At 37.2% G+C, this 112500-nt stretch overlaps 1 protein-coding gene across 1 annotated transcript; it reads right to left on the bottom strand.

Moving 5' to 3' along the window:
* Positions 1-5824: 5824 nt before the first annotated feature.
* LOC106084604 (protein folded gastrulation) lies at positions 5825-60545 on the bottom strand. The gene is made up of 2 exons (XM_013248424.2): positions 60201-60545; positions 5825-9293 (listed from the first exon to the last, which is right to left on the bottom strand). The coding sequence occupies exon 2, from the start codon at positions 8981-8983 to the stop codon at positions 6140-6142; it is 2844 nt and encodes a 947-aa protein (XP_013103878.2). The 5' UTR covers positions 8984-9293; positions 60201-60545; the 3' UTR covers positions 5825-6139.
* Between the last annotated feature and the right edge of the window lie 51955 nt (positions 60546-112500).

Here is a 112500-nt window from a genome sequence, read left to right as displayed (position 1 = left end):
ATCAATTTCTTAAGTAAACACATAATGTTGATTACATTTATCAAAAAGATTTTCTCTGGTGACGGAAATATGTTGTTGGTTGATTCTGTGTGTGTGTGAGTTTGAGGGGTTGGATGATTTTCATTTGGTCGTGGGGTAGAAGTGTGTGTGTGTGAAAGGGGCCTGTCGACAATGCTTAAAGGTTAAAATCATTTTGTTGGCAAAAAAATATGATCAGATATATGCGAATATTTTAATAATTCTGAGGCAAAACCTTTTTAAAAGAAATGTTGAAGCTTGATTTTCCCACAGGAAATGATAAAGTTTACTAAAATGAGTGGAACGAAAGTTTTTGTTTGCTGCCTCTTGTTTGTAAAGAAATTTTTCATTTAAAAATTTATAACAAATAAGATGTGGTAAGCGGTTTAAAATCTCTTTAAAAGCCTTTTCCTTGATGATATTCTTTGAATCAAAGGGGGGAAAATGTTTTTTTTTAATAACAGATATTAAAGGTGTAGTGACACTTTAATGAAGAAAATAGATAAAAAATAATTAGAAAATAAAATAAAAAAAAAAATTTCATGTTATAATAACATATATTAAAGGTGTAATGAAGAAAATAGATAAAAAAATTAAGAAAAAAAGAAAAAAAAATGTTTTCTGTTATAATAACAAATATTAAAGGTGTAGTGACACTTTAATGAAGAAAATAGATAAAAAATAATTAGAAAATAAAATAAAAAAAAAAATTTCATGTTATAATAACATATATTAAAGGTGTAATGAAGAAAATAGATAAAAAAATTAAGAAAAAAAGAAAAAAAAAATGTTTTCTGTTATAATAACAAATATTAAAGGTGTAGTGACACTTTCATGAAGAAAATAGATAAAAAAATGGAAGAAAATAAAATAAAAAAAGGGTTTTTTGTTATAATCACAGATATTTAAGGTGTAGTGACACTTTAATGAAGAAAATAAATAAAAAAAATGACGAAAATAAAATAAAAAAACTGTTTTCTATTATAATAACAAATATTAAAGGTGAAGTGACACTTTAATGAAGAAAATAGTTGAAAAAAAAATAAAATTAAAATATTTGCAAATTTTTTATTTATAAAAATGAAAGAAATCCAACATAAAAAAACTAAAATTATATAAAAATCAACATTAAAAAAATTAAAAAAAACAAAAAATAAAATGGAATCGAATCGAATGGAATAAAAACTGAAGTAAAATGAAGTAAAAAAAGGAATTAATTAAAAACAAATAAAAGGCATTAACCCACCACCTCGGGTATATATGTTAACCCCTTTTCTTCACAAACCGATGAAAATTGGATAACTTATGCACCCAAATTCGGCACGGACATTGAGTGGTCTTATAAATATAAGTTACTGTTGAATTTTGTATTTCAAATTTCAACAAAATCGGGTAATAAATAAAGCTTTTATGAGCTTAAGACCCTTAAGCGGCATATCGGTCTATATGACAGCTATATCTAAATATAGTTCGATCTGAACCATACTTATATCAGATGTCGGGAGGCTTAAAATAACCGACTGTTTCAAATTTCGGCGAAATTGGATAAATTGGAAAATAAAGCTTTTATGGGCTTCAGAACTTTAATCGGGAGATCGGTTAATAGGGCAGCTATATCCTAATATAGTCCGATTTGAAACATATTTGGGTCAGATATTGGTAGGCCCAAAATTACTCACTGTTTCAAATTTCAGCGAAATTGGATAAAAAATAAAGCTTTTATGGGCTTCAGAACCTTTATCGGGAGATCGGTCTATATGGCAGCTATATCTAAATATAGTTGGGTATGAACCAGACTTAGATCAGATGTCGACGCTAAAAATAATCCAGTGTTTCAAATTTCAGCGAAATTGGGCAATAAATGAAGCTTTTATGGGCTTCAGACCCTTTATCGGCAAATCGGTCTATATGGCAGCTATATATATAGTCCGATATGAACCAGACTTATGTCAGATGTCGGGAGGCTTAAGATAACCCACTGTTTTGTATTTCAACGAAATTGGGCAATAAATAAAGCTTTTATGGGCTTCAGACCCTTTATCGGGAGATCGGTCTATAATGCAGCATATCTAAATATGGACCTATCTAATCTATATTTAGATCAGATGTCGGGAGGCTTAAAATAATCCTCTGTTTCAAATTTCAGTGAAATCGGATAAAAAATAAAGCTTTTATGGGCTTCAGATCCTTTATCGGGAGATCGTTCAATAGGGCAGCTATATCTAAATATAGTCCGATCTGAACCATACTTATGCCAGATGTCGGGAGGCATATAATAACCCACTGTTTAAAATTTCAGCGAAATTGGGCAATAAATAAAGCTTTTATTGTCTTCAGACCCTTTATCGGCAGATCGGTCTATATGACAGCTATATCTAAATATAGTCCGATATGAACCACACATAGGTCAGATATCGGGAGACCTAAAACTACCCTCTGTTTTAAATTTCAGCGAAATCGGTTAAAAAATAAAGCTTTTATGGGCTTCAGATCCTTTATCGGGAGATCGGCCTATATGGCAGCTATATCTAAATATTGTCCGATCTGAACCATATTTGGGTCAGATGTCGGGAGGGCTAAAACTACTCACTGTTCAAAATTTCAACAAAATCGGATGAAAAATAAAGTTTCTGGGCATTAGACCCTTTATCGAAAAATCGGTCTATATAGCAGCTATATAGAAATATGGTCCCATTTGTCCCGTTCAAGAACTTAACCAGAGTGCCTCAAAAAACCTATCTGTGCAAAATTTCAGTTAAATATCTCAATTTTTGAAGCCTGTAGAGTGATTACAACAGACGGACGGACAGCACCACGGACATCGTTAAATCGTCTTAGAATTCTACGACGATCCGAAATATATATACTTTGTGGGGTCGGAAATGGATATTTCGATGTGTTGCAAACGGAATGACTAAATGAATATACCCCCTAACCTACGGTGGTGGGTAAAAAAACAAGCAATAAAGCTCTCTAAGAACATATCTTTCCTTTTAATTAACACTATGAAAAGCTTGGTAAAAGCAAAAAAATGTCTAATTGCTTTTACATGGTAGACAAAGCTTTAAAAAAAAACAACAAAGCTTTTAAAAATTATCTATATTTTAAATTATAATTGGATCTCCTAACATTCTAGTTAAACAAAATGATTTGAAATGCTTTTAGAATATATATAAAAAGCTTTTCCAAAAAGCTTTTACGAAATATGTAAAAATTTTCCATCACTCTTCACAAACTATTAAAAGTTTGACAAAAGCTAAAACAGTTGTAAAAGCTTCTTTAGTATCTTTAGAGCTTTTTCAATACCTTACTATTCATTATGTGTAAAAAGCTTTTCAAAATTAATGCGAAACTCCAAAAAGCTTTTCAAAACGAAATATCTCCAAATTTTCTATCCGTTTTGGACAAACACTACAAACAAAAATGCAAATTTGCCCATGAACATTCCATTAAGGAACAGGGGCAAACTTCTCACATATCAATGAGTGCTGCCCGATTCAAGTTTAAGCTCAATGACCTCCTATTTATAGCCGAGTTCGGACGGCATGCCGCAGTGCGACACCTCTTCTGAGGAGAAGTTTTTACATGGCATAGTACCTAACGAATGTGGCCAGCATTAGGAGGGGATAACCACCGCTGAAAATTTTATGATGGTCTTGCCAGGATTTGAACCCAGGCGTTTAGCGTCATAGGCAGACATGCTAGCCTCTGCGCTACGGTGGCCTCTCAGTGGAAAACACTACAAACAGCTGGGTAAAATCTCAAAAGCTTTTTCGAAAAACACTTTAAACTTGAATTATCATAGAAAAGCTCATCTGAGTCTTTTGAAATAAGCTTTTACAAAGTAAAGTGTTCAAGTTTAATACAGGGATTATATAACATCAGTCCTGTTTTAAACTTTGTGAGTGGTTTGAAAAGCCCAAAGCTTTGTAGATCCCCTAAAATACTATTCCTGAAAGCTTTGTTAAACTTTAACATTTTTTTTTTGTAGATTTATAAGAAGAAATCATATTTGAAAGTATTTATTTGCTAAAATTTCAATTCCCTTTGAAAGCTTTCAAGAGCAAATATCAAAAATACCAGCAGATGCTAGTATAGTTAGAAGAAACTGAACAATTATATGTAAATAAAGTTTTTTAGGATTAAAAGCTACCAGCAGCAACAAATTTTCTCTCAAATAAAAAGCTTTTGTAAAGCTTTATTTTTGGAAATCATTTCCTTTAATAATAAGTGAAAAGCTTTTTTTTAGCAATCTATAGTTTTTAACGTTATTATATAACAACGTCATAGATGCCCATAACAAGATCTTCAACATTTCTATATAACAAAATTTTGGGAAAGCTTTTAAAACTTACAAAATTAGGTTCTCTCAAAAACAAGCTTTTTTGGAGAGATTTCAATTATTTCAATAAAACTTTTACGAAAAGCTTTTAAACTTTTCGAAAAATAATTTCTTTTGTAAGGTTTTTATTACATTACAAAAAAAGCTTTCAAAATTAGGTTCTCTCAAAAACAAGCTTTTTTGGAGAGATTTCAATTCTTTCAAAAAAAACTTTTCCGAAAAGCGTTTTGGGTTTTGTAAGGTTTTTATTACATTACAAAAAAATCTTTCAAAATTAGGTTCTTTCAAAAACAAGCTTTTTTGGAGAGATTTCAATTCTTTCAAAAAAACTTTTCCGAAAAGCTTTTAAACCTATTCAAAAATAGGTTCTTTTGTAAGGTTTTTATAACATTACAAAAAAAGCTTTCAGAATCGAGTTCTCTCAAAAACAAACTTTTTTGGAGAGATTTCAATTTTTACGAATAGATTTTAAACTTTTCAAAAAATAAGTTCTTTTGTAAGGTTTTTATTACATTACAAAAAAAAAAAAACCTTTCAAAATTAGGTTCTCTCAAAAACAAACCTTTTTGGATAGAGATTTCAATTCTTTCAAAAAGCTTTTCCAAAAGCTTTTAAACCTTGGAAAAATAAGTAAGCTTTCAGAATTGAGTTCTCTCAAAAACAAGCTTTTTTGGAGATATTTCAATTCTTTCAAAAAAAACTTTTCCTAAAAGCTTTTAAACCTTTCGACAAATAAGTTCTAAGGTTTTTATAACATTACAAAAAAAGCTTTCAAAATTGGGTTCTCTCAAAAACAAGCTTTTTGGAGAGATTTCAATTCTTTCAAAAAACTTTTCCGAGAAGCTTTTAAACCATTTAAAAAATAAGTTCTTTTGTAAGGTTTTTATAACATTTCAAAAAAAGCTTTCAGAATTGAGTTCTCTCAAAAACAAGCTTTTTTGGAGAGATTTCAATTCTTTAAAAAAAACTTTTCCGAAAAGTAAAAAAGCTTTCAAAATTAGGTTCTCAAAAACAAGCTTTTTTGGAGAGATTTCAATTCTTTCAAAAAAAAAAAACTTTTCCGAAAAGCTTTTAAACCTTTCGAAAAAGTTCTTTTGTAAGGTTTTTATTACATTGCAAAAGAAGCTTTCAAAACTAGGTTCTCTAAAAAACAAGCTTTTTTGGAGAGAGATTTAAATTCTTTCAAAAAAGCTTTTACGAAAGCTTTTAAACCTTGGAAAAATAAGTTATTTTGTAAGGTTTTCATTATAAAAAAGTTAAGAAAAAAGCTTTCTTAACTTTTTTTGTTATAAAAAAGCTTTCTTAACATTTTTTGTTATAAAAAAGCTTTTTTAATTTTTTTTTTTTATAAAAAAAGCTTTCTTAATTTTTTTTATTATTAAAAAGCTTTCTTTATTTTTTTTTTATTATAAAAAAGCTTTCTTTATTTTTGTTATAAAAAAAAGCTTTCTTAAATTTTTTCTGTTATATAAAAAAAAGCTTTCTTGTACGTTTTTGTTTTTGTTGTTTTAACCATACATTCAACAGCCCCTTTTTCACTTCTTCCCCATAACTTGAGCATTTACAACATGAGCACAGGTTTTCTATTATTTTTTGTTTCTTGGTTTTTTTTTTTCATTACTATAATACTTTTCTTATGGAGGGGGAAGCGGAAATTAAACGTCAGTTATTTTCACTTTGAGCAAAATTTAACTACGAGTAAACAATTAAAAAAAAATTTGAACTATGGCGTTTGCATTTTTTTCGGAAGTTTATTTCTAAAAAAAAATCTCTTGGATTTTAGCTGGACTTGGGGGCATGATATGTTGACCAAAATCGCAATAATAAAGGCATATCATCTTGACTATGGTTTTGTGAGGTTGTTTTGGGTGTTGTTGTTGTAGTTGTTGTTGCCGCTGTTCTAGAGGACAGGCTATCAAGGCGCCAACCTACAGGGAACCACCAAAAAGGTTCATACGAATTATCTTCAATAACATCATCTTCTTGATCCTCATCTGAATCTTGGGGGGTGATAGATGAAGAAGATGATGCTGTTGAAGATGTGATTTCCTCTTGTTCTGTTGTTGTTGAAATATCTTCAGTTGTTGTTGTTGTTGTCGTTCCCTTGCTTAGATTACTTTCTATGGTATTTAGCCCATTTATTCTGATTATTTTACTATTTCTATGACTACGATTGCTGGCTATCAGCTTAGGTGTGATGTTAGTAGATGTGATAGCAGCAGCAGGTGATGTTGATGACTCCACTATACTAGAACTCTCTGAAGATGTTGAAATTTCTTCTTGCTCAGTACCTGTGGAAGATGTTGTTGTGCTGCTTGTTTGTAACAGTGGCATAATTTTTGACCATATTTGTGTAGTTTCCAATTTGAATTTCATGGAACCTGACGAACTTTCACTAGGTAAAGTTAAAGGTGCTGCTGAAGTACTGACAGTAGCTTCATTAACATCACCGCTTGAGGATGATGATGTTGTTCGCATTGTTGAGACTTGCCCTGGACGCTGGCGATTGCCCTTCACCAGTTCATTAATTAAACGCAATTCCTCAGCCAGATCAATTTCACTTGTTGTCGCTGCCTTTGCTGTATCCGCCTTGGCCATTGCGGTCTTGGGAGTTGTAGTAGAGCTTTGCTCTTGCAGCTTACTGCTGTCACTCGCTAAAGTTGTGGCTGAAGCTGCAGCACTTTCAAGATCTTGTTGGGCTATGTGCTGATAGTAAAACCGGTCATTATTGTCAATATGGTTGTTGTGATTGTTATTGTTGGCAACAACATCACCATGACCAGCATTGTTACTGTCATCATTATTATGTTGGACTGTAAGTAACGGTGTCACTGTTTCTTGGCTTATTAATTCATCCATGGTTGACGATGGTGTGGTACTGGTTGTTGTTGTTTTACTGGCAACAACTTCTGCTTTTGTTTCCATGGTCTTGGGAGTGGTGGCCGCTGTGTTAATCTGTAATGTTGACGACGACGGCGGCGGCACCTCGACCGGTTCTACTTTCGATTTCTTGGGCTCCATTGTATTTTGATCTTTCTGGCCTTTACGCATGCGCTGTAATTCTTCAAAATCCTGCTCGGCCAGATTTTGAGGCAACAATAATTCTTGCCCATCATTAATGCTGCTGCTAGGTGTTGTAGATGAAGTAGGAGCAGGAGATGAAGATGTAGCCGTTGTCGTTATTGGCGAAGCTTCCAATAATTCCTCCAACGATGGTGTAGTTGGTGTGGTAATAAAGCCTTCATCATCATCATCATCACCATTGCCATTGTTGTTGTTCACAATAACAGTTGTATCATCCAATTGTATGATCGGTGTGGGCATTGTTGTGGTTTCCCCAGACTCAAGTTCATCCTCCTCTGCAACGGTTGAAGGTGTCAAGGTTGTCAATTCATCCTTGTCACCTTGATCGGCTTCATCTGCATCTGCATTACTCTGCAAATACAATGAATTCATTGTCACACTTCGTATATGTTCGACCTTCTCTTTGTGCTCTTCACTCTCAGGGTCATCCATTGGAGGGGCCATTACAGTGGTCATTTCTACCATATCCTCCACGTGCAAAGCTAATCGTTCCATAACATTGAAATCATCATCATCATCTTTGGCCGGAGTCAAACTTTCCTCTGGCATAGTGGTGGCCACTGTGGTATGATTCAGCATGGGCATTAAGGACTCAGTTTGCAATAGACTCTCCAAATCGTCCCTTGTTTGCTGTGTGCTCAGGGTTGAGTCCTTCTCCGTACCCTCCTCCATGTCCATGAGAGTGGTGACCAAATGTAAGGCAGCATCTTCATTGAATAATGATATGCGATTTTTATGCTGCTGACCATTATGATTGGGAGAGGCTGGTAGAGATATGGCCTCTAGGTTATCCAAACTGAAATCACCCGTGGAATCGCTTAAACCATTTATGCTATGCGATTTGGAGACATTGGAGGCCTCTGTTATCAAATCTTTATTCTGGGTAATACCTACACTTCCATTGAGAGTTTTAGAGGGAGCCATTACCACTGCCTCATTCGATATCGCAGAATAGTCCTCCAAGGGATAATCATCCGTGGGGAATTTGCTTTGAAATATATTAAATTTCAAAGGCTCATCTTTGCTGGGTGGCTGCAAAGACAGCACTGCATCTGTATTTGACTTTTCCGAATCACTCAAATACATGGATGACAAAATATCCAAATCGCTACCTGTCCCCGTACCTGCTGCCGTCTCATCTTCATAGTCGTAATCTATGTCCCCTGGCGTCTCACCCAACACCAAACCCAAGACATTGGGATCAATCAACACCGCATTCGAACCTATGGCCGTGGGTATACATTTCATATCCACCTGCTGATGACCTTCGGGACATTCCACTCTTAGCGGTAGAGTGAATATTGATTTTGGTGTTACCTTACGTGACTTCATCAGCTGTTTTTGTTCAGGTGGCAACATTAGCCATGCTTGCCACGCCAAATTCTCGGCAGTATTTTCAATGGGTTTCGATGTGACCGGCAGTGCTGCAGTCATTGTCATCGTCGTCCTCAAGGGCATGACAAGTGTCAACAGCACTTGCAGTGTGAGCAGTAGCTGCGTCATGCAGTTGACTATGTTTGTGGTGGGTGTGAAATTCATGGCTGCCGTAATGGTCTTCGCTTATGCCTTGCAAAGCCCCTTCACTAGCACTGGTTTGCTTCAGATTACAGTGCTTATTGAAAAAACAAAATTGTTGTTGTTTATTTTATTGTTGTTGTTGTTGTTGCTTGCGTTTATGTTTTAAGCAGTGATACGTTAAAATATGCTAAAGATTTCGTGTATTTGGGAAGGCATTTAAAGGCTTTCGCTATGATTTACGCAGTTATGCGAAAATTTATGTTTTTCGTTGGAATTTATTTTTTTCTGTTTTATCGCATGAAACATTACGCTGTGTGCCTTTCGGGGAAAACTGGAAAGAGAAAATTAAAAAAAAAGAATGTTAATTATTATAGAGAAATAATTTGTCATTTAAGGAAAAAATTTTGAAATGAATAATTAAATTTTTTAAATAATTTTATTTGTTTAAAATAATAAAACAGAGATATCTTATCTTCTTGCCCAAAAAGTAATTGCGGATTTTTTAAAAGAAAGTAAATGCATTTTTAATAAAGCTTAGAATGAACTTTAATCAAATATACAATTTTCCATTTTTTTTTCTAAAGCAAGCTAAAAGTAACAGCTGATAACTGGCAGTCACAAGCTGTGAAAAAATTTGTCAACGCCGACTATATGAAAAATCCGCAATTACTTTTTGGGCAACCCAATATATAAAATTGAATTTGTGTTTGTTTGTTTGTCAGTTTGTAGTTTGTTCCGTATAGACTCAAAAACGGCTAAACCGATTACCTGGAAATTTTCACAGACTGTGTAGGTTGGTCTGGAAAGAAACATAGGCTATATAAGTTTTCGGTATCGGGAGGGGGGCGGACCCTCCCCCTTACCCCAAAAGTACCACCCAAAAATAAAAGTGGACCGATCGGGACAAAATGGTATTCAAATAAATGGTATTCAAATTTCATATTAAAAATTGGGTCCAAGTAACTGGGGGGGCCGCCCCAACCCCAAAACCCCCTAAAATCTGTTTTTTGGACGATCATGGCAATATGGGACTCAAATGAAAGATATTCGGAAGTAGATTGCAAATTTGGTCAGGAAGGAGAAATAACCTTTATAATTTGTTGATATTGGAAGGGGGCGGACGCTCCCCCGTTATCCAAAAACACTATCCAAAATCAAAAGTGGACCGATCGGGACAATATGGGTATCTAATGAAAGGTATTGGGAAATAGAAAACGAATATGGTATTAAAATATGAGTCCAAGTAGCCGTTGGGTCGCCCAACCTCAAAATTCCCCCCAACAAATATATTGGACGTTCATGTCAATATGGGCCTCAAATGAAAGGTATTTGGGAGTAGATAACGAATCTGGCATACAAAATCAGATCGAAATATTGTGGGTTACCCTTCCCCCCAAAAACGCTTTAAATCGACACATGACCCATCAAGACTCGGTTTCTTTGTTTGTTCCCTAGAATCAGCTGAACAGATTTTCTTAACATGTTCACAGATTGTATAAGTTTTTCTGGAAGGAAACATAGGCTTTATAATTTTTATATATCGGATGGAAGCGGTCTCTCCCCCTTACACCAACAATGCCATCTAAATCAAAAGTGGACTGATAGGCTTAATATGGGTATCAATTGAAAGGTATTGGAGACTAGAAAACTCATATTGTATTTAAATTTGGATCCAAGTACCCAGCGGGTCTCCCCAACCCAAAAACTCCTTTAAACACATATATTCGACGTTTATGTCAATATGGGACTCAAATGAAAAGTATTAGGCAGTAGATTACAGATATAGCATAAAACTTTTGGTCCAAGTAATGGGACCTACCCCTCAATGGGTATATTAGCCGACCATGTCTATATGGGACTCAAATGAAAGCTATTTGAGATAAGATTACGAATATGACATTAAATTACCTTAAATACCTTTCCACTACATAAAAAAAGCTATTTGATGTGGAAATTCATTGATTTTCGGGAAATTGATAATCATTTTCAAAAACATGTAAAAGCGTGCTAAGTTCGGCCAGATGGAGGAAGTCACCACCATGGATTCTGCTAAAAATTTATACAAAACAAATTTTGTTGTAGGCCACAATTTTATTTTACAAACCGAACTTCTGTCAAACCAACAAAAATTAAAGCTTCTAGGGACGGAACAAGGATGACCAAGCGACCGGGTTTGAAGTTGTTGGAAGTCATAACAGAACACTTTTTGAAAAATTTCTGCCAATTCGGACAAAAATTGCGGCCTGTAGGGCTTAATAAATCAAATCGGGAGATCGTTTTATATGGGAGCTATATAAGGTTATAGACCCATTTGGTTCGTACTAAGCAGAATTGTTGAAAGTCAGAACAGAACATCACATGCAAAATTTCAGCCATTTCGGACAAAAATTGCGGCTTGCAAGGGCTCAAGAAGTCAAATCGGGAGATCGGTTTTTATGTGGCAGCAATATTAGGTTATAAACCGATTTGAGCCGTACTTGGCACATTTGTTGAAAGTCATAACAAAACACTAAATGTAAAATTTCAGCCAAATCAGACAAAAATTATGGCTTGTAAGGGCTCAAGAATTCAAATCGGGAGATCGGTTTATATGGGAGCTATATCAGGTTACACACCGATTTGGACCGTACTTAACGCAGTTGTTGGAAGTCATTACAGAGCACTATCTGCAAAATTTGGACCAAATCGGACAAAAAATACTGCTTCCAGGGACTCAAGAAGTCAAATCGAAAGATCGGTTTATATGGGAGCTATATCAGGTTATAAACCGATTCGTACCGAACTTTAGACAGTTGTTGGAAGTCATAACAGAACACTATACGCAAAATTTCAGCTAAATCAGACAAAAATTACGGCTTTCAGGGGCTTCGGAAGTCAATTCGGGAGATCGGTTTATATGGGAGCTATAGCCTAAAATCGAAGGGCCTAACACAACTCACTGCCCCAAATTTTGGCAAAATCGGACAATGAATGCGCCTTTTATGGGCCCAAAGCCTTAAGTCCAAAGATCGGTCTATATGACAGCTATATCCAAATCTGAACCGATCTGGGTCAAATTGAAGAAGAATCTCGAAGGGCCCGACACAACTCACTGTTCCAAATTTTGGCAACATCGGACATTAACTCCGCTTTTTTTTTCGGTCCCAAAACCTTAAATCAAGAAATCAGTGTACATGGCAGCTATATCCAAATCTGGACCGATCTGGGCCAAATTGACGAAGGATGTTGCAGGGCTTAACGCAATTCACTGTCCCAAATTTCATAAAAAATCGGATAATAAATGTGGCTTTTATGAGCCTAAGACCCTAAATCGGAGGTCGGTCTATATGGCAGCTATATCCAAATCTGGACCGATCTGAGTTAAATTGACGAAAAATGTCGAAGGTCCTAACAAAACTCACTGACCCAAATTTCAGCAACATCGGACAATAAATGCGCCTTTTATGGGCTCAAGACCTTAAATCGAGAAATCAGTGTACATGGCAGCTATATACAAATCTGGAGCGATCTGAGCCAAATTGACGGAGGATGTCGAAGGGCCCAACATAACTTACTGACCCAAATTTTGGCGACATCGGACAATAAATGCGCCTTTTATGGGCCTTAGACCCTTAATCGGAGGATCGGTCTATACGGCAGCTATATCCAAATCTGGACCGATCTGGACCAAATTGAAGAAGGATGTCGAAGGGCCTAAGACAACTCACTGTCCCAAATTTCAGCAAAATGGGATAATAAATGCGGCTTTTTTGGGCCGAAGGCCCTAAATCGGCGAATAGGTCTAAATGGAGGCTATATCACGATATAGTCCGATATAGCCCATCTTTGAGCTTAACCTGCTTATGGACAAAAAAAGAAGCTGTGCAAAGTTTTAGCTCAATATCTCTATTTTTGAAGACTGTAGCGTGATTTCAACATACAGACGGACGGACATGTCTAGATCGTCTTGGATTTTTACGCTGATCAAGAATATATATACTTTGTAGGATCGGAAATGGATATTTCGATGTGTGGCAAACGGAATGACAAAATGAATATACCCCTATCCTTCAGTGGTGGGTATAAAAAACTTTCTATGCTAATTAAAGTCCAAAAGTCCATTATGTTATTTTTCATATAAAATATTTTTTCAAGCACCCAGAATGTCAATCTGTATCTATTGGGTTGCCCAAAAAGTAATTGCGGATTTTTCATATAGTCGGCGTTGACAAATTTTTTCACAGCTTGTGACTCTGTAATTGCATTCTTTCTTCTGTCAGTTATCAGCTGTTACTTTTAGCTTGCTTTAGAAAAAAAGTGTAAAAAAAGTATATTTGATTAAAGTTCATTCCGTTTTATTAAAAATGCATTTACTTTCTTTAAAAAATCCCCAATTACTTTTTGGACAACCAATACATACCATTTGAATCTCCTGAATCTAATGAGCTGCTCTCAATCAAAACACCAACCAACAGCTGGTCAATGTCAAAACATCATAGATAAATAACGCCCCAAATCGCTTTCCACCAATTAAACCATCCAACAATTCATTAAACCTACACCTCCCCCATTGGGCCTTGATTGCGCACTCCCTGAAAATCAAAATTAAATTAAAAACCAACAAAGTTGTCAATTTCCTGCCACTTCAAAAGATGTGCACAAGAAAGTCAAAGCAACAACGATATGCCCCATACATCAAATGAATACTTAGAAAAACAAAAAAAAATTCTTTGCGCTCTTTGCCACAAAGTTTGCTGGGAAATTTTTGAAATTTTTCAAAGGGAATTTTTGTGGACAGGTTGCTGCAGCAGCCTCAGAAGCACATCAAAATGTCAAAAACCGTTAGCAAGACTGCCATTAACCTTATCACTCACTTAGAGCGAACAGACTCTTTGGAAAAGCCCCCACAGCCCTGCTCTTCTTGCAGACAAAAAAGGGAGGCCCCTGAAAAAATTAAATATAAAGAATATTTATTATTCCAATAAACACTTAACATTTTCTTCATTCGTCTGAGTATCATAAAATAATTCAACAAGCCAAGACAACAACAACAAAAAAGCAACATCCGACGAAAGAGAGGACAATAAAAAAAACAAAACTCTTAAAAAAATGAAACAATTTTCTTTGGTATGTTGAAAATTACAGCCCCGGCAACAACAAGCATAACTGCAGCAGAAGTTCTAACATTCTTAGAATTTACAAGATTTTTGTTTGTTTTCTCCCACCGCCTGCATTCATTTGAAGGTAAGTGGGCCGGAATGGTGATAACGCTTGTCTAGCTGGGAAAATTAAGAAAATCATCTCGCTCGCACGAAGCGCTCAAATCGTGCAGTACACAAAAACCAGTAGGCCGATGATACTTAACCTTGCAAGACAAAGTGCTAGCAACACACATTAAGCTGCCGTATAAACATTTATCAAGGAATGGGGGGGGGGGGGGGGGGGGAAATAAAAATTCATCACATCATAAACAGAGATGATGAGGGAAATAAATGTGATGTGAAATGGAGAAAGAGGGATGCCAGGAAATGCAAAGACTTTGACTTCAGAGGGATAAAAAATTGATTAAGAATTTCATTTCAATAATAAATTTAGCAAAATTTCATACCTAAGGGAAATTGGTTTTTGTTTTATACCCTCCACCATATGATGGGGGTATACTAATTTCGTCATTATGATTGTAACACCTCGAAATATGCGTCTGAGACTAAACTCCATATATTCTTGATCGTCATGCCCTTTAAAGTCGATCTAGCCATGTCCGTCCGTCTGTCTGGCCGTCCATCCGTCCGTCCGCCCGTCTGTCGAAAGCACGCTAACTTTCGAAGGAGTAAAGCTAGGTGGTTGAAATTTTGCACAAATACATCTTATTAGTGTAGGTCGGTTAGTATTGTAAATGGACCAAATCGGTCCATGTTTTGATATAGCTGCCATATAAACCGCTCTTGGGTCTTGACTTCTTGAGCCTCTAGAGGGCGCAATTCTTATCTGATTTAGATGAACTTTTGCACGCGGTGTTTTGGTATCACTTCCAACAAATCGGTTCATAACCTGATATAGCTGCAATATAAAACGATCTTGAGCTTCTAGAGCGCGCAACTCTTATCCGATTTTGCTGAAATTTCGTACATATCGTTGAGGATTAACTTCCAATCACTGTACCAAGTATGGTCTAAATCAGTCCATAACCTGATATTGCTGCTGTATAAACCAATCTCCCAGTTTGACACTCTGAGCCACTAGAGGGCGCAAGTTTTACTCGATTTGCCTGAAATATTGGAGGTGGTATTTTTCTATGACTTCCAACAGCTATGACAAGGTCCATATGGGGCAATAACTCGATGTAGTTCATATGTATATTGAAAAAGGCTTCAAAAAACTTGACAAATGCGATCCATGGTGGAGGGTACAAAAGATTCATCCTAGCCGAACTTAGCACGCTTGTTCTGGTTTCTATATAAAAAGGTTCTGTTAACATTTTATTTCTCTAGGTAGTTTTGCTAAAATTTCCGTTGTAGGAAAATTTTGCCAAGGTTTAATTTTAAAAGGAAACTTTTTCAAAATTTCATTTCCCTGTAAAAAACAAATAACCAAAATAAAACAAACAAGTAAAAGCTAAGTTCGGCCGGGCCGAATCTTACATACCCTCCACCATGGATCGCATTTGCCGATTTCTTCTCGCGGCATCTCTTCTTATGCAAAAGAGGATATAAGAAAAGATTTGCTCTGCTATTATTATATTATTACATGTTGGAGACCTGTTAAAATGTCAGCCAATTCGAATAAGAATTGCGCCCTTTGGGGGCTCAAGAAGTAAAATAGAGAGATCGATTTATATATTTATTTATTAATAGATTGATTAAGAAATACAAAATAATACATGCATGTATATAATATTGATTCTTAAGCATACGATCTATATATGGCTTAGCACATATGCTGCTTGCCATGTTAAAATATTTAATCATTTATATAATTTTCAAACATCAAAACAGTTTATTATTAATTTTCTATATTTGATACAGCTTTCTAAATAAGAGTACAGAGAGGTAAGATTCGTGCCATTTAGTATGTTTAATGTTTCATTTTCTTCGAGACTTATTTTGTTAAAATAAAGTTTCCTAAATTCTTTCAAAATAGGACATTTTCCAATAAAATGTAAAGTATTTTCAGGTTCATCTGTGTTACAGATAGAACATATGCCAGTAGTGTTACTTCGAAATGCCCTGGAATTCAGATCAAGCAATCCACCTCTGGCTTTAATGATCAAGCTGGTAGCACGAGCAGAAAGATTCTCTGTCAGTGTTGGGATCATATTATAATCAAGATATGGGTAGAGATCGTGAAACTGAGAATTTCTGGCTGCCGATTCAAAACTATATCGTTCCTTTACATTCAAGGCATCAATTATTTCCCTCCAATAGGCGCATAAGGGCAATCTATTGTTGGCGGGCAGATAGTTCAAATCCTGACATAATTCCGACCACACTTTTGCCCAGGAAATATTTAGTTTAAGGATTTCCTCTGCTAGAATTCGAGGAAGTCTACTAACTTCTAGTTGAAGTACCCTCTTGATGTAAAGAAAATGAGTTTTAAGGGTGGAGGAGTATAAGGAGTATAGTCCGGATTCTAGATACAACATATAATTAGGTGTGTTGTTAGGTAAGTAAAACATCTTTTTAATGAAAAAACGAAACAACTTTTCAACATCATCATATTTTTCGTAACCCCATACTTGAGCAGCATAACACATGATAGACTTTGAACAAGAGTCAAATATTTTTAATTTATTATCGTGAGAGATTCTTGGGTTATTTATATATTTCGACCACGTGGAGTTAATAGCAATTTTCGATGCCGATAATTTGTTCTTTAAATGGTCTTTGAAAGACAAATTGTACGCGATTTCCACACCGAGATAAGTATATCTGTTAACTGTTTCTATATCTTCATCGTTGTAGCGGAAACGAAGACCGGACGATATCCTAGTACTCTTTCTAAAAACCATAACTTTCGACTTAGTAAGGTTTACTTTTAAGCTCCATGTACTGCAATATTCCTGCAAAGTGTCCATCATAATCTGTAAATCTTTAGGTGTATCAGACAAGATCACAATATCGTCGGCATAGAGTAGTATCTTCACGTGTGTGTTCGCGATATTTATTCCTCCAGTTAGAGCATCGGGTAAGTCATTTAAATATAGTGAAAAAAGAACTGGGCTAAGAATACATCCCTGTTTCACTCCCGACTCTACAGGAAAATATTCCGAGTATGTATTTCCATCCCATACTCTGCTTTTAGTATTCTTGTACAGTAATGTCACTATCGATACAATTTTCGTTGAAAGTCCTAAAGATGAGAGTTTGTAGAACAGACTGTTTCTTGGGATAAGATCAAAAGCCGCGGAAAAATCAACAAAAAAGGCATAAGTGGTCTTACCTTTAGCCTGGTTCAACTTCACAATGCTAACTAAATTGAAAATGTTGTCAATCGTAGAATAATCCTTTCTGAAGCCAGCCTGAAATTCATTCAAAATACTATTCATTGACAACCAATTCGTTATCCTATTCAAAAGAATAGAGTTGAAAATTTTACAAACCGAGTCAATAAGCGATAAGCCTCTGTAGTTGCTTGGTACGTTTACATCCCCTTTTTTGTGTAATGGAATCAGAATGGATTCAGTGAATGTGATTGGTATGTCTCCCTTAAGGAAGATTTGATTGAAAACGTATAACAGTTTTTGAAGGAAACATCTGGGAGCATGTCTGTAGAACTCATAAGGGATACCATCCTGCCCTGGGGACTTATTCGGTTTCAACTTCCTTATAACATTATATAATTCATAATATTCAATAGGGGAATCTAAGAGCGGGTCTACGAAAAACGGCATGCACCAACTAATTTCCTGGGATTGACCAGACTTATCCAAAAGCGAGCTGAAATATCGTTTGAACTCATTTGCATCAATGTTTCCTTTCATGCTGTTCGAACTGGTACTTAATGATTTAGATAGTTCCCACCATTCCTTGCTACACTTTACTTCGTCTAACCTCATCAAGTTGTTGTTAAAATATTCCAACTTCTTTTCACTACACAGCCTTCGAAAACTTTTCCTTGATGAGTAATAGAGCCTCCTATTGTTCTCCGTATTCATTCTTTTGTACAATTTTAGCCTTCTGTACATAACAGACCGTGCACGGAAGCAAGACCAATCAAACCATCTTTGCCTAGGTTCAAAAAATTTTCTATTCCTCCTGTGGATATGAGCCTGTCTAATTGCCCGGGAAATGCTCTCGACCATAACATCAACAGGTAAACTATTTATTTGACCTAGATCAAGTAGCATGGAATTAAGTTTTCGTACATACTGTGCTTTATATATTCCTTTCCAATAAAGACGGTGTTGAATGTTGTTATCGCCTCCACTGCCCATTAGCCTAGGAATTCTGATTTGAAGGCACAAAGGCATGTGGTCAGAATATGGTTTAGGGGGAATCACAAGTTTCTCGACATAATGAATGAAAGTAGTGGAACAGATACAGTAATCAATAACAGAGTTACCCATTACACCGCAGAAACTGTATTCTCCCTCAACGTCGCCATCTATCCTACCATTTAATATAATACCGCCAATGTTCTCAACAATGTTCAATAGTTGTTTCCCACGAGAGTTTGTAGTTATATCTTTGGACTTTCTAACGGAATTAATATGAGAAATACCACGAATCATGTTGTTGTCTAAAATCTGGACGTTGCCAATTCTGGCATTCATATCTCCCATTAGGCAAAAGTTTGTTGGGCCAAGATCCAATAAAAAGGAGTCAAATTTTTCAGCCTCATGCTTCCAGCTAGTACAGTTTATGTAGATGGGAATTAAATAGACTGTGTTACCGCAAATATTTAAAGATAGAAATGGATAAGAGTATGACGTTATAAAGTTAGCTTTGAGTGAGATTTTTAACTCTTTTTTGAATCCATAGAGGCCTCCTCCACTTGCTCTACCAAATCTATTCATTTTAATTGCGTCCACCCAGTGTAGGTAGTAGTTTTTGAGGTATGACGAAAAGTTTGATCGTTTATTTGCAGTTACATGTGTTTCAAATAAAAGGAAAACATCAAAATTATTTAAAAAAGTTACAAAATTACCAGAATTGAGACAACTTTGTAGATTTGAAACATTATAAGATAGTATATGGCACGAATCAAACTGCTATTGTGTGAAAGAACCTGAGCTTACATTACTTGAATTAACTGGTTTTTGACAGTGAACTTCAAAAGAACAATCTGTATCTGCTAGAATATTGTTGAGATAATCTGCCTCACGTTGAGAAGGTGCAAGTATTTTACCATCTCCCCAAGTGTATCTTATGTCGTCAACGAAAATACAGAATTCACCTAGACGAACTTTTATATTGTTTTTGCTACTGGATAGTACTTTAGACAGTTTTCTTAGATTGTATCTATTCATCTGTTCAACGGCAGTATAATCTTTTTGTATATATATAGATTTTCCATTTAGTTTTGTCCTTGAATCGATTACACGCTGCGCTTGTCCATAAGTATCAAGAGAGAAGATAAAGGATTTGCCAGACGATAACATTCTTGTTTTCACGATATCAACTTCCATTTTCAAATCATCTTTACATATTTTTTCAAATCTCTTCTTAGCTGATAAGGTGCTTTTACACGAAAGCCCACTCACCACAACATTTGCCGACCTGCTTCGTCTATCTATTTGTTCAATTCGGTTCGTAAGCTTCTCTACCTCGATTTTCAACTTAGAGTTTTCAACTTTCAAGTCTTCCACTCCTTCTTAATTGCAGCCACATCCTCCTTCTTGGCAACGTCCTTCAATTTGTCGTCCAACATATCCCCCAGCTTGCTCCATGAGAAAACATCTTTGTGGTCAGAATTCATGCTTTGGCACGGCGAAAATTTTTTCGGTGTATGATTTGCCTGATCTGGTGATGTTGATAATAACGTGCGCTTACTATTCATCTGGCAACACAGTACAACATATGATCGACGATAACGATAAAATACTTCAGCTGGCACTTGTTATCGATTAACAGCCTTTCGACAAGTATGATAGAATAGTACAGCTGATGTTTACCTTTTGCCTTGTCTGTGTTAGTGAAGAAGAACTCACATTCCAATGAAGAAATAATTTTCCTTTCGCGATAAAAATTAATAGAATGTGTAAAATCTTCACATCACAGGCAACCTCCAAGCCGCCTTCGTCAGTGGGTGTTCAGCAGGCGCTGCTGTATACTTTAAGAACTTTTTTGGTGTACGAACGGATGTATTTAAGTTTTTAATTATCAAAGTTTGGAGCACGGAACAAAAGGCAGCTGCACGTGTGTTTTGTATGATTTATATGGGAGCTGTATCGGGCTATAGACCGATTCAGATCATAATAAACACGTATGTTGATGGTCATGAGAGGATCCGTAGTACATAATTTCAGGCAAATCGGATAATAATTGCGCACTCTAGAGGCTCAAGAAGTCAAGACCCACGATCGGTTTGTATGGCAGCTATATCAGGTTATGAACCGATTTGAAATATACTTGCCACAGTTGTTGGATATCATAACATAACACGTCGTGCAAAATTTCGTTTCAATCGGATAAGAATTGCGCACTCTAGAGGCTCAAGAAGTCAAGACCCAAGATCGGTTTATATGACAGCTATATCAGGTTATGGACCGATTTGAACCATACTTGGCAAAGTTATTTGATATCATAACAAAACACGTCGTGCAAAATTTCATTCCAATCGGATAAGAATTGCGCACTCTAGAGGCTCAAGAAGTCAAGACCCAAGATCGGTTTATATGGCAGCTATACCAAAATATGGACCGATATGGCCCATTTAGAATACCAACCGACCTACACTAATAAGAAGTATTTGTGCAAAATTTCAAGCGGCTAGCTTTACTCCTTCGGAAGTTAGCGTGCTTTCGACAGACAGACAGACGGACGGACGGACGGACAGACGGACGGACAAGGCTAGATCGACATAAAATGTCACGACGATCAAAAATATATATACTTTATGGGGTCTCAGACGAATATTTCGAGTAGTTACAAACAGAATGACGAAATTAGTATACCCCCCATCTTATGGTGGAGGGCATAAAAAGCGTTAATTCTACCGGGCCGAACTTTGGATACCCACCACCTCGGGTATATAGGAAAACCACCTTTCGTCGAAACAAAACGCATAGCTTGGACCAAATACTAATAAGTACAAGTCATTGTTCAATTGTGTATAGCAACATATTGGCCTTTTTAGTAGCTATATCTAAAAATAAACCAATTTGAACCATATACGACACAGACGTCGAGCACCCTAACATTAGTCACTATGTCAAGTTGCAGTGAAATCGCCTAAATGCGCCTTTTTTGGACCCAAGACTTTAAATCGAGATATCGGTCTATATGACAGCTATATGCAAATCTTAACCGATCTGAGCCAAATTAAAGAGAGATGTCGAAGGACCTAACACAACTCACTGTCCCAAATTTCGACGACATCGGACATTAAATGCGCCCTTTATGGCCCCAAAACCTTAAATCGAGATATCGGTCTATATGGCAGCTATATGCAAATCTTGATCGATTTAGGCCAAATTGCAGATATATGTCGAGTGGCTTAACACAACTCACTGTCCCAAATTTCGGCGACATCGGACAATAAATGCGCCTTCTATGGGTCCAAAAACTTAAATCGAAAGATTGGTCCATATGGCAGCTATATCCAAATCTGGGCCGATATGTGCCATATTGCAGAAGTATGTCGAGGGGCCTAACGCCACTCCCTGTCCCAAATTTCAGCAAAATCGGACAATAAATGCGACTTTTATGGGCCCAAAACCTTAAATCGAGAGATCGGTCTATATGGCAGCTATATCCAAATCTGGACCGATCTGGGCCAAATATAAGAAGGATGTCGAAGGACCTAACACAACTCACTGTCCCACATTTCGACGACATCGGACAATAAATGCGCCTTTTTTGGCTCCAAAACCTTAAATAAAAAGGTCGGTCTATATGGCAGCTATATCCAAATCTGCACCGATTTGGCCCAAATTTGCGAGGGATGTCGAAGGGCCTAACACAACTCACTGTCCCAAATTTCAGCAAAATTGGATGATAAATGTGGTTTTTATAGGCCCAAAACCTTAAATCGACAGATCGGTCTATATGGCAGCTATATCCAAATCTGCGCCTAACTGTTCCATATTGCAGAAGTACGTCGAGGAGCTTAACTTTATTCCCTGTCCCAAATTTCAGCAAAATCGGATAATAAATGTGGCTTTTATGGACGTAAGACCCTAAATCGGCGGGTCGGTCTATATGGCAGCTATATCCAAATCTGTACCGATCTGGGCCAAATAGAAGTAGAATGTCGAAGGGCTAAACACAACTCGCTGTCCCAAATTTCAGCAAAATTGGATAACAAATGTGGCTTTTATGGGCCTAAGACCCTAAATCGGCGGATCGGTCTATATGGGGGCTATATCAACATATAGTCCGATATTGCCCATCTTCGAACTTAACCTGCTTATGGACAAAAAAAGAATTTGTGCAAAGTTTCAGCTCAATATCTCTATTTTTAAAGACTGTAGCGTGATATTAACAGACAGACGGACGGACATGGCTAGATCGTCATAGATTTTTACGCTGATCAAGAAGATCATTATAGGGTCGGAAATAGATATTTCGATGTGTTTCAAACGGAATGACAAAATGAATATACCCCTATCCTTGTGTGGTGGGTATAAAAATAATCTAGTCGAAGTTTCAGCCCAATATCTCTATTTTTTAAGACTGTAGCGTCATTTCAACAGACAGACGGACGGATATATCTAGATCGTTTTAGATTTTTACGCTAATCAAGAATATATATACTTTATAGGATCGGAAATGGATATTCCGATGTGTTGCAAACGGAGTGATAAAATGATTATACCCCCATCCTTCGGTGGTGGGTATACAAATTTAATTTGTCAGCAGTTTTCTAAAAAATGTCCGTTGCTTGGCAACCCTGGCTCTCTATGATTCTATTTTCCTTCCCACCTCCTTGTCTATATTCCTTCTTCCCATCTCGCTAGTCATTCTACATTTTTATCAGAAATTAACAAATTTCATAATACTGCACACATCAAACAACCACCATTCAGTTGTCCGTCCATACGACATACAGACGAATGGACAGACAGACAGACATTATGGCATAAATGAAACTTTGACAGCATCATGATCATAATAATAATCATAAAAAAGTAACAACAATAGCTATAACAATGATAATGATAATGCAGTTATCATTATCACTAGGCTATTGCCTCATACCCTGTGAGCTCCTTCATTTACTCTCCCTTGCCCCCTCATTATGCTATACAGGTATTAATTCCATTGCCTCACTTGGCATGTACCAATACACAGAAGCATATATGTATATGAATTTAATTATGACATTGTTACATGGTATTTTATTGTTATTACTTGTGTTCGTATCACACGTTATGCCCCTCCCCACAATAACAGTAAGAGGAATTTCCTCAACAGCAAAAAAATAACAAACAAAATTTCATTGCATACATTTGGGGTGATATTGCACGTGGAAAAACACTTCAAAGTATTTACAAAGTTACTGAGAAAAAAAATAATCCTTAAAGTTAATTAATGCAAAGTTTACTTTAGAAATAAAATAATTGTAATCTTGTTTACAATGTATGATGTCTTTTTATAGAATTTCAAGGAATTTAAGAAATAAATTCCAATATGATATTTGCATTCGTTGTAATTTAATCAGCAGAATAAATTTGATCTTGGTTTGATGGTTGAAGAAAATTTTCCTAAAAATTTGAGAATTGTTTTTTCTTTCCAATATCTTTTATTTTCATTCGAAAATCACAAAAAAAAAATAAATCTTAACCTAAACATCATCATAAATCTCTTTGATGTTCTAGAAATCAAAACATCAAAAGACTTTCATGTAGGCCAGCCTGGCGAAGCTGTTGTAACTTCATATCATACACCTATGATTATTCATCTTCTTGAGTTCTGCTCTCAAGGGAAATTGGCAACAACATTAAAAATTATTTAGAAATAACATTATGCAGCTTCATCATAGATGAGGTATAGTATGTCAAACATTTGCGAAGTAGTTTTATGTTCTATGGTATTATTTTCCATATGAGACACCGAGAAGAAAGATGAAAAACTATGGTTTTCGTGTTCATGAGCTGCAAAAACAAAAACTAAGAACAAAACCAATTGTAGTGCCATCGCAACTAAGCTCTTAATGGAAAACCTACAAAGAAAAGTTATTCTTGACTAACATACAACACGTGTGCTGCTTCATTCATTCATGGCAGCAACAAACAAACTCCATTGGTGGCCACCGGCTGTCGAAGAACCTTCCGGCCTCCATGCAGCTTTTCCCACAACGCTTCATTTGTCAGCACTTACCTGAAGCTGGTAAGTGGATTTCTTTTCTTTCATAAAATATGGATCATTGTGCAATAATTATTGTGGGAATTTACCTTAATGTATTTTGGAAGCTTATCAGATATGTGGGCTTGGGAAGGTTCATGAGAAATGTGTAACCATGGAGGTTCTTCCGCTATTCTAGTATTTTTGTAGAACCTGGGAATAATAATTTTTTTCTGTAAAAATTTCTCTTTTTCAATAATAGTATGAACAAGACTCATGGAAAAAATTTGGAAGAATACAAGCTTATCAATATATTGACTAAAATAATCAAAAGAAAACTTTCCATGTATGAGAAACTGCAAGACATAATTAGACTATAATCGCACAGTCTTTTCATCTTCTTCAACAAATTGTATGTTATGCCAATCGTAACTAATTTCTGTATTGCTCTTATCGTTCTAAGAATGGCTACTTTGATTTATTCTCTACAGTCTTTTAAGCTCATTGACCTTTTCTCTTAAGAATGGTTATTATAAGTCCAAAGTGCATTGGCCTTTTCTTCTATCATCAAATGTCTATAAGCTACGCTAAAGGTACCGACAATATCCTCCTCCTAGGTCAATATTCACGTAAGCGATAACTTAAGTCCTGCTCTTCACAAAATAGGATATGTGACTGCGGCTGCTAACAAAATTTGTTTACATTCACTTTTTTCTAAAATAAAGATTTATGACTTCTTAAATGCTTACATTATACACACCTCCTAGGATTCTTAAAAAAATGTTTCGTTATCTAATGGCAGCCAAATGATATGGTAGCCATTTGATATACAGACACACTGACCCTCAGACCTACAACTTGCCATCTAAACACACTACCAGCACTACCATACAGGTCAAAAACACTTGCACTTAAAAACATTGCGTGCGTTCACTGACCGATAACTAAGTGCCACAAATTATCCCAATAATTGGTATTCCACAACTGCTATAATTTAAATGTTCTTACATTCTCATTAAATAGACTTTTTCATAGAAAAATTGTGGAGTTTGAAAAAAACAAAAACAAAATCCATTCAGGTGCCTACGAATCATCAGTTGCGTGTTGAATATGGGTAAATATAAACAATATATAAATTTGATAGCTAAATTAACGTTGAGTTAGAGTACTTTTTGTGTTAAATTGTGTTTACAATGGTGGGAGATGAAACAATGAAAATACAATGAGACGAAAGTCAATGAAAAAAAAAAATAATAAAATAAAACAAAATAAAATCAAATAAAATAAAATAAAATAAAATAAAATAAAATAAAATAAAATAAAATAAAATAAAATAAAATAAAATAAACTAAAATAAAATAAAATAAAATAAAATAAAATAAAATAAAATAAAATAAAATAAAATAAAATAAAATAAAATAAAATAAAATAATATAAAATAAAATGAACCATATATGACACGGATGTCGAAAAGCCTAACATAAGTCACTGTGTCAAATTTCAGTGATATGAGTATTATAAATGCGCTTTTTATGGGGCCAAAACTATAAATCGAGCTATCGGTCTATACAGCAGCTATATCCAAATCTGGACCGATTTGGGCCAAGTTGCAGAAAAATGTCGAAGAGACCAACACAACTCACTGTCTCAAATTTCGGCAAAATCGTACAATATATTCGGCTTTTATGGCCCCAAAACCTTAAATCGAGAGATCGGTCTATATGGCAGCTATATTCAACTCTGCACCGATCTGGGCCAAATTGTAAAGTATATCAAGGGGCTTAACTTAACTCACTGTCCCAAATTTCGGCGACATCGGACAATAAATGCGCCTTTTATGGGTCCAAAACCTTAAATCGAGAGATCGGTCTATATGGCAGCTATATCCAAATCTGAACCGATTTGGGCCAAATTAAAGATGGATGTCGAAGACCCTAACACAATCATTGTCCCAAATTTCAACAAAATCGAACATTAAATGCGTCTTTTATGGGCGCAGGACCTTAAATCGAGAGATCGGTCTATATGGCAGCTGTATCCAAATCTGAACCGATTTGGGCAAAATTAAAGATGGATGTTGAAGGCCCCAACGCAACTCACTGTCCCAAATTTCAGCGAAATCGGATGATAAATGTGGCTTTTATGGGCCTAAGACCCTAAATCGGCGGATTTGTCTATATGGCAGCTATATCCAAATCTGAACCGATCTAGAACAAATTGAAGAAAGATGTCGAAGGGCCTAACACAACTCACTGTCCCAAATTTCAGCAAAATCGGATAATAAATGTGGCTTTTATGGGCCTATGACCCTAAATCGGCGAATCGGTCTATATGACAGCTATATCCAAATCTGTTCCGATTTGGGCCAAATTGAAGATGGATATCGAAGGCCCTAACACAACTCCCTGTCCCAAATTTCAGCAAAATCGGATAAATGGGCCTAAGACCCTAAATCGGCGGATCAGTCTATATGGGGGCTATATCAAGATATAGTCCAATATAGCCCATCTTCGAACTTTATCTGCTTATGAACAACAAAAGAATCTGTGCAAAGTTTCAGCTCAGTATCTCTACTGTAGCGTGATTTCAAAAGACAGACGGACGGACAGCCATGGCTAGATCGCCTTAGATTCTTACGCTGATCAAAAATATATACACTTTATATGGTGGGAAATGGATACTTCGATGTGTTGCAAACGGAATAACAAAATGGATATACGCCCATCCTTCGGTGGTGGGTAAAAAAATAGATATTGAGTTAAAACTTTGCATAGGCAGGTTTAGATGCGCAATCTGCAGGTTAAGTTCGAAGATGGTCTATATCGAACAATATTGTGATACAGTCCCGTTATGGACCGATCTCCAGGAAAATGATTTTGGTCCCTTCAAAGCCGCATTTATTGCCCGATTTTGTTGAAACTCTCCTGTCAATGTCCGATTACACTGAAATTTGACACAGTAATTTGACTCAGAAGGAGGACGAGGAGGCCACCGTGCCGCAGAAGTTAGCATGTCGGCCTATGAAGCCGAACGCCTGGATTTGTATCCCGGTATGAAAATCAGTAAAATTTTACTAATTCTGGCTACATTTGTGAAGTATTCTGCCATGTTAAAACTTCTCTATCAAGTGGTGTCGCTATGCTGCGCGCTGTTCGGACTTGGTTTAAAAAAAGGAGACCAATTAATATTGAGCTAAAACTTTATTCGAACTGCACTCATTGATATGAGAAAAGTACCCCTTATTCCTTAACCTTCCCATGTCCAAATTAAAATGGGCGTGCCTAAATTTTTTTTGAGTATACATAGGGGATACCAAACACAAAACAATTTTTTTGAGTTTTGGAGCATAATCATATAATCATTACCATTAAATCGTATGGACTTTGCAGGCTTTTCACCAATACGCTATGGGCGCAATGGGAGGTCACCGTAGCGTTAGCATGTCCGCCTATAACGCTGAACGCCTGGGTTCGAATCCTGGCGTGAAGATCAGAAAACAAGTAAAAGCTAGTTATGTTCGGACGTTCCAAATCTTATATACCCTCCACCTTGGATCGCATTTGACACATGGTTTGAATGATTTTTCCCAATATATAGGAGATACATCTACAGACACAGATGGAGAGTATTTTTCAAGACTATAAGAAGCCATAAAAAATATTACGATTAAAATTTCAGCAAAATAATTTCGCCCCCTGTCAAATCGGCAAATCGGAAAGAAATACGCCCTCTAGAGGCTAAAGAAATTTAGCCTCTATAGGGCGGGATGGGGGTATATTAATTTCGTCATTCTGTTTGTAACACAACGCAATATGCATCTGAGACCCCATAAAGTTTATACATTCTTGATCGTCATAACATTTTATTTCGATCTAGCCATGTCCGTCAGTCCGCCTGTCCGTCCGCCCATCTGTCTGTCGAAAGTACGCTAACTTTCTAAATAGTAAAGCTAGCCGCTTGAAACTTTGCACAAATACTTTTTATTAGTGTAGGTCGGTTGGGCCAAATCGGTCCATATTATGATATAGCTGCCATATAAACCGATCTTGGGTCTTGACTTTTTCAGCCTCTAGAGGGCGCAATTCCGATTTGACTGAAATTTTGCACTTGGTGTTTTGGTATCACTTCCAACAAATGTGCTAAGCATGGTCTAAATCAGTCCATGTTTTGACATAGCTGCCATATAAACCGATCTGGGATCTTGACTTCTTAAGCCTCTAGAGGGCGCAATTCTCGACCGATTTGACTGAAATTTTGCACGTGGTTATTTGGTATCACTTCCATCAACTGCACTGAGTATGGCTCAAATCGGTCCATGTTTTGATATAGCTGCCATATAAACCGATCTTGGGTATTGACTTCTTGCGCAATTCTCGTCCGATTTGGAAGAAATTTTGTACAACGGTTTCTCTCATGACCTTCAACATACGTGTTCAGTATGGTCTGAATCGATCAATAGCTTGATACAGCTTCCATATAAACCTATCTCCCGATTTTGCTTCTTGAGCCCCTACAAGGCGCAATTCTTATCCAAATGAACTGAAATATTACACAATGAGTTTTACAATGTTCAGCATTTATTTTTGGTCAGAATCGGACTATAACTTGATATAGCTCCAAGAGCATAACAGTTGTTATTTAATATTCTTTGTTAGTTTAAAAAGACATGAGGCATGAGAAGATTAATGGAATGTTAATGGGAAATTGAGTAGTATTAGAATTGTCTTAGGATACTTGAAATCCGTTTTGATGGTTCAGATTGGGCAATATATTGATATAGCCCCCGTATAGACCGAACTCCCCATTTATGATATAAGGCCCATAGAAAACCGATTTTTCTGAAATTTGGCACTGAGAGAGTTTGCCTCTGTTACTTAATTGAATGTTCATGGGCATATTTCATTTTTATACTATTTTCATGAATAAAGTGGCGAAATGACTATCGCATTTTGTGAACTAGCAGCCCACTGTGCATTTGTTCATATTATAAACACTAACAGATGTACACACCTGTTGATTGCCAACAAACAAAAAGTCTGGTAATCTCCTAGTTTGCTTCAACAATAATGCTTAGGCCATTTAGTACCTCCTCCTCCTGCGGCTCTCTATTAGTAGGGCATGCCTTTTTTTAATACAATAAAACAAAAAAAAAAAATATTACCTGTTCTGCTGTAATAGTTCTTGTCCGTCCCTCAAACACAAAAAAAAAAAACACAGAACAGAATACACACACGCATAACATAATCTATAACAAAAGAACAATAGGCCATACATAATTTGTTGTTGCCATTGTTCAGTATTGCCCTGCGATTACAATTTGTTTTTCTTTTTCGATTGTTTTTTTTTCACTTTTCATTTATGCTTTAAAAGTACAATGACCTAGAGAATTTCCCGCACTGTAAGGGGCCGCAGTGGCAAGTCAGATATTGCAAACTGTTTAAATAATTTTTTTTTTTTTGTAAATTTATTACAAATTCAGTTGTTGGTGTAGAGAGATTTGTAATTATTCATAGTTTGTTTGCTTTTTGTGCCAACTCTGCGTTTTGAAATTGGTTGTCTATACAACAGCTTCATTCAAATTAACACTGCCAAGTCGAAAATTGGCCTCTGATGACTTTGAGGTGGTATGCTATTGTCATTATAATTTCTGCTGCTGTTTTTTTATTTTTTATTTTCATTTTCTAGAGCGACATCATCAATAGATTCGTTTGTTGCGGCAAATCTATGGAAACATTTACAATATCAATAGTGCCAAGGGATCTTTACACTTGGAAAAATATAGCGAAATGAAAATAAGGTCTTAATTCAAGAATAATATCCTTCAGAAATGAGAAAAACTAATTTTGACATTTATTAAAATTCAATGTTTTCTAGATGACGATATAAATGCTACTGCTGAATGGATTGAGAAGATAATTTTAAATGGAATGAGGACATTTATTCCAGTTAAGACTATAACGGCTAAATCGGACGACAAAAGTTGGTTTAACTAGACATGCAGAGATGCTGTCAGATCGAAAAAGGTGGCATTGAGGAACTTGCGCTTGGATAAAAATGCCAATTCAGAACTGCTGAGCAAGCAGGCAAGATCTTCGTGTGCCAATGTGCTTATGCGCGAAAATTTTCTATACAAACAGCGTTTGCGTACTAAGGTTCTTGCTTCTACACAAGGAAGTAAGAGCTTTTGGTCGTTCGTGGAAAGGGCAGTTCTTCATTTATTCCAACTCTTGTTAAGGATGATCAAATGTTCACTGACCCGGTTGATAAGGCTAACCTGTTGGCTGATATATTTGCAGGGAACTCTTCCCTGCCGGATAGCAATCAACCACTCCCCTCAATCGAAAATGTATCTGGCGTCATGCCCTAAATATTTTTTTCAAACTCGTGGTATTAAAAGGGTTCTTGAGAATCTAGACGTAAATAAATCCCCGGGCCCGAATGACATATCAACGCTTGTCTTACGCAAATGTTCTTCGACGCTTGCTCGTCCAACGTTCGAACGTTCCGCCAATACCCAAGAAGGGTGAGGCAAACAAAAAATGCAAATTTTGTCCATGAACATTCCACTAAGGAACAGGGGCAAACTTCTCACATATCAATGAGTGCAGTCCGATTTAAGTTTTGAGCTCAATGATATGGGTGAGGCAAACAACCCTGCGAATTACGGGCCAATTGCGATATGCTCCGCTCTCCGCAAGGTCAAGGAGACCATGGTTAATCACCATCTTGTGAGGTATTTAGAGTCTAATGGCCTTCTTAGCGATCAACAGTATGGGTTCCGCAGAAATCCCTCTACAAGCGACCTCATGGCATTCTGTCGGAACGTTAGAGTCGCTCAATCCACCAGTTTGGTGAGATTAAGGTTGTGGCTATGGATATCTGCAAGGCATTCGATAGGGTCTGGCACGATGCACTACTATGAAAGCTTGTCGCATTTGGTGTCGGTAATGGCTTCGTTCGATTTATTTCGAGCTTTCTCAGAGATCGCACTATTCGAGTCGTTACACATGGGTTCTCATCCAATGAGCAGGGCCCTGTTCTTTCTCCTTCGCTTTTTCTTATTTCCATCAACGATCTGTTGGGTCAGACATCGAATCCGATCTACTCATTTGAGGATGACAGTAATCTCTGTCATTCGACCATAGGCCGTGTCTTCGAGAGATTGAGGACAAGAGGCGGGTTATGGATGATACACTCTGCCAGGATTTGTTGCCCATTCCTGAATGGGGTCGAATGAGTAGATTTTAATGCTCAGAGGACCCAGTGCTGCTTATTGTCACACAAACGATTCGTTGACCCATTTTGATCATCTTTGTCTATCAATGGTATAGATGTTGAACAATCAGAAGATCCTGATGTTCTGGGCATGAAAATACAAAGTGATGTCTGTTGGACTAAACATGTATTTGAAGTGTCGAAAGAAGCATTCAAGTGTTTAGGCTTACTTAAACGGTGTAAGAATTACTTCACTTGTTTGTTTATGGTGTGTGTTCGTCTGATATTCGCCTTCATATTCCTGAGGTTAGGATGTTTGTCAGGGATACTAGACATTCCAGGAACTCACACCCGTTTGTGATTGATTGGCTAGCGGGCCGCACAATGCATTATCGAGAGAATTCTTATTTCGCCCGAACCGTTCGTATGTGGAATCGACTTCGGGCTAATGTTTTCCTCAACCACTTTGACATTCAGAGATTTAAGAGAAATAACAATAAACACTACATCCTTTTCCCCCTATAATTCCTAATTTCCTTTTTCCAACGCAATGCACTGCAATCATAGGGGACATCCGCTATTATAATTTTTTTCTTTCTATGCGTATTTACTAAATACTACCAAATTTCCCATGAACATACCATTAAGGAACAGGGGATACTTCCCTTATATCAATGAAAGCAGTCCGATTTATGTTTAAGCTCAATGATAAGGGGCCTCGTTTTTATTGTAGAGTCCAAACGTGCGTGCCCCATAGCGACACCTATTGGTAGAGAAGTTTTAACATGGCAGGATACCTCACAAATGTAGGCAGCATTAGTGTTTTTCAAATGTAAACACCGGGATTTGAACCCAGGCTTTCGGCGTCATAGGCCGACCTTTACGCCATGGTGGCCTCTATGCCTATTTCTCAGCGGGAAAAGGCGACGACCTCGAGGCCTGATATCACTTCTTATTTAGGATCCGCGAGACCTGGTCTCCGAATTCCATATTTATATCTCTTCAACATTGAGTGACATTGCCAGGTTAGTATTTGCTTTTCAAGGAATTATAATAGACACTCACATGTGGCCGGGCCGAACTTTGCATACCCACCACCTCGGGTATGAATACCACCTTTCGTCGTAATCCGGTGAAAAATACATAATTTATGCCCCTTTAGCAGCTTTGTCGAAATAGGCTCCGATTTGGACCAAATTCGACACGGATATTGAGTGCTCAATTAAGAACAATTCATTGTTCAATGTGGTAAAACTAAATATTGGTCTTTTTGGTAGCATATCCAAATATAAACCGATCGGACCCATACCCAATACCGATGTCGAAAGCCTAACATAAGTCACTGTGTTAAGCTTCAGCGAAATCGGATTATATATGTGTTTTCGATGGGGCCAAGACTATAAATCGAGAGATCGGTTTATATGGCAGCTATACCAAAATCTGAACCGATCTTGGCCAAATTGAAGAAGAATGTCAAAGAGCCCAATACAACTCACTGAGCCAAATGTCGGCGAAATCGGACACTAAATGTGCCTTCTATGGGCTCTAAACCTGAAATCGAGCGATCGGTCTATATGACAGCTATATCCAAATCTGGACCGATCTGGGCCAAATTGTAGGATGTTATTGAAGAATATAAGGCAACTCATTGTTCTAAATTTTGGAGAAATCAGACAATAAATGCGCCTTTTATGACCCAAAACCTTAAATCGAGAGAGCGGTCTATATGGCAGCTATATCCAAATCTAGGTCGATATGAACCAAATTGAAAATTAATATTGAAGGGCCCAACACAACTCACCGTCCCAAATTTTGGCGACTTCCAACAATAAATGCGGCTTTTATGGGACCAAAACCTTGAATCGAGAAATCGGTCTATATGGCAGCTATATCGAAATCTGGACCTATCCAGGTCATATTGCAGAAGTATGTCGAGAGCTTAACTTAACTCACGGTCCCAAATTTCGACGCATTCCGACAATAAATGCGCCTTTTCTGGGCTCAAAACCATAAATCTAGAGATCGGTCTATATGGCAGCTATATCCAAATCTGGACCGATCTCAGCCTTATTGCAGAAGTATGTCGAGGGGCTTAACACAACTCACTGTCCCAAATTTTGGCAACATCGGAATATAAATGCGCCTTTTATGGGCCCAAAGCCTTAAATCGAGAGATCGGTCTATATGGCAGCTATATCGAAATCTGGACCGATCCAGGCCATATTGCAGGAAGATATCGCGGGACCTAACACAACTCACTGTCTCAAATTTCAACTCACTCGGAGAATAAATGCGCCTTTTATGGGCCCAAAGCCTTAAATCGAGAGATCGGTCTATATGGCAGCTATATCGAAATATGGATCGATCTGCGCCAAATTGCAGGATGTTATCGAAGAACCTAAGGCAACTCACTGTTCTAAATGTTGGCGAAATCAGACAATAAATGCCCCTTTTATGGCCCAAAACCTTAAATCGAGAGATCGGTCTATATGGCAGCTATATCCAAATATGGACCGATCTGAGCCAAATTTAAGAAAAAAGTTGAAAGGCCTAACACAACTCACTGTCCCAAATTTCGGCAACATCGGAATATAAATTCGCCTTTTATGGGCCCAAAGCATTAAGTTGAGAGATCGGTCTATAAGGCAGCTATATCCAAATCTGGACCGATCTGTGCCATATTGCAGAAGTATGTCGAGGGGCTTAACTTAACTCACTGTCCCAAATTTCGACGCATTCCGACAATAAGTGCGCCTTTTATGGGCTCAAAACCTTGAATCGAGAGATCGGTCTATATGGCAGCTATATCGAAATCTGGACCGATCCAGGCCATATTGCAGAAGTATGTCGAGGAGCCTAACTTAACTCACTGTCCCAAATTTCGACGCACTCGTACAATAAATGCGCCTTTTATGGTCCCAAAGCCTTCAATGAAGAGATCGGTCTATATGGCAGCTATATCCAACCCTGGACCGATCAAGGCTATATTGCAGGAAGATATCGAAGGGCCTAACACAACTCACCTTCCCAAATTTCGGCAACATCCGACAATAAGTGCGGCTTTTATGGGCCCAAAACCTGAAATCGAGAGATCGGTCTATATGGCAGCTATATCCAAATCTGGACCGATCTGTGCCTTATTGCAGAAGTATGTCGAGGGGCTTAACTTAACTCACTGTCCCAAATTTCGACGCATTCGGACAATAAATGCGCCTTTTATGGTCCCAAAGCCTTAAATGAAGAGATCGGTCTATATGGCAGCTTTATCCAACCCTGGACCGATCAAGGCTATATTGCAGGAAGATATCGAAGGGCCTAACACAACTCACCTTCCCAAATTTCGGCAACATCCGACAATAAATGCGCCTTTTATGGGCCCAAAACCTTAAATCGAGAGATCGGTCTATATGGCAGCTATATCCAAATCTGAACTGATCTAGGTCATATTGCAGGAAAATTTCGAGGGGCCTAACGCAACTCACTCTCTCAAATTTCTGCGACATCGGACCATAAATGCGCTTTTATGGGCTCAAAACCTTAAATCGAGAGATCGGTCTATATGACAGCTATATCCAAATCTGGACCGATCTGGGCCAAATTGAAGAAGATTGTCGACTGGCCTTACACAACTCACTGTCCCAAATTTCAGCAAAATTGAATAATAAATGAGGCTTTTTGGGCCTAAGACCCTAAATCGGCGGATCGGTCTATATGGGGGCTATAGTCCGATCTTCAAACTTAACCTGCTTATGCACAAGAAAAGAATCTGAGCAAAATTTCAGCTCAATATCTCTATTTCTAAGGACTGTAGCGTGATTTCAACATACAGACGGACAGGCATCCCTTGTCTAACTTTTAGAATTTGCAAGTTAATTCTCCTAGAAGTTTAATTTTATTCAAAGGCTTTGAAGTGCTCTTAACAGGCCTTATTTACCTTACCTTACTAATTTTCCCACTAAGTTATGAAAAAACTTTAAAATTTTTCTAGCCACATTGTGGCTAATATCTGATCATTGCGGTGGTCGCGGCAACACCAACAAAGTTCATATCTTATTCATCATCATCATCATCATCATCATCATCATCATTATCATGGCTAGATCCACACAATTTGTTTGAAATAATGACTTCCTTTGTTGTTCTCGACGACGGCATTTTCTATTTGTAAACATTGAGGTTTTGATTTGTGATTTCAATAGTCTCGATTAAATTTGCGCTGCTTAACTAAAATGAGTTTTTCAATCCATAGGTTGGGGGGTCTGTCTCTCAATCTCCTCCTCCCATCTCCCATTTAACCTTGTTTGGCATGGAAAACTTTTATAGTTTAATTTTATGTGCATTTTTGTATGAGTGTGTGTGTATGGGTGTGCGTGTGTGTGTGCATGTTTATTGGTGAATTTATTTATCATAAAAATGTGATGTTTATGTGCCATGTAACCTTTTCATGGAACATTGTTTTGTTTATATTGTGTTGTTGTTGTTGTTGTTGTTTTTCTTCTTCTTTGTAAAGTTGCCTTTTGGCCATTTTTTTAAAACAAAGCAAATGATTGATGAGTTCGGCCATTGTTGCACATTTGAATAATAATTTATTGTTGATATTATGAATTAATTTATGGCAAGAGGATTAATACAGCCAAATGTTAATGAAAACTCAATTATTATGGTGAACGAGGCATTAATTTAAGATATTTTATAATTTAAATGATATTAAATTAAAAAAGATTCCCTTCAAAAAGTTTTGCATATGGCATTGGATAGAAAAAAAAATATATCCAACAAAGGACGGAAATTTAAAGAATAGGCTTAAGGTCTAACCTTAAGAATATAGCTGTTCAAAGGTATTTCAACAATCTCTAAATAAAGTTGTGAGAAGTGAAGTAGAGAAGGGGAATGTGCAGAAGAGAAGGGAAGTTGTAAGTACAGTCAATGGCATACTATTGGTTTGCCCAAAAAGTAATTGCGGATTTTTTAAAAGAAAGTAAATGCATTTTTAATAAAACTTAGAATGAAACTAAAAGTAACAGCTGATAACTGACAGAAGAAAGAATGCAATTACAGAGTCACAAGCTGTGAAAAAATTTGTCAACGCCGACTATATGAAAAATCCGCAGTTACTTTTTGGGCAACCCAATACTTTGTGGGGTCTTAGACGAATATTTCAAGGTGTTACAGACAGAATGACGAAATTAGTATACCCCCATGCTATGGTGGAGGGTATACAAATTATTTATATACCATATTCTTTTTGGCGATTTTGCAACCAAAATTCCCATAAATTCAAATTATTCTAGGCATTCATTTTATTTTCCATTATTTTGCCAAAATTCTATTTTTCTGTATTAAAATTCACTTTGGAAATGTTTTGTTTTTTTTTTTTTTTTTTTGTGAAAAACACTTCCATTCTGGCATACTAATACCATAAATATACCACTTTGCATTAAGGCCATCTATAGAATGGCAAAAAATCGCAAAATAAATAAACTGTGGCCTCTTGCCATTATAAATGGTCCAGATATAAAACGAAAAGCCTACTTGGAAACACTTTTAATTGATTTTCATTTTAATAATTTTTTTAAATTGAATTTGAGGGTGCAAAAACATATGCGAAAATTATGGCCACCATCTACAGCAGAACACACATTGAGAGCGAATTCAAAATTTCCACAAGAAAACAAAAAAAAAAATCATGGGAAATTTTTATACATAAATGTTTCATGGGTCCAAGCAAGCAACAAACGAAAAACCTTTTAAAATAAATTACTATTTGCAATGATTTTTCCATTTGTAGAAAAAAAAACGAAAATTACTTAAATTTCATTTAGCAAGCAATCAAATGGGATTGCTGCCTTTGCTGCCGCCTTGTTTTTATTTTCTCCCATTTTTGTTTTTTTTTTTTTTCTGTAAATTTTCCATGCCATGCAATTTCTTGTAATTTTTCATATGGGCTACAATTTCAATTTCAATCTCGTATTGCTTAATTTATATTGATGGCTAAATTCTACAATTGTTCAAATAAAAAGGGAAAAGCGAAAATGCGCACTCTTTTATTGAATTGAAGCAAACAAACGAGCTTGCGCCTTCTTTTTACGAATTTAAGTTTGGATGTAAGGTGTAATCCATTCTTAAAATACTTTATTGGGTTGCCCAAAAAGTAATTGCAGATTTTTTGAAAGAAAGTAAATGCATTTTTAATAAAACTTAGAATGAACTTTAATCAAATGTACTTTTTTTACACTTTTTTCTAAAGCAAGCTAAAAGCAACAGCTGATAACTGACAGAAGAAAGAATGCAATTACAGAGTCACAAGCTGTGAAAAAATTTGTCAACGCCGACTTTATGAAAAATCCGCAATTACTTTTTGGGCAACCCAATATTTCAGCACGATATTCTTATGATGTCTGATTAGGGGTGTTTTCGGGGGGTGAGGTGGCCCCCCAGACACTTGGCCCTGAAAACATATGAGCATGGTGCTCTTCTCTCATTTAAACCCCATATTGCCATTGGTTTTGAGGGGAGTTTACAGCATGAGGCGTTCCCCAAACACATGGTCCCAAAATTGGTTATCAAATTCGTTTTCTAATACCAAATGCCTTTCATTTGAGCCACATATTGGCATGGTCGAAAAATTTTTACCCTTTGGGGGGTGTATTGGGGAAGGGGTGATGCCCTAAATACATGGTCCTACATTTGGATATCAAATTCGTATTTTACTCCCAAATACCTTAATTTGAACCCCACATTGCGATGGTCACTAAAAAATTGCGCTTGGTGGCGTATTTTGGGAAAAGGGTAGACCCCCAGAAAATTGGTCCCGAAAGTGGGTATCTATTCTTGCTCTACCTCCCATTATCTTTGATTTAAGCCCCACATTGACATGGTCGCTAAATATGCCCTGCGCCTTCTTCTAATCTCAAATACCTTTCATTTCATGGTCCCAAAATTGGTTATCAAGTTCGTTTTCCAATCCCAAATACCTTTCATTTGAGCCACATATTGGTATGGTCGAAAATTTTTACCCTTTACGAGGTGTTTTGGGGAAGGGGAGATGCCCTTAATACATGGTCCCACATTTGGATATCAAATTTGTATTCTACTCCCAAATACCTTTATTTGAGCCCCACATCACTAAAAAATTGCTCTTGGTGGGGTATTTTGGGAAAAGGGTAGACCCCCTGTAAATTGATCCCGAAAATGGGTATCAATTCTTGCTCTACCCCTCAATACCTTCCATTTAAGCCCCATATTGACATGTTTGGTAAATACGCCCGATTTTGGGTGCAGGGAGGGAGTGGGGTGGTACCACAATCTCTAAGACCTGAAAATATATCAACAACATGCTCTATTCTCATACATTTGAACCCCATATTGCTATTGGCCACAAAATTGGATATCAAATTCGTCGTCTAATCTCATTTAAACTCCTTAGTGCAAAAGTCAGCAAATATGTCCGGTTTGGGGTATGGACCCTAAAAACTATGAACATCGAGGTAGACCCACAGAAAATTGGTCCCGAAAATGGGTATCAATTCTTGCTCTACACCCCAATACCTTTCATTTAAGCCCCACATTGACATGGTCGGTAAATATAACCGATTTAGGGGTGCAGGGAGGGAGTGGGGTGGTCCCCCAAACACTAAGACCTGAAAATATTCTCATACATTGGAACCCCATATTGCTATTGGCCTCAAAATTGGATAACAAATTCGTTGTCTAATCTCATTTAAACTCCTTCTTGAAAAAGCCAGCAAATATGTCCGGTTTGGGGTATGGGCCCTAAAAACTATGAACATCGAGCTCTCCCAATCGCAAAGTCCTGAAATTATATCAGTAACGTGCTCTATTCTCATACATTTGACCCCATATTGCCTCAAAATTGGATTCGAACTCGTTTTCAAATCTCAAATACCATTCACTTAAACCCCTTCTTGAAAAGGCCAGCAAATATGTCCGGTTTGGGGTATGGGCCCTAAAAACTATGAACATCCAGCTCCACTGTCTTAAGACCCAAATTGTCTTGGTGAGCAAATACGTCCTACTTGGGGGGTTGTTATGGTGGTGGGACATCCCCCAGGACAGTTGATCCCTAATATTGATGTCAGATTCATGGTCTACTCCCAAATACCCTTAATTTGAGCTACAATTTTCCATAGTCGCCCAAGATGACCGGTTTGGGGGGTGTTTTGGGGAATGGGGCGGACACTCAGTGACTTGGCTTTGAAAATATACATCAGATTCGTGTTCCACTTTAAAACCCCTTTTATTTGAGCCTCATATTGCAATGGTGAGCAAATACTTCCTATTTGGGTGGAGTTATGGGGGTGGGGTGACCCCATAGACACTTTTCCCGAATATTGATATCAGATTCGTGCTTTACTCCCAAAGACCTTTCATTTGAGTCCCATATTGATATGGTCGTAAATTATCCCCCTTTAGGGGATGTTTTTGGTGAGAGGCTTCCCCCCAAACACTTGGTCCCATATTTGGATATCATATTCGTATTTTACATTCAAATACCTTTTATTTAAGCCCCATATTGCCATGGTCAATAAATAAGTCCACTTTGGGGGGTGTTTTGGGGAAGGGGAGGACCCCCAGAAACTTGGTCCCAGATTTAGATATCAGATTCGCATTCTACTCGCAAATACTTTTCATTTGAGTCCCATATTGCCATGGTCGGTAAATATGTCCGATTTAGGGGTGTTTTGGGGCTTGGGATGGTCCCCCTAGCACTTGGTCTGACAATTGGATATCAGACACGTTTTCTTATCCTAAATGCATTTCATTTGAGTCCCATATTGTCGTGATTGGTCTTAATATATGTTTCGTAGGTTTTAGGGGGGCAGCCCCCTAGGTACCCCATTCAAAATTTGAGTACCAAATTTTTGTTTGTAGGTTACTATAAGAGAACACACAAAATTTCGCTTAAATCGCACCAACCATCTGCGAAATCTGGCGTTTCTGAAAATTAGGTTAAGGGGGAGGATCCGCTCCTCTTTTAGATATCATAAAATGTAGTACCCTATTTTCACCACGGGATCATTATGCATCATCAGTGAAAAATTCAAGAAAATCGGTTCAGCTGTTTCTGAGACTATAAGGAACACACAAACAAATACAAAATTGATTTGTATACCCTCCACCATAGGATGGGGGTATACTAATTTGTCATTCTGTTTGTAACTCCTCGAAATATTCGTCTAAGACCTCATAAAGTATATATATTCTTGATTGTCCATGTCCCTCCGTCTGTCCGTCCGTCTGTCTGTCGAAATCACGCTTACTTTGGAAGAAGTAAAGCTAGCCGCTTGAAATTTTGCACAAATACTTTTTATTAGTGTAGGTCGGTTAGGATTGTAGATGGGCTATATCGGTCCACGTTTTGATATAGCAGCCATATAAACCGCTCTGGGGTCTTGACTTCTTGAGCCTCTAGAGGACGTAATTATTATCCGATTTGGCTGAAATTTTGCATGAGATGTTTTGGTATGACTTTCAACAACTGTTATGAGTATGGTCCAAATCGGTCAATAACCTGATATAGCTGCCATATAAACCGATCTTGGGTCTTGACTTCTTGAGCCGCTAGAGGGCACACTTCTTAACCCATTTACCAGAAAGTTTGCATGGGGTGTTTTATTATGACTTTCAACAACTGTGTTAAGTATGGTTCAAATCGGTCCATAACCTGATATAGCCACCATATAAACCGATCTGGGATCTTGACTTCTTGAGCCGCTAGAGGGCACAATTCTAATCCGATTTGGCTGAAATTTTGCATGAGGTGTTTTATTATGACTTTAAACAACTTTGCCAAGGAGGGTTCAAATCGGTCCATATTTTGATATAGCTGCCATATAAACCGATCTTGGGTCTTAAATTCTTGAGCCTCTATAGGGCGCAATTCTCATCCGATTTAACTGAAACTTTGCACGTAGTGTTTTTATATCACTTCAAACAATGGTGCTAAGTATGGTTCAAATCGGTCCATAACCTGATATAGCTGCCATATAAACCGATCTTGGGTCTTGACTTCCTGAGCTTTTAAAAGGCGCAATTCTTATCCGATTCGGCTGTAATTTTGCACGTGTTGTTTTGGTATCACTTCAAACATTTGAGCGAAGTATCACGCAAATCGGTTCATAACCATATAAACTGATCTTGGATCTTGACTTCTTGAGCCTCTAGAGAGCGCAATTCTCATCCGATTTGGCACAAATTTTTTACAACGGGTTCTTTCATGGCCTTCAACCTCGTCGGTCTGAATCGATCTATAGCTTGATACAGATCCCATGAAAACCGATCTCCCGATTTTGCTTCTACAGTCTTTAAAAGTAGAGATATTGAGCTGAAACTTGGCACAGAATCTCTTTTTGTCCATAAGCAGATTAAGTTCGAAGATGGGCTATATCGGACTGTATTTTGATATAGCCCCCATATAGACCGATCCGCCGATTTAGGGTCTTAGGCCCTTAAAAGACACATTTGTTATCCGATTTTGCTGAAATTCGGGACATTGAGTTTTGTTAGGCCCTTCGACATCCTTCTTCAATTTGGGCCAAATCGGTTCAGATTTAGTAATAGCTGCTATATAGACCGATCTCTCGATTTAAGGTTTTGGGCCCATAAAAGCCACATTTATTATTCGATTTTGCTGAAATTTGAGACAGTGAGTTGTGTTAGCCCCTTCGATATCCTTTATCAATTCAGCCTAGATCGATCAAGATTTGGATATAGCTGCCATATAGACCGATCTGCCGATTTTGGGTCTTAGACCCATAATAACCACATTTATTATTAGATTTTGCTGAAATTTGGGACAGTGAGTTGTATTAGGCCCCCAGACATCATTCATCTATTTGACTCAGATCGGTCCATATTTGGATATAGCTACCATATAGACCGATCTGCCGATTTAGGGTCTTAGGCCCATAAAAGCCACATTTATTATTCGATTTTGCTGAAATTTGGGACAGTAAGGTGTGTTAGGCCCTTCGAAGTCCTTCTTCAATTTAGCCCAGATTGGTCCAGATTTGGAACTAGCTGCCATATAGACCGATCTCTCGGTTTTAGGTCTTGGGGCCATAAAAGGCGCATTGTTTGTCCGATTTTGCTACAATTTGGGACAGTGAGTCGTATTAAGCCCCTCGACATACTTCTGTAATATGGCACAGATCGGTCCAGATTTGGATACCGCTGCCATATAGACCGATCTCTTGATTGTAGGTTTTGGCCCATAAAAGGCGCATTTATTGTCCGATTTCGCCGAAATTTGGGACGGTGAGTTGTGCTACCATCTTCGACATCCTTCTTCAATTTGGCCCAGATCGTTCCAGATTTGGATGTAGCTGTCATATAGACCAATCTCTCGATTTAAGGTTTTGGGCCCATAAAAAGAGCATCTATTGTCCGATTTCGCCGAAATTTGGGACAGGGAGTTGTGTTAGACTCTTCGACGATTATCCTTCAACTTGGTCCAAATCGGTCCAGATTTGGATATAGCTGCCATATAGACCGATATCTCGACTTTTTGCTTGTTTTTTGTTTGCCTAAAAAGATATACTGCGCAAAGTACTCGACAGCTGCGAACATTGGTGGAGGGTATATAAGATTCGGCCCGGCCGAACTTAGCACGCTCTTTTTTGCTATATATAAGAAGTTTTTTCCCTACAATTTCCATTTATCAATTTATGAAATGAAATTTTATTTTCCTAACAAATGTTATTCCAAAATTGGTAACACTGAGCAGGCTATGGCCATTGCATGCGTTTGGAATGCACATTTCTCTCGCCATTAAAAACTTGTTGCAATTTAACACCTTTACACCCAATTCTCGATGAAATGTGGTAACACCAACCCCCACTGCAGTCTCAATGAAAGACCCAGAGAATGGAATGGAATGAAATTTGGTACTATATATTTTGTTTTTAGCAAAATACCACACTGGGTATAGGGAGAAAATATTTTCCTTTATTTTTTTCGCCTCAAAATAAATAAAAACAACAAGCCGAAAACAAACAAACCGACCTAACTAAACTGAGAATGGGAGCAAGTGAATGTAATTGAAATCGCATAAAAAGAAATATCAAACCCCACCCAAATCCAACGCAGATCAACCTCGTCGACTCCATCGACAGGCATATTCAGACGACGCCCACTTAATTCAATGCCCTTTGAAACTGAATTTGAAAAACTGCACACAAAACTAAGAGCTGAGCATTTTATGCATCAGGCATTGTGATTTTCAAATGGGGAAAAAAATCGAAACCAAAAATCAGAAAATTTTTTTATTCCTCACAGAGCTTATTGCACATGCAGGCAATTAAAAATTCAAATTTCTCATCAAATCAAGTGAAAGAGCAAAAATAACAAAAAAGCAAACTAAACTCGGGGGAAAAAATCCATAAAATTTAATGGGATTTAATTGGGAAAATTTTGTGTTATTATATGTGCTGGATTTCGTTGTTGTTGTTGTTGTTTCTTTTCTAGAATTTTGGGAAAATTGGGGAATTTTATTGAAGTTTGGAAACATAACGCACAGAATTTTAATTTGGTGCTTTTCGATGTAGGTATGTTTTTTTTTAAATAGAGGAAAAACTTCAATCAGGTTTCGCTCTTTTGATTGTGGGGAGATGTTTCATTGGCAAGTATAATGCATTTGCAATCATCAATGCTCAGAGTTACGATACATCCAATGCCACTTTTATTAGCACATCAAAAATTCAAAATTAAAATGCAAGTGCTAAAATCCATATGGCTATGAATGAAATTCGTATAAATATTGTGAATGCATTTTTAGTTAAATTATAAAAAAAAAAATGAAAAAAGTGTTTTTTTTTAGTTTATTTGCTGCCAAAAACATTTACAATTTAACAAAATATGCACGTAATAAATGCATTGGGTTTTTATGGTTAAAGGCGAATTTTGTCAATAAAGCACATTCATAAAAATGTATTTGCAATGCACACTGAGGCTAATTTGAGTAGGAACAGTTTCCAAATGTCCAACAGATACAAGGACATGCTGAGTTGTGGGCGAAAAATTCTAAAACGATCGGAACCGAACAAGGATGATCGGGAGATCGGTTGATATGGGAGCTATATAAGATTACTAGCCTAACCGGGCCCGCTCCGCTGCGCCTTCTTTAACTCTCTAATATCTTTTTAGGCTGGGGACACTTCGCTCTGAATGCGGATATCGAATTCGTGCCATTGTAGCCTATGACGCTGAACGCGTTCGTATCCTGGCGAGAACATCGAACAAAGCGGTGTTTATCCCCACTTATTGTTGGCGACATTTGCAAGGTACAATGCCATGAATGGTCATTTAAAAAATTTTCCCCAAAAAGGTGTCGCACTGTGGGACGCCGTTCAGATTCGGCTATAAAATAAGGTTCCTTATCATTGAGCACTCATTGATGGGTGAGAAGATAGCCCCTGCTCAGTTCCTGGTGTTTTTAAAAATTATGGTAATGAGAAGTGCTTTTTAGGGGAGAGGGTGGCACCTAAGACATTTCGACTCAAATTTGAATAAAAAATTTGTGCTGCACTTCCAAATCGTTTTTAATTTAAGCACCATATTGCCATGGCCCGTAAATATAGAGGGTGTTTTGGCGCTGAAGCGGCCACTGGCACTTTGCAATAGAAATAGATATCAAATTTGTTTTTTATTCCCAACGGAAATGAAGTTCAGTTTAGGGGGTGCTTTAGGGCGTACCCCAAAACACTTGGCTCCTAAATTGTATATCAAATTCGTTTCCTACTCTCAAAAACCTTTCATTTGAGTCCTATATTTTCATAATGGGTCAAATAACCCATTTGACGTATCTTTAGGGGGGGAAAAGCGCCACCTAGACTTGAACGCAAATCTACTGGCTTTTCATTTGAGTCTCATATTGACATGAACTGGGAATATATCTGTTTTAGAAGAGATTTGGGACTGGGGGCCCTCTGGGTACTTGGACCCAAATTTTAATACCATATTCGTTTTCTGGTCTCCAAAACCTTTCATTTAATACCCTTAATACCCATCGGACCACTTTTGGATATGGGTGGCGTTTTTGGGGTAAAGGGGAGGATTCGCCTCAACCCGATATCTAAAAATGATAAAGCTTATGTTTCCTTGCAGACAAATGTACACAATCTATGAAAATTTTAAGAAAATCGGTTCAGCCAAGTATCATATAGTCATAAGGGGCCTAAGGGCGTTTTAAAGGGGTGCCATGACCCCCCTACTTTGATCTGATTTTGAATGCCAGATTCGAAATCTAATCAAGAATACCTTTCATTTGAGCCCCATATTGTAATGAACGTCCAATATGTCTGTTTGGGGGAGTTTTGGGGTTGGGGTGGCCCGATGGGTACTTAAACTCAAATTTTAATATCATATTCGTATTCTACTCTCCAACACCTTTCATTTGATACCTATATTGTCCCGATCGGTTCACTTTTCATTTTGGGTTGTGTTTTTGGCATAAGGGGGAGGGTCCGTCCCCCTTAGAATATCGAAACATTATATAGCCTATGTTTCCTTCCAGACCAAACTACCATATTAGTTTTCTGGTCTTCAATACCTTTCATTTGATACCCTTAATGTGCCCATCGGACCACTTTCGGATATGGTTGGCATTTTTGCGGTAAAGGGGAGGGACCGCCCCCATATTACTAAAGGTAATATAGCCTATGTTTGCTTCCAGACAAACGTACACAATCTATGAAAATTTTAAGAAAATTGGTTCAGTCAAGAATCATATAGTCATAATGTGTCTAATGGCGTTTTTAAGGGGTGGCATGACCCCCCTACTTTGATCTGATTTTGAATGCCAGATTCGAAATCCAATCAAGAATACCTTTCATTTGAGCCCCATATTGTAATGAACGTCCAATATGTCTGTTTGGGGGAGTTTTAGGGTTGGGGTGGCCCGATGGGTACTTAAACTCAAATTTTAATATCATATTCGAATTCTACTCTCCAACACCTTTCATTTGATACCTATATTGTCCGGATCGGATCACTTTTCATTTTGGGTTGTGTTTTTGGCCTAAGGGGGAGGGTCCGTCCCCCTTTCGATACCGAAAAAGTTTATAATCTATGTTTCCTTCCAGATCATTCTACACAATATGCGAAAATTTCGAGAATACTGGTTATGCCTTTTTTCAGTCTATACGGAACAAACAAACCGAGTCCCATATATCCGTGATTGTCTAATGTGCCCATCTTGGGCGTTTTTTGTGGGGGTGGGGTAACCCTCTATACTTCGACATGAATTTGTATGCCAGATTCGTTATCTTCTCCCTCATACTTTTCATTTGATACCTATATTGGTCCGCCCACTTCCGTTATCAATAAATTATAAAGCCTACTCCTACTTCCTGACTATATTCGTAATCTACTTCCGAATACCTTTCATTTGTCATGATCGTCAAATAAACCTATTTTAAGGTGTTTTGGGGCTGGGGCGGCCCTCCAGGTACTTGGAGCCAACTTTTATTATGAAATTCGTACTCTACTCTTGAATACTTTTCATTTGAATCTCATATTGTCATGATCGGTCCACTTTTATTTTGGGTAGTACTTTTCGGGTAAAAGGAAGGGTCGGCCCCCCTCCCGATATCAAAAATTTGTATAGCCTATGTTTCCTTCCAGACCAACCGAAACAATCTGTGAAAATTTCAAGGTAATCGGTTCAGCCGTTTTTGAGTTTATACGGAACAAACAATCAAACCGACAAACAAACACAAATTGAATTCTATATCTAAAGATAGACCGATTTGGATCATACTTGGCACATTTGTTGAAACTCATAACAACACACTACAGGCTCCATTTCAGACAAATCGGACAAAAACTACGGTTTCCAAGGGCTCAAGAAGTCAAATCGGAAGATCGGTTTATATGGAAGCTATATCAGGTTATAGACCGATTTGAACTATTCCTAGAACAGTTGCTGAAGAAAGACCCCGATCTGGGGTCTTGACTTCTTGAGCCTCTACAGGGAGCAATTCTTATCCGATTTGGCTGAAATATTGCATGACGTGTTTTGTTATGATTTCCAACAACTGTATTAAGTATGGCGCAAATCGGTACATAACCTGATATAGCTGCCATATAAACCGATCCGGGGTCTTGACTTCTTGAGCCACTAGAGGACGCAATTATTATCCGATTTGAATGAAATTTTGCATGAGGTGTTTTGTTATGACATCCAACAACTGTACTAAGTATGGTTCAAATCGGTCCATAACCTGATATAGCTGCCATATAAACGGATCTGGGGTCTTGACTTCTAAAGCCTCCAGAGGGCGCAATTATTATCCGATTTGGCTGAAATTTTTTACAACGGCTTCTCTGATGACCTTTAACATATGTGGCATGAATCGGTTAATAGCCTAATACAGCTCCCCAATAAACCGATCTCCCTATGTTACTTCTTCAGCTCCTAAAGTGCGCAATTCTTACTAGTTATACCCACCACCGAAGGTTGGGGGCATATTCACTTTGTCATTCCGTTTGCAACACATCGAAATATCCATTCCCTACCCTATAAAGTTCATATATTCTTGATCAGCGTAAAAATCTAAGACGATCTAGACATGTCAGTCTGTCCGTCTGTCCGTCTGTCCGTCTATCCGTCTGTCCGTCTGTGCGTTGAAACCACGCTACAGTCTTCACAAATTAAGATATGAGAAACTTTGCACAGATTTTTTTTTTTGTCCATAAACAGGTTAAGTTCGCAGATGGGCTATATCGGACTATATCTTGATTAGCCCCCATATAGACCGAACCACCGATTTAGGGTCTTAGGCCAAAAAAAAGCCACATTTATTATCCGATTTTGTTGAAATTTGGGACAGTGAGTTCTGTTAGGCCCCCAGACCTCCTCCGTCAAATTGGCTCAGATCGGTTCAGATTTTGATATAGCTGCCATATAGACCGATCCTCCGATTTAGCGTCTTAGGCCCATAAAAGCCACATTTATTATCCGATTTTGCTGAAATTTGGGACAGTGAGTTGTCTTAGACCCTTCGACATCATTCGTCAAATTGGCTCAGATCGTTTCAGATTTGGATATAGCTGCCATATAGACCGATCTCTCGATTTAAGGTTTTGAGCCCATAAAATGCGCATTTATTGTCCGATGTCGCCGAAATTTGGGACAGTGAGTTGTGTTAAAACTTTCGATATAATGTTTCAATTTGGCTCTGGTCGGTTCAGATTTGGATATAGCTGCAATATAGACTCTTGATTTAAGGTTTTTGGGCCATAAAAGGCGCATTTATTGTCCGATTTCGCTGAAATTTGGAAATTTTGGTCGAAATCGGTCCAGATTTGGATATAGCTGTCATATAGACCGATATCTCGATGTAAAGCCTTGGCCCAATAAAAGGCGCATTTATAATCTGATTTCACTGAAATTTGACACAGTGACGTATATTAGGCTTTTCGACATCCGTGTCATTAATGGTTCAGATCAGTTTATTTTTAGATATTGCTACTAAAAAGCTCAAAATTTTATTTTACACAGTTGAACAATGACTTGCACTTATTAGTATTTGGTCCAAATCGGAACATATTTCGATATAGCTGCTATGGGTCATAAGGTATGCATTTTCCCCGGATTTGACCAAAGGTGGTTTACATATGTACTCGAGGTGGTGGGTATTCAAAGGTCGGCCCGGCCGAACTTAACGCCTTTTTACTTGTTTTTTACTGATCTGTCCGCAGGATTTCATCGAAATCTGTTCAGATTTAGATACAGCTCCCAGATATATGTATTGCTCGATTTCCACCTAAATGGTGGACTGTTAGTTCGATATCTCTCATATATATATTAATATATATATTTATATATATTGGGTTGCCCAAAAAGTAATTGCGGATTTTTCATATAGTCAGTGTTGACAAATTTTTTCACAGCTTGTAACTCTGTAATTGCATTCTTTCTTCTGTCAGTTATCAGCTGTTACTTTTAGCTTGCTTTAGGAAAAAAGTGTAAAAAAAGTATATTTGATTAAAGTTCATTCTATGTTTTATTAAAAATGCATTTACTTTCTTTTAAGAAATCCGCAATTACTTTTTGGGCAACCCAATATATTGCTCAAATTTATAATTATAGGGTAGGTATAGGGTGTTATATAGTCGGCTGCACCCGACTTTGCCTTTCCTTAGTGGTTCTATGTCCGGAACTTGGAGCCTGTTCAGAGATTCTTAACATTTCGCAACGCACTGATTGCCGCCATAGACCCTGATTTTCCTGGCTAACATCCCTGGGAAATCCCTTTCCTGGGTTTCAATTGTGTCTACCCTTATGACAGAAAGTTTTGACTGAAATTCGAAATACTCGGTCATCGTTAAACCGATACCAAGTGCATCAAAGCAGACGTTAAATTTCGTCCCCGTCCGCATTTTGGAACTTTCAGTCCAGAATGAGTTTTAATTATCCAATTTTTGGCTGAAGTTAGATTAATTATAAAATTCCCCATTGCAAAGTAGTGTCTTTTATTGAAAAAAAAAAGTTCAATGGCTATTTTTCTGCTTCTTTGACGAAAACATCATCAAACCATAAAGCAATACAGCCAGCCAACAATGTTTATAAACAAAAGCAACAAAAAAAAAAAACCAAAAAAAAAAAACTAATGTAAGTAAGACAAACGCGTGCCGAATTAATAAACAACGGTGTTAAAACAAGCCAAACAGAAAGACGGACTAAAACAGAAGTAAAAAAAAAAAAAAATAAAAACACAACTACAATTCAATCCAATATGAATTTCTTGCAATGTTTGTTGTTGTTTCTGTGCAACTTTGTTTTTGTTTTATTTAAGCAAATAAACAAATCGGTTTTATATCTACGCTGTGGGTATTGATCTGCAGTACATCAACATATGCATACAAATACATGCCCAACACCCACAAGAATATCACCCACTTCAGCTCGCACACACCGATGGGCCCTTTAGCAATGAAAGTAAAAATGCTTTAACACCACTTATGAACCTTACTGTAGCAAGCAGCAGAAGCAGCAGCAGCGAACATACCATGCATGTGTGATGTTAAGATTTGTGACATTGTAAAAGTTTGTCAGTTTGCCTTTTTTCTCTTTTGAAAGGTATTTCACATATGACATATGGCACATCTGCTGCTGCTACGGCTGTTGCGGCGTCTTGTGCATCTTAAGCCTCAAGCCATAAAATATTTTATGATAATTCCGACTAAATACTTTTGTGGGCGAATAAGGCATAAAATTAGGCATTTCATTTGTACAAGCGTAAGGGTTTGACGAATTTATGATGCGAATTTTAAAATTTTAATACCTCCCCATAAGGCATTTGTCGTCGTCGTTGTCGTCTACCTGAGATATGCGATTGGTGTGATGGATTGCAAGAAGTTTTGACTTTCTATGGAAAGTGAAGTGAACTTTTTATGAGAATGAAGGAAGGAAGGAAGGAAGTAAATCCAGGGATTTATGCACTCAAATTATGTTGTATTTAAGCTAAGGCCCAAGAATTTTCGAGTACAAGATGGCAATTAATGAGTGATAAGCTGCAGGTGATTTCTTTTACACCTATGAGCAAATAAGGAGTTATAAGAACAAAATTCATGTGTGTGAACAACTTAGGGATGGAAGGAAGGCCAAGGGGTAATAAAACCCAGGAACAAGAAAGAACACCTTTGTGAAAAAAGAAAATTTTATATAAAAATAAAATTTAGATAAAATGTTCTAGAGAAATGAAATTTTGACAAAATTTCCTACACAAAAGAAATGTTGTTGTTGTAGGAACGATTTTTGTTGTATCTTTTGTATGATTTTTTCTGTTGAATCTCAGGATCCAGGAACTTTGCGGTGGGGTGTGCCCAGAGGGATCTGGGTCTGGCTGGGGCAGTTGAACAGGTGACGTGTATCGTTTGGCCCAGGTCACAACTGGGACACACAGATATCTTTAGATCTCAGGAAAAAAAATTTTTACAAAATTTCCCATAAAAAGGAAATTTTGACAAAATTTCCTACAGAAATAAAGTTTTCCTGTAAAATTAAAATTTTTCCTAAATTTCGTATATGAAAAAAAAACTGCTTTTAGAATTTTAACCAACATTTTCTATAGAAATGATATTTGAAAAATTTCATAAAGAAATTAAATTTTGACTGAATTACCTATAGCTACGAAATTTTGAGATAATTTCCCATAAAAAGGAATTTTTGACAAAGTTACCTACTGGAATGAAGTTTTGACAAAATTTCCCATATATGTGAAATTTTGTTAAAAATTTACATTAGAAATACCATTTTGACAGATTTTCTTATAGAAATGAGATTTTGAGAAAAATTCCCAGAGAATTCAAAATTTTTAAAAAAAATTCCTAAAGAAATGAAATTTTTACAAATTTCGCCACAAAGAATGAAGAGGAATGAAGGTTTGACAAAATTTCCCATAAAAATAAATTTTGATAACATTTCCTTTGAAGAGTAACATTTTGACAAAATTTCTTATGGGAATAAAACTTTGAAAATCTCCTATTGTCGGTTTGCATTCTTTTATTTTGATCTTGAAAATTCTTTCGTGATTTTTAATAGAAAACTAAATGCAAAATTTTAACCAAATCGGTTAAAAATTGCGGCTTTTAAGGGCTCAAGATGTGAAATCGGGAGATCGGTTTATAGGGAAGCTAAATCATGTTCTTGACCGATTTGGACCGTACTTGGCACAGTTGTTGGGAGTCATAACAGAATCCTATGTGCAAAATTTCAGCCAAATCGGCTTCCGGGGGCTCAAGAAGTCAAATCGGAAAATCGGTTTATATGGGAGCCACAATATATCAGGTTATAGACCAATTTAGAGCGTATTTGGCACAGTTGTTAAAAGTCATAACAGAACACCATATGAAAATTTTCAGCCAAATCAGATGAAAAGTGAGGCTTCCAGGGCCTTCAGAAGTCAAATCGGGAGATCGATTTACATGGGAGCTATATCCAAATCTGAACCCGATATGGCCCATTTGCAATCCTCAACAACCTACACGAATATTAAGTATCTGTGGAAAATTTCATGCGGCTAGCTGTACACGTGACCGCTATCGTGATTTCGACAGACGAACGGAACGTTTCCATTCAGAACGGCTGGTTCGACGCAGAATGGCGAGACGATCAAGAATGTATATATTTTAAGGGGTCCTAGATCAATATTTTGAGGTGTTACAAACGGAATGACTAGAATCGAATAATGTGGTGGGTATTAAAAGTTCGGCACGGCCTTTTATAGCCTCCATCATAGGATGGGGGTATACTAAGTCATACTGTTTGTAACTCCTCGAAATATTCGTCATGACATTTTGAGTCGATCTAGCCATGTCCATCCGTCTGTCCGTCTGTCCGTCCGTCTGTCCGTCCGTCCGTCTGTCTGTCGAAAGCACGCAGGAGTAAAGCTAGCCGCTTGAAGGAGTAAAGCTAGCCGCTTGAAATTTTGCACAAATACTTCCTATTAGTGTAGGTCGGTTGGGATTGTAAATGGGCTATATCGGTCCACGTTTTGATATAGCTGCCATATAAACCGATCTTGGGTCTTGACTTCTTGAGCCTCGAGAGGGCGCACTTCTCATCCGATCTGGCTGAAAATTTGCACATGGTGTTTTGATATCACTTCCAACAACTGTGCTAAGTATGGTTTAAATCGGTTCATTTTTTGATATAGCTGTCATATAAACCGATCTTGGGTCTTGACTTCTTGAGCCCCTAGAGGGCGCAATTCTCATCCGATTTGGCTGAAATTTTGCATGAGGTGTTTTGTTATGCCTTCCAATAACTGTGCTAAGTATGACGCAAATTGGTTCATAACCTGATATTGCTGCCATATAAACCGATCTTGGGTCTCGACTTCTTGAGCCTCTAGAGGGCACAATTATCATCCGATTTGACTGAAATTTTGTACATAGTGTTTTAGTCTCACTTCCAAGAACTGTGATAAGTATGGTTTAAATCGGGTAATGTTTTGATATAGCTGCCATATAAACCGATATTGGGTCTTGACTTCTTGACTTCTTGAGCCTCTAGAGGGCGCACTTCTCATCCGATTTGGCTTAAAATTTGCACATGGTGTTTTGATATCACTTCCAACAACTGTGCTAAGTATGACGCAAATTGGTTCATAACCTGATATTGCTGCCATATAAATCGATCATGGGTCTTGACTTCTTGAGCCCCTAGAGGGCGCAATTCTTATCCGATTTGGCTGAAATTTTGCATGAGGTGTTTTGTTATGACTTGCAATAACTGTGCTAAGTATGATGCAAATCGGTACATAACCTGATATTGCTGCCATATAAACCGATCTTGGGTCTTGATTTCTTTACCCTCTAGAGGGCGCACTTCTCATCCGATTTGGCAGAAATTTTGTACAATGGCTTCTCTCATCACCTCCAACATACGTGTTCAATATGATCGGAATCGATCTATAGCTTGATACAGCTCCCATATAAACCTATCTCCCGATTTTGCTTCTTGAGCCCCTATTAGGCGCAATTCTTATCCGAATGGACTGAAATATTACACAATGACTTCTACAATGTTCAGCATTCATTTATGGTCCGAATCGGACTATAACCTGATGTAGATCCAATTGCATAACAGTTCTTATTCAATATTCTTTGTTTGCGTAAAAAGAGATACGGCGCATAGAACTCAACAAATGCGATCTATGGTGGAGGGTTTATAAGATTCGGCCCGGCCGAACTTGGCACGTTGTTTACTTTTGTTTAATATTGAATTTTCCATGGAAATTATAATTTAATAAAATAATTAAACCACCGGCATTTTCTCCAACAATTCTAGTTATTGAAATTAATTTATTTTATTTTTAAAATATTTATTTTTTAATTCCTTGTTTTCAATCATCACCACAGCAATATTTGCATTTTTCTCTCGACGAAAACATATAAAAAAAAAACAATACCAGAAATATTTTTGCTATTGATTTCATGTTAGTTTTTTTTTATTCATTATTACGTTATCATTGTAATCCTTGATATCCTTTGGAGTTTATACATATTCACATTTCTGTTGTTGGCATTTTAATTTTCCATTTGTGTATTCATGTTGATGTGAGTGATGTTTTCCATAACAACAAATTATTGTTTACACACAAAAAAAAGAGATAACAAATTTTTTCGTAAATTTTTTACTATTTTAAATGAAAATAATGAAATTCTGTAGTTGTGTGTTTGTGCGATTGTTTTCTTCCATTTCAAAAAAAAGAAGAAAAAAAGAATCCACTGCAAGTGGGTTTTTTAATTGGTTTAATGGTTACTTCAGCATTCGTAACAGACGCAGCAGCAGCAGCAGCAGCAGCCTTCTCGTCTGCGCTCGACTTGCACAATATGAAATTTGTTGGTAGGTAAAAACAAAAAAAAAAGATAAAGCTTTTGTTAGTGTGCTTCTGTTTCTGGTTTGTGGTGAAGATATTGAAGTGTCTGAAATTACTCCAAAGTGTTGGCAGACAGCAGCAATTATGCATGGATGTTTGTTTCTCTTCTACTTTTTGTTTACGATAGGGCACCTTGGCAAAGTTATGTTTCAGTAGATAGGTCGTTTACAACATTCAATTAAAATTTACGCATCAATTGGCCGTAAGGCAGAGACAGAGAGAGAGAGAGAGAGGGAGTGTGCCTAAGTTTTTCCCATAAATACTTTTTTGGTTCTTGGAAAAAAGTTTTTTGTTAAACTTGAAATTGATTGGGCAAAGTTTACTATGAGGAAATTACCAGCGTTCTCTAGATCTGAGTTTACTTTGCAGATGGCTTAAAATCGATTATATATCAATTAAGAGACTTGTGCAGAAGGTATGATTTAAAATGTTTATTTATCAAAAAAATAGATGGGAAGTTTGACAAAGAAGTTTTTTTTATAAGAAATGGTCGGATCGTTTGTTTTCTCTGCACTGTAAGAAGGATATTCAAAATATTTTTTTTTTTTTTTTGAAAATTTTAAAATGCGAGCTAGAGAAGGAATACTTTCAGTAAAAAGCCAAGGCGAACGTTTAGTTCGGCCAATAATGTCTACTAATTACTACAAAAGGTACATCGGTAAGTGAGGTGGGTAATAGGGTGGAGACTATTGGGCATTTATTTTGATGAACACCCTTTTTTCCCAGTCCGAGGTTTCGGGACAAGGTCAGAAAATCGATAAAAAGCCTCTCGCCATTAAACGCAACAGGGCCTAATGTATTGGGTTGCCCAAAAAGTAATTGCGGATTTTTTAAAAGAAAGTAAATGCATTTTTAATAAAATTTAGAATGAACTTTAATCAAATATACTTTTTTTACACTTTTATTCTAAAGCAAGCAAAAAGTAACAAGCTGTGAAAAAATTTGTCAACGCCGACTATATGAAAAATTCGCAATTACTTTTTGGGCAACCCAATAATATTTTCTGTACTGCTACTGAATAGAGTGAAGCTATCATACGCCCCATCTTCACAGGTGAAAGATTGTTATAAATGTAGGCCAAACTCCTACGTGAGATAATACACTGAATAGAAGTCCTTAGATATCAAAGTGGTACGCAACATCAAAGCTTAGTATGGCCCGAATCGGTCCATAGCTCCAATAGCATAGCAGTTCTTATCCATTATTCGTTTTTTCTCTTGAAAAAGATACAGGCGAAAGAACATGACAAATGCGATCCATGGTGAAGGGTATATTAGATTCGACCCGAACGAACTCAGCACTCTTTTGACTGTTTTTATTTATCTTTTAAGACGAGCTTAGTAATCGAAGATTTTTTTTTTTTTTTTGCAAATGGAAAAGTTAAGCCATAAGACACCACAACACCAACCATGGTATATCGCGTTTGCACTTCTTGGCTAAGGAGGTCATAAACATTTGCAACCTAAGGAGGTCATAAACATTTGCAAGCCTAAAACCCATTCGGGTGGAATCTTCGATTTTCAAACATCAACAACTCAGCGAATTTTTATCAAATCGAAAATCGTTCCACAGTTAGTGGCTAAATTTGTTTTCTCTACAAGAAAATAGTACTCAAACGCCTTTTATGCGTCGTAGCCCAAAACCCAAACGGGTGGGAACCTCATTGCCGAAATAAGGTACGATTTAGATCAAAATCGACACGGATATTGAGTGGTCTAATAAGTACAAGTCATTGTTCAAATTTGTAAAACAAAATATTGGTCTTTTTGATAGCCATAACCAACTAGAGACCGATCTGAACCATCTACGACACGGATGTCGAAAAGCCTAACATGAGTCACCAGGTCAAATTTCAGCGAAATTGGATTATAAATGCCCCTTTTATTGGGCCAATACTTTAAATCGAGAGTTCGGTCTATATGGCAGCTACATCCAAATCTGAACCGATCTGGGCCAAACTTAAGAGGGCTGTCGAAGGGCCTAAAACAACTTACTGTCCCAAATTTCGGCGACTTCGGACAATAAATGCGCCTTATATGGGGCAAAACCTTAAATCGAGCGATCGGTCTATATGACAGCTACATCCAAATCTTAACCGATCTGGGCCAAATTGTAGAAAGCTGTCGAAGAACCTAACGCAACCCACTGTCCAAAATTTCAGAGAAATCGGACAATAAATGCGCCTTATTGTGGGCCCAAAACCTTAAATCAAGAGATCGGTCTATATGGCAGCTATATTCAAATCTGAACTGACCTGTACCATATTGCAGAAAGTTTTCGAAGAACCTTACTCAACTCACTGTCCCAAATTTCGGCGACATCGGACAATAAATGCACCTTTTTTGGGCTCAAAATCTGATAGCGAGAGATTGGTCTATATGGAAGCTAAATCCAAATCCGGACCTATCTGAGCCAAACTGATGAATAATGTTGAAGGGCCTAACTCAACTCACCGTCCCAAATTTCGGGGAAATCGGACAATAAATGCCCCTTTTATGAGCCCAAGACCCTGAATCGAGAGATCAGTCTATATGGCAGCTATATCCAAATCTGAACCGATCTGTACCATATTGCAGAAAGCTGTCGAAGAACCTAATGCCATTCACAGTCCAAAATTTCGGCTACATCGGACATTAAATGCGGCTTTTATTGACCCAAAATCGGATAGCGAGAGATTGGTCTATATGGCAGCTAAATCCAAATTTGGACCGATCTGAGCCAAATTGCAGAAACCTGTCGAAGAACTATCCCAAATTTCGGCGACGTCGGACAATAAATGCGCCTTTTTTGGAGCATAGCGAGAGATCAGTCTATATGACAGCTAAATCCAAATATGGACCGATCTGAGCTAAACTGAAGAAGAATGCTGAAGGGCCTAACTCAACTCACTGTCCCAAATTTCGGCGACATCGGACAATAAATGCGCCTTTAATGGGCGTCTTTCTTGAGCCTCTAGAGGGCGCAATTGGAATGATTGGAATGAAATTTTGCACGGCGTGTTTTGTTATGATATCCAACAACTGTGCCAAGTATGGTTCAAATCGGTTCAGAACCTGATATAGCTGCCATATAAACCGATCTTGGGTCTTAACTTCTCGAGCCTCTAGAGGGCGCAATTCTTATCCGATTGGAATGAAATTTTGCACGACGTTTTTTTTGTTATGATTTCCAGCAACTGCGCCAAGTATGGTTCAAATCGGTCCATAACCTGATATAGCTGCCATATAAACCGATCTTGGGTCTTGACTTTTTGAGCCTCTAGAGGGCGCAATTCTTATCCGATTAAAATGAAATTTTGCACGACGTGTTTTGTTATGATATCCAATAACTATGCCAAGTATGGTTCAAATCGGTTCACAACCTGACATAGCTGCCATATAAACCGGTCTTGGGTCTTGACTTCTTGAGCCCCTAGAGGGCGCAATTCTTATTCGATTGAAATGAAATTTTGCACGACGTGTTTTGTTATGATATCCTACAATTGTGCTAAGTATGGTTCAAATCGGTTCATAACCTGGTGTAGCTGCCATATAAACCGATCTTGGGTCTTGACTTCTCGAGACTTTAGAGGGCGCAATTTTCATCCGATTGAAATGAAATTTTGCACGACGTGTTTTGTTATGATATCCAACAATTGTGCTAAGTATGGTTCAAATCGGTCCATAACCTTATATAGCTGCCACATAAAACCGATGTTGGGTCCTGAATTTTTCAGCCCCTAGAGGGCGCAATTCTTATACGATTGAAAAGAAATTTTGCACGACGCGTTTTGCTGTGACTTCCAACAACTGTGCTAAATTAGGTTCAAATAGGTCAATAACCTGATATAGCTGCCATATAAACCGATCTTGGGTCTTGACTTCTTGAGCCTCTAGAGGGCGCAATTCATATCCGATTGAAATGAAATTTTGCACGACGTGTTTTGCTGTGACTTCCAACAATTGTGCCAAGTATGGTTCAAATCGGTCCATAACCTGATATAGCTGTCATATAACCGATCTTGGGTCTTGACTTTTTGAGCCTCTAGAGGGCGCAATTCTTATCCGATTAAAATGAAATTTTGCACGACGTGTTTTGTTATGACTTTCAGCAACTGCGCCAAGTATGGTCCAAATCGGTTCACAACCTGATATAGCTGCCATATAAACCGATCTTGGGTCCTGACTTCTTGAGCCTCTATAAGGCGCAATTCTTATCCGATTGGAATAAAATTTTGCACGACGTGTTTTGTTATGATTTCCAGCAACTGCGTCAAGTATGGTTCAAATCGGTCCATGTTTCGATATAACTGCCATATAAACAGATCTGGCATCTTGACTTCTTGAGCCTCTATAGAGCGCAATTGTTATCTGATTTGCCTGAAATTTTGTACGACGGATCCTCTTAAGACCTTCAACATACGTGTCTAATATGGTCTGAATCGATCAATAGCTTGATACAGCTCCCATACAAATCGATCTCCCGATTTTGCTTCTTGAACCCCTACAAGGCGCAATTCTTATACGAATGAACTGAAATTTTACCCAATGACTTCTACAATGTTCAACATTCATTTATGGTCCGAATCGGACTTTAACTTGATATAACTCCATTAGCATAACAGTTCTTATTCAATATTCTCTGTTTGCCTAAAAAGAGATGCCACGCATAGAACTCGACAACTGCGATCCATGGTGGTGGGTTCCCAAGATTCGGCCCGGACGAACTAAGTACGGTTTTACTTGTTTTTAAATATTTTTACACCCAGAAAAAATAATTTTCAATGCCATAATTTTTACTTGCTAAAAGAAAATATTGAATCAAAATCAAAACACTTTTCCAAAAATTTAATCGCATAAATCCATACAATTGTGATTTTAACCCCTTTCCGGGTTAATGGAAATTTCCACAATCTTCCAAAGCAAACCAACATGTTCTTCATACCACAAACTCAGTGATTCTGATTAGCACCTACACATATTTTGTGAAATACAAGTTTTGAACTTTATGAGACCGCCTTACGAAAACTACGTCAACAAACCGAAATAAGTTCACATGGTTTTCGTTTTTAGTTTGTTTCAAGAAAACCTTGAAATTCTTATCAGTTAGAAAACAAGAGGGGAGCAATCTTTGGAAATAATACAAAACATATTTTCACATAAATAATCAAAAAAAAACATGAAATCTTACAAAAATCAAAGACGCACTTACATGACACTCGCTGAACTTCTGTTTTGTTGAGCTTTAATCCAAAGTTTTTTTGTTTCTAATTTTAGAAAATGGTATCCGTTTGTGGTGACATGTCAGAGTTAGAACAGAGATTTATGGCAAAAAAAAACACCATTACAGCAAAAGGGAATAGCCAAAGGAAAAGAAACTTTTGGATACCAAATGGCAGGGGGTGTCAAAAAATTTACATTTATTAAATTTTGTTGCTCAAAATTTTGCTCTACTCAAAGAAGGGCAGGTTGTGTTATAGGTTTAGGGGTTGTTAGAAACTTTTTTTTCTTATACACTTTGGGGTAGGTTTTTGACACTACACAAATTTTCGCAATTTTTTTTTTTTTTTTGGAATCAAACTTTGTTTAAAAAATTTTCTTTATTTTTTCTTAATTCCTTTCTTAAGGATTTAATTAACCATTTATTATCGCGCAATTTCTTTCTTTAGTATTTCATTTTTCATTCTTATATTTCATCATAATTTTTTCTTCAAAAATTCGCATGCGATTTTAACAATTCGTGTTTTTTTTCAATTTCTGCGTTTTCCGAAATTTTGCGTCTTAAATCCGTGAAATCTCAATACAAACTGAGCACACAACTAAAATTTCACTGTTTTGTTTTTTTCCAAAACACTTACAATACGAATTGAAAAATATCAAAAATTCCACCAAAACATCCATCCATAGAACAACCACATTTATGAGTGAAAGAGAAGGGGAAATCACAAACGAATGAAATGGGAAAAAAACACAACACCACACATGAAAGCGAAAATATGCCCGAAAAACTCATTACTTGGAGAGCACATGAATGCAGCACCAAAAAGAAGAAAAAAGTGCTCTGGAAGACCCGTCACAACCTCCATACAATCGCACAACAGAATCGTAAGATGGAAAGAACATCAGATCTTTGGGTTACTCCTAGGAACAACGACATGCCTAAAACTATGGCATGACCAGAGTAGCAATGTCATCATCATACGAGTTAAAACAACCACCAAACATAACCTCCCTCACTCAAAATATGGTATAGAAAGGGAATTGAGTTAGAAAAGAAGGAAACACCATCAAATGTCTTCATATATACGAAATTTCACCAACACTCACACACACACACAGTTATCAACCACTACTGCTTAGATTTGGTATGGTGTAGGTGGGATTTTGTTGTTGTTAAGAACCACAAAATCAAAACAAATTTGTAGATAACCTTAAACAATGTGTAAGACTCGTTGAGTTAGAGAAGAATTTTGAGGCTGGTCAAGAGACAAGAGAGAGAGAGAGAAAGCACTCACATAAGATGATCAAGAAGGTGTATGTGTAGTCTGTCGAAAGGATCACATGATTTCCGGTAATAATTTAATAGGTTGTGCCGCTTTTTTTTGAAATATAATTTAATTCGAAACAATTATTGGGTTGCCCAAAAAGTAATTGCGGATTTTTTAAAAGAAAATAAATGCATTTTTAATAAATCTTAGAATGAACTTTAATCAAATGTACTTTTTTTACACTTTTTTTCTAAAGCAAGCTAAAAGTAACAGCTGATAACTGACAAAAACTAAATCCAATAACTTAATACTTGCAAAAAAAGTTTATCAGGAACTTTTTCTATAAAAAGTTCTAAATGAACTTTTCATGAAAATAGTTCTATATTAACTTTTTCTTAAAAAAAGTTTATTATGAACTTTTTCATAGAAAAAAGTTCAGTATGAACTTTTCATAGAAAAAAGTTAATTATGAACTTTTTCATAGAACAAGTTCATTGTGAACTTTTTCATAGAACAAGTTCATTGTGAACTTTTTCATAGAACAAGTTCATAATGAACTTTTTCATAGAAAAAAGTTTATTATGAACTTTTTCATAAAAAAAAAATCATTATGAATTTTTTTATAGAAAAAAAGTTTATTATGAACTTTTTCATAGAAAAAAGTTCATTATGAACTTTTTCATAGAAAAAAATTCATTATGAACTTTTTCATAGAAAAAAAATTCATTCTGAACGTTTTCATAGAAAAAAGTTCATTATGAACGTTTTCATAGAAAAAAAGTTCATTACGAACTTTTTCATAGAAAAAAGTTCATTACAAACTTCTTCATAGAAAAAAGTTCATTACAAACTTCTTCATAGAAAAAAGTTCATTCATAGAAAAAAGTTCATTATGAACTTTTTCATAAAAAAATAGTTCTATATGAACTTTTTAATAGAAAAAAATTCATTATGAACTTTTTAATAGAAAAAAATTCATTATGAACTTTTTAATAGAAAAAAATTCATCATGAACTTCTTCGTAGGAACAACCTCATTATTAAACATTTCGTAGAAAAAGTTCATTATGAACTTTTCATAGAAAAAAATTTATTATGAACTTTTTCATAGAAAAAAATTCATTATGAACTTTTTTATAGGAAAAAGTCCATTATGAATTTTTTCATAGTAAAAAGGCCATTATGAACTACTTCATAGAAAAAAATCACTATGAACTTTTTCATAGAAAAAAGCCTTTTCATAAAAAAAAGTTTATTATGAACTTTTTCATAGCAAAAAGTTTACTATGAATGAACTTTTATAGAGCACTATGAAAAAAGTTCATTTAAACTTTTTCGTAGAAAAAAGTTGATCGTGAACTTTTGCATAAAAAAAAATTATTATATAGAAAAAGATGAGTTCATTATGAACTTTTTCATAGAAAAAAATTTCATTACGAACTTTTTCATAGAAAAAAGTTAATAATGAACATTTCGTAGAAAAAAGAAATTACAAACGTCTTCATAGAAAAAAAGTTCATTATGAACTTTTTCATAGAAAAACATTTATTATAAACTTTTTCGTAGAAAAAAGTTCATTGTGAATTTTTTTATAGAAAAATTCCATGATGAACTTTTTCATAGAAAAAAGTCCATTATGAACTTTTTCATAGAAAAAAAGTCCATTATGAACTTTTTCATAGAAAAAAGTCCATAATGAATTTTTTCATAAAAAAAGTTCTTTATGAACTCTTTCATAGAAAAAAGCTCATTATGAACTTTTGCATAGAAAAAGTTTATTATTGAAAAACATGTTAGTACGGCTTAAGTCGGGCAAAGCCGACGTTTAGATACCCTTCACTTCAAAGGTCATTCAGGCTTAGCCACCGAAATTAAAATTTGCTTGAGAAATATCGGCCAACAGATAGTATGCAAAATTTTAAGAAAATCTGTTAGGAATCTGTTACTCTCACCAAGGCTCTTAAAGTGAAAATCGGGTGATTACTACACATAGGAGCCATATCTAAATCTAAACCGTTTTATATGAAATTATACACCAATATCGGAAGTTTTAAGAGATTTCTTCATGCCAAAACGTGAGAATCGTTTAAGAAATGACCACATTATTGCAATATCAGTTCAAATCGAACGAATATAAACACTCGTATGGAAGCTATGTCCAAATCGGACAGTCGAGTAGACAGACCGATTTAGTCCAATCGAATCGGAATGTGATTCTTAGTAGATCCATATACTATTCAATGGATCTATCCCTCTTTCTTGGGGATGTTACACAAAAATTCACAAAATTATTACACCCTGCAGAGGTGCAGAGTATAGTGATAGTATTATGAAATTTTTTATATAGACAAATTTTTATATGAGACCCCTTTCAAGAGCGTCTATTCTTTCTTTCGGTGTATCTCACAGTCAATTTATACACATTTTCCAAAATAGCATCATTGACAAAAAACTCATATCACATAGTTTGAGTTCTCTCACCATCATCTCACTCAAAGGACCATTAGCAAATACTCACAAACAGGTATCATCAGCAGGTAGATTTTTGAAGTTAACAATCTTCTGCTTCAAAGATGAAGAGTATATATGTCAACAAAATGTTGATAACAACAACATTGTTATCTGAAAACAAATAATGAAGAAAGACACAAAAATTACATTCAAAATAAACACCTCAATGTGCAATCCAGGTATAAAAACAGATAACAAACTGGAAAATAACTCATTTCTGCGGGCAGAACACACCTAAGACAAGAGCAGAAAGGTCTTCGCAGCTTTACAGTTGGTTTAAAATTTTGCTTTGTTTTATTTATTTGCTGTTGGCACAGGTCAGTGGCAAGTTGGCAAGCGAGAGCATAAAACTCATGATGGAAATGTCACATCTTCCAGAGGTATCATAGACCATCCGACCTGCAGACAATGACGAACACTTCTGCAGGCGAGCAACACGAAAATATTTTCCAAAAATAGCATTTAATTAGGTCAAAGTACAAAAACAAAGAATTAACAGACCAAACAAAAAAAAAGAAAATACGATGGCACAAATCTCTTGGGCTTTGTTCTTATCGTTATGCCGTGTTTTCCTTTCCATTCGTTGCGTTTGGTTTGTTTAGTGATGTAGGTATGCCATGGCCATTGAAAAAAGGCCGCAGACAGAATATCATCTAATCTTAGACAATGGCTTAAAAAGCAAATGGCAAACACGAGTGAGGGACAGGGTAATCCAGTTTTCAAATGTTGACCACCTTATTCTCTTTTTAGGGATAAGTGACAAAATTGTTTTTGTGCCAGATTCAAACTGGCATGACAAAGAAAATTTTAGGCTCCCTACCTTTGAGCCTGCCCTTTTTTACTTGAATTCTTTACCAAAACTATTTTCAAAATCAAAAATTAATGATTTTATTTTTTTAGCTGCTATGTTACCCAGTTTTAATCTCATTTTGGCGCATTCTTAAGAGAACGCGCGTGCTTAGGTAGCATAAATTGCAGCACTGTGGCCCAGCCAAATTAACCTTTGGCTTTTTGAGCCCACTGCCAGCGGTGCTAATGGTGGTGAAGGTTTAGGGAATTCACTTTGCGACCATAAAAATTAAACGCTTTAAATGGCCATGGACACGGAAGAAGACCTGTGTGTATTAAAATGAGATCATTATCTTCATTAGCATTTTAAGTAACTTTTATTGTCGACAAGACGACATCAGCTGTAAGAATCCTGTCCCTGGCTGTCTGTCTCGCAGGCAGATAGGTAATCTAATCACTATGCCTCAGGTATGAACACAGGTGTTTAATATTGGTTTTCTGGTTACGCTTTGTGGATTTCAAGTGTAGAGATTAGATGGTGTTTTTCATTTGAATGACTTTTCTATTTACATAAAATATTTGGGTTTGAGACAAAAACAGAAATTTTTTGCATTGCTGGAGACAGCGTTAATTTGGTGGTTACCTTGAAAGGCATATGGAACATGAAATCAATATAAAGATGAGTTTTTATGCCTTAATTCGGCTTGTATTTACCGCGAACACAAAACTGCTACTAAACAAAAGCTGCTATTAGTCATCATATAACAAACTACAAATTATGATGAAAATTCACAGAAAAAAGAAACGGCCATATTACCTGCACAAGGGCTCTCGATGCTAAAATAAGAGTAATTTGTGATCACTCCCAAACACACAAAATTTGGATTAAATGCCCACAACAATTAATTTTTTAGATCAAAAACAATAAATTAAGAAAAAATAGCTCGAAGCATAAAAATAAAATACATGACTAATACAAAATTCTAAATAGTGATGCGAATCAGGAAAATTTTTAATTTATTTTAAATTTTTCCAGAAAAAAATTATTAATTAATAAACCTTTTTCTAAGAAAGAAGTTCATTATGAACTTTTTCATAGAAAAAAGTTCGTTATGAACTTTTTCATAGAAAAAAGTTCGTTATGAACTTTTTCAAATAAAAAAGTTCGTTATGAACTTTTTTATAGACAAAAGTTCATTATGAAGTTTTTTATTAAAAAAAGTTCATTATGAAGTTTTTTATTAAAAAAAGTTCATTATGAACTTTTTTATTAAAAAAAGTTCATTATGAACTTTTTCATAGAAAAAGATCAATTTGAACTTTTTCATAAAAAAAAATCATTATGAACATTTTCATAAAAAAAATTCATTATGAACTTTTTCATAAAAAAAGTTTATTATGAACTTTTTCATAAAAAAAAGTTCATTATGAACTTTTTCATAAAAAATATCAATTTGAACTTTTTCATAAAAACAATTCATTATGAACTTTTTCATAGAAAAAAGTTCATTCAGCATGTCGAGGAGCTTAACACAACTCGCTATAACAAATTTCTGCGAAATCGGACAATAAATGCGCCGACAATGGGCCCAGGACCTTAAATAGAGAGATAAGTCTATATGATAGCTATATCCAAACGTAAACCGATTATGAACGTTTTCATAGAAAAAAGTTCATTATGAACTTTTTTATAGAAAAAAAGTTCATTATGAACATTTTCATAGAACAAAAATCATTAAAACTTGTTCATAGAAAAAAGATCGTTACGAATATTTTGATAGAAAAAAGATCATAATGAACTTTTTCATAGAAAAAAGTTAATTATGAACTTTTTCACAGAAAAAAGTTCATTATGAACTTTTTCATAGAAAAAAGTTCATTATGAACTTTTTCATAGAAAAAAGTTTATTATGAACTTTTTCATAGAAAAAAGTTTATTATGAACTTTTTCATAGAAAAAGGTAAATTATGAACTTTTTCATAGAACAAAAATTCATTATGAACTTTTTCATAGAAAAAAGTTCATTATAAACTTTTTCATAAAAAAATATTCATTATGAATTTTTTTATAGAAAAAAGTTCATTATGAATTTTTTCATAGAAAACAAATCATTATGAATTTTTTAATGGAAAAAAGTTAATTATAAACTTTTTCAGAGAAAAAGTGCATCATGAAGTTTTTAATAGGAAAAATGAAATTTTTAATAGAAAAAAGTTAATTATGAACTTTTTTCAGAGAAAAAAGTTCAATATGAAATTTTTCATAGAAAAAAGCTCTTTAAGAATTTTTTCATAGAAAAAAAGGTTATTAAGAAATTTTTCATAAAAAAAATTCACTATGATCTTTTTCATAGAAAAAGTTCACTTTGAACTTTTTCATAGAGAAAAGTTCATTATGATCTTTTACATACAAAAAAGTTCATTATGAACTTTTTCATACAAAAAAAAATTTATTATGAACATTTTCAAAGACACAAGTTCATTATGAACTTTTTCATTGAAAAAAGTTCATTATGAACTTTTTCATAGCAAAAAGTTCATTATGAACTTTTTCATAAAAAAAAATTCATAGAAAAAAGTTCATTATGAACTTTTTCATAGAAAAAAGTTCATTATGAATTTTTTCCTGGAGAATAGTTCATTATGAACTTTTTCATAAAAAACGTTCATTATAAACTTTTTTATAGAAAAACGTTCATAATGAACTTTTTCATTGAAAAAAGATCATTATGAACTTTTTCATAAAAATTTCGTTAAGAACTTTTTCATAGAAAAAAGTTCTTTATGGACTTTTTCATAGAAAAAAAAATCATTATGAACTTTTTCATAGAAAAAGTTCATTATGAAGAGAAAAAAGTTCATTATGAAATTTTTCATAGAAAAAAGCTCATTAAGAAATTTTTCATAGAAAAAAGCTCATTAAAAAATTTTTCGTAGGAAAAAATTCATTAAAAAAGTTTTTGAACTTTTTCATACAAAAAAATTTCATTATGAGCTTTTTCATGGAAAATCGTTCATTATGAACTTTTTCATAGAAAAACGTTCATTATGAACTTTTTCGTAGAAAAACATTGATTATGAACTTTTTCATAGAAAAAAGATAATTATGAACTTTTTCTTAGAAAAAAGTTCATTACGAACTTCTTCATAAAAAAAGTTAATTATTCACTTTTTTATTAAAAAAAGTTTATTATGAACTTTTTCATAGAAAAAAGTTAATTAAGAACTTTTTCATAGAAAAAAGTTTTCTGCTTAATACGGCCCAGATCGGTCCAGTTTTAGATATAGCTGCCATATAGACCGATCTCTAAATTTAGGGTCTTGGGCCCATAAATGGCGCTTTTACTTTCTAAATTTTGCTGAAATTTGGGACGCTAAGTTGTGTTAAGACTCCCGACCTCCTTGTTCAATACGGCCCACATCGGACTAAATTTCGATATAACTGCCATACAGACCGATATCTCGATGTAGGGTCATGGGCCCATTGTAGGCGCACTTATTGTGCGATTTCGGAGAAATTTGCTATAGCGAGTTGTGTTAGGCTTTTCGAAATGCTTGTTCAATGCGGCCCTGATCAGTCCAGCTTTGGATATAGCTGCCATATATACCGATCTCCCGATTTAAGGTTTTAAACCTATAAAAGGTGAATTTATTAACCGATTTTGCTGAAATAAGGTAAAATGATTTGCGTTAGGACCCTCGACATTCGTACCGAGTAGGGCCAAGGTCGGGCTATATTTGAATATAGCTGTCATATGTACCGATCTAACGATTTAAGTTATTTTGACAATAAAATGAAGTTTATTCTCGATTTTGCTGAAATTTGAAACAGTGGGCTGTGTTAAGTTCCTCGACATTCGTGTTCTATATGGTTCAGATCGCTATATATTTGGATATAGCTGTCATATACCAATCACTCGATTTAAGTTCCTAGGCCCATAAAAGGTGAATTTTTAAACCGATGAATGTGGTACAATGGGTTGTGTTAGACCCTTACATAGCCTTCTTGAAAATGGTGGACTTAATACTATATTTGGATATAGTTGCTATGGGATGCATTTTCCACTGTATTAAGAAGAAAGGTGTTTAATATATCTCTCCGAGGTGTTGGGTATCCAAAGTTCGGCCCGCTTGAATTTAATGCCATTTTACTTGTTATAGCTCATTATGAACTTTTTCATAGAAAAAAGTTCATTATGAACTTTTTCATAGAAAAAAGTTCATTATGAACTTTTTCATAGAATATGAACTTTTTCGTAAAAGCAAGTTCATTATGAACTTGTTCACAGAAAAAATTGCATTTCGCAGATTTGCGTAAACTTAGTATGTGAGTCAGGTTAGGTTAGGTAAGAGTGGCAGTCCTTTACAGACTCACTTAGGCAATTTCAGGTCCATTGTGATACCACAGTAGCGACAGACCAAGGCTTCAGGCGGGAATCGAAACAATAACCCCTGCACTGGTACTCCAAGCACGATACCAACTCGGCTACCGGGGCGCCCAGTCATTTTAAGAAATTTCTTGTCCTTGTTTAATACATAGGAACTGCAGCCGTTCACGAATTATCTTAAAAAAAAATTGCATAAAAGCGGAAGTTATAATAGCCCTGGCTATTTAATTTACCAAAGCCATTAAATAATTTATGAGCCTCAAGGTAAATGTAAACTAAACTTTCATATAATCTCTACAATGTAAATATATATGATTACATTAGTCAATGTCATTACCATTTAAACAAATATTAAAGAGAAAATAATAAAACGAAAAGATAATTTTATGGCCTTCCTTGCCTTGCGTCCGTCCTTCCATGGGCCGTTTTTGTTTTTTTTTTTTTTTTATATTCCCTAATCAAAATGTCTTATCTATGGTTCTGCAGTTTTTTGTCTTTTCTTTAACAAAGATTTTTTTTTACGAATAAAAACTTGGGAGTGTTAACGGTTTTAAAGTGTAAAGACATACATAAAACTGACGACATGCGCCACAAGACAATAAAGAAGAAAAAAAGCACTAACACGGCGGCGGCGTTCATGTCTGGCGTAAAATCTAATTCACTTTTTTTTCCTTCTGCTTCTTCTTTCGTTGCTTAATGTGTTTTATATTTTCTTTGGACAATAAAAAAACAGTTAAATTTCACCGTATTCAGTTACGGCTATTCAAATAAATACGAAATGACAGCAGTTACAACCGTAACAAAAGTGTAGCTGCAAGAGTTTCAAATACGATAATTGTGACAACTTTTAGTTTTTTTTCTTCTTTCAAACTTTTCAAAGTAATGCAATTGTGTCTCGCGTCTAGTATCTACTTTGTGAACAATGGTATGCATTTGATACTTATTTTTAGGAAAAAATTTACTTGACCATTTTTCGAGTGACATTCATTAGACTATAAAACAGAAATTAATTTGGGAATAAGGCTTTGGGACTTTTTGGTAGTTTTTATACTAAATAAAATGTTTTTGTTTTTTTACTTACACTTTTGTCACAGCAAAAATCCTATAAATAAATGGAAATAAAATACTATGAATAAGTACAAAAATGCTTCATTCAAAGTTCAAAAGTTTATTTGCCAAGTAAATGTAAAAATACTAAGTATAGATTAATCCAAATTGGGAAACGAGGTATTGAATTTTCCCTATTTTAAAATATGAACCAGTAAGGAAGGGCAAAAGTCGGGCGGTGCCGGCTGTATGATACCCTACACCTACCCCATAAGTACAATGTGGGAGCTATATCCAATTTTGAAGGCGAGCAAATATGGTCAAACTTTAATTGACAAATGACAACATTATTGCAAATTGCTCAAAATCTGACGAACATATATATAGGAGCTATATATAATTCTGAACCGATTTCGAGCAAACTTCTGAGATATTGTGTTAGTCGTCGAGGAAAGTGTTGTACAAAATTTAGGAAAGATTGGCCAATAAATGCGCTTGCAATGGCTCTAGGAGTGAAAATCGGGCTATATATATAAATGAGAGCTATATCTAAATCTGAACCGATTTCCATGAAATTCACCAGTAATGTCAAGAGTCATAAACAAATCCTTCCTACCAAATTTCGAGAGAATCGGTTAATAAATGACCATTTTATTGCATTATTACTACCAATCGGATGAACATATATATGGGAGCTATATCCAAATCTGAACCGATTTCGAGCAAACTTCTCAGATATTATGGTAGCCGTCGAGGAAGGTGTTGTACAAAATTTTGGGATGATTGATCAATAAATGCGCTTGCAATGGCTCTAGGAGTGAAAATCGGGCTTTATATATATATGAGAGCTATATCTAAATCTGAACCGATTTCCATGAAATTCACCAGTAATGTCAAGAGTTATACACAAATCCTTCCTGCCAAATTTCGAGAGAATCGGTTAACAAATGACCATTTTATTACATTATTTCTGCGAATCGGTCGAACATATATATGAGAGCTATATCCAAATCTGAACCGATTACGAGCAAACTTCTCAGATATTGTGGTAATCGTCGAGGAAGGTGTTGTAAAAATTTTTGGGAAGATTGGTTAATAAATGCCCTTGCAATGGCTCTAGGAGTGAAAATCAGGCGATATATATAAATGGGGGCTATATCTAAATCTGAACCGATTTCCATCAAATTCACCAGTAATGTCGAGAGTCATGAGAAAATCTTTCCTACCAAATTTCGAGAGAATCGGTTAACAAATGACCATTTTATTGCATTATTACTGCAAATCGGACGAACATATATATGGGAGCTATATCCAAATCTGAACCGATTTCGAGCAAACTTCTCAGATATTGTGGTAGTCGGCGAGGTAGGAGTTGTACAAAATTTTGGGAAGATTGGTCAATAAATTCGCTTGCAATGGCTCTAGGAGTGAAAATCGGGCTATATATATAAATGAGAGCTATATCTAAATCTGAACCGATTTCCATGAAATTCACCAGAAATGACGAGAGTTATATAAAAATCCTTCCTAACAAATTTCGACAGAATCGGTTAACAAGTGACCTCTTTATTGCATTATTACTGCAAATCGGACGAACATATATATGGGAGCTATATCCAAATCTGAACCGATTACGAGTAAACTTCTCAGATAATGTGGTAGTCGTTGAAGTAGGCGTTGTACACAATTTTGGGAAGATTGGTCAATAAATGCGCTTGCAATGGCTCTGGGAGTGAAAATCGGGCTATATATATATGAGAGCTATATCTAAACCTGAACCGATTTTCATGAAATTCACCAGTAATGTCGAGAGTCATAAACAAATACTTCCTGCCAAATTTCGAGAGAATCGGTTAACAAATGACCATTTTATTGCATTATTTCTGCGAATCGGACGAACATATATATGAGAGCTATATCCAAATCTGAACCGATTTCAAGCAAACATCTCACATACTGTGGTAGTCGTCGAGGAAGGTGTTGTACAAAATTTTGGGAAGATTGGTTAATAAATGCCCTTGCAATGGCTCTAGGAGTGAAAATCGGGCTATATATATAAGAGAGCTATATCTAAATCTGAACCGATTTCTATCAAAATCACCAATAATGTCGATAGTCATAAGAAAATTCTTCCTGCCAAATTTCGAGAGAATCGGTTGATAAATTACCATTTTATTGCATTATTTCTGCAAATCGGACAAACATATATATGAGAGCTATATCTAAATCTGAACCGATTTTTATGAAATTCACCAATAATGTCGATAGTCATAAGAAAACCCTTCGTACCAAATTTCGAGAGAATTGGTTAATAAATGACCATTTTATTGCATTATTTCTGCAAATCGGACAAACATATATATGGAAGCTATATCCAAATCTGATCCGATTTTTCCCAATTTCAATAGGCTTCGTCTCTAGACCTAAAATCATGCCTGTACAAAATTTAAAGAGGATCGGATGAAAACTGCGATCTGTACTTTGTACACAAATTAACATGGACAGACGGACGGACAGACAGCCAGACAGACAGACAGACGGACATGGCTAAATCGAATCAGAAAGTGATTCAGGATCGATCGGTGTACTTATCAATGGGTCTATCTCTCTTCCTTTTGGGTGTTACAAACTAATTCACTAATTTATAATGCCCTGTACCACAGTAGTGGTCTAGGGTATATAACAAGTAAGGCCGTGCTAAGTTCGGCCGAGGCGAATCTTATATACTCTACACCATGGATCACATTTGTCGAGTTCTTTGCGCGGTATCTCTTTTAAGGCAAACAAAGAATAATGAATAAGAACTGTTATGTTAGTGATTCGGATTATAAATGAATTGAGTGCTGAACATTGCAGAAGTCATTGTGTAATATTTCAGTCCATTCAGATAAGAATTGCGCCTTGTAGGGGCTCAAGAAGCAAAATCGGAAAATCGCTTTATATGGGAGCTATATCGAGCTATGGATCGATTCAGGCCATATTAGATACGTATGTTGAAGGTCATGAGAGAAGCCGATGTACAAAATTTGTGCCAAATCGGGTGAGAATTGCGCCCTCTAGAGGCTCAAGAAGTCATGATCCAAGATCGGTTTATATGACAGCTATATCCGGTGATGAACCGATTTAGGCCAAGCTTAGCACATTTGTTAGAAGTCATAACAAAACACCCCATGCAAAATTACAGCCAAATCGGATGAGAATTGCGCCCTCTAGAGGCTCAAGAAGTCAAGACCCAAGATCGGTTTAAATGGCAGCTACATCAGGTTATGAACCGATTTAGACCATGCTTAGCACATTTGTTGGAAATGATACCAAAACACCACGTGCATAATTTCAGTCAGATCAGACAAGAATTGCGCCCTCTTGAGGCTCAAGAAGTCAAGACCCAAGATCGGTTTATGTAGCAGCTATACCAGGCTATGTACCGCTTTTTTTGCCATACTAAGCACAGTTGTTGAAAGTCCTAACAAAACAGCTCGTACAAAATTACAGCCAAATCGGATGAGAATTGCGCCCTCTAGAGGCTCAAGAAGTCAAGACCCAAGATCGGTTTAAATGGCAGCTATACTAGGCTATGTACCGATTTGTGCCATACCAAGCGCAGTTGTTGGATATCATAACAAAACACCTCATGCCAAATTACAGCCAAATCGGATGAGAATTGCGCCCTCTAGAGGCTCAAGAAGTCAAAATCCCAGATCGGTTTATATGGCAGCTATACCAGGTTATTTACCGATTTGTGCCATACCAAGCGCAGTTGTTGGATATCATTACAAAACACCTCGTGAAAAATTTTAGTCAAATCGGAGGAGAACTGCGCCCTCTAGAGGCTCAAGAAGTCAAGACCCAAGATCGGTTTAGATGGCAGCTATACCATGCTATGTACCGATTTGCGCCATACTAAGCGCAGTTGTTAGAAATCATAAAAAAACACCTCATGCAAAATTTCAGCCAAATCGAATCAAAAGTGCGCCCTCTATAAGCTGAAGAAATCAAGACCCAGATCGGTTTATATGGCAGCTACATCAGGTTATGAACCGATTTGCGCCAGACTAAGCACAGTTGTTGGAAGTCATAACGAAACACCTCATGCAAAATTACAGCCAAATCGGATAAGAATTGCGCCCTCTAGAGCCTCAAGATGTCAACACACAAATCGTTTTATATGGCAGCTATATCAAAACGTGAACCGATTTGGCCCATTTACCATCCCAATCGACCTACTCTAATAGAAAGTATTGGTGTAAAATTTCAAGCACCTAGCTTTACTCCTTCGAAAGTTACCGTGCTTTCGACAGACAGACGGACGGACGGACAGACGGACGCATATTTCGAGGTGTTACAAAAAGAATGACGAAATTAGTATACCCCCATCCTATGGTGGGGGGGGGAGGTATAAAAATGTTTAAAGCCATGCAATCAAAACTTTTTTTATGTCTCTATCGGTTTGTTTAACTGCAATATTTCATTTATGGCTGGCGCCTTATTACTGATAATATGGCCATAGATGACAATATTTTTCACTCACAACAAAAAAGGTCATACTCATGGGATTTGCTGTTGAAAAGCAGCTCCTCTACAGCCTACAAACAAAAGTACTCTGTGCTCAGTGACATTTTAAGATGGTCCCCATGTATGAGCACATAATGGATTTCAATTGCAGGGCCGATTCTTCATTGTTTTTCCATTTGGTGGCAATGGCGCATGGGCGCAATCGCTCTATTGACTGCTGCTACTAAATTTTCAGTAGCAGTGCGCTTGCCTTAGTAGAGCGCGCAAACGGATTGTGTGTGTGTGTGTAAGAGTGTGTGAGTGTAGATGATTGTGCGGTTTGATTGATGTGTCGCCATTGAAATGCCGTTAATGTTGATTTAATGAGTTGTATGTGTAGGATTTCATGGTTGGTTATTTGGTTTCAAAACGACAACAACTATTAGAACAGCAACAACAACAACAGCAACTAGAACATTAATACCAATAACAAGAACAACAATAGAGTACCCAAAACCACTAAACCAAATAGAATGGCACAGGGAACACTTATTATGGTTCTATTTAAAATTTATTGTGGTGATGAACTTTGTGGTTTTTGTTCATTGATGGATAGATGGATGGATCGGATCGATAGATGGTTGGGATGGCATGGCTGATTGGTTTGGTGGGAAAACAAAACCAAAATAAATAGAGAAAATCAATTTGTTGCCGCTGTCTGTCGGAGGAGGCGTCGATTCATCGATCTTAATGAGCAGACGAGTGAACTGCTTATTATTATGGCCTTTTATGAGTTTCGAAGCAGAGATGGGAAATTTAAGAAAAAATTTACTTTTGGGGTACAAAGATAACAATGTATTGAAAAACCATTGGTCCATGTATAGAAATAATATTTGAATAAAATTTTTTTACAAGGAAAAAAGTTGCCAACAACTCATTAGTCTATCGAGTCTACGGATATATTGGAAAGAAATAAAAGAAAACAAGTAAAAAGCATAATCGGGTAATAAATGTACCTTTTATGGCACAGACTGTTTTGTTAGTGATCTTAACATATCTGCATGATTTCATCAAAATCGGTTCAGATGTAGATATAGCTCCCATATATATATGAATTGCCCAATTTTCACTTAAACGTCCGTAGTAATTACAATTTTCAACCGATCTGCACAAAATTTGGCACGGTAATTGCATTCTTTCTTCTGTCAGCTATCAGCTGCTACTTTTAGCTTGCTTTAGAAAAAAAAGTGTAAAAAAAGTATATTTGATTAAAGTTCATTCTAAGTTTTATTAAAAATGCATTTACTTTCTCTTAAAAAATCCGCAATTACTTTTTGGGCAACCCAATAAATTAGTCCAATTTTGAGAAATATTGCAATAAAGTGCTCATTGTTAACCGATTCTCTCGAAATTCGGCAGGAAGGATTTTCTTATGACTCTTAATATAACTGGCGAATTGCATAGAAATCGGTCGAGATTTAGATATAGCTGTCATATATGTCTATAGCACGATTTTCACTCCAAAAGCCACTACAAGCTCATTTATTGGCCAATCTTGCTCGCCTCGACGACTACCACAAATCCGAGAAGTTTCTTCGAAATCGGTTCAGTTTTAGACATAGCTTCCACATAAACGTGAATCCGATTTTGAGAAATATTCCAATAAAGCGCTCATTTGTTAACCAATTCTCTAGAAATTTAGCAAGAAGGATTTTCCTACGACTCTTATTAGAACTGGTCAATTTCATAGAAATCGGTTCAGATTTAGATATAGCTGCCAAATATGTATATCGCCCGATTTTCATTTCAAAAGTCACAACAAGCGCATTCATTGACCAATCTTGCCAGACATTCTGAGTCCATCTAGCCATGACCGTCCGTCCGGCCGTTTGTCGAAATCGCGATAGTGGTCAAAGAAATGAAACTAGCCTCTTGAACTTCTGCACATAAACTTCTCATTGATGTAGGTTGTTGGGAATTACAAATTGGTCCTACCGGTTGAGGTCTGGATATAGCTCCCATAAAAAATGGTCCTTCGACTTGACTAAATGAGCCCCTACCAGCCGCAATTGTTATCGGATTTGGCTGAAATTTTGCACGTAGTGTTTAGTAACGACTTTCAAGACTTGTGCAAAATATGGTTCAAATCGGTCTATAACCAGGTATGGCTTCCATATAAATCCAAATCCAGATTTGATATAGTGACACCCTGGGCGCCTTAATTATTGTCCAATTTGGAAAAAATTTGGCATGTAGTGTTCTGTTAAGACTTTCAACAAAAGTGCCATGTAAAGGGTGATTTTTTTGAGGTTAGGATTTTCATGCATTAGTATTTGACAGATCACGTGGGATTTCAGACATGGTGTCAAAGAGAAAGATGCTCAGTATGCTTTGACATTTCATCATGAATAGACTTACTAACGAGCAACGCTTGCAAATCATTGAATTTTATTACCAAAATCAGTGTTCGGTTCGAATCATTCAAATTGGTGTATAACCTGATATAGCTTCCCGATTTGACTTCTTGGGCCCCTGGAAGCTGAACTTTTTTCCGATTTGCCTTCAATTTTGCACGTAGTGTTCTGTTACGACTTTCAACGATGTCAAGTACCGACTTTCAACAATGGTGCCAAGTACCGTTCAAATCATTCTATAACCTGCTATAGCTCCTATATTAACCGATCACCCGATTTGACATCGTGAGACCCTGGTCACCTTACATTTTGTGCGATTTGGGCAAAATTTTGCATGTAGTGTTCTGTTACGACTGCCAACAAAATTTCCAAGTGCCGTTCTGAAATCGGTCTATAACCTGTTATAGGTCCTATATAGACCCGATTTCACGTCTTGAGTCCCTGGAAGCCGAAATGTTTGTCCCATATGGCTAAAATGGTGAACGTAGTGTTCTGTCCGAACAAATGAACCAAGTACGGTCGAAATCGGTCTTTAAGCTAAAATAGCTCCCATATAAACCGATCTCTTGATTATCCTTGCTCGGCTCCTAGAAGCATTCATTTTTGTCTAGTTTGGCAAAAAGTTGATATGTAGAGTAAAATTATGCCCTTCAACAAAATTTATTTTGTCTAAATGGTCGGTGGGTTCCCAAGAATCGTCTCGACCAAACTAAGCACGTTTTTAGTTCTTCATTGTTTCCTCTCTAAAATGTACCATTTTGGAAACTTCCTTTCCATCCCTACCATAAACGTGTCAAATTTGAAATGTGTGCACTTCCATGTGGCTTGTGTCTCAGCTGAATGTGCTGCTTGTGTGTTTATTTTGAAATGGTAATTAAAATTGTGCTTCACAATTTCATCAATAATTAAAAGGAGGTCGAGAATTGCCATGAATTTGGCATTTCTCAAAAAAAAAAAAAAAAAAATCATACAAATTTTGTGGCTACGACGCACTTATCAGTTAAGCAGTCCAGTCGCCTCATGTTAAGTGTTTACAGATGTCAGCTGTGGAAATTTAATTATATCCTTTCATGGATCAGATTTTAAATGTGCCACAGTTGTATGAAGATGGGGCCCAGGGATCATAGGCTAAACCATTTTACAAACAGCTGGAAACGATATCAATTTCATTACCCACATAACAACTTTGGCTATAAAAATTACAAGAAAAATCCATGTTGAGTGCTTTAACTTCAATTCTGTCAACGCGGACATTTTTTAAGCTGAACAAATTAAGTCAGCTTGTCAAAATTTAAAAGCTTTCACAAAAGAAAAGAAAGGGGAAAGAGCTGCTGAAGCAAAATGGAAGAAGAGAAGGGGGATAAATGAAGAAAAATTGTATTGCAACGACCTTTTTTTTTTGAAAATTTAAATTTAAATAAATGTAGTTTTTTTTCTTAAGTTTGTTCAGAAATTTAATTTGGGGGGACCCTCCAAACACTTTGGGCGAAATTTGTATACCAAATTCGTACTCTACTCTTAAATACCTTTCATTTGATACCCATATTGCCCTAATCGGTAAACACGTCCGTCCGGATGGGTTTTGGGATGGGGCGTCCCCCCCAAATTATTTGACCCCAAAATTTTATACCAATTTCGTGTTTTTGGGCTACCATAAGGTGGCATTTCGCTTAAATCGGTGCACGCATCTCCGAGGTACGGGGGCCCAACTCTATTATATATGAAAATTTCATGAAAATCGGTTCAGCCGTTTTTGAGTCTATACGGTCTATAGAGTCTATTTTTATACCCTCCACCGAAGGATGGGGGTATATTCATTTTTCCATTACGTTTGCAACACATCGAAATATCCATTTCCGACCCTATAAAGTAAATATGTATTCTTGATCAGCGTAAAAATCTAAGACGATCTCCATAAGCAGGTTAAGTTCGAAGATGTGCTATATCGGACTATATCTTGATGATGTAGCCCCCATATGGACCGATCCGCCGATTTAGGGTTTTTGGACCATAAAAGCCACATTTATTAACCGATTTTGCTGCAAATTTGCGACAGTGAGTTGTGTTAGGCCCTTCGACCTTGTTCTTCAATTTGGCCCAGATCGGTCCAGATGTGGATATAGCTGCCATATAGACCGATCCGCCGATTTAGAGTCTTAGGCCCATAAAAGCCACATTTGTTATCCGATTTTGCTGAAATTTGGGACAGTAAGTTGTGTTAGGTCCTTCGACCTTGTTCTTCAATTTGGCCCAGCTAGGTCGAGATGTGGATATAGCTGCCCTATAGACCGATCCGCCGATTCAGGGTATTAGGCCCATTAAAGGCACATTTATTATCCAATTTTGGTGAAATTCGGGACAGTGAGTTGTGTTAGGCCCTTCGACCTCTTTCTTCAATTTGGCCCAGCTAGGTCCAGATTCGGATATAGCAGCCTTATAGACCGATCCGCCGATTTAGGGTCTTGGGCTCATAAAAGCCACATTTATTATCCGAATTTGGTGAAATTTGGGACAGGGAGTTGTGTTAGGCCCTATCACATCCTTCGTCAATTTGGTTCAAATCGGTCGAGATTTGGATATAGATGCAATATAGACCGATCCGCCGATTTAGGGTCTTAGGTTCATAAAAGCTACATTTATTAACCGATTTTGCTGAAATTGAAGACTGTGAGTTGTGCTAGGCCCTTCGACATCGTTCTTAAATTTGGCCGAGATCGGTCCAGATTTGGACATAGGTGCCATATAGACCGATCCGCCGATTTAGGGTCTTAGGCCCATTAGTGAGTTGTGTTAGGCCCTTCGACATCCTCCATTAATTTGACAGAGATCAGTCCTGATTTGGACATAGCTGCCATATAGACCGATCCCTCGCTTTGAGGTTTTAAGCCCATAAAAGGCGCATTTATTGTCCGATGTTGCCGAAATTTGGGACAGTGAGTTATGTTAAGTCCCTCGACATACGTCTGCAATATAGCACGGATCGGTCTAGAATTGGATATAGCTGTCATATAGACCCATCTCTCGATTTAAGGTTTTGGGATCATAAAAGGTGCATTTATTGTCCGATGTCGCCGAAATTTGGGACAGTGAGTTAAGTTAAGCCCCTCGACATATTTCTGCAATTTGGTTTAGATCGATCAAGATTTGCATATAGCCGCCATATAGAGCGATCTCTCGATTTTTGGTTTTGGGCCCATAAAAGTTGCATTTATTGCCCGATGTTGCAGAAATTTGGGACAGTGAGTTGTGTTAAGCTCTTCGACCTTCTTCTTCAATTTGGCTCAGATCGGCCCAGATTTAAATAAATGTGTAAATTGCAACCATAGGAATATTTTCGTTCATATTTTTTTCTCGTTAACATACATGCATATTGGCAATAATTGTTAAATATTCCTTTGATGGCCCGTTAGCTATGCACAACAAGTGTGCTATTTTGCCCCTTCCCCATCCTATCTATGTCGCAATTAAACTCAATTGCTCACCCATCTCGTAAAAGGAAAGAAATAACATCTATAAATCATCGTTTGTCATCTTTGCTCATAACCACCATACATACCGACCACTATCAATTGTCCATTTATGCCTCAAAGTATTGCAGTGAAAATTTATTATTTTCACCTTTGACATCGAGCAATTAAATGACAATATATGTGATACAGACACACTGCATTAACTATGCCGATTGAATGCCGTATGTGAAAAGACCTTTCACAAGGTCTCCGGAAATTCTTGTGTGTTCAACAAGTTGGACCTCACACTTGCAAAATGGTTTGAAAAATGCAGTGCCTTTAGTCGGATGACGGAGGTGGTGTAAAAAGCAATTGAAACGATTTTGGTTGGTTAAAAACAAGGCAATTGCAGCGATCATATTGCAATTGATTTAATAAAACATGGTGAAACCAAATAATGCTTTGCTGGTGACCGACATTCGAGGGTATGGGTTTAAGGGAAAAATGGCCTATGTCGTAAAAGTTAAAAAAGAACAAAAAATTGCTTTAACTCCTTATGATTTTATGGCATTTTTTTTCTAATATTTAACTTTTTTATGAGCATTAACGAAGGAGTACATTCATTTTGTCGTACCGTTTGTAACATATCGAAATATCCTTTTCCAAACCTACAAAGGACATATATTCTTGATCGTTGTAAAATTCTAAAACGTTATATCTCCCTGTCCCTGTTAGGGAGATTTTATGGTAGAGTTTAAAGGGTCCTAGCGGATGTTATATCAACACTTGTCCTTTGTTAGTGTTCTTCAATCTTTTCAACCTTGCTTACCGTGCGGCAGTTTTCCCGGCGAGTTTAAAGGTTGCGAACGTTCAGCTCACCCGCAAAAAATGTGGGGCGAACTACTCTGCGAATTACCTGCCAATTGCGATATGCGCTCTCCAAAGTTAAGGAGAGAATGGTTAACCATCATCTTGTGAGATACTTAGAGTCCAATGGCCTTCTTAGCGATAAACAGTATGGGTTCCGCAGAAATCGGCCTTCGTGAGACTTAATGGCAATTATGTCTGGAGTCGCTCTATCCACCAGTTTGGCGAGAGTAAGGTCGTGGCTTTGTATATTTAAACGGCATTTGGCATAGGGTCTGGCGTGGTGCACTTTTATCAAAGCTTTTCGGTTTTGAAGTCGGTAATAACTTCGTTCAGTTTAATTCTCGTTCGATCTCAGAGATCGCACTATACGAGTTGTTATAGTTGGGTTCTCATCTGATGAGTATACAACGACTGCAGCTGTGCCACAAGGCTCTGTCCCTTTTTCTTCCCCTATGTCTTATTTTCATTGACGATCTATTGGGTCAGACTTCGAATCCAGTCTACTCATTTGCCGATGACAATAGTCTGTGTCACTCATATTCAATTCGATCATAGTTTCAGTCCTCAAGAAATTGTGCACAGGAGGCGCACTATGGATGAGACGTTCTCCCAGGATTTGTTGGCCTTTTTCGAGTGTGGTAGAGTAGACTTTAACGCACAGAAGACGCAGTGCTGTTTCTTGTTCTACAAGCGATTCAGCGACAATTACTATCGTCGATATCTATCGACGGTATAGATATTTGACAGTCAGATGCTCTTGATGTTCTCGGCATGCAGATACAATGTGATGTCCGCCAAAACACGTATTCAAAGGGTCGAAAGAAGCATTAAAGAGTTAAGGCTTTCTTAAGCGGTGCAGGAAGTATTTCATCTCTTCTGATCTTCGCAATATCTATACTACCTGTATCAGGCCGAGAATGAAATATAAATTTCATACATGGGCAGGAGCTCCAAAATCATCCTTGGAGCTACTTGACCGGGTTCAATGGAGAGCGATGGTGTTGATAGTATCCAACACAATTGCTTCTATTGAACATCTTCGGAATGTGTGTAGCATTGTACTGCTCTATCGTTACCTGCGTGGCTTGTGTTCCAGGGATATTCGCCTTCTTATCCCTGAAGATGTTCACCAGGAATACAAGACTTGCCAGGAACTCACACCCGTTTGTAATTGATTGGTCAGTTGACCGAACCACGCATTATCAAGAAAATTAATTTTTCGCCCGAACCATTCGTACGTGGAATCAACTTCCGGCTAATGTCTTTCCCACCGACATAGATATCCAGAAAATCAACACGAAGTTCGAAGATGGGCTTTATCAGAATGCACCTTGATACAGCCCTCATATAGGACGATCTTCCCATTAATGTTCTATGGCCCATAGCTCAATTTCACAGATATATGGCCCAGTGAAATGTTTTAGCACCCTTAACATAGGTATCAAATATGATACAGATCAGACAAAATGTTGACATAGCCCCTTATAGACTAATCTCTCAATTTATGTTCTATGGACCATAGAAGCCGCTTTTTGAGCACGATTTCGCTAATATTTTGCCCAATGAAATGTCTAAGAACCCTTGACATCCTTTATTACTCTATTTCGCTGAAATTTGACACAGTGAGTTTTCTTAAGATCTCCGTCTTTGGTATCGAATATGGTGTAGATTGGATAATATCTTGATATAGCCCCCATATAGACCGATCTCCAGATTTAAGGTCTATAAGAGCTTAATTTTTTGCTCGATTCCGCTGGTATATGGCATAGTAGGTTATGTTAGGACCCCCGACTTCGTAGACTTAGACATAAAGACATTGTTATCCAAAGTCGAGAACATCATTTTTATTTAGCCCCTATATTAACCAATCTATCAAAACACTATGTGCAAAATTTTAGTCAAATCGGACGAGAATTGCGCCCTCTAAAGGCTCCAGAAGTCAAGACCCAAGATCGGTTTACATGGCAGCTATATCAAGTTATATACCGATTTGTGCCATACTTCGCACAGTTGTTGGAATTGATATCAAAACACTATGTGTTCGGTTTGTATGGCAGCTATATCAAAACATGGACCGATTTGGCCTATTTACCAACCGACACTAATAAAAAATATTTGCGCAAAATTTCAAGCGGCTAACTCTACTCCTTCAAAAGTTAGACGGAGGGACGGACGGAGGGACGGACGGAGGGACGGACGGAGGGACGGACGGAGGGACGGACGGAGGGACGGACGGAGGGACGGACGGAGGGACGGACGGAGGGACGGACGGAGGGACGGACGGAGGGACGGACGGAGGGACGGACGGAGGGACGGACGGAGGGACGGACGGAGGGACGGACGGAGGGACGGACGGAGGGACGGACGGAGGGACGGACGGAGGGACGGACGGAGGGACGGACGGAGGGACGGACGGAGGGACGGACGGAGGGACGGACGGAGGGACGGACGGAGGGACGGACGGAGGGACGGACGGAGGGACGGACGGAGGGACGGACGGAGGGACGGACGGAGGGACGGACGGAGGGACGGACGGAGGGACGGACGGAGGGACGGACGGAGGGACGGACGGAGGGACGGACGGAGGGACGGACGGAGGGACGGACGGAGGGACGGACGGAGGGACGGACTGAGGGACGGACGGAGCGGCGGACGGAGGGACGGACGGAGGGACGGACGGAGGGACGGACTGAGGGACGGACGGAGGGACGGACGGAGGGACGGACGGAGGGACGGACGGAGGGACGGACGGAGGGACGGACGGAGGGACGGACGGAGGGACGGACGGAGGGACGGAGGGACGGACGGACGGAGGGACGGACGGAGGGACGGACGGAGGGACGGACGGAGGGACGGACGGAGGGAGGGACGGAGGGAGGGACGGACGGACGGAGGGACGGACGGAGGGACGGACGGTGGGACGGACAGACGGACGGACGGACGGAGGGTCGGTCGTTATACCCTCCTAACGCTGATGACATTTGTGAGGTACTATGCCATGTAAAAATATCTCCCCAAATAATTGTAGCACTGCGACACACCGTTCGGACTCAACTTAAAAAGGACGTCCTTTATTATTAAGCTATTGAAACTTGAATCAAACAGCACTCACTTCCTACTTGGAATTTTGCAAATTGCTAATTTTGCCCATGAACATTCCACTAAGGAAAAGGGGCAAACTTCTCACATATCAATGAGTGCAGTCCGATTCAAGTTTAAGTTGAATGATAAGGGGCCTCCTTTATATAGCCGAGTCCGAACGGCGTGCCACAGTGCGACACCTCTTTGGAGAGAAGTTTTACATGGCATAGTACCTCACAAATGTTGCCAGCATTAGGAGCGGGAAAACCACCGCTGAAAATTTTTTCTGATGGTCTCGCCAGGATTCGAACCCAAACGTGCAGCCTCATAGGCTGACATGCTAACCTCTGCGCTACGGTGGCCTCCTTTATATGGAATTTACATGGGCAAATTTGCAATTTGTGTAAATAGAAAGGTTTCCCATTATACTTGAAAAATGATTTTGGCAAGTGGAATAAAAATTTTTAGTATTTGATGACGTATGACAGCAATAAGTCTGTTTATCATGTAAGTACTTTTATAATAGAATGGCAAACCAAAGTGAGCATAAATCAAATAACACCTGTCAAAAGGGCCGATTCTGAAAAAAGTTTCAATAATAGTTTAGTCCAAAAATAGTTTCAATAAATTTCATAAAAATCCATTTTTATTGAAATTTTCTAAAAAAAAATTGGTTATGATCCATACAAAAAACATTCAAATACCTTTTAAATTTGCCTTACATCTTCCCTATTAATCTGAATTTTTAAAAAATTTAGTTTTCAGTTGCTCCTTTATTACTTGCACTACTCGTACTTTGGACACCTTCATGTCACACTCAACTTCAACCACCCACTATCTTTAATTTTTAATTTAATGATGACGTTGATGGTGATGATGGTGATGATACTGTCCAATGGCAGCAAAAAACAAAAAAAGGAGTCACTCACTAGCTCTGGCACAAGCGAGCATATGAAAACCATAGCAAATACTGTGAATGAAATAAAAATGGCATTATTTAATGAAATATTCATGAGTCAACAGCGCAATACTTTTTTTTTTTTTAGTTTTTTTTGCAAACCAATTTTTCTGCCCTTTCCGCCGCGCCTTGCTTACTAGCAAAATTCAGCTTTTCATATGAACCAAAACAGGAAAAAAAAACAAGTGCCGAAACATGTATTACAATTTTTTTTGGCAGCTTTAGCCGACTGTTTGCACATTCGTCTCTCATGTGGCGTTTTGTTGTTGTAGCATGTGAATGTATTGTAGTTAGTGAAAACTACTACACATGCACCACCATTGTTAATACATAATAAATAACAAAGTTAAACTATTTTCATAAATTATTGACTACGGTGACAACGAGGACAGTGCATACGCACGCAATGGCTACAGCAAAGAATGAAACCAAATATACAACAACAAAAATAAAATAAAAAAAACAATTTTTAATTTGAACTGTAATGAACTTTGTGTGTGGAGGGAAACCAGAATGTTTTGCAAACCACAGAAAAAATCCACAAAAATGGATGGGGGTTTTTTAATGCATAGTGGGAGGTTTTTGTTTATTAAAATGGAAAATATCATCATTAAGCAATTTTTTAAAGAGTGAATTAAAAATTTCATTGATAAGAATGGAAATCAAAGGAAAATAGAGTTCTTTTAATTAATAATTCTTATTTGTCCCTTAGGGCGAAGATATGATGTTTCTAATTATGTGCTAATTACTCTTTTGAGATGGCAGCTATGGGCATATGTATCATGTTTGGCATATATGTATGTCAAGAATAGTCATTTCAACTCTTACTTTACTTGAGGTTGCCGAATTGCAGAACATTTGTTTTACTAGCGGAACGTAGATTATATTTCCAAACTCCTCGATCTTCTGTGCTCGTACTCCCATCTCTGACAATCAGTCTTGAGATGTCTTTCATAATTTGGTCTTTCCATCAATGTTTTGGTCTTCCCATTTAAAGTAATCCATTATGGTCACCTCAAAAGGCATCTTAGCTTCTTCTTTTGAATCTTCTTCCTTAATTCTACATTCATTCATTGTTACAGAACGAGTCCCAGAGTTTTGCTATGGAATTTTTACTAGAATTTTTCTAAAATTTGGCAAGTTACATTTTCTCGGCATGGCAAAAGTATATTCCAACCCATGGACGAATCGATCAATGTTTTGAGAAAGCTTCCAAAAGGGGCTTCCATTTTATACCCACCACCTTAGGATGGGGGTATACTAGTCTAGTCATTCCGTTTGTAACGCCTCGATATATTGATCTGCGATCCCATAAAGTATATATATATGTTCTGGATCCTCTCGATATTCTGATTCGATATAGCCATGTCCGTCCGCCCGTCGGTTGATGTCCCGATAGCGTTCGAACGCCTAAAGCTACCCGCTAGAAATACTGCACATATACTTAATATTGATGTTGGTCGTTGGGGATTGCAAATGGGCCATATCGGTTCAGATTTGGATATAGCTCTTATATAAACCAATTTCCCGAGCCCCTGGAAGCTGCAATTTTCATCCGACTTGGCTGAAATTTTGAACATAGCTTTCTGTTATGACCTCCAACATCTGAGTCCAGTACGGTCAAAATCGGTCTATAACCTGGCATAGCTCTCATATAAACCAATCTCCCGATTTAACTTCTTGAGCCCCTGGAAGCCTCAATTTTCATCCGATATGGATGCAATTTTGCATTGTTCTCTTATGACTTATAACAACTGTGCCAAGTAAGTTCGAAATCGGTCGATAACCTGATATAGCTCCCATATAAATTGATCTTCCGATTTGATTTCTTGAGCCCCTGAAAGGCACAATTTTTGTCCGATTTGGCTGAAATTTTGCATGCGGTGCTTCTTTTTAACTTTCAATAACAGTGCCAAGTATAAACCCGTCTCTCGATTATCTTTGTTCGGTCCCTAGAAGCTTTAATTTTGCTGTTTTGACAGAAATTTGGAATGTAGAAAAAAATTTTGCCCCTCAACTAAATTTAGTTTGTATGAATTTTTATCAGAATCCATGATGGTGTGTTCCCAAGATTCAGCCCGGGGAGGAACAATGAGGTGTGTTATACCCTAAGAATCCGTACCTTATGTGAATCAGATAGGTCAGTGTTTAGATTTAGCTGCCATATATACAATTTGGTACAAAGAGTTTGGTAAGATCTCTTCGGACATATTTGGTGTATTTTTCACCGAATTTTGACGAAATGTGATATATCTCTAAGGAGGTGAGTATCCAATTACTTGTTCAAATTTCTACTATCACCAAAGGCCATCTTTCTTGTAAATACAATTTTAATAAAATGTTTGCGAAAATTTTCATAACAGTCAAATTGTTAATCCCTCCACCACAGGTTGATGGTATACTAATGTCGTCATTCCATTTGTAAATGCAAGTTGCCCATGAAGATTCCATCAAAGAACAGGGGCAAACTTCTCACATATCAATGACTTCTGTCCGATTCATTTTCAAGCTCAATGATAAGGGGTCTTCTTTTTATAGCCGCAATGCGACATCTCTTTGGGAAAAGACATTGCATGGCAGAGTACTCCAAAAATGTCGCCAACATTAAGCGGGGATAGCCACCGCCTAAAAATTTGTTCAGATTTTCTCACCAGGATTCGAACCCAAGCGTTCAGCGGACACGCAAATCTCTGCACCATGCTACCATGTAGACTGATCCGCCGATTTGTGGGTCAAAAGCATAAGTATTCTTTATTAACCTATTTCGCATTAATTTGAGATTCGGACTTGTATAATGTTTCTCAACACATATTTGGTGCTAAATATGCTCCATATCGGCCCATATTTGAATACTAATGTGGATAAAGTAGAGTTGTAATAAAGTGGGATGACAATAATGGATTTAAAGTTCGGCAAGGCCGATTTAATGTAAACTTATAAAAACAAGTAAATTAACAGCTTGGTCAAATCTTAAGCATCCACCACCATGGCACCACGCTATTCAAGAGTAGAGTACGAATTTCATAATAAAAGTTGGGTCCAAGTAGCTGGGGGCCGCCTCAGCCCCAACACCCCTTAAAAGAGGTTTATTTGACGATCATGACAATATGGGACTCAAATGAAAGGTATTCGGGAGTAGATTACGAATATGGTCATAATATATAATTTATTGCTATCGGGAGGGGGGCGGACCCTCCACCTTATCCCAAAAGTGACAAAAAGGGGCAATATGGTATTCAAATGAACGGTATTCAAGAGTAGAGTACGAATTTCATAATAAAAGTTGGGACCAAGTATCTCGGGGGCCGCCCCAGCCCCAACACCCCTTAAAATAGGTTTATTTAACGATCATGACAATATGGGACTCAAATGGAAGGTATTCGGGAGTAGATTACGAATATGGTCAGGAGGTAAGAATAGGCTTTATAATTTATTGATAACCGAAGGGGGCACACCCTCCAACGTTACCCCAAAAACACCACCCAAACTCAAAAGTGGACCGATAAGGACAATATTGGTATCAAATGGAAAGTATGCGGGAGTAGATAACGAATCTGGCATACAAATTCATGTCGAAGTAAAGGGCGTCATATCCCACCCCCACAAAAACGCCCAAAATGGGCACATTAGCCAATCACGGATTGAAGGGACTCGATTTGTTTGTTCCGTATACACTGAAAAAACGGCAGAACCGATTTTCTCAAATATTGTGTAGGTTGGTCTGGAAGGAAACATAGGCTATATAATTTGTCAATGTCGGAAGGGGACGGACCCCCCCTCCCTCTTTTGCCTAAAACACAACCCAAAATCAAAAGTGGACCGATCGGGACAATATAGGTATCAAATGAAACGTATTGGAGAGTAGTATACGAATATGGTATTAAAATTTGATTCCAAGTACCCAGCGGGCTCCCCACCCCAAAATTCCTCTAAACAGATATATTGCATTTGAAGTTCATGTCAATATGGGACTCAAATGAAAAGTGTTAGGCAGTAGCCCATCCCCAAATACTATCAAAAGGGCATATAAGCCAACCATTGCTATATGGGGCTCAAATGAAAGGTATTAGGGAGTAGATTACATTAAACGTTTTGCGTTCAAGTCTAGGTGATGCTTTTCCTTCTAAAGACACGTCAAATGTGTTATTTGACCCATTATGACAATATGGGACTGAAATGAAAGGTATTTAAAGGAAGTAGAAAACGAATATGATATCCAATTTTGGAGCCAAGTGCTTTGGGGAACGCCCAAAAGTCCCTAAACTGAACTTCATTTCCGTTGGGAATAAAGAACGAATATGATATATATTTTCAGTGCAAAGTGCCGGTGGCCGCCCTAGCCCCAAAACACCCTCCAAACGGTTCTTATTTACCGGCCATGGCAATATGGAGCTCAAATTAAAGGGATTTGGAAGTGCAGCACGAATTTGATATTCATATTTGAGTCGAAATGTTTAAGGTGTCATCCCTCCCCTAATGAGAACATTGCCCTAAGGAAGAAGATTACCAACAGCAACAGAGAAGGGACAAATTCTCACCAATGAGTGCTTTCCGATTCAAGTTTCATCTCAATGATAAGGGAGTCCGAACGGTGTCCCGCAGTGCGACATCTGTTTTGGGGAATTCGATATCCGCATACAGGGCGAAGTGTCCCCACGCTAAAATGATACTAGAGAGTTAAAGAAGGGGCAGCGGACCGGGCACGGTTCGGCAAGTACTTTATAAAAATAAAATGCTCGTGATATGAAAATGTCGTTTCAATTGATTACGGAGCTATTATTACATTCATGCTTTTAATCATTTTCAGATTTTGGCCATTTCATGCTTTTCATTACAGGATTTCATTTGACCATCTGTAGTTTTAGCACGCTTCAATTTTAAGGTCATATCATAAAATTTTGTCATAGACCATAAGCAGTGGACATACATATTAAAATATTTTAAATTTTATTGTATATACAAATGTAGCATTACGGCATTAGTTGTGGCGGGGTAATTTGACGGCAAATAAAAATAAAATAAAAAAAAAACAGGCGTTCAAAACAAAAACAAACTAAAACAGACGGTAGCTTTAGAAAAACAAATACTGGAAACAAAAGCCAACTATGGATAAATCATTGTTACTAAATTTGGCTATTTCGAGTGCGTAAAATCGTGCAATCGTTTTGAAATGAAGTAAAACCGATGACAGCTCACACAGAAAACAATGAACTCAACTAAAGTGTTTGACAATTATTTGGAATAATTGTCCTTGAATTTGAAGAGCTGACAGACAAATAGGCAGACACACAGACAAATGAATCAATCAGACCGTGTCCACTTGAAAGCTTAAGCTAAAGTATATGTGGGGGGTTTTTTGGAAGCCCCACCCTTACACTCACTCTCCTGGTTGGGCAAAAATTGTGAAATTATCGAATTGAGTCAGCTGGTGCTTAGATGTTAAATAATGGTCGCTATTGGACGTACATTGGGCATTTCTTCTTTGGCTTTTTGTTTGCCCTCTGCTGTAGTCCAAGGCCATAACAATTAGCATATTATTGGGTTGCCCAAAAAGTAATTGCGGTTATTTCATATAGTCGGCGTTGACAAATTTTTTCACAGCTTGTGACTCTGTAATTGCATTCTTTCTTCTGTCGAGTTATCAGCTGTAACTTTTAGCTTGCTTTAGAAAAAAAGTGTAAACAAGTAAAAGCGTGCTAAGTTCGGCCGGGCCGAATCTTATATACCCTCCACCATGGATCGCATATGTCGAGTTCTTTTCCCGGCATCTCTTCTTAGGCAAAAAAAGGATATAAGAAAAGATTTGCTCTGCTATTAGAGCGATATCAAGATATGGTCCGGTTTGGACCACAATTAAATTATATGTTGGAGACCTGTGTAAAATGTCAGCCAATTCGAATAAGAATTGCGCCCTTTGTGGGCTCAAGAAGTTAAATAGAGAGATCGATTTATATGGGAGCTATATCAGGCTATAAACCGATTCAGACCATAATAAACACGTATGTTAATGGTCATGAGAGAATCCGTCGTACAAAATTTCAGGCAAATCGGATAATAATTGCGACCTCTAGAGGCTCAAGAAGTCAAGATCCCAGATCGGTTTATATGGCAGCTATATAAGGTTATGTACCGATTTGAACCATATTTGGCACAGTTGTTGGATATCATAACAAAATACTACGTGCCAAAATTCATTCAAATTGGATAAGAATTGCGCCCTCTAGAGGCTCAAGAAGTCAAGACCCAAGATCGGTTTATATGACAGCTATATCAGGTTATGGACCGATTTAAACCATACTTGGCACAGTTGTTGGATATCGTAACAAAACACGTCGTGCAAAATTTCATTCCAATCGGATAAGAATTGCGCACTCTAGAGGCTCAAGAAGTCAAGACCCAAGATCGGTTTATATGGCAGCTATATCAGGTTATGGACCGATTTGAACCATACTTATCACAGTTGTTGGATGTCATAACAAAACACGTCGTGCAAAATTTCATCTCAATCGGATAAGAAGTGCGCACTCTAGAGGCTCAAGAAGTCAAGACCCAAGATCGGTTTATATGGCAGCTATATCAAAACATGGACCGATATGGCCCATTTACAATACCAACCGACCTACACTAATAAGAAGTATTTGTGCAAAATTTCAAGCGGCTAGCTTTACTCCTTCGGAAGTTAGCGTGCTTTCGACAGACAGACGGACGGACGGACGGACGGACGGACGGACGGACGGACAGACGGACGGACATGGCTAGATCGACATAAAATTTCACGACGATCAAGAATATATATACTTTATGGGGTCTCAGTCGAATATTTCGAGTAGTTACAAACAGAATGACGAAATTAGTATACCCCCCATCTTATGGTGGAGGGTATAAAAAAGTATATTTGATTACAGTTTATTCTAAGTTTTACTTTCTTTTACAAAATCCGCAATTACTTTTTGGGCAACCCAATATTTAATTTATTTTTTATTTTTAGGAAATTTTCTATTTTAGCGCTTTGGAATTGACAAGTAACACATTTCTAATTTTTGTTTACATTATTTTCATTTTCAGATTGACCACAAAACCAAATCAAAGAAAGCACCAACACTGGTGATGATTTGGTTGTAAAGGTAAGTGCTGCTTGGTTTTAGCCACCTGCGACAATTCTAGTGTGTCTTGCTTCTCAGCGCTTTATGCTGGGTGCTTTAACCATTGTCATAAAAGCATTTAAAATTGGGTCAACGATTGGTTTGGTTTGGTTTGGTTTTTATGACATTGTCGCCCTGTTTGTATGGTAGGTTCTTCGTTTATCCATCCCCACTGACATATATCCAAATTAGAGGAATGCTTTTTGTTTTGTTTTGCCTTTATGGCTCTGGACTGTGGGTATCGAATTTTCTTTCACGCTATGCAGTACCATATGGTGGGATTCGATTTCATTTGTTTGATGGTGGGTCATGTATTCGAATTTCATTCAATGGAAGTTTATGATCATGTTAGCACCTCTTCAATGGTTGCGAGTTATTTTGGGAAGTTTTTGTTTTGATTGGGGTCTTTTGTGTGCACGTTGCACGCTTAATTATTCTGTGGAGTGCCTGCAGCTAAATACACTCGAAGAAAAATGGGAGTAAAAACAAAGTTAAAATGTGAACAAACATATTAACAAATAACATTGCCGATATTGGGTTAAGGAATTGAGAAAATAACAAAATCAAAATAACGAAAATCAAGTAAGACCGTGCTTAATTCGGCCGGGCCGAATCTTACCTACCCTCCACCATCGATCGCATTTGTCGAGTTACTTGCGAGGTATCATTTTTTATGCAAAGAAGGAATAATGGAAAATAATTGTTAGCTATTGGCGATATATCAAGATATAGTCCGATTCGGACCATAAGTGAAATGAATGTTGAAGACCATAGTGTTAGTCATTGGGTAATATTTCAGTCCATTCGGTTATGAATTGCGCCTTGTAGGGGCTCAGGAAACATAATCGGGAGATCGATTTATATGGGAGCTGCATCAGGCTATAGATCGATTAAGACCATATTAAACACGTATGTTGAAGGCCATGGCAGAAGCCGTTGTACAAAATTTCAGCAAAATCGGATAAGAATTTCACCCTCCAGAGGCTTAAGAAGTCAAGATCCCAGATCGGTTTATATGGCAGCTATATTAGGTTATGTACCGATTTGCGCCATACTCAACACAGTTGTTGGAAGTAATAACAAAACACTTCATGCAAAATTTCAGCCAAATCAGATGAGAACTGCGCCCCCTAGCGGCCCAATAACTTAAGATTCACTATCGGTTCATAAAGCAGCTATACCAGGTTAAGAACCGATTTGCGCCATACTCAACACAGTTGTTGGAAGTGATACCAAAACACCTCAAGAAAAATTTCAGCGAAATTGGATGAGAACTGCGCCCCCTAGCGACTAAAGAACTTAAAACCAAGATCGGTTTATATGGCAGCTATACCAGGTTAAGAACCGATTTGCGCCATATTCAACACAGTTGTTGGAAGTGATACCAAAATACCACATGCAAAATTTCAGCCAAATCAGATGAGAACTGCGCCTCCTAGCGGCTCAAGAACTCAAGAACCAAGATCGGTTTATATGGCAACTATACCAGGTCAAGAACCGATTTGAACCATTCTTAACACAGTTATTGGAAGTCATAACAAAGACCTCATGCAAAATTTCAGCCAAATCAGATGAGAACTGCGCCCCCTAGCGGCTCAAGAAGTCAAGATCCAAGATCGATTTATATGGCAGCTATTCTAGGTTATGTACCGATTTGCGCCATACTCAACACAGTTGTTGGAAGTGATACCAAAACACCTCATGCAAAATTTCAGCCAAATCGGATGAGAATTGAGCCCTCTAGAGGCTAAAGAAGTCAAGACCCAAGATCGGTTTATATGACATCTATATCAGGTTATGAACCGATTTCAACCATACTTAGCACAGTTGTTGGAAGTGATAGCAAAACACTATGTGCAAAATTTCAGTCCAATCGGTTTGCGCCCTCTAGAGGCTCAAGAAGTCAAGACCCAAGATCGGTTTATATGGCAGCTATATCAAAACATGGACCGATTTGGCCCATTTACAATCCCAACCGACCTACACTAATAAAAAGATATTTGTGCAAAATTTCAAGCATCCAGCTTTACTCCTTCGAAAGTAAGAGTGCTTTCGACAGACGGTCGGACGGACGGACGGACGAACGGGCGGGAGCACAGACGGACGGACATGGCTAGATCGACTTGAAATGACGATCAAGAATTTATTTACTTTATAGAGTCTTAGACGCCTATTTCGTGGTGTTACAAACAGAATGACGAAATCAGTAAACCCTCATCCCATAGTGGAAGATATAAAAATTGGTCTTTTTAGCAGCTATATCTAAAAATAAACCAATCTGAACCATATACGACACGGCAGTCGAGAAGCCTAACATAAGTCACTGTGTCAAATTTCAGTGAAATTGGGTTTTAAATGCGCCTTTTATGGGGCCAAGGCCTTAAATCGAGATATCGTTCTTTATGGCAGCTATATCCAAATCTGGACCGAATTGGGCCAAGTTTCAGAAAAATGTCGAAGAGCCTAACGTAACTCACTGTCCCAAATTTCGGCGAAATCGGATAATAAATGCGCTTTTTATGGGCCCAAGACCCTAAAATCCAAATCTCGTCCGAGCTGGACCAAATTGAAAATGAATGTCGTAGGCCGTAACACAACTTACTGTCCCAAATTTTGGCGAAATCGGACAATAAATGCGCCTTTTATGGGCCCAAGACCTTAAATCGAGAGATCGGTCTATATGGCAGCTATATCCAAATCTAGACCGATCGGGGCCATATTAAAGAAGGATTTTGACTGGCCTAACACAACCCACAGTCCCATGTTTCGACGCCTTTTATTTGGCCAAGACCTTAAATCGAGAGATCGGTATATATGGCAGCTATATCCAAATCTGGACCGTTCTACGCCAAATTGCAGAAACATAACGAGGGGCGTAACACAACTCACTGTCCCACATGTCTGCGACATCGGACAATAAATGCGCCTCTTATAGGCCCTAAACCTTAAATCGAGAGATCGGTCTATATGGCAGCTATATCCAAATCTGGACTGATCTGAGCCAAATTGAAGAAGGACATCGACCGGCCTAACACAACCCAATGTCCCGTCCGTCCGTCTGTCTGTCGAAAGCACGCTAACTTCCGAAGGAGTAAAGCTAGCCGCTTGAAATTTTGCACAAATACTTCTTATTAGTGTAGGTCGGTTGGTATTGTAAATGGGCCATATCGGTCCATGTTTTGATATAGCTGCCATATAAACCGATCTTGGGTCTTGACTTCTTGAGCCTCTAGAGTGCGCAGTTCTTATCCGATTGGAATGAAATTTTGCACGACGTGTTTTGTTATGATATCCAATAACTGTGCCAAGTATGGTTCAAATCGGCCCATAACCTGATATAGCTGCCATATAACCGATCTTGGGTCTTGACTTCTTGAGCCTCTAGAGGGCGCAATTCTTATCCGAATGGAATGGAATTTCGCACGACGTGTTTTGTTGTGATACCTAACAACTGTGCCAAGTATGGTTTAAATCGGTACATAACCTGATATAGCTGCCATATAAACCGATCTTGGGTCTTGACTTCTTGAGCCTCTAGAGGGCGCAATTCTTATCCGAATGGAATGGCATTTCGCACGACGTGTTTTGTTATGATATCCAACAACTGTGCCAAATATGGTTGAAATCGGTCCATAACCTGATATAGCTGTCATATAAACAGATCTGGAGATTTGACTTCTTGAGCTTTTAAAGGGCGCAATTCCTATCCGATTTGGCTGCAATTTTGCATGACGTATTTTATTTTTACTTCCAACAACTGTGTCAAATAAGGTTCAAATCGGTTCATAACCTGATATAGCTGCCATATAAACCGATCTGGGATCTTGACTTCTTGACCCCTAGAGGTCGCAATTATTATCCGATTTGCCTGAAATTTTGTACGACGGATCCTCTCATGACCATCAACAAACGTGTTTATTATGGTCTGAATCGGTCTATAGCCCGATACAGATCCCATATAAATCGTTCTCTCTATTTTACTTCGTGAGCCCCAATGGGCCCAATTCTTATACGAATTGGCTGAAATTTTACACAGGTCTCCAACATATAATTTGATTGTGGTCCGAGCCGGACCATATCTTGATATCGTTTTAATAGCAGAACAACTCTTTTCTTACATCATTTTTTGCCTAAGAAGAGATGCCGGGAAAAGAACTCGACAAATGCGATCCATGGTGGAGGGTATATAAGATTCGGCCCGGCCGAACTTAGCACGCTTTTACTTGTCTTATTTTATTTTATTTTATTTTATTTTATTTTATTTTATTTTATTTTATTTTATTTTATTTTATTTTATTTTAATTTATTTGATTTTAATTTATTTTATTTTATTTTAATTTATTTCATATTATTTTATTTTATTTCATTTTAATTTATTTTATTTTATTTTATTTAATTTTATTTTTATGTTATTTTATTTTTTTTTATTTTATTATATTTTATTTAATTCTATTTTTTATTTTATTTTGTTTTATTTTATTTCATTTTATTTTATTTTAATTTATTTTATACATATTATTTAATTTTTCTACATATTTTATTTAAAGTTATTCTTTATTCAATTTTTAAATGCTTTTGAGTGTCTCTTACTCTTACTTAATTCATTAAATGAATGGTCTTTTCTTTATATAAAAGCAAAACAAAATCAATCCAACTTATTTTTTTATCTTTTTACAACCACAACAAACTCATTAAATATGCTCCAAGTGTAATCTGGATTGTGCTTTTCATTTGTCACAAGTTTTAAGTGGTTATTCTAGACTTCCAGGTAACCCGATACCAAAAACGATATTGTTACGATTTTCCTTTTATAAAACTAAACAACCAAAATACGTACACATACCATGTGTAAAACCATAAAAACGTGACTTTTAATTACAAAAACTATACAGGGAGAGAGACAGACAAAAAACTAGAACATGTAACATATAAAAGGTAGAGCAAAATGATGAAATTAAGTGCTATTACAAATAGAATATAAAGTGCGATACTTTAAAAAGAAAAAAAAAAAAAAAACATACAAATTCAAATAACATTTGTTGGTATACGTCGATACTTCTGCATTACAGTGAAATATAAGATCCCAAGTAAACAAGTAAACATGCATTCAATATTGGGGTTTGCACTTTGAACCCAAAATGGTTATTAGAGAGATCGGTCTGAATACTGCTACATTATGTTAGGATACCTTGCAGAAAATATCAGCCATGGATTTCAAAACAACTCACTGCTACAAATTTCATTGGTAATAAATATCTGGTATATACAATATATGCCTTTTTGGGCAAATTTCAGAAAAATCCCATTATAAATTTTCCTTTTGTGACCTTAAGAAGTCTAACCTATTTTAGTCCACTTCAGCTTCTTGTTAGGCAATCGCATTGAAACTTTACACGTAAGAAGCTTTTGGTTCCCTGATAAATAAAATGTACTCTCGGTGTTTTTATATAGTATAGTTCCGAGATATCGGAATATTTAATATCAAAAATAAAATTGAAAAGATCAATATATATTTTTTTAATTTTTCCTATTTTCTAGTGGACTTCGAAATGTAGTAAAATTATTGTTACGACATATTTCTCTTTTTCCATTAAAATATAAAGGTTTAAAAAAGTACTTTATTTCACATTTTTCAAAAAAAAAATATTTTCTTGGATAATTTGATGAAAAATTATAACAAAAATACGATAGTAAACTTAAAAATAAATATAATTTCCATATTGTTTTGTGGAGTCAGAGCATTCCGTAAAAATTGTTTCATCAATATAAGTTAGTAACATATAGCCAATACATACATGTTAATGTCCAACAAGTCACTGATACGACAACGCAACACCTGTCGAAAATAGCTCATTTTCGAGAGATCGACATATCCACATCAATCATCATATAATCAAATATTCAAATTTACATACATCTTCGAACACAACCTTGTTCGACTATGTATTAAAAGCAGTGTTGTGCAACTACACCCATACTATTGCACATTATTGCATACGTGAACAAGAACATAAGCCCATGTTCTCCAAACATTTTTGATCGCCAAATAAACTCTCGTGAATCTTGCAGATGAAGGTTATGATCGCGGAAGAGCTCATTTTAGAGTCGTTGACGATTCCCCCTTCGTGAGGAGTTGTGTCCTCAAGTCGTCACTTCTGGAAGAGTGTTCCTCGAATCTTCCATATGAGTTGCCAGAAAATATGTCAGAAGAGTATTGGAAGATCTAAGAATCGCGCAAGAATCGTGTGGACAAGTAAAAAAAAAATAGTGTTTTGGAAGATTAATTAAAAAAAAAAAAACTCTTCTGGAACTGTTGCGGATTACTCGCCTAGACGACTAACAAATAAATTTTGTTTAATAATCATTAAATATTATTATTTAAGAGTTGCACTCTATTTGCTTGGAAGATTCAAAATTGGACAGTTCATCAAAAACGTAACAACTAAAAAAAAAAAAAATATTCAAAACAAGTAAAAGCGTGCTAAGTTCGGCCGGGCCGAATCTTATATACCCTCCACCATGGATCGCATTTGTCGAGTTCTTTTCCCGGCATCTCTTCTTAGGCAAAAAATGATATAAGAAAAGAGTTGTTCTGCTATTAAAACGATATCAAGATATGATCCAGTTCGGACCACAATTAAATTATATGTTGGAGACCTGTGTAAAATTTCAGCCAATTCGTATAAGAATTGGGCCCATTGGGGCTCACGAAGTAAAATAGAGAGAACGATTTATATGGGATCTGTATCGGGCTATAGACCGATTCAGACCATAATAAACACCTATGTTGATGGTCATGAGAGGATCCGTCGTACAAAATTTCAGGCAAATCGGATAATAATTGCGACCTCTAGGGGTCAAGAAGTCAAGATCCCAGATCGGTTTATATGGCAGCTATATCAGGTTATGAACCGATTTGAACCTTATTTGACACAGTTGTTGAAAGTAAAAATAAAATACGTCGTGCAAAATTTCAGCCAAATCGGATAGGAATTGCGCCCTTTAAAAGCTCAAGAAGTCAAATCTCCAGATCTGTTTATATGACAGCTATATCAGGTTATGGACCGATTTCAACCATATTTGGCACAGTTGTTGGATATCATAACAAAACACGTCGTGCGAAATGCCATTCCATTCGGATAAGAATTGCGCCCTCTAGAGGCTCAAGAAGTCAAGACCCAAGATCGGTTTATATGGCAGCTATATCAGGTTATGTACCGATTTAAACCATACTTGGCACAGTTGTTAGGTATCATAACAAAACACGTCGTGCGAAATTCCATTCCATTCGGATAAGAATTGCGCCCTCTAGAGGCTCAAGAAGTCAAGACCCAAGATCGGTTATATGGCAGCTATATCAGGTTATGGGCCGATTTGAACCATACTTGGCACAGTTGTTGGATATCATAACAAAACACGTCGTGCAAAATTTCATTCCAATCGGATAAGAACTGCGCACTCTAGAGGCTCAAGAAGTCAAGACCCAAGATCGGTTTATATGGCAGCTATATCAAAACATGGACCGATATGGCCCATTTACAATACCAACCGACCTACACTAATAAGAAGTATTTGTGCAAAATTTCAAGCGGCTAGCTTTACTCCTTCGGAAGTTAGCGTGCTTTCGACAGACAGACGGACGGACGGACAGACGGACGGACATGGCTAGATCGACATAAAATGTCACGACGATCAAGAATATATATACTTTATGGGGTCTCAGACGAATATTTCGAGTAGTTACAAACAGAATGACGAAATTAGTATACCCCCCATCTTATGGTGGAGGGTATAAAAATTTAAGTTTTACTCGTCATGTTCGTCATACTAAGTACCAATCGTCATATAAGCCAAGTGAGAATTTCGATTGGTGTTGTAGAAGTTGCCCGGTCAAACCATAACATCCAATAACATAATTCAATACAAATCCTAAACGCACCACAAATGAAATAAAAGCAAACGCCAAAAGTTAACTCAGGCGATTTATGAACAAATCTTCTGAACAATTATAACGCAATAATGTGCGTAACAATCGTCGCGAAGAATTGCTGAAACTTCCGCACACGGATTGTCCAATTGAATCCCAGAAGAGAGTTTCGCTACTCATACGGACGATTTAAATGTAATGAAATCTAGGATAATCTTTCGCATATGCAATTGATTCCCGGAAGAGTGTTTCGCTACTCATACGGAAGAACATTTGCGTAAAAATCTTCCAAAAGACAGTTTTTTTTTTTCATCGTGGGAACGAACGCTCTTCTAAAATTATGAAATTTGAAATATTTTGAGCACCAGAGAGCTGCAACGAGTATGATTGTGTATGCTTGATCATCTGTTTTGAAAAACGAGTAAAATCAATCCTGTGCACAAATCAAACCAGTCTGTTCAACTCACTCAAAACGCATCGAAAATGTGATTCAAAAACGAACTGATTGAAGTACTAGGTTCCAATCGAACAACTCACTTGCTTGTTTTGGTAACAGGCCTGTGAATGATTTTGCCTAACAGGACGCTTAATGTAAAGGCTCGTGCGCTTGAAATGATTTTTCTGTTTGTTGTATTTGATTTGATTTGAATTCAGCTACATAAGAAAGGAAAAGTCAGTGCTTTAGTACTTTTTTCTATACTTTTCCTACCCAAAGAGTACCCCCGTGACCGATTTAGTACTGGATGTTTAAGATTATTTATTTTTATACCCATGACCGTAGGGGGTATATTCATTTAGTCATTCCGTTTGCAACACATGCAAATATAAATTTTTCGACCCTACAAAGTAGATATATTTCCGATCGTAGTAAAATTCTAAGACGATTTAACAATGTCCGTGTGTCTGTCCGTCCGTCTGTTGTAATCACTCTACAGCCTTCAAAAATTGAGATATTGAGCTGAAATTTGGCGCAGATACGTCTTTTTGATGCACTCTGATTATGTCCTTGAACGGGCCCTATCGAACCATATTTGGATATAGATGCTATATAGACCGATCTGCTGATAATGGGTCTTATGCCCGTAAATGCTTTATTTTATATCCGATTTTACTGAAATTTAAAGCAGGGAGTAGTTTAAAGCTTCCCGACTTCCGACCCAAATATGGTCCGGATCAGACTATATTTAGATATAGCTGCCATATATACCGATCTGTCGATAAAGGGTCTGAAGCCCATAAAAGCTTTATTTATTACCCGATTTCGCTGAAATTTGAAACAGTGGAGGTTTCCCGACCTAAATATGGTTCAGAATGGACTATATTTATATATAGCTATCATATAGACTGATCTGCCGATAAAGGGCCTGAAGCCCATAAATGCTTTACTTATTACCCAATATTGCTGAAATTTAAGACAGTGGGTTATTTTAAACCTGCCGACATCTGACCTTAATATGGATCAAATCGGACTATTTTAAGATATAGCTACTATATAGACCGATCTGCCGATAAAGGTTCGGAAGACCATAAAAGCTTTATCTATTACCCGATTTCGCTGAAATTTGAAACAGTGGGTTATTTTAAGCCTACTGACAACTGACCAAATTATGGTTCACCGGTATGGTATGGACCGATCTCCAGATAAAGGGTCTGAAGCCCATGAAATATTTATTTTTTACCCGATTTTGTTAAAATTTGAAATACAAAATTCAACAGGAACTTATATTTAGCAGACCACTCAATGTCCGCGCCAAATTTGGGTGCATAAGTTATACAATTTTCACTGGATGGCGAAGAAAGGGGTTTACATTTATACCCGAGGTGGTGGGCATCGACGAACATGTCCCGTTTTTGGGAATGGGTTGGCCAATCAGTGATTTGAGCCTGAAAATATATATATAAAATTCGTGTTCTATTCTAAAATACCTCTTATTTGAGCCCCATATTGCGCAAATACCTTTCATTTGAGTCCCATATTGCCGTGGTTGGTAAATATGTTCGATTTAGGGTTGTTTTGAGAGTTGATTCCCACTTGGTCCGACAATTAGATATCATATACATTTTCGAGTCTTAAATACCTTTCATTTGAGTCCCATATTGTCGTGATTGGTCTATATATTTGATAGGTTTTAGGGATGAACGGATGAACTAGCTAGAGTGGGATCGTCTTTCAAAGAACTCCAAAGGCATAAAACGCAATTCCGCTGGTACTATTTAAAAGGGCCATCTTTAGGTTTTATCCTAGACTAACAAAAACCAGCAGAGAAGATTCGGCACAGCAGAACTTTATTCACTTTAACTTAATTTCAAATTTTTATAATTTAAGTTAAACCATTTAACGTCTATTAAATTTTGCTACAATTATACCAAATAATCTCTCATGGCAAACTAGTGTCTTCATTACTTTAAAATTTTCAAATAAAACGATTGATTTTATTTTCATTTTTTAAAACAAAAAATTTGCATATGTTATTTAGCATAATAGACCTTTTTGTGCAAAATGAAACAAAATTGTTTCAATTTGCTAAAGCATTAATTACTCGCATTATGTGGTGGTGTTGGTGTTGCAAATTTTAAATCGACAGAAAAAAAGAAACATTTGAAGCAAATTATAAAAAAAACACCACACAAATTGTTAAACGATTGCTTGTGTTTGATACGGATTTAAGCCCGAATGCAAAAAAAAAAGGAAAACAAATTAAATTTTTATTATCAATGGGCAAGCTTTAATCCTTTAAAATTTCTAAAAGCATATGCTTGTTTTGCAGCTAATCTCGTAAAACCAGAAGCAAACAAGTATTGTTTCATGTGTATGAATGGCATTAGATCATGATTTAAAAAAAAAAAACAAAACAACAAAGAAGAAATAAATCATATATGAAAAAAAAAACATTATGCTTAAAAGTTAAGTTAAAAATGATTGAATTTATAGCCAATAAATTGTAGAGAAAATAAATGAACAAACTAAAACACTTTATGGCCCCAAAACCCTAAATCGAGAGATCGGTCTATGTGGCAGCTATATCCAAATCTGGACCGATCTCAGCCAAATTGAAGAAGAATGTCGAAGGTCTTAACTTAACTCATTGTCCCAAATTTCGGCGACATCGGACAATAAATGCGCATTTTATAGGCCCAAAACCTTAAATCGAGAGATCGGTCCACATGGCAGCTATATTCAAATCTGGACCGATCTCAGTCAAATTGAAGGAGAAGGTCGAAGGTCTTAACTTAACTCAATGTCCCAAATTTTGGCGACATCGGACAATAAATGCGCATTTTATAGGCCCAAAACCTTAAATCGAAAGATCGGTCTACATGGCAGCTATATTACAATCTGGACCGAACTGAGCCCTATTCCAGAAGGATATCAAAAGGCCTAACATAACTCACTTTCCCAAATTTTGCCGAAATCGGACAATAAATGCGCCTTTTATGGGCCTAAGACCCTAAATCGGCGGATCGGTCTATATGGCAGCTATATCCAAATCTAAACCGACCTGGACCAAATTATAGGAGGATGTTGAAGGGTCTAACGGAACTCACTGCCCCAAATTTCAGCAAAATCGTAAAATAAATGTGGCTTTTATAGGCCTATGACCCTAAATCGGCGGATCGGTCTATATGGCAGGTATATCCAAATCTGGACCGATCTGGGCCAAATTGAAGAAGGATGTCGAAGGGCCTAACACGACTCACAGCCCCAAATTTTGGCGACATCGGACAATAAATGCGCATTTTATGAGCCTAAGACCCTAAATCGGCGGATCGGTCTACATGACAGCTATATTCAAATCTGGACGGAACTGAGCCCTATTCCAGAAGGATATCAAAAGGCCTAACACAACTCACTTTCCCAAATTTCCGCAAAATCGGATAATAAATGTGGCTTTTATGGGCCTAAGACCCTAAATCGTCAGATCGGTCTATATGGCAGGTATATCCAAATCTAGACCGATCTGAACCAAATTGGAGAGGGCTGTTTAAGGCCCTAACACAACTCACTGTCCCAAATTTCAGCAAAATCGTAAAATAAATGTGGCTTTTATGGGCCTAAGACCCTAAATCGGCAGATCGGTCTATATGGCAGCTATATCCAAATCCGGACCGATCTGGACCAAATTGGAGAGGGATGTTGAAGGGCCTAACACAACTCACTGTCCCAAATTTCAGTAAAATCGGATAATAAATGTGGCTTTTATGGGCCTAAGACCCTAGATCGGCGGATCGGTCTATATGGCAGGTATATCCAAATCCGGACCGATCTGAGCCAAATTGAAGAAGGATGTCGAAGGGCCTAACACAACTCACAGCCACAAATTTCAGCAAGATCGGATAATAAATATGGCTTTTATGAGCCTAAGACCCTAAATCGGCGGATCGGCATATATCAAAGCTATATCCAAATTTGGACCGATCTGGGCCAAATTGTAGGAGGATGTCGAAGGGCCTAACACAACTCACTGTCCTAAATTTCAGCAAAATCGGATAATAAATGCGGCTTTTATGGGCCTAAGACTCTAAATCGGCGGATCGGTCTATATCAAAGCTATATCCAAATTTGGACCGATCTGGGCCAAATTGAAGAAGGATGTCGAAGGGCCTAACACAACTCACAGTCAAAAATTTCAGGAAAATCGTAAAATAATTGCGCCTTTTATGGGCCTAAAACCCTAAAGCGAGAGATCGGTCCATATGGCAGCTATCTGGACCGATCTGAGCCAAATTGAAGAAGGATGTCGAAGGGCCTAACACAACTCAATTTCCCAAATTTGAGCAAAATCGGATAATAAATATGGCTTTTATGGGCCTAAGACCCTAACTCGGCGCATCGGTCCATATGGGGGCTATATCAAGATATAATTCGATATAGCTTATCTCCGAACTTAACCTGCTTATGGACAAAAAAAGAATCTGTGCAAAGTTTTAGCTCAATATCTCTATTTTGAAAGACTGTAGCATGATTTTAAAAGACAGACGGACGGATATGGCTAGATCATCTTAGATTTTTACGCTGATCAAGAATATATTAGGTTGCCCAAAAAGTAATTGCGGATTTTTCAAAAGAAAGTAAATGCATTTTTAATAAAACTTAGAATGAACTTTAATCAAATATACTTTTTTTACACTTTTTTTCTAAAGCAAGCTAAAAGTAACAGCTGATAACTGACAGAAGAAAGAATGCAACGTAATGACTAAATGAATATACCTCCATCCTTTGGTGGTGGGTATAAAAAATTGCTTATTCAATAAATTGTATAAATATGCCTGTTTAATGTCAATAAAAAATTTATTAAATTAAAATTTTCGGAAATTTGTAATGAAATTTCAAAATTTCATAATTAATGACTTTGACAACGGCATCCCTTACGCAATTCGTCGCTCTAAACCAACAATTTTCAATAGGCCATAAAAATTTAAACGCACATGTGTGAAAGGATCCCAGCACACATTGTAGCATAATTAAAATGAACGCACAAACACAATGTTATTTCTGTATATTCTTCATGAGTGTGTGTTGTGCCTAATTAAATACTTTGCCTCATTATCAAAATCATTATTTAAATAAGTGTTTAAATTGCAAATTATATGCAAACAAAGGACATAATTCAACATTGTATGAAATTTTTAAATGAGCAAAAACTATCAGAAGGTCGAGAAACTAGGAATAGTATAAAGTGGCTCTAGCAGTGAAAATCGGGCGAGATACATATGTGACAGCTTTGATAAAAATCACCAGTAATGTCGAAAGTCAAGAGAAAATCCTTCGTGCCAAATTTCAAGAGAATCGGTCAATAAATGACCATTTTATTGCATTATTACTGTAAATTAGACGAACCTATATTGGGTTGCCCAAAAAGTAATTGCGGATTTTTCATATAGTCGGCGTTGACAAATTTTTTCACAGCTTGTGACTCTGTAATTGCATTCTTTCTTCTGTCAGTTATCAGCTGTTACGTTTAGCTTGCTTTAGAAAAAAGTGTAAAAAAACTATATTTGATTAAAGTTCATTCTAAGTTTCATTAAAAATGCATTAACTTTCTTTTAAAAAATCCGCAATTACTTTTTGGGCAACCCAATATATGGGAGCTATATCCAAATCTGAACAGATTTTTTCCAATTTCAATAGGTTGTGTCTTTAGGCCGAAAAATATGTCTGTAGCAAATTTGAAGACGATCGGATGAAAATTGCGACCTGTAGTTTGTACACAAATTAACATGGACAGGCGGACATGGCTAAATCGAATCAGTCACTGAAAAACCTTGTCTCCATGCTTCCTCCGGTGGATGAGAGGCTAGGTTAGGTTTAAGTGGCCGTCTGCCATCTGATTCACTTAGACGTTTTCGTCCATTGTGATATCACAGGAACAGAAGAAGGAAGATGCCTTCTAGTTCCTACCGTTGAACTATCCAGATCACTTTAAAAATCCCAACAACTTGCGAATGTTTACATCCGCTAAATCAAACAGTTTCTCAGTGCGGGACACACACATAGAAGGTGTTCTAAAGTCTCTTCTTTTTCGATGTCCTCATAGCTTCTGCAAAAGTCGTTACTGTCAGCCATCAGTCTATCAGCATGTTTTCCGATTAGACAGTGACCGGGCACAATAACTGAGACATCTGTTCTAGCCAGTGACAGCAAAGAGGTAGACTTTTTCAAATCTAGATAAGGCCACATAGTTTTGGAATGCTCACAGCCCCCTGTTTGAGACCATCTAGCATTTGTTGATTGTGACCATCACTCATTAATTTTTTGAACTGTTCAGCCATCTCGTTGAGACATCTGCGACAGTCGAAGGCGGTTTTTGAGTTCAGAAATACGTTCTCCAGGGATTAAAATGGCTGCCTGGCTGTCTGAGAAGATATTTATGCCAGTTGTCGTTATGACATCATATTTTAGCCATTTCACTACTTTCTTAATTGCAAGGATCTCCGCTTGATATACACTGCAGTAGTCGGGTCAACTTTTCGATATGACCAGTTCTAGATCTTTATTAACCCCAAAGTCTATCTGGTCGTCTAGTTTGGAACCATCCGTATAGAAGTCTATGTAACTTCTATTACGAGGGATATCGTAGTTCCCATAGGTTCTATCAGAAATATTGGTACAGTACCTTTTATCAAAAAGCGGCTCAGGTAGGGTGTAATCCACACTGCCTGGAACATCGGACATTGTCTTTCTTACGGTAGAGTTGATGCCTCCAAACTTCAACTCCTTCATGATTGATGTCGGTTTTACGTTATTGAAAGCACCCTCAATGTCAAGAAATGTTACCATTCCTGTATTCCTTGACAGCGAGAGAATCCTCTATGTAGCCGACTAGGTCGTGTAGGGCTGTTTCAGTGGATTCGCCTTTACTGTATGCATGCTACTGCCGCGACAGGCGATCTCCAGGGATCTTTGCCCTAAGATATGTTTCTATCAACCTCTCAAGAGTCTTCAGCATAAGGGATGACAGACCAATAGGACGAAAATCTTTTGCCAAAGTGTGGTAGGTTTTCCTGCTTTCCGAATGAAAATGATCTTCGTGTCCTTCCTTAATTGACATGCTGATACGGGCAGAGTTTATCACTCTAAGCCAAGGAACCAGTCTATCAGACACAGCTTGTAATTCAACCGGTGATACATCATCAGGGCCGGGCAACGTAAAGGAAACTTCTTATCACCCAAAGGATTGCCGTTTCAGATACAATTTTCCTAATAATCTCCGACAAATGCATACCAGTGAAACCTCTTCTGCCGCCACGTTCTCTGTTGGAGAATTTCCCGGGCAATGTGTATCAATGAGTAGTTCTAGTGTTTCCTCACTAGACAGACAGAATATACCCCATCATAATAGCTCTCGAGTACAGAATCTTCCTTTGCCTAGAGGCCTCATTTGTATCCTTCACGGAGCTATGGAATTCTACCCAGGATTTGTTCTGAGCATTTCTGCAAGGCTGCAAAACACATCAGGTGGGAACGACAAACTCGACTTGGCTGACTCACCCGCTTAAAGAAAGCACTGCCCGTCCTGATTGGCCGTAAAGGAAGGAAGCCATGGAACGACCAGGAGTGCCAGGAACTACTGAAGCCAAAAATGCAGCATACAAGGAAACTTTTCAGTCAGTAGCAATGCGCCAGGCCAAGGCAACGTACCGGAGAAAAGGAGAGAGCAGAAACATCCAGTCCGCAAAAAAAAAGGAAATAGAAGGACTTGTGTGTGAGCGAATCGAAATGTTCAGGAGCCAGAATGAAGTTCGAAAATTCTACCTAAGAATTAAACATCAAACCGATGGCTTCGGTACAGGTATATCCTCTTGCAGAGACAAAGAAGGAAATTTTGTTGCTGATGCAGTTAGAGTACTGAGGATATGGAAAGAACACTCTCCCAGCTGCTGATATTCGATGACGGTGACAATGAGTATACCGCAGAACTAATCCCTGATGTTCGTATAGATCAGAACTAGGTCCACGCAGCATTAACCTGACTGAAAAACAATAAGGCAGCAGGAGCCGATGAGTTGCTGGCTGAACAGTTTAAAACCGGAGGCGACACGCTGACAAGGAGTATGCATCAGCTCGCCTACACAATTTGGCTGGAAGAACACATATTCGATGATTGGAACCTTATCATACTAGGTCCCCTACACAAAAGAAAGGTAACAAGAAGGTAAGTGACAACTACAGAGGAATTAGTCTCCTCCCCATCGTATTCAAGATACTATCGAGTGTTCTGGGTGAAAGATTAAAGTCTAAAGTCAACAAAAGAATTGGGCCCTATCAGTGTGGCTTTCCATAGCGCAGAGGCTAGCATGTCTGCCAACGACGCTGAACGCCTGGGTTCGAATCCTGGCGAGACCATCAGAAAAAATTTTCACCGGTGGTTTTCCCCTCCTAATGCTGGCGACATTTGTGAGGTACTATGCCATATAAAACTTCTCCACAAAATGAGGTGTCTCACTGCGGCACTCCTCTCGGACTCCGCTATAAAAAGGAGGCCTCTTATCATTGAGCTTAAAAAAACTTGTATCGGACAGCACTCATTGATGTGTGAGAAGATTGCCCCTGTTCCTTAATGGAATATTCATTGGCAAATTTGAATTTTTGCATCAGTTTGGCTTTAGACCGAGTAGAACTACTATAGACCAAATATTTGCAATGAATCAAATCCTGGAAAAGACCCGAGAAGGACAAATAAACATCTACCATGTTTTCCTTGACTACAAAGCCGACAGCCCTTTGCGTTGAAAGGAATTTCAAGCCATGTCTCTCTTAAGTATCCCAGCAAAACTGATACGACTGTGTAGAATGACGCACGATCCTCAGTTAAAATAGGAAGAAACCTCTCCGGTCAAGGTTTCAGACAGAAAGGTAGCCTATCGTGTGCGCTCTTTTATATCCTACTGGAGAAGATTATACGAGAATTAGCTGTGAACAGGCATAGCACAATACTTAAAAAAGAACATAGGCTACTTGCCTATGCCGACGTCGTCGATATTATGGCTCGGTTATCGGAAGAAGCGATTGCAGCCTTCAAAAAGGAATCAACGAAAGTGGGATTGGCAGAAAATTGAGATAAAACAAGGTGGATGGTATCAACACCCTGTACATACGTGCAGATAAAGAGAATGGAGCAAGTCAGGAACCATAACTTTGAAATAGGCAACAACTTTAACTACCTCGGCATAGCCGTAACCGAAACAAATGACACCAGTTTTGGATAAAGCAAACAGATGAGGAGCAAAGCCACATCTTGATAGACGAAAATTACACTACACAAGGCACTAAAAGTATTCGTCATGTTGTATGGCTTCGAAGCATGTTTACTTGCGAATGCAGATGAGGCGTACTGAGAGTGTTTGGGAGAAAAATACTTCGTAAAATATATGAACCAGTATGCGTTAATGGAGAATATAGTCCTCGTATGAAGCAAAAGCAGTATAAAGACGATATCATAGTTAAACGCATCAAAATATAAAGGTTGCGTTGCCTAGGACAGAACCAGAATAGTCAAAATGGATAAAGAAGCTCCAGCAAAGAAGGTGTTTGAAGGTGACCTTCACCTTCAAGCGTGAACTTCTTTAGAAAACGCAAAACGGGAAGAACAAATCCCCGATGGAGTGACCAATTAGAAAGCGACATCTCGAAACTGGTTGTCAAAAATTGGAGAAGAATCGCAGAAGTTCGAGGCGCTGGGAAATCTATTCTACGTTCGGCTAGAGGAATAAATTTTCTGTAATGGCCAACTAAAGTAAGGTAAAGTACCACCCAAATGTCGCCAGCACTACTTTGGCTATGACTGAACATTTTTCCCATTAGCCGAATGTAAAATAGCGTTGCAAGGGCTTCGATTTTCTGCACTCCTTCTAAAATCTATGACATCAAGTTTCGAGGGGTCTTCCACTACTTGACCTCCATCGTGCTCTTGGTCGTCCCGGTTTGCATGTACCACCGTGCTCGCCTTCAACGACTAATTTGCTGGGGTTTCTTCATCCATTCTGATAACATGACCTAGCCAACTCAACCGTTGTATTTTGATGCGTTTGACTATGCTATCGTTGTCATACAGTCCATGGTCTATACGACGCCTATATTCTCCCCTTCTTAAGTCGCCAGCATCAGAAGGGGATAACTAACATTGAAAATTTTTATGATGTTCTCTTCGGAATCCAAACTCAGGCGTTCAGCGTTATAGGCTCACCTGCTAACCTCTGCGCTATGGTGGCCGCTATTCAATATACATTAAAATTGACTTTTTCGGTAAAATTTTTCCTCCTACACTCACAATTTAATCTTTTTTGTACACTTTTAACCTGGAAATTGCCATATCAATGGCAGCTAATATATCACCATGGTTGGCTGAAATCAACATTCGAGTTAAATAAACTTTTGAAAATTTTTTTGCTGATAATATCACAACCTGTCAGCGCCTAAAAGAGTATTTAAGTATATTTTTATAACCCATACGGGTTCAAAATTGATACAGCTTACATGCCCACTCACACACGCACACACATAAAAGCTCAACATTGCAAAAAAATCGCAACAACAACTGTCAAAAGTTCAAATTTAAACATACGTATGGTTTTAAATCGTAAATAAACCACAAAAAGGAAGTGCACAAACACACACACACACACATACACAATGGGGAAGAAAGAGAACACACATATTTATATGCATATATATTCCAGATAACATATTTTACTCCCATAAATATTAACACACCGAAACGTGACAGAACGCGGCATACCTTGCTCTCCGCTACTTTAATATACCACAGAGATTTCCCCGACATTTTCAGAAATTCGCAAAACAAAAAAAAAAAATAAATTTATATATAGCGCGTACACACAAATCCGAAAACATGTCAATTTCTTGTCAAAAGCATATTCATATTAAAAACAGAGAAAACACAAAAGATCGGCAGTGATGCAGGGTGTCAGCTGACATTCTCATATTCAAAGGGAACTCTTCCATTTGGTTGGGCCCTCTTCATAGCGAATGTTGGGTAGGTGTCAATAGAGTTGCCTCAATAGCCTAGCTAGGCTGATTTCAAGTTTTCCTAAGGAAAATCTAATTCAGCCAAGCTGAATTCAAGTTTTCCTAAGGAAAATCTCATTCAGCCAGGCTGAATTGAAATTTAGTTAAGGAAAATCTAATTCAGCCAGGCTGAATTGAAGTTTTCCTATGGAAAACCTCATTCAGCCAGGCTGAATTGAAGTTTTCCTATGGAAAACCTCATTCAGCCAGGCTGAATTGAAGTTTTCCTATGGAAAACCTCATTCAGCCAGGCTGAATTGAAGTTTTCCTATGGAAAACCTCATTCAGCCAGGCTGAATTGAAGTTTTCCTATGGAAAACCTCATTCAGCCAGGCTGAATTGAAGTTTTCCTATGGAAAACCTCATTCAGCCAGGCTGAATTGAAGTTTTCCTATGGAAAACCTCATTCAGCCAGGCTGAATTGAAGTTTT

The sequence above is a fragment of the Stomoxys calcitrans genome, chromosome 4 (genome assembly GCF_963082655.1).
Source record: "Stomoxys calcitrans chromosome 4, idStoCalc2.1, whole genome shotgun sequence".
Classification (NCBI taxonomy): Eukaryota; Metazoa; Arthropoda; class Insecta; order Diptera; family Muscidae; genus Stomoxys; species Stomoxys calcitrans.
Note: the sequence above shows the minus strand (reverse complement) of the source record. Positions and strands in the feature narration are given on the sequence as shown.

Coding starts and splice junctions, on each gene's coding strand:
- LOC106084604 (XM_013248424.2), bottom strand. CDS start 8,983: ATGAATTTCACACCCACCACAAACATAGTCAACTGCATGACGCAGCTA.